Consider the following 141560-nt stretch of genomic DNA (forward strand, 5'->3'; position numbering starts at 1 on the left):
TGTCTCAGTTCTCCTGTCAGGACTCGGGTAGTCGGTTCCTGCCATTGTGGGTGGGAGAGGTCGTCTGAGCTCACTCCCTTCCCTGGCGGCCTTTCTCCTCCGCAAACCTTCGTTGGGCCAGGTTGGGTGGGAAGTGGGGCCCTGGGGCTGGATCCCTCCTGGAGAGGACCAAGGGGAGGAGGCGCTGGAGGCCAGCCCAGGTCGGGACGGCAGACTGGGGCGGGCGGGTCCGGGCAGGCCTTCGCAGCAGGGGATGGCAGGGGCCAGACCCAGGGCACACTTAGCCTTTGAGATTCCCTGGGTCTGGGGATGGGGGCCACTCCTCCCTTTGTCTCCAGATCCCCCCCGGGCTGCGGGCCCAGGTCTTCCCATTGCAGGGATGGAATCGCTGAGAGCCAGGCTGCAGGGGACATCAGAGAGCCACCCCTTAGCCTCTTCCTCCCTGGGGACGCTGAGGTCGTGGGGTTCGTCAGAGGTCTTTGCAGGCCCTCAGTGCCCCCCAAATCTCCCTCTCAGCCACCCCACCCCCACCTCCAGCAAAGAGAAGCTTGACCCCTCCAGAACACCGGGCCCTCTCCTGTTCCCAAAGACGGTTTTGTACAGGTCCATGTTTAGATCTTTTAAAATTTTATTTTTAAAAACTTCTCATCGTAAATAACTTTTCATGAAAAAGGTTAAATTGCCCCACGGGGCGGGAGGGTGGATGTAGGACCCAGGGTGTCTGGGTGGAGCAAGGCACGCCCCCACCCCCCGGGAGTGCAGGCAGGGGTGCGGGGTACCCCCATTTCTTGGTCCCAGTAGTTCCAGCAAGCTCGTTGTCCCTCCCAGTGAAGCCTCAGCTACAGCTACACTCACTACATTAGTCTGTCTGTCCCGCCCCTACAGCTTGGCTGCCCGTGCCCCAACCCCAGACCCAGACTTCATGCTGCTCTCAGCCTCAAGTCTTAAAAATTAGGGATTTGCATCCCCGCCCCACCCCCTAGGGATGGGGCCAAGTGAAGACCCCAGAGGCCTCAGAGGATCTCCTCGCCGCACCCTGTGCCCCCACCTCATTTTGGTCTCCTCTCTCTGCCCCCCCCCCAGCCCATCTTCTACCCTGCTCTGCCTCATCCACCACCGGCCCGGCCCCACGGAGGCGCTGCCAGGAGAAGCCTCCAGGGGATTAATTGGCTGTCATCTAATTAGCATTTGTTGTACCTGGGGACTCTCTGGATAGAGAACTGGGGAAACTGGGATGGGGGGCGGGAAGGTGCTCTGGGAGGGCCCGGTTTTTTTCCTCCCCACCCTGACCCGGGCCCGTCCAGGCCTTGGCTCTACTGGTGCAGGACCCTTTAGCCGGTTTCTGGGGCTGGGAAGACGGGGAGCAAGGAAACACTGTGTGTACAAGGCGGGCTGGGGAGGAGGCAGCGGTTCTGGTCCTGGGCCCTCGTTCTCCAGCCTCCTGGGCTTGAATCTGATGGCAGCGGGGCTGGTGGCCATGTGACCTTGTGGGACCAGCCTTGGAGCCCTGGCCCAGCCCCTGCCTGGATGGTGGGGTGTCCGCAGACCTGTGTTGGGGGCAGTTCTGGGCCCTGACTTGGGCACTGTCCGGAGGTGGGGCGGGGCCTGGCCTCTTACAAGAAGGCGCCCACGCTGGCCCAGTCCTGCAGGTCAGAGGCCAGGGTGGTGTCCCCGGCCTCAAAGAGGGGCTCCGGGGGCAGGCAGCCGCTGCCACTCTCGTCCCAGGGGTGCTGCAGGAAGGATGTGGCCAGGAAGGTCTCGTCGAAGTCTAGGCTGTCGGCAGCCTGCTCCACCGAAGGCCCCCAGGTGGCGGGGCAGTCGATGTGGCGGCCGTGGACAGTGAGGTCCACATCCACGTGTGAGGCGGGGCTCAGCGGTGGGCTCAGCTCCAGGGCCCCCAGAGCACCCAGCTCCCCGCCCAGAGTGCTGGCGTCGAAGATGGCCTCCCAGTCAAAGTTGCCTTTGAGGGGTTCCAGCTCACCCTGCTCCTCTGGGGTGGGCAGCAGGGTGCTGAGGGGCCGCGGGACCTTGGCCACCCGCTTGGGCAGGGGCTGTTTGCGCTTATGCCCCAGCCTGCCCTCGCCCGCACCCCAGCCCGCCTCCCCAGTGGCCTCCTCAAACTCCCGCAGCAGCTGCTGGGCCTCGGTGTTCACCGTCAGCGGCCTGGCCTGGGGGACAGCGCTGGGCTCCTGCGCGGCCTGGCGGGCAAAGGCCGGGTGGATGTGGACCGGGGGCAGTCGCCGCTTCTTGAAGGCCCCGCTCAGCAGCCGCTCCGCGTACTGGGGGTCGATGCGCCAGAAGCCCCCCTTGCCTGGCTCGTCCTTCTCCCGAGGCACCTTGATGAAGCACTTGTTCAGAGACAGGTTGTGGCGGATTGAATTCTGGGCACAGGGAGAGAGCGAGACGTAAAGAGGAACCACTGGGTCAGTGGGGAAGGGGCAGTGAAGTGGCACCTAGCCCTCCTGCACACCCCCCACCTTCTCTCTGGCAGGGGAGGGGAGGGGGGGACAGATACACTTCTCTGCCCAGGCGGCTGCGGCTCTGGGACACCAGCCACAGGGCACTGGGAGCCCGGAGTGCTGTCGGGGGCTTTTGTTCCCTGTTGCCGGGATATCTGCCTGCTCAGTCATCCGAGCTCTGAGCCGCAGGGTGGCTCTCCGTGCCACCCCCGTCGCCTGCCCTCCCTCCTTCACCCTGCTGCTCATAGCCTCTGGCCAAAGCCCGCTCCCCCAGGGCCTGGACGGCCATCTCCCTCTGCCTGGGCCTGGCTGGCCCTCTCTGTGAGTGTGTGGGTCCAGGGAGGGGGCTGGGCAGCTGAGGATGGAGAGGAGGAGAGAGAGAGAGAGAGAGAGAGAGAGAGAGAGAGAGAGAGAGAGCGTGCGCGCGCGAGAGCAGGGATGAGGGGTGTGGGATCTGATGACTTTCCCTGTTTGTTGAGCCGGCTGCTGGCCTGGGCCTTCACCCCCCCAAGGCCCCCTCCCCCTACTCCAGGCTCAGTTGATTATTACCCAGCCAAGAGCCAGGAGCATAGCACTCATTCCTGGGGCTGGTTTCCTGAAGCCAAAGCGGAACAGGCTTAGGGTAGGGTGGGGCTGAGGGTCCCTGCTTTTTGCTGTGGCTAAAATGACACTGCTCTAGGGTCAGGGGGCATTTGAAATGGCTTGGGACTGTGGTCCTGTGGCCTGCCTACTTTGGGTGCTTCAGGGAAGAGTCTGGGCATCCTTGGGGGGCCTCTGTTGCCAACTAGCCCTTGACAGTGATGGCCGAAGACAGGGCAATGGCCGCCCAGCCTCAAATCCGCCATCCTCCTGCCTTGTCCATTCTTCTGTGTTTCATCTTGTCCAAATGCTGCTGGGGCCCGGGGTCCTGGGCTGGTACAGCAGGGCAGGTGGGTGGATAGTGCCCCCAGCAAGGCTGGGATGTTTACATGGTGGCCTGGGCCCTTTGGCTGCTCTGTGCCAGGTTCCAGAGACTTGGAACATGCAGCTGTGTGGCAGGCAGAGCCCCTGTGGAAGGCACCTGGCTCAGGTAATTGTCCCCCCAGGGAGGTTGGCTGGGGGGGGGGGTTGGAGGGAGGAAACTAAGCAGAGGTTGAGGTAGGGAGCTGGGACAGCAGCTTTAGGAAGGTCCCCTACCCCCTCCACCCTCCAGCGGGACAAAGCTGGCCCTGACATGCCACAGCACTCCTTCCATCCCACCCTCCCCAAGCCAACTGCAAAAGGGCAGGACACAGAGCCTGGCAGGGAGGCCACGTTCCAGTTTCCGTTTCTGACTCCCGGCCCGACAAACCATACCGGGCAGGGCAGTGTCTAGGAATTCTAGGACTTGGGACAAGAATGTGCCTTCAGTTCACTGCTCTCCCCAAGGAGACTCTGTCCACGCAGAGTCTAGCCCTGGTCTTTGGCCTGGGCCTGCTGGATGAATGGCAGGTTCCTTCCCCTTGAATCTCAGCCTCTGCACCCGTAAAGCCCTCCACCTCTGGACATTCTCCCTTCTCCCTCTCTGGAAGTCAAAGGAGGGGCAGTTGCAAGAACTGGGCTCCTTTGCAGTCCTCCCTTCTGGGGCCCTGGCCGCACGGAGCCTACTGGGCCTGCAGATCTGGGATGTGAATCCAGTGCAGAGTGGGGAGCCAGAAGGGAATGGGGAGGGAGCAGCCAACGCCCGCGCCTCCTCTACCTGCCAGGTGGGATCTGCATGGCGGAAGTAGCAGAAGTTGTCCGTGATCCACTTGTAGATGGCCGACAGGGTGATCTTGGTGGCCTTGCTGGCCTGCATGGCCATGCAGATGAGCGTGGCGTACGAGTAGGGAGGCTTCACGTGCGGGTTGGTGGCATAGTCCACGTCGTCGGGGGGCGGGGCCTGCAGCCCAGGGGGCGCGCTCCGCGATGTGCACGACGATGTGGGCTTGCCCGGCGTGTGCGGCTGCCCCAGGCAGGCGGGGTCGGCCGCCAGGGGGGACCCGGGCGCTGCTGAGCCTGGCACCTGGTGGTAGCCGTGGGGGTCGGTGCCCCCTGGGGGCAGGGCGGGGGCCTTGGCGTTGAGAATGGAGAATTCCTGCAGCCACTGAAGGCTGGTCAGGCTGTCATCCAGGGCGTCGGGCTCCTCCAGGCCGCCCTCCGGCCCGGCCTCCTCCGCCGGCCCGGCTCCCGAGAGGCGCAGCCAGCTCTCCGCCATGTCTGCGGGGACTCTCCGAGGGGGCGGTCAGCATCCACGGGCTGAGCCGGGGTGGCCCGCCGCGCTCTCCGGCCCGCTGACTCCCGCAGCTCCCGTTACACGGCCTCCCGGACGCGCGCTTCCATCTCGCGACCCCGGGGGCGCCTCCTCCGAATATGTGTGTGGTGCCTGCGAGGACCACGGCGGGAGCTGAGCATCACCCTCGCCCCATACAGGGGGAGCCTCCCCTAACATCATCCCCGCAGCTGGGGAGGATCTTTTAGTGCCGAGGTCTGGGAAACAGAAGCAAGGCCCTGGGGTCCCACCCCCCACCTCCACCAGAACCGCCTCGCTCCTCTCCTCTTCGAGGTTTTATTAGGCAAATTAAGTAAGAGGGTAGGGGCATCCGAGGCTATCCTTTTCTCCCGAAGCGCAGGAAATCAGGACCCCCTTCCTCCCCGCAAAAAATGGAAAAGGGGCGATTAGTCTGGGAGGGCAGTACGACCGGGTAGGGGCGGAGGAGGTCCTCTGATCCTTGAAAAGGAATATTATGATAGGGAGTCGTCGGGAAGGAAGCGGACGGAACAGTTATGGGGGCAGGAGGCGAGTTTCTCACAAACTCCTCCGAGGTCAGTCCCGGGGCCCACCACTTCCGTCAAGGACGAACGAGAGAGCGGGCTGGTACCGTCGCCCACCCTTCCCCAGCGCCTGTAACCCTCCTCGTCCCTTACCTGGCTCAGAGCGCAGCCCGGGCCAGAGGAAGGTTCTGGAAGAAGTTCCTCCCACCCCCAGCGGCTCTCTGCCCCCAGCTCGAGGGCCCTGCCAGCGCCTCTCGCTGCCCCCCCGCCCGACGGCGCTTCTCTGAGCGACCGCGGCCCTGGGACCGGCAATAAGTAGCCGCTCCAAAGGCTTCTCCTGCTGCCATGGCGACGCTCCGCCCCCATAAACAGCTTCCGCCGCTGCCATTGGCCAGCACGTCTCCAAGGAGACCGCGGGCACTTGCCTCTCTCTCTGGCGGCAACTCTCTTCGAACTCCCTCCTTCTGCCGCCCTCTCCCGCGCCACCCAACCCCCTACCCGCCGCCGCGTCCCGGCTCGGCTCTTTCCCGCCCGAGGGCCCCGCGCTGGGGTCGGAGAAGCGCGCGGCCCGCGACCCCCGGAACCGCTATGGATCCGTTAGTCCTGGGGAACCACGACTCCCGCCCCCACCCCCTTCCAGTCCAGGTCGCTCTGAGGCACCGACTGCTCCTGGGACAGAGCCTCGGGTTGGGGGGCTAAGGCTGGGAGCGGGCTTAGGTTCGGGAACCGTATCCTTGGTTTTCTTTCCTCTCCGCTGCGAGTGGCACTTTCTCAAATTTCTGCCGCCTTTCCCCCTCCCCCCGACCCTTAGTATCTCTCTCTGGTGCCCCAGGCAGGTCTGACTCTCCGATGCCACCTGCCGCTTACATCCACAGAGGCAGCAGACACACCAGGCGGTAGGGTAATCTAGTGTGTCCCGGTAAGCAGTCCCTTCCCCACCCCTATCCTCAAGGTTCCAGGAAGCTGACATTCTAGAGCCGGCATGCGGCCCCCTGAGGCCATTTATCCGGCCCCCCGCCGCACTTCAGGAAGGGGCACCTCTTTCATTGGTGGTCAGTGAGAGGAGCACAGTATGTGGCGGCCCTCCAACGGTCTGAGGGACAGTGAACTGGCCCCCTGTGTAAAAAGTTTGGGGACGCCTGTTCTAGAGGCTTCTGCAGAAGTGCACTCACTCTTTTGGAGACAGCTGATGAGGCAGATCCCGTGGGTAAAACTCTGAAGTCAAGGACTTGTCAAATTCTTCTAGCGGGGCCTTTTGGCCAATTAATTTCACCAACCTTTAAGTGACAGGGATTAAGGGTAGAGGGACTGTGGCCCTTCTTCCTCCCTTCCCCTGGCCTCCCTCCTGTCACCAGCTTTCCTGCTCTTTAATTATTGAGGAGCTGCAGGGTTGGAAGTTCTCAGGTTTAAGGCGGCTGCAGAGGCACTGGTGGGGGCTGGGTTGCTTACCCAGCCTCTGCCCAGGAGCTGGAGAGCTGGAGCCAGGAAGGCTGGTGCCCAGGCCACGAAGGCCCGGCAATGGTGCATCTCTCCCCCCACAACATGCCTTTCCCTCGCCCTTGCCTCTCTCACTCCTCCAACTCCAGATCCTCTTGAGTAAAAATATTAGAGTACTGGAGAAAGAGAAACTTTCCCAGATAAGCTCACTTTGCAGTTAGTCAGCTCTCCTTCCCTTGTAAAGTTTTATTCATTTTTAAGAATCATGCAGCAATCCATAAATATTGCATTCTTGCTGTCCCCACTGTAGCGTGCCCACAAGTGTACCCCAGGGAGGGGTACACAGATGGCACAAGCAGTATACACATGCGCACACCAGGTGTGCAGACCAAAGCAAAGTGAGCAACCAGTGTGCCAGCCCCGGGTGGGCAGGATCCTAACTCCCCAGGTGAGACGCATTAGAGTGTGGGGGTCTGTGTCCAAGAGATGCCTCAGTAGGGGTGGAAACTCTTGTGGGATGGAACTAGACAGAGCAGGGCTCTGTGAGGAAGCCGGGGTCACACCACCTGAAGGCCATAGGGAGGGCACAGGCCGAGCGCAGCAGGAAGGAGCCCTGGGTCTCCAGAGTTATGCTGTGCCCTGTGGGAGAAGCCAGGCCCCTACCTCTTCTCTGTGGGCAAACTGTGGACGTGACTATGTGACTGTCTCCAGATGAAGGATGGGGGCAAAAGGGTTGACCACTGACCTGTCCTAATCAGGCTGACTGAGGACTAAACTCCTTGGATGGTGTATTTCTGCCGGCCAGACAGCTAAATGACAGCCAAGAGAAGGTGGGGGAGGGAGGAAGAGAAGAAATTGGAACTGAGAAACAAGTAAAGGACATTTCTAACCTAGGTATGCTGTGGACGTGGAACTGAGGCCTTGAGGAATCTTTCTGCACCTCTCCCTAGGAGAGGACTGAGCACTCGCTGTGAGGAAGGACACCTCCAGGAAGGGGGTCCTGGCCACTGCAGCTACTGTTTAACTGAATCTCCTTCATCTCAGCTCCTTCCTCCCTCCTCCCAGGTAACACCACACTGTGAATACTACCTGCAGGGGACAGGACGGGAGGTGGTCTGTGTGCCACCACTATCCCTGCTGCTTCTGGGCTCATGTTTCAGGGAAATCAGGAAGTGGGGTTATTGCTCAGCTTATGCATCTTAACTATGAAAGGGGCTGGAAGAATGTCGGGGGAAGGAAAGGACATTAAGGTGGGGACTGAAATGGCAGTCTACTGTAGTATTTCAGAGAGGGTGGACAACCGGCTCCCCTCATCAGGGCAGGATGTGAGCCACAACCACTAGGCAGTGTGACAGTCACCACACTCCTGGCCTCTGCAGCCACACAGGAGCAAAGGACCCCCTGGGCACCAGGCTCTTTTTGAGGCTATTGGGCCTGGAAACAGCCTTGAAAAGCTTTTTTAGGGTAACAATTCCAAACCCTAAGACAAGTCCACCACAATGGACCCCAGCTCCATCTGAATATCTCAACCTCACAAATAATAGTTGTTTCTAGCTTTGCTTTCCAAATACTCTCATGCCCTACTAAAGAAACATCTTTCCAAAGGCCAATAGACAACACATGTAAGAGCCACATGGAATTCACCAAGACGCAAGTGCTGAGGAAGCGGGGCAGCCACCACCTCACAGTCCAGACGTGCTGTTTTGGCTCTTGTATTTGTGCCCTTGCACTGGGCTGGGGCGGGGAGGGCACATGAACAGAACACGATCTCTGAACTGCCAATCAGCATGTGACTGGCCCCATCTCCCCCCTTACTAACTAGGCTCAGCAGCTCTGGAAGGCAAGGGAGGAACACGTGGAGGATGGACGGGGCCCCTGAGGTGAAGGCCCTGAGCCCTGACTCCAGCCTCTGCTCCCTGAGCCCTGACTCCAGCCTCTGCTCCCTGAGCCCTGACTCCAGCCTCTGCTCCCGGCTCACTGCTGGCTGCATGCTGCTGCCTGAACTTCGCTCAAACCTCTCCACCACCTCCTGTGGGGACCTGGGTACCAAACTGAGAATCACTGGTCCACATGTCCACCATTAACAAAAGGGGACAGAGATGGGGGCAACAGGGACAAGAATGCCACCTCCTGGGTGAGTGGGGCTGAATTATGATGTAACATGTGACTGCTCCTCACCCAGTACTTGGTACGTAGAGAGGTCAACACGTGTTTCTTGAAATGTCATCTTGGGATAGAGTCCTCGGCCTCCCTGAATGCACCTGATCAGGAGAAATGCTCTTTATGGGGAATCATCTTAACTGGGGGATTCTCAGATTCAAGGGCTCCTTCGTAAGCAGGCCCAGGAGACTGGCTCTGCTCCCAGAGGGAAGGATTGTTTCTTTCAATCAACTTTTGGCTGCTACCATTTCTTGTCCTTGAGAAAGGCACTCCTGGTGCCTGTGGAAGGAAAGGCCACATGCGTGCAGTATGGCTCTCCTTTCCACAGGAGCCGTCCTCCAGCCCCACCCCAAACTTCAGGATTTCAATTGCTTATGGTGTGCCAGAGACCAGGAAATGCCAGAGGGATGTTTATAACAAAGCTGCCAAAACTCTAAGCCTTCTTGTCCTACCCCCTAAGGAGAAAAAAGATGCATAAGAAACAACTAGCCCATGGACCCCAGCTCCATCTGAATGCCGATACCATGGGGACATTCCAGAGTCCCTGCAAAGGGTCTCATGAGCTGCAGTTCTTTGAGTGGCTTTAGGCCACAGGGAGAAAGGAGGGCTCCAGTCTCCTCTTAGAGGTGAAGGATTGAGGTTACAGGTTGTATGAGCTGTCTTGTCACAGGAGGGTGAAAAGTCCAGCCTCTTGCTGAGGATGCCCAGGAGGCAGCAGCCGAGTGATGATGGATGGAATGCAGGGGCAGGAGGGGAGCCCAAGTGCAGGGGCTGGGGCTCAGACAGCCAAAGGGCCCCACACACAAGGCCTCGTCTCAGAGTCCTCCAGGCTGCTGGATGACAAGCGCCGGCGCTGGGTGTTACATCGACTGATGGCATTGTCATCAGCCTGCCAGGTACCTGGGGAAGAGAAAATGAACATTACAGGGGCCAAAGCTTTGACCAGGTCCAGGTGGTGTCTCCAGCAGGGCAGCCCAGGAGTCAGCATGGAAGGAGCAGGACAAGTGTCACCTGAGACCCCTGTGAGGGCGCGAGCCACAGCACACGTGCGCGAGAACAGAGAGAAGCAGGTGCAGACAGGTGCAGGGGCTGCTCCTGCCCCCTGGGCTAGGTACAGTCACTGCCACTGTGGCCCCCGGACAGGGAGGATGCTCCTTGTTTTGTGAACTTACCCTAGGACCCACTTTAGTATTTTAAGTTCTTGGTTTGAAAGTTGGCCTATATGTTACAATAGACAGGAAAAGGAAATTGGGCCTCACTGAGCTATTTTCATCAGGGCAGGAAGAGTTGGGGGGAAGTGAGAAGATTATGTTCGTTCTGGCCCAAAGTGTTAATGTTTTCTGCAGGGGCCAAGGTGGAGCAGGAAAGGACTGGCCACCCAGCAGGGTTCCCGGGACGGAAGGCCACATGGAGGGAGGACAGTGTGGGGCCCCAGCCCCCCTCACCTGCCACTTTCCTCTCCTCCTGCCCTGCGCAGCTGTTGAGCTTTGCTACTAGCTGGTGCCGTCAGCCCAGCAGACACCAGCCTGAGAGCCTCGGGGTCCCACAGGTACCACTGAATGCATCCTCTCCCCTAAATCTGCGGCGGCCCCCATGTGAGGAGTGCCAGCGCCTGTCTGGAAACCCATTCTTGGTGCTTCTCTTTCCTCTGTGCTCTGCATCCAATCCTCCACAAGCTCCTATGGGCTCACTGCTAGCCGTGTTGTGACGCCATCTGTAGTCACACTAACTGGGCTTCACTTCCAGTTTACAACGGTGTGATCTTGGGTACATCAATTTACTGAGGGCCTTGGTTTTCTCATCCATCAGATGGGAGATGAGTACTGACCTCACAGGCTTGCTGTGAAGACTAGAGAACACAAGTGCTGGTGAGAGAATCTGACTCCTAAAACAGCCTGTGCTCACGCCCCTGCAGGCCACCCCGCCTGTCCCCTGGGTGTCCTCTTCATCTCCTGCCCACAGGTGAGCTGGCTCCCTCCAGTGCCCTCCCTCCAGGAAGGCTAGGACGCTCCTGCCTTGGGCCTTGGCCGCCTCTGCTCTCAGGGCCTCCTGGCATCCTGGAAAGGCATGTCGTCCTCTGGACCCTGTGGGCTTCCCAAGCCATGTCTCCCAGTTCCCTCCCGTCATGAGGCACCTCTGGCCAGGTGAGGCCAGTGTGCTTCTAAGTGCTCCCTGCAGCCTGAACTACAGCGCCATGCACGCCTCACATGGCGGAAACCGCTGAGTCCCGGAGCTCCTCCGTGGGCAGGGGCCATGACTTTTCCACTGCTGTGGTCCAGAGCCCAGCAGGACACCCGACCCACAGGAGGACCTGTTTAGTGGACAAGGCTGACCAACTGTAGAGTGTGGCCATAAGGTTGAGAGAGGACACTCCCAAGTGTCCTGAGTCAGCCTCAGGCCAGACCAGGACATGAAGCGCTTTAACCCACGTGGAGTCAGCAGGTATAAATGGCTCAATTCCCGTCAATGCCTTAGCATGCTAATCACCCTCAGGCTCTAACAACAGTCTCTGGTGCTGGACCCCAGGGGAAGAGTGAGAACTGGAGAGTCTTGGATCTTCTCACATCCAAACTGAGTTTGGGATCTTGACTCCCTGGGGGTGTGTACTGGAGCCTGGGACGAGTCAAGGTGTTTTTTCACCCCTAGTGGTGGCACTGTGTGTCTAAATGTGGCAGGATGAATATAAGGCTGTTGATATTGCCTTTAAAGTGAGAAACCCAAAATAAAATGAGCTGCTTGTTCATTGATATAATTTGGTAGATCTCATACCTATTCCTCAATGTTTATGGGGCAGGACTCCGGAGCTGCGGCTGTTCAGTAGGAAAGACCAAAAGCAAATGGTAAACAAGAGAGAAGACACACATGCATGCACAAATAAAAACAGCAGCACCGCCACCGCCGCCACCACCGCCACCGCCACCACCAGCAAGCTATAAAACGCTGGGCCTGAGGAGCTGCCCAGAGAGCCGCCCTGACACTGAATTCACAGGAGTCCTTGCAACAAACGCCACCCTTCTAATCTGGAAGCATAAGCCAGGGCAGAGCATCAGTTACTTGCGGAAGACTCAAGAATCAGATCTGAAGTGTCTCCCGGCCTCTTGGTATGCTCTATGGTGAGGGAGATTCAGCAGCAAGAGGAGGGTGCCTTCCCACTGGCCAGGACCCTGAGGGGCCCACGGCAAAGCCCCGCTGCTGCTCTCTCCTCAGCCTCATTCCCATGACGAGCCCGGCTGTGGAAAGCCAGTCTGGGCGCTGAGGGACCTTCCCGAGCCGGTGCCGCCGTTTTGTCTGGCTGAATCCAGGCCCCTCCAGCCAGAAAATGGAGTGTGGAGATTTAAAGTCCTTCGAGGGAAATGGGTAAGGGTGCTTTCCATTCTCTTCTCATTTTGGAGAGTCAGAAATGGGAGTATGAAGAGACCTCTAGAGGTAGATTTTGGGAGCACATTCAGGAAAATTTCACAAGCCCCTTTCAAGAGCTCAATGGTCTTTGCTGAGTTTCTCTCCAGGGGAAGGAAAAACTGGTTTGAATTTTTCCTTAGTGCTCACAAAGTGCAAACTTTGCTAGTAGCATTTTAGTCTTGGGTTCTGAGGCTTCTCAAAAAGCAGAGAGAATTGAATTTGGTCTCCATGAGCCTTTTTTTTTTTTTTTTTTTGAGATGGAGTTTCGCTCTTGTTACCCAGGCTGGGGTGCAGTGGCGCGATCTTGGCTCACCGCAACCTCTGCCTCCCGGGTTCAGGCAATTCTCCTGCCTCAGCCTCCTGAGTAGCTGGGATTACAGGCACGCGCCACCATGCCCAGCTGATTTTTTGTATTTTTAGTAGAGGCGGGGTTTCACCATGTTGACCAGGATGGTCTCGATCTCTTGACCTCGTGATCCACCCACCTCGGCCTCCCAAAGTGCTGGGATTACAGGCTTGAGCCACCGCGCCCGGCCCTCCATGAGCCTTTTTAGATTTCACTGGATATGCTCATTTCCCGCAATGCAATAATTTAAAAAGTATATTTGTATCTCTACTAAAAAGACCAAAATTATCTTTGCCTTTTTTTTTTTTTTGAAGACAGTCTCACTCTGTCTCCCAGGCTGGAGTGCAGTGGTGTGATCTTGACTCACCACAAACTCCGTGTCCCAGGCTCAATCGATCCTCCCACCTCAGCCTCTTGAGTAGCTGGGACTACAGGTGTACGCCACCAAGCCTGGTTAATTGTTGTGTTTTCTATAGAGACAGGGTTTCACTCTGTTGCCCAGGCTGGTCTCCAGCTCCTGAGCTCAAGTGATCACCCACCTCGGCCTCCCAAAGTGCTGGGATTACAGGTGTGAGCCACTGCGCCTGGCCTATCTTTGCCTTTTTTCCATCACTGACTACCCCAGAGCCTTCACAGAGCTATCACCTGCCGCTACGACTATCCTGCCACCTGTGTAACAGTCCACTAAACTCCTTGGAGCCACATATACTTAGCGTGGTCTTGCAGTTCTAGTCTTAGTACCACCCGTCACACCCGTCAACTGAGATCTTCCCCTTTATTTCTTTCAGAAGCAATCTCAGAACACACCACTCCCCAGTGAAAAACCAAAAATCCACCCTTGGTCCTGGGGCCCAGGAAGACCCAAAAGCTTCTTAGGGGGAGAGGGGCTGGAAGGACAAAAGTTGCCTCTAAGCCCCTCACCAGTGTGACCAGAGTGGTGAGGATGGGAACCAGCAAGGTTCTCAGTCCTTGCCACCGGCTGGGTCTCCTGGCAGAGGCTGTGAGCATGGTGCAGGGCACGGGGAGAGCATGGGAGCCACCCTGGGCTCCATTTCCCACTGGCTCTCTACGAAGGGAGTGGTACCCGCTTGAAGAGGGAAACACACTCAAGCAGAGTCCAGGCACACGTGCAGCTGTCCTGACAGGGAGAGAGCTGGCTGCAGGAGCAGTGAGGTGCTACGACAGCCAGTGGTGTCTCGGTCCTGGGATAGAAAGTTGAACTTACAGCTGAGTGTGAAGAGGTCTGTTTATTCCGTGGGACCTATCAACCAAAGTAGTTATTCCTGTGTGTAACCTACCAGATACTTCCAGAGACTTCTCCAGCACTTTTGCTCCCAGTGATGCTACCAGCAGAACCAGAGACACACTTTGCCTAGAGAGATGTGCTTTTCCCTCTCAAGTAAAAGGGGAACCAGAGGTTTTGAGATATCACTGTCACCCAACTACTGACTGAGGATGCCAATTAAAAACAAATCCTGGCTGGGCATGATGGCTCATGCCTGTAATCCCAGCACTTTAGGAGGCCAAGGCAGGCAAATCATGAGGTCAGGAGTTTGAAGCTACCTTGACCAACATGGTGAAACCCCGTCTCTATTAAAAATACAAAAATTAGGCTGGGCGCGGTGGCTCAAGCCTGTAATCCCAGCACTTTGGGAGGCCGAGGCGGGTGGATCATGAGGTCGAGAGATCGAGGCCATCCTGGTCAACATGGTGAAACCCCGTCTCTACTAAAAGTGCAAAAAATTAGCTGGGCATGGTGGCACGTGCCTGTAATTCCAGCTACTCAGGAGGCTGAGGCAGGAGAATTGCCTGAACCCAGGAGGCAGAGGTTGCGGTGAGCTGAGATCGCGCCATTGCACTCCAGCCTGGGTAACAAGGGCGAAACTCCGTCTCAAAAAAAAAAAAACAAAAAAAACCAACAACAAAAATTAGACGTGCATGGTGGCACACACCTGTAATCCCAGCTACTCAGGAGACAGAGGCAGGATAATCGCTTGAACCCAGGAGGCGGAGGTGGCAGTGAGCCAAAACTATGCCACTGTACTCCACCTGGGCTACAGAGTGAGACTCCATCTCAAAAAAAAAAAAAAACAAAACAAACAAAACCAAATCCTTTTCATAGTCTTTGCCACAGAAGCATTCCCATTTTTGTTGAACAGAAATTAATAGTCTCACACATTTTTTTTCTTTCTTAGAAAATCTTAGTATATTGAATACAGGCCCTCATCCTGAGGCCTCTGGTGAGGCTATAATGGGACACTTACAGTGCTGTACCCAAGGCCCTCTTCTGAGAGCCATCATAGGCATTTGATTTCATGTTTGGCCCCAACTGTGAACCCACCATAATCTCTAAACAGCTGCCTCCACGAGTCACCCTAAGGAACCTCAGAGCTGCTCTCTTCCTCCCAGTCCTTGCTCTCCTCCCGCAATCCTATAAGTGGAGTAACTATCACCAAGCAGGTCAGTCGAGGGGAGTCAGGAAGACGAGGAAGCAGAGGAATACACTGAGTTTCCACCAGCACTGTTGGCTAAAACAACTCCAGCAGCTCCCTCTGCCAAAAAATTAGGGGTGGGTAAGGGAGCCCCTTGAGGGAGGTGGGAAGCTAAATTTCCCTCCTAAAGCCCAGTAAGGGGGTGGCCAGGGTAGAGCTGCCTCAGACACAGGGCAGAGCTAAGGCAGAGACGCCATCTTCACCCAGCTATGGACGGGGATGCCAATCAACCAAATCCTTTCCATAGCCCTGGCCACAGAAGCATTCCCATTTTCATAGAACAGAAATTAATACAGTCTCACAAATACTTTCTTGGAAGATCTTAGTACACTGAATACAGGCCCTCACCAATCAGGAATGGGAGCCTTGCTTACAGCCCCAAGCGACCACCTCCCAGGTGTGTGTGTGGCCAGCAAGCTTGGATGGGGTGAAGCACTGGCAGGGAGGACAGTGCTGGCACGGAGTGAACATGAACTTTCATACCAAGTCTAGAGAACGTACAGGAGTTTAGAAAATAAACAAACCAGACAGACAAATATACATTTGGCAACATGATGTGAAACACAAATGGACAGATGGAAGCCAGGCCAGGAGTGGGACGGCAGGGAGTGATGCAGCCCCTGGGCCCCAGCAGCTCCAGTCCAGGCCAAACTGGCAGGAGGCCGGCCCCACGGTCAACACTCCCTCCTCCATGCTCAGGCAGGAAGGGGGTCTTCCCTGGGCCTGTGCAGGAGAAGCAGGGGAACCAATACTGCCTCTTTCGGTCTCACTGAATATGAAGAGGCCTGGGCAGAGTCTTTAGGACAAACTAAATAGAAAATGACTCAAGAAAGTCCTTTGTAAGGCTGGAGAAAGTGTCTCTAGAGAATTCCAGCTTCCCCTACCACAAGCTTGTGTGGGGCCAGAGCATGCTGGGGCTGTGCCTTGCACAGGCTGATGGAGAGTGGCAACCACAGAGGTCGTGTGGCTCCAACGCCTCCAGCCACGTCGCTGAGCGAGTAAAGCACTGGACCCGTGATGTGGCTGTTCTGAAGCTGACATGAGTCTTCATTCAGGGAATGTTTAAGAGGATTCAAACAACACAATGTGAAGGACAATCTGTGGCGTGAAACCCGGAGGGGACATTTGACTGAGTTCACTTGGGCAAGATGTGGATTTTAGAAAAGCAGTTTTTAGAGCCCTTGAATGGGCACATTAAAAAGGCAGTCGGTGTGCAAAGTGTGATGAACACGATTCTGTGTAAGACACTACCTAGATTCGGTTTAGTGTCACGAAGAGGAATAAGGGCACACTGACAACCTGATCACCTGTGAAGCTGCAGCTCCAGGGAGCATAGTGAAGCCCTAACTTGACCTCTCTTTTGGATCTGAATCCAGTATACAATGCAACTGGTAACCCAAAGCTCACTGGATCAATTAGAATCATTCCTTCGCCTTTAAAATGCTTGCTTTTAGATGCCTCTCTGATCCTAGCTGAAACACATTTCTTCTGAGGAGCTACGGCTTCACTTTAAAAGGGCTGAGGCAGTCCTTCCAAGACCTTCATAGAGAGGTGGTATCTCTCTGCTCAAACTTCCTGTCAATGAAGACAAGACCAGGCCACCTGACATGATAGCTGCCAGGCCATGAGATGGAGTGGGGCGTGTTCAGGCCAAATTGTACGTTCTGCTTCTTTCTTCCTGTCCTAACATTCTCACTCAGAGCAAGGATGGCTCATTGCAAAAAGCTCAGGGACTCTCCCAGGCCTTCTTACTTCCTTTCAGCAACTGTTCTCCAGCCCTAGCACACCCCAGGCCTTCTTGCCAGGAACTGCAGGGCAGGAGATGGGTGTACCAGGGTGAGAGCAGGGGTAAGAGCACAGGGATCGTCTCCCACCAAGTTCATGTTCAGCAGACTGCCACTCACCAGGTAAGCAGACCTCAGAGCACAGCTTATTGTCCAGTGCTTTCACGCTTGAGATGTCAAAGTCATTGTTATTGTCACACTCCATACCTAGAAATGCGCATGTCCTCTGGCCTGTAACGGAGTTAATGCAGTTAGAGAGGGGCTGGCTGTGTTTTTCTCTGCTTTGCTGTCCTTCAAATAAAAATCTTAAGGATGGAGACAAAAACCAAATCAAATCATATGTTTAAAAAAGACAGTAATTAAGTGGGTAAAGAGTGGACAAGAAAGGAGTCACGCTGCATGGGCATGTCTGTGTTCTCACGCTATCCTGCTGCTTCCCTAGAGCCCGTTCCACCTGCTGTTCCCTAACGAGTCAGATTGCTGAGGAGGGCTGTGGGACACAGGCTCGACAGAGAACACTGGAGCGAGCAGAGCTGGGCAGAGGCCAGGCCGGTGAGGCTGCGACCGCCCGGCAGAAGCTAGGGAGAGCCAGTGGGGAGGTCAACCTGCTCATGCCTGTGTCTGCCTCGGATGCGAGCTGGGTGCGTTTATGGCCACAGGGCTCTGCAAAATAAGTACATGAAACAACAACTAAAGGTCTTCGTGTCCATAATTTTGCAGATCAAATCAGAATGACTACATTCACAAAATTATGATTTCCTTTTGTATGAGACCTGAGTTGTTATTTTCAGTGTTTTAAGTGACCAGAAATCTACAGACATGTAAGAAGGGAAGGGAAAAGTTTTAAAAGGTGTTCTGTTTTTTTTTTAATCAAGTTCCCCTCTTTTTTTCCTCGTGAAACAGAGAGAAGAAAACAAATCCATTCCATGGGCTAGGGAATGTCAGGTGAAACAACCTGGCCACACCGCACTTCTTAGAAGCAGATATTCCATAACAGAAACCATCACAAGGGGTAACTCTGAGCACTGAAGTCATCAGCTGAGTTAGTGACACTCCAAATCCCCTTGGGCTGGGGTGCAAGAGCTGACAGAGGCAGCCTTGGCGGCCACCTTCTCTTTCAGGCTCCTTGGCCAGGCAGGAGCTGTCAGGTCCACATGCACACCTTCAACACTCCCCAAGCGATGGCCAGCGCTGAAGCAGAAGCAATAGGATGACATCTGCTGGTGCGTCTGCATCCAGGCCGGGGCACTGTGTGCTCTGGAGGTGCCCCCGCGGGAGGTGCTTCAGAGCAGCAGGGGGAAGCGTCTGGCTCCTGGAACACATGGTGTTCCCCCAGGGGAAACTTTCCCACCTCCCTTCTTCCTCCTAGGTGCTTGCTCTGTGGGCCATTCCTTCTCTTTTAGCCTTATTAGAAATAATATTTTTCCAACTGAAGATGTAACTGAAGCCTGAATTATGGTACAGGAAAATCATTACAACAGCCTTTAAAATGCTTTCCTAAGCTGAGCTGCTGAAGAAACTTGGACCTGTTTCCTTGACCACGCCTTTAATGTGTCTGCTGGCTCCTGGGAGTCCTCTTTTACAATAACGTCCGCCATTTTCCTAACTAAAGCAATACCTGACCAGCTGCCAAATAGTCCTCCCCTTTCCCCAAGTGGAAGAAATGGCTACTGCTGTTCAACACTGAGACTGCCAGAGCAGCTCTGTGGGGCTGCACTGAAAACCTGCAGCAGAGAGGCCGGCGATGGGAGCTACTCAGAGCGCTTCCGAATCTACTTGAGGTAAATATGTACCTGCGTGTATCTCCTGCAGCACCCGCACCTGACATCCTTGGCTCTGGGGCCCAGAAAGAGCTGAGGAGGTCACAGAGGTCATCAGTGCCCTGCTTGCTTTGATACACTATTAAGAAGACAGCTGTTCCTCTAACAGCCATACAACTGAACAGTGCCACCAAGTCTTACTGGTACCCTTTTCTTTATCCCTTAAAGAATACCCAGGAAGGAAAGATAATAAAAGGAAATAAAGGACCAGATCTTTTACCATCTTCCTGTGTGGGTGATCCATCCTCTTCCTCTGTAACATCATTTCCCTAGGATAGAAGGAAGGCCTTGTGAGTCTATAAAGCAGGAAAATGAGTCGACTGATTGGCTGACGACAGAACTAATCATCTTAATGGTATCTAACTCCAGGGCCTACGTTACTAGCATATATTTTCATCCGTGTTTGATATGCCTGAGAGGCTGACTAGAGGCAGATCTTGCTTGGTGAGGCACCATCTGCCTACAGGGATTAGATCTGAGCCACATTACCCATACATATAGGCTCAGAATGGTCTGTCAGGAACAGCCTTGTTAATAGCTTAGCTGATACTGTTTTTCTAAGGTGGAGGTAAAAGTTACTAAATGAAAGAGCAAATTGTGAGATCATAAAACTTTAAGAAATCTCTTAAGATCCCACACCCTATCCAGATACTCCACTGAGAGTAGTTGGCTCAAGAAGAGTTGTAGATCTCTCACTGTGAGCCGGCGTTCCACAGCACACCACGGTCAGGGCACATCTCACACTGAACTGTGGTCCTGTCTGCCTGCTGGACAGGGCTCCTAGATAGGTCCAGTGGGCTGGGGGTAGGCAGAAACATCACCACACAGTTCTGTATAGGTCTGTATGCACCCCAGTGCCAGTGAGCACGTGGGACACAGTCTCCCATGTAGATACTAGTGGAATGAAGAACAATACATTCTCAAGGCCAGGGGCTGGCAAGAAAAGTTCTTTCTTGAACTCACTCCACACCAGTGACCCTGAGAACCAGCGGCCCCACTCACTGGACAGCCCACAGACCCCGGTGCGGCTGCTCTCATCTCTATCCACATTCCACTTGTGACTGATATAGGCATGTCCCCAGAAAGGCTTTGTCAGCACAGCCTCCCGGCCCTGGTCCTTATTGACATCCCCAGCCAAGGCCAGCACTCCTCTGGCTGTGGGAAGGGGCACACTTCGTGCTGCTGGGGTTACCTCTGCATCCTGCTCTCCAGCTGGGAGGCCAGCAAAGCTGCTGTCTGGAGACTCCGCTGGCAGCCCCTGCAGAAGAACACAGTTTTTACAGGTCTCCCATCAAGCTCCTGACAGCAAACCCAAACCTTGTTCAGTACAAAATTGGTGTCAAAGCCGGGCGCAGTGGCCTCGTTTTCTGCAGCACTCCCAGCACTTTCGGGGGCTTCGCTGCCATGCCTGGCAGCTCTTTGGTTATGCTACTTTGGACATGTGTGCAAAGTACAGAGAAGCCAGGGCAGTTCCCATCCTTTCCCTTACCTCTCCTTCTTCTGAGGGGGCCCTGCTGGCAGCCCGGGGGGAAGGGACAGCCTCTCCCTCCTCTTCAGTGCCAGGGGCAATGTAGGAGCCAGACATGGAGGAGACGGTGTCGGTGCTGATCTGGGAGGATGCCATGGACATGACAGACTGGGCCAGGCTGCTGCTGGTGCTGGCAGGGCCTTTGGAGACAGGGGATGGAGGAGGAGCCTAGAGGTCAGGCAGGGCTTCTGCAAGCTTTCCGGGGAGCAGAGCCCTCTCCCTACACTCAGGCAGTAAGGAGTGAAACGGCCTCCCCTAAAAGTGGTTTTAGGTTTAAGGTTTTCCAAAATTCTGCTCCTTTATATTTTAGAGCTCAGAACTCAGCCTCGGGGACGAGACAGTTGCTTTTCCCTGTCATAATGCTAAAGGAAACCTCATGGCAGCAGGACTGAGGCTGAGAGGACCGACACCTGCTAGCTACAGGCAAGCGCGCTAACCCACGGTAGGCAAGCAAGTCCTCTTCCCTCTCAAGCCAGGGCCTACCTGTCATGCCGCCCGGGTATTAGCTTGCCACTCCCATGTCCCTTCCCGGAGGAAACACCAGGATGCTGTAGCTGGGTAAGGGGCAAGGACATGCAGCCGCTCCCCGCTCCTCATGTACCTTCTGGGGAGGAAATAGTGGACGACAGAGGCGTCCCTGTGCAAGACGACTGGTCAATAGCTCCAGATGATGACAAGGTGAGGTTCTCACTTTCTGGAGACACACCACATTCCTGGGGGGTGTGGGGGACACAACAGGACATGGAGCAAGCGCCAGTCACCTGTGCTGGAGGAAGGGGTCGGGGCGGAGGTCTGGGTGGAGATGAGGAGGAAAGGGGACACTGGGAGGGGCTGAGTGGCATGCAGAGGCCGCAGCGTCTCTCTTCCGTCCTCACTTCTCAGCCCAAGCCTGGAATGACTGCCTCCCAGGGGAGGCGCGCACTTCAGTCAGCACCTCCTGCCCAAGGCACAGCATCTGCTGGGGCCATACAAAGACTGCGGCTCGGGTGACACAGGTCACCCAGCAGCTGTGACATGGGGACACCCCAGGTTTCCCCAGGATTATGATCAGCTTTCCTTCTGAGGCAAAAGCATACAAAGCCAGCAGACGCCTCCCTGCCTGCAGGGTATCTTCACACGGAGCACAGTTAACCCCTGCTCAGCTGATTTCTGATACAAACACCACCTTGCTCCCAGCCTGCTGCTCCTCCCACGCCCCCGCCTCCAATCCCAGCCCCCACCTGCCAGGCATCTGGACGCACAGCCTGACCCATCTGAGGCAGATGCAAAGTTCTTCGGACTGTGTCTCCAAAATCCCTTCCCTTCCCTCCAGGCACTTCTCTTTTGTCTTAGTTCAGGCGGTCCCTCTTGCCTTGGCTACTGGTGCCCTTTCCTGGCTGAGTCTGTCTCCTGTCTAGTCCAGAGTACACACTGCAGTCGGGTGGGCCTTTGGGAAGCGAAGCGCTCACCATGTCCCTGGCCTGCTCTGAGCCTCGACTTCCTGCTCTGTGCCTTTGCATGCACCATCCTATCCACATGGATGTTTCTCTCACCTTTTTCTCCTTGTCTAAAAAACTTCAAGGTTCAGCTAAAATGCTACTCCTCCATAAAACACGTTCTGATCTCTTCCGCTGATCTCATCCATCTCTGACACAGACATTTATTGACTCTGTTTTGGGCACAATTCATTTCTATAAAATTTACTTAGTCATTTAACAAATACTTACTGAGCAACAACAACGTGCCAGGCACGTGCTATTCCCATGCATCTGTCCTATCCCGGCCAGACCTGAGCACTCATGGCCAGGGGACCACTTTACCTTCCTACGCCCTGCTCTATCTAGCTCAGTGCCCTACACAGAGCAGGTGTATAAACTTTTGTTAAACGAGGTCTATGTGGGACACACAAAGTAGACAATTCCAGCCTTCTTCTTCCATTCCTCAACAAAGGCCTCCCAGCAGCCCCCAATTAACCCCAGGGCTTTCCACTTGCTGTTCCCAACCTTACGGCCCTCTATCCTTCTATATCTGCATAGCTACTTCTTCCACTTCCCTTGGTCTTGGCTCCTGGACCACTTTTTTTTTTTTTTTTTTTTTTTTTTGAGACGGAGTTTCGCTCTTGTTACCCAGGCTGGAGTACAATGGCGTGATCTCGGCTCACCGCAACCTCCGCCTCCTGGGTTCAGGCAATTCTCCTGCCTCAGCCTCCTGAGTAGCTGGGATTACAGGCACGCGCCACCACGCCCAGCTAATTTTTTGTATTTTTAGTAGAGACGGGGTTTCACCATGTTGACCAGGATGGTCTCGATCTCTTGACCTCGTGATCCACCCGCCTCGGCCTCCCAAAGTGCTGGGATTACAGGCTTGAGCCACCGCGCCCGGCCGGACCACTTTTTAAGAATGGTAACTCCCACTTCCCGGCATGACACTCCCTTCTCTGTTGTGTGACATGCTGATCCACAGTACCACCTGGCACACGTGTATTTTTTTACTTATTGTCTTTTGTGTCCACCACCTCCATCCCAGCCAGCAAGAATATAAATGCTACGAGGGCAGGGACTTTTGCAGTTCCCCAGCTACTATCCTCAGCATACAGCACAGTACCTGGCAAATAATACAGGCGGCATACCCTGATGAATGCATGAATCTTCTGAAAGCTTTGCCACTGCCTCAGAGGGTGTTGAAAAGGTGTTTGATGAGTGAATGAGAGCAGAGGGACCTGATGACGCATGCAGGTAGGAGGAGAGTCCCTGGAGTACAACACCCAAGAAAAGGAGAGGAATGTCAATTACCTCTCCGAGATGCTGAGCTGACAGTCTCTGAGAGAGCTGTGTCTCCGACTCACTGCAGGAACGCTCATCTTCCTCTTCAGGCAGCACGGAAGAATTTTGGGAAATGGATCTGTAGGAGTCCAGAAGAAAAGCAGCTGTATCCAATGTCCATTTAAGAACAGTACTTACTGCGAGGAGAAGCTGAGGGGAAAACCCAAATCTTTTTTGTTTGCTTATTTTTTGAGACAGGGTCTCATTACGTTTCCCAGGCTGGACTTGGACTCCTGGACTTCAGCAATCCTTTTGGTGACGTTTTTTCATTTTTTTTTTTTTTTTCTGAGACAGAGTCTCACTCTGTCACCCAGGCTGGAGTGCAATGGCGCGATCTCGGCTCACTGCAACCTCCGCCTCCCAGGTTCAAGCGATTCTCCTGCCTCAGCCTTCTTTTTTTTTTTTTTTTTTTTTGAGACGGAGTTTCGCTCTTGTTACCCAGGCTGGAGTGCAATGGCGCGATCTCGGCTCACCGCAACCTCCGCCTCCTGGGTTCAGGCAATTCTCCTGCCTCAGCCTCCTGAGTAGCTGGGATTACAGGCACGCACCACCATGCCCAGCTATTTTTTTTTGTATTTTTAGTAGAGACGGGGTTTCACCATGTTGACCAAGATGGTCTCGATCTCTTGACCTTGTGATCCACCCACCTCAGCCTCCCAAAGTGCTGGGATTACAGGCTTGAGCCACCGCGCCCGGCCTTAATTTTTGTATTTTTAGTAGAGATGGGGTTTCAACATTTTGGCCAGGCTGGTCTCGAACCCCTGACCTTGTGATCCACCCGCCTTGGCCTCCCAAAGTGTTGGGATTACAGGCGTGAGCCACTGTACCCGGCTTGTTGACGTTTTTAACAGAGGAGGAGTACAGCCTCCTGAGTAGTTGGGATTACAAGTGTGGGCCAACCTGCCTGGCTCAAAACCCAAATCTTAGGTAGAACTAGGGAGGTAGAAAAGAGAACCAGGGAGGGATGGAGACCTCTTTGGGGCATCAGAAGTACTAAGTTTTACCTTTAGCTCCTTTGATGACTTGCTATCTAAACTTGGGAAAAACCACTGCCATTTACAGGATCTCAACATTTTCGTCTGTAAAATGCCCTCCCCTTTACTCTGCCACAGAAAGCTTGTCATGATTTGTGCCTAGCTGGATTTAGATGTTTAAGATATATGGATCACAAGGTTCCTTCAGTCTTCGGACTAAGCAATGCTCCCAGGGGCCTGGATGGCCCCATCCACAGTGTTCAACGTCCTCTTTCCTATATCCCATCCCCTACCTTTGAAAAAAAAATACCTAAGAGATTTGTCTAATCAGAATTTTCCTAAGTACCTACATAGCATCTTATTTTCATCTCTAAAGGGATGGGATAACCTTCCCACAAGCAGCTCTTGGAACAGCCCAGAGGGTGACTCTGCCCTAAGGCCCCAGGATGTGAGCCAGCACCAAGGAGGGTTAAAGTGTCTCATCAAGGATTCCTGGGGCAATACTATGGAGCACTGGCTACTCACTTGGAGAGACTCTTCTTGAGTTTGAGTCCTTGGCTGCCACAGTCGGACAGGCGGTCAAGAGGGGAGATCGTCCTGACGGGGGGCAGGTGGCCATCACTACCATATGAAGGGAGCATTCCTGAGAGGTGGCCATCTCCAAGCACGTGAAGTGGAGGAACTGCTGGGGATGGGGTGAGGGGCCCATTGAGGGCCTCCAGAAGAGATACTACTTCATAGCCTGGTGGAATATTCTCTGAGGACTAGGGAAATCAAAGACAGGTTGAAAAATTAATTAGGTCCTTTTTGTTTTATGGCATGATCATGCTACTTACTCTACACCAAAAAAAATGTTTTTTTTTTTTATATCTGTTCTGGGACGGTCTGGTAAGAACAACTGTACTAGAGCAGAGATAAAATATCAAAGAACCACACATTGTAGATCCTGCTTATTGGTAAACCTTTTCTTAATAATCTCTATTTTTTTCTGATTATAATGGAAACATGTTAATTATAGGAAATTTGGAAAATACATACAAGTAGAAGTAAGGGGGAAAAAAATCACCGGTAATCAAATCACCCAAAGTTACTTTTGTTAGCATTCTGGTGTCTTTTCTTCCCATTTTTTTCTGTGTACTATTTACACAGTTTTGATCAATCTATAAATAATAATTTTATATTCTGCTTATTTTATTATACTTTCCTCTTTTTAAAAAAATAGAAGTGGGATCTCACTATGTTGCCCAGGCTGGTCTTGAACTCCTGGTCTCAAGCAATCCTCCTGCCTTGGCCTCCCAAAGTGCTAAGATAACGGATATGAGCCAACATGCTTGGCCAGAACTTAAGTATGTTCCTTTGTTTCTGAAGCCTCTTCATGTATGTCCGCTTCTCATGGATCCCCTAAGTTTTCTAACTATTCCAGTGGTGGTTATCTAATGTCTAACGCGTCCTATTGTAAACAAGTTTTGAGGAACATCCTTGAATGCCTTTTTTTCAAATTATCTTCTTGTTATTAAATTCTTAGCTCTTAGATGATGAAGCATAAATGTTTTTAAGACTCTTGATATATACTGCTGTTTTCTGCTGTTTTGTTTATTTCAGTGCCTTCTCTAGTTACACTCTTATAAGTAATATGGAAGACCTATTTTGACTACTTCCCTGATAGCAGGGAGAATCATTAAAAATAAAAGTTTTTAAACTTTGAAAGTTGGTAATGGTATTCTCATATTTGCATATCACTGATTTTTAATGTGGTTGAACTTAAAAAAAAAAACTCTATGTTGAGTATTTTTTGTTTATGCCCTTTGCCCATTTATCTACTGTTTCATTCAATATGAACTATGGCAAAGGCATCAGCTTTTCCTCTGATACATTGTAAATACTTTTTTTAAAAACACTATTTGTTGTTTACCTTTTAATTTTGGTCACCTTTTAGATCTCTGAAGTGATAAACTTTTTGGGTGACAAAATGTATGATTCTTGCTTTCAAGCTTAGACAATCCTTTCCAATCCAAAGTCAACTGAATAATCATCTATAATTTATTCTAGGTTTTGGATGTTTTGTTTGGTCTTCTGTAATGTTTGTTTGGTTTGATGCTTTTAATATAGTTAACTAGTTACTCCAGCTGGAATTTATTTGGTGAGGAGTAAAGTGCTAAACTGATTTTTCCTTCTGAAATAGCTAACTAATTATCCCAGTATCATTCACTGAATAATGATCTCTCCCACCAGTGGGTTAATCTAAAGAAAGCAGTATCTGCCATTCTTTAACTGCAAAGCTTTGAGGTTTCACCCTAGTATCAGCACTTACACTGGGACACTGAGGTCAGTTTATCTCAGTCACTGAGGCCGCAAAACAGGCTAAAGAAAAACAGTTACTTTCTTCAAGAGTTCAAATAAAGATAATAAATTGTATTCAAATCCAAAACAATCGTCCCATTATTTCTGCCTGGGGGAGTTTGAGATGAACCTCACTGGAGTGAAACTGCAAATAGATGGCTCTAGGAATGGTAAACATTAACTGGATACCAAGTTCCCAAGGAGGAAAAGGGAGGTTTTCATGACCAGTACTCAAATTTTCCACAGTAATAACAGTTGGTTTTAATGCAAGCTCTCAGCCGCCCTGCTAAATACTGCAGCATGCCCAGGTCTGATTCCTTGCTGAAGTGCCATGTAGAGAAGCATGAACGGTTTAAAAAAGCCAATGAGGCTTCTGCTTCAGAGGGGCTGTGGTTCTGAGCCCAACTTACTGAATGCTCTTCCGAGTCAGATGTCTGGGATGAGATGATGGGGTTAAAGCTGGTTGGGGACAATGGGCCCAATTTTTTCCTCATGGCTCGGATCTGAAGCAGTGCCCGGAAGGCTGTGAAGAAGAAAACAGGCAATCAGGACATCCTGATGCAGGATTAAGGATGAACAAGAGCCCAGACAGAAACCATGATCCCTCCTAGCGCGCATCTGTTTGCCCGATCCAGCAGCAGCACGTGCTTCGGTGTTTTGTAAATGTCCTCGTCCTCTCTCCCACCCACCAGTCCCCCTGCCCCTCTTGGGCTTACGCAGTCGGCAGATGGGGCAGTTGTTGGCCTGGTAGCGCAGGGTGTCTGCACAGGTGTTACAGAGGCAGAGGTGGCGACAGGGCAGAATCAAGGTGTCCCGGACATCCGAGAGACACACCACACACTCGGCACTGTTATCACTCACTTCGTCTTCAGCCACCTGGCCGAGGAGAAAGAAATTTAGCCGATGGCACAAAGCCCTTCCTGTCCCATACTTTATTGACAAGGCAGCTTGTCTGAAGAGCTAAGATAAGTAATAAGAACAAAATCTGAATTGACACTGGACTTTGTTGTTTGCCCAGCGCGTCCACGCACTTAGCTTCACTGCTTCTGGGAAGTGTTTATCTAAAGTCAAGAGGATGAGACTAACCACTCGAGCTCCTCCGATGAGGCTCAGAGCTGGGCCTCTTGAGTCTCAGCTGAAGGGACCTAAGGGAGCAGACAGATAAAGGAAAAGGAGCAGCAAAAGGACCCTGGTAGGAGACCAAGTTGGACAGAGCTCTGTGGCAGAACAAAGCCAAACCAGCCTGCTTTTCTCATTTCCAAAGGGGTACAAGCATAATGATCTGAAATGAAGAACAAGAAAATATCCTTCTAAGACCTTACTGATTTCAGAGTTTGGCACGCTAAATTCCTAGACGGTGGCTTTATAAGATAATTTCTCTGTTGGTCTCCTGGAAAGAGTACATTCAGAATTTTGGATAAAACTTACTTTAGAATCTTGTGTGTTGTACTTGTTTTCAATTCCATAGATCTCCTGAAGGAGGTAGCTGACCCCGTCTACCTGAACAGCAAACAGAAAGGTTCAAGGATAGGCTGACTCTACTGAGAGACAAGAGTGGGAACTCCCTCCCACTTTACCTCTTTTGGTAACCGAGGACTACCAATTCATTAAAAAAAAAAAAAAAAAAAAAAAGGCCGGGCGCGGTGGCTCAAGCCTGTAATCCCAGCACTTTGGGAGGCTGAGGCGGGTGGATCATGAGGTCGAGAGATCGAGACCATCCTGGTCAACATGGTGAAACCCCGTCTCTACTAAAAATACAAAAAATTAGCTGGGCATGGTGGCGCGTGCCTGTAATCCCAGCTACTCAGGAGGCTGAGGCAGGAGAATTGCCTGAGCCCAGGAGGCGGAGGTTGCGGTGAGCCGAGATCGCGCCATTGCACTCCAGCCTGGGTAACAAGAGCGAAACTCCGTCTCAAAAAAAAAACAAACAAACAAACAAAAAAAAAACTCAAAGGCCTAGACAAGTAAAGGATGCTTTTATTTACTTATGTTTTCTCTTTGAGAGAAGAAAGAAAATCAAATATTTAATTTACTCATCATTATATACAACAGGGAACATAAAATTTCATAAATACAATAACAATACTTGCACTAGAGCTTACTATTATGGACAATTAAGAAGGCATAGACTGCCGGGCACGGTGGCTCAAGCCTGTAATCCCAGCACTTTGGGAGGCCGAGGCGGGTGGATCACAAGGTCAAGAGATCGAGACCATCCTGGTCAACATGGTGAAACCCCGTCTCTACTAAAAATACAAAAAATTAGCTGGGCATGGTGGTGCGTGCCTGTAATCCCAGCTACTCAGGAGGCTGAGGCAGGAGAATTGCCTGAACCCAGGAGGCGGAGGTTGCGGTGAGCCGAGATCGAGCCATTGCACTCCAGCCTGGGTAACAAGAGCGAAACTCCATCTCAAAAAAAAAAAAAAAAAAAAAAAAAAAAAAAAAGAAGGCATAGACTAGAAAAGGAATGGGCAGGATAAATTAAGCCAATGACTCTAATTACCCTAAATTGGACCCTAATGCTTTATCCTTTTGCTTGAAATGTTTCTCACTCTGGCATTTTAAATAAAACCTGAACCCAATGTTGGGAAATAAATCTTGTTCCTTCATTTCTCAAGTCCTTTGCTCAGATAAAGACTTCCTCAACACCAACGATTCTGGCACAATTAAGACATCAAAAATCAGCATTCCTTTCAGGCCACCCAAGTCGTTTGTAATAGCTTGTAACATTCAAAAGCCCTCCTTTTTTTTTTTTCCTTTTCTTCTTTGAATGGAAAAAAAAAAAAAAAAAAAGGAAAAAGAGAGACTTAGCAAAAAGTGAAAAAAAAAAAAAAAAAAGGGAGAGAGAAGACAAAAAGAAAGAAAAAATAACAAAAGGAAGGAAGGAGCCGCCGCACCACCAGCCTGTGGTCTTCAAATACTTACTACTTGTTTCTGTTTGAGGGGCTTGACACAGAAAGTTCCATCTGTGTGCTGGAATGAAAATACGAAAGTTATAACAAGGAAGGGAGGGTAACAAGGCACCAGGTTTTCTTCTGTTGTCTCCCAGTTACAGTTGCCCCCCTCTCATCTGCAGTTTCGTTTTCCATGGTTTCAATTCCCCACCGTCAACCACTGTTTGAAAATATTACATACAATAAAATATTTCGAGCGAGAAAAAGGCACATTCAGACTTTTTATTACCTTGTAGTTGTAATTGTTTTAGTTTACTATTAGTTATTCTTAATCTCTTTCTGTTCCTAATGTATGAATTAAACTTTATCATAGGTGTGGATGTAGTATAGGAAAAACCACAGTCTATACGAGGGTTCTGTACTATCTGCAGTTTCAGGCATCCACTGAGGGTCTTGGAACGTATCTCCTGAGGATAACCAGGGGCACTATTGTACACACGTTCCTGGACACTTGCACAATGGAATTACACAATCCTAATACTTTAAAGGTCTTAAAATTTATCCAGTCTAACCCTATTCTTCCCTCCCTCCCTCCCTTCCCTTCCTTCCTTTTTCTTTTTCTTTTTTCTTTTTTTCCTGAGACAGAGTCTTGCTCTATCACCCAGGCTGAAGTGCAGTGGTGCCATCTTGGCTGACAGCAACCCCTGCCTCCTGGGTTCAAACAATTCTCCTGCTTCAGCCTCCTGAGTAGCTGGGATTACAAGTGCCCAGCTAATTTTTGCATTTTTGTTTTTGATATGGAGTCTCGCTCTGTTGTCCAGCTGGAGTGCAGTGGCGAAATCTCAGCTCACTGCAACCTCTGCTTCTCAGGTTCAAGTGATTCTCCTGCCTCTCAGGTTCAAGTGATTCTCCTGCCTCAGCCTCCCTAGTAGCTGGGACTACAGGTGCATGCCACCATGTCCAGCTAATTTTTATATTTTTAGTAGAGATGGGTTTGCACCATGTTTGCCAGATGGTCTCGATCTCTTGATCTCGTGATCCACCCCACTCAGCCTTCCAAAGTGCTGGGATTACAGGCGTCTGTGCCCGGCCTTATCATTTTTGTATTTTTAACAGAGGCAGGGTTTTGCCATGTTTCCCAGGCTAGTCTCGAAATCCTGGCCTCAAGTGATCCACCCACCTTGGCCTCCCAAAGTGTTGGGATTATAGGTGTGAGCCACCATGTCTGGCCCAGTCTAACCCTTTCATTTTAAGGAGACTGAGGCCTAAGGAGTTGAAGGTCCTGTAGCAAGCTGGTGGCAGGGATGGCCCTAGATCGAAGCATAGCCCCCACCGTGATGTTCTTTCACACTACAGTCTCTAGAGCCAGACCCATTCTGCTGAGTGCAGGCAGCCAGCAAATGAGTTACATGCGTCTCACATGAAAGAAAGGGCTAAAGGCATTAAATCAAGATCCTCTAAAGTCACTCACCTTCTCAAAAGTACCCAGCAGTACATGGCAATGGCCAAAATACTCTGAAAGAAACAAAGGCACATGAGTAAAGAAGCCCAAACAGCACACCCTGAAGCCCATGACCTTTTCCAATTCCCTGCAAGCTGGCAAACCAAATATGCCAGTTTGTCCCTAGAAGGGACACGTTATATAACCACACTTTTTTTTTTTTTTGAGACAGGGTCTTGCTCTGTTGCCCAGGCTGGAGCGTGGTGGCATGATCTTGGCTCACTGCAGCCTCTGCCTCCCAGGTTCCAGCGATTCTCCTGCCTCAGCCTTCCACGTAGCTGGGATTAAAGGCATGAGCTACCATGCCTGGCTAATTTTTTGTTTTTTTAGTAGAGTCAGGGTTTTACCATGTTGGCCAGGCTGGTCAACATGACCTCGGGCGATCTGCCCACCTCAGCCTCCAAAAGTACTAGGATTACAGGTATGAGCCACCACACTCGGCTAACCCACACTTTTTTAAGACAGAGTCTCACTCTTTTGCCCAGGGTGAAGTGCAGTGGCACAATCTTGACTCACTGCAACCTCCACCTTCTGGGTTCAAGCGATTCTCCTGCCTCAGCCTCCCAAGTAGTTGAGATTACAGGCATGAACTGCCATGCCCGGCTGATTTTTGTATTTTTAGTAGAGATAGGGTTTCACCATGTTGCCCGGGCTGGTCTTGAACTCCTGATCTCAGGTGATCTATCCACCTCCACCTCCCAAAGTGCTGGGATTACAGCTACTGCACCCAGCCAAACCAACACTTTTCACATCGGCCCAGGAGCTTGAAGTCACAGATGTGAGAGGATGTAGAGACTGCCTGACCCACAGTCATAAACACCCACAAAGAAGGCATGTTATTCTGGGCCACAGCTGCTGCCAGGAATATGCCACAAAAGAGCAGTGTTGCCCAGCCATAGAGGACAGAAATCGCCCCTACCGTCTCCTTCATCTACCACGGCATGTACCACTAGAGGGTAAACCTCTCGGTCCAGATCAAAGCCAAGCTGAAGGGAAAGAAAAGGAAAGAAAAAAAAAAAAAAAAAAAGAAAGAGGACTTAACATATATAGATGGCACAGTTAATCTCAGAAAGGGCGATAGAGTCAAGAAGCATTAATCTCATCTCTGCTCCTCATTCATCAGCTTTATTAATTACTCAAGTATGTTAATTGAGGGCAATCAGTTTCTTTTTAAAAATTTCATAGATGTAAATAAAGCCCTCTAACCTATAGGTTTTTTTTTTTTTTTTTTTTTTTTCCTGGAGCATGACTTTCTCAAAGTATCCCAGGCTAATGTGCTATTTGGAATGGAAAAATTAATGAAGTCACGTATATCCTTGATGCAAAATAAGCAGAGCTTTAAAAGGACATGATGAAGTCACAAGGCTGAGGGGTAAGCATGGCCTTCAAGCTTCTGAGCAGCCCCTTTGCTGTCGGCTGGAGTCCTAAGTAGCCCCTTGGCCCTTCTGAGTTGATGTGGGAAGCACTCCCCAGAGGCAGCTCACCTCCTCTTCCGCCCACTCGGAGGGGTCCACGGTGTGGGAGGGCAGGCAGAACTGCTGACACACTCCTCGCTTGTAGTGCACAGTCTCCGACTGGAGGCTGTTGTCTTTGGGAATGTAGCTATTGATACAAGTGGGAGGCAAAGGAAAAGTCAGTATCCGGCACAGATGTGTCTGACAACTTCCTCTGCTCATGCCTGCTCTCAATTATCAACAGGCTCTAGCAAAGAGAAGAAAGGGTCCTTTATAATCCATTTCCTTTGCTCTTGCTTGGCAATGTTAAACTTTTCTATTCAACCTACACATCCAAAGAAAAGTAGCTTACTAGATTTTTAACAGCATGTTAAGGACCCAAAGGACTATCCACCATTTGCTACTATACCAAGATGGCACAATTTGAAGGGAAAAGGTAGAGGAAGGCTTTGTAGAAAATCTAAATTCAGGAACCAGATCTCATCTGGGTGCAGAAAAGGAATGTTTTCTGCTCTTGCTGAGTGGATAAGACATGGACTCTGCCTATCTGGGAAGGAAGTGGCTCACCTGGTCTCCTGATCTTACCTGGCAATACCATTCTGGAACTCTTCCATGGCCTGGTAATAGATGGTGATGGCTACCCGAGCATCCGTGTCAAAGGTGAACTCAACATTGTAGTGGACTTTAGCTTTGCTGGCCTCTTCTCCAGGGCTCTTCACTTCCTCAGCACATCTAGAAAACCAGAGACTTAGCATTTGCAGGGTAGCATATCGATGTTTTAAAATTTACCTTTTTTTTTTTTTAAATTTAGCAATATATTGTGGACTTCTATAGATGATCGTAAGCATAGGTCTACCTCTTCATTCTGAATGATCACAGAGTACTTTGTGATCAATATTGCTGGGCATTTAGGTTGCTTCTGATATTTCACAGTGCTACCATTACACCATTGTGCATTTGTCACTTTTGTTTTTATTTCAATAAAAAGTTATTAATTATATAGTTTAAATAGTTTCCTCAAGACAAAAAACAGCAGGCCTTACCTATTCCCTTTCCTCCTCTTCAGAGGACACCCCTTTTGGCGATCATTTTGTCATTTACCCACGTTTCTAAAAAATACACTTGGGTTACGACGTCTTGACTTTTCAGTTTCAGGCACTATCTATTGATTTCCTACTATGGAAACAAGGATTTCTCTTTCCTCACTCTGCTCCACATAGGAACTCCCCCATGCCCACAGTATAGCTGCATCATGATTTTATTATAATAGTCCAGTACAAGGCCGGGCGCGGTGGCTCAAGCCTGTAATCCCAGGACTTTGGGAGGCCTAGGCGGGTGGACCACAAGGTCAAGAGATCGAGACCATCCTGGTCAACATGGTGAAACCTCGTCTCTACTAAAAATACAAAAATTAGCTGGGCATGGTGGCACGTGCCTGTAATCCCAGCTACTCAGGAGGCTGAGGCAGGAGAATTGCCTGAACCCAGGAGGCGGAGGTTGCGGTGAGCCAAGATCGCGCCATTGCGCTCCAGCCTGGGTAACAAGAGCGAAAACTCCGTCTCAAAAAAAAAAAAAAAAAAAAAAAATAGTCCAGTACATTAGTGTCTGCATTACAGTGATTATATCAACATATAATCTATGATTATTTTTTTCCTGCATAACTTTTTCTTTTTTATTTTATTTTTATTTTTTGCTTTTTGTGTAACTTTTTCTTAATGCTCATCCTGTTTTCTTTTTTCAGTTGCAGTTTTCTATGTACTTAACACAAATTCCAACCCAGGCTCTCTGGGACTAAGTCTCTCAAGACGTTCAGATGCACCAGGCGGTCTATTCGTCTTCTCAAGGAGGTCCCTTCTAGAGTCCTCAGGCTTGCTCCCATCTGTACTTGGCCCGCTGCACCTGGCTTCTAGCTGCCACCCTGGAATCTCTCCCCCTCCATCATCCCGGTGGGTCCCCTTTGCCTCTGTCCTCCTGGAGAAGCTCGTGTTTCCTGCACCTCACGTCTTCCTCTGTCTCGGGTTATTGGTAGAGCATGTTTTCTACCAGCTTCCTGAAAGAGGGTGTGTTGGGAAATAAACTTCTTGAAAGCTTTTATTCAACACTCACACTTCACTGAAAGTTTGGCTGAGCAAAGAATTCTAGATTACAAATAATTTCTAAAAGATACTGAGAGCCTTTTCACCTTCCAAGCGTTGTTCCCAAGAAGTCTGAAGCTGTTCCAACTGCTGGTCCTTCTTCTAAAAGCTTATGGACGTTCTTCTTTCTCATCCATTGTGTGGGCACTTGGTGGTCCTTTCCCTTTAGAAATTTGTACCCTCTGGTGCTGAGAAATTTTCTTAAATTCTATGTCATTGATGATTTCCTTTATTATTATTATTATTATTATTATTTTTTTTTTGAGACGGAGTTTCGCTCTTGTTACCCAGGCTGGAGTGCAATGGCACGATCTCGGCTCACCGCAACCTCCGCCTCCCGGGTTCAGGCAATTCTCCTGCCTCAGCCTCCTGAGTACCTGGGATTACAGGCACGCGCCACCATGCCCAGCTAATTTTTTTTTGTATTTTTAGTAGAGACGGGGTTTCGCCATGTTGACCAGGATGGTCTCGATTTCTTAACCTTGCGATCTGCCCGCCTTGGCCTCCCAAAGGCTGGGATTATGGGCGTGTGCCACTGCGCCCAGCCTCCTTGTTTTTACTTTCTAAAAGCTATTGTTTTTGGTTCATAAACACTTTGTGTCATTGAGATTTCTTCTCTCATGTCTCTGAAACTATTAATGAAGTTTTGTTCTTCCTGCATAGTTTTTGTTTCCAATTAGATTTTTTTTTTTTTACTTTATTATTATTTTATATAGAGATGGGGGTCTCACTATGTTGCCCAGGCTGGTCTCAAACGCCTGGGCTCAGGTGATCCTCCTGCCTTGGCCTCCCAAAGTGCTGGGATTACAGGTGTGAGCCACCATCCCTGGCCTAGTTGGGTCATTTTAAAACATCTGTTTGTTTTGCCACTGTCTTTCCTATTGTAGCCATTCCTCACACATCTAAGACTCTGTGGCTGTCTGCTTATATTTAAGGTAAACTGCTGATTAGAGTTCTGAGTGCACAGCAGGACTTGGGGACCCTGGGCTTCACTGTGGGCTGTCCTGGATATGCTGAGGAACCTCCAACTCTAGTCTCAGGTTTCCTATCCAGGTAGGTCCAATTTCCAGAAAACAGTTTTCCTCTCTCTTGATGAAGACCTGGCTGCCAGCATTCGAGGGGCAGAGTGGAGAGGCAGCGAGGGGGCTGAACACCCAGTATGCCAGGAGCCACTGACCCCATTTTGTTTTCTTGAGATAGGTTCTCAGTCTTACCCAGGCTGGAGTACAGTGGTGTGACAGTGACTCATTGCAGCCTCAACCTCCCTGGGCTCAGGTGACCCTTCCACTTCAGCCTCCCAATTAGCTTGGACTACAGGTGTGAACCACTATGCTTAGGCTAATTTTTGTATTTCTTGTAGAGACAGGGCTTTACCATGTTGCCTAGGCTGGTCAGCCTGTTTTTAGCACTGAGTCTGGCCCTTAGCCATGCCTGGGTCTCTCCTTTCCAGAGATTCTCTGTTTTGACCTTTTCAAGGAGAGTCATCTGCCTGCCTTTTGCCAGGGTGGAGGAAGGTAGTTCTGGCTGTGTGGTACAAGGGAGGGGATCTGCCTACCTCATGGGCAGACTGTCCACCAATCCTCTTCATTTTAGCTTTCCACCTCAACTTCTAGAGGGACCTGGTACTGTTAATTTCTGAACCCTTCGGGGGATAATATCACAAAATAAATTGGGTAATTTCTCAGCTTTTCTTTCTGCTAGCTCAGGATTCTGATTTCCTGGGTCTACTAAGTCATTTAACATTCATTCTGTGTTTCCAGCTTCTACAAGTGTGTTGCTGTTGCCCTTTTCTCATTCTCCAAACAAATACTTAGAGACTTACGCTTTTTTTTTTTTTTTTAGATGGAGTCTTACTCTCTGTTACCCAGGGTGGAATGCAGTGGTACAATCTCAGCTCACTGCAACCTCTGCCTCCCGGTTCAAGTGATTCTCCTGCTTCAGCCTCTGGAGCAACTGGGATTACAGGCATGTGCCACCATGTCTGGCTAATTTTTGTATTTTTAGTAGAGATGGGGTTCACCATGTTAGCTAGGCTGGTCTTGAACTCCTGACTTCAGGTGATCTGCCCACCCTTGTCCTCCCAAAGTGCTGGGATTACAGGTGTGAGCCATTGCGCCCGGCCAGATTTATGCCATTTAAATTTACGTTTATTATTACTTAATGGGGTTTTGAGAGGAAGCAAAAGTAGGTGTTCAATCCTCCATCTTTACCTGGAAATCTGAGAATCAGAATTTATTTCCATAATCACAGAAAAACAAAACAAAGAACACCCTTCAATTTAAAATTTATTGAACATCAGGTGTTTTCCCTTTTGTTATCTTAATTTTGACAACCACCATGAAAGGTAAAGTTGATTATCACCATTTTACAGATTAAAAAATCTGGGCCGGGCGCGGTGGCTCAAGCCTGTAATCCAGCACTTTGGGAGGCTGAGGCAGGTGGATCACGAGGTCAAGAGATCGAGACCATCCTGGTCAACATGGTGAAACCAAGTCTCTACTATAAATACAAAAAATTAGCTGGGCATGGTGGCACGTGCCTGTAATCCCAGCTACTCAGGAGGCTGAGGCAGGAGAATTGCCTGAACCCAGGAGGTGGAAGTTGCTGTGAGCTGAGATCGCGCCATTGCACTCCAGCCTGGGTAATAAGAGCGAAACTCCATCTCAAAAAAAAAAAAAAATCTGAAGCTCAGACACTCATTCAAGCAAGCATCTGTGGATCTGGGAAGCAAATGGCTCTGCTGCTTCCAAGTCTGGTTCTTCTAGCACATGACAGCTCCTTCACCCTACTCTAGAGCTGTGGCCAGGCTGCCACAGCAGAGGCTAGGATCTCACAGCAGCTCAGACCCTTGAACAGTCTCCATCAAATGTGTAAGCGTGCCGTATGTGATGAGAGAAGCCAAGTGGATGGAGTAGCTGGCAGCTGGCAGGCCCCAGAGGCCTCGTTAGTCTGCTCGGCTGCTGGATGAACTCCCGTGGGTGGGGTGGGGGGACTGTTCTGCAGCAGACAGGTACCTCCTTGGTCTCTCCTCCCTAGAGGTGACCCTGGGGTGGAAGTATAGCTGGGGAACCAGTAAAAACTTCAGGGACAAATAAAATATAAAAAATTAATAGAAACAGAAAATAGATTAGTGGGTACTCAGAGTTGGGAGGAGCGCTTGAGCCTGGGAAGTCAAGGCTGCAGTGAGCCGATTCTGCCACTGTACTGCAGCCTGGGTGACAAAGCAAGACTCTGTCTCCAAAAAAAAAAAAAAAAAAATCAGACAGCAACATCGTAATGCTAATAAGGCTGATCTATATAAGCATGAGATGGTCTCTGAGTCATCTTCCTTGTCTATTCAGAAAAATCTGGGACCTCTGATTTGCCCTAACCAAATTTTTCCCCAGGGAATCAGAGAGCCTTAGTAGATGAACTGTCTAGGGGTGGCGGGCGATAGGAATGTATCAGATTAAAAATTACACTATCTCGAGGAGGGCACCAAGAAGGCAAATGATGATAATTAACACTGATGATGAGGATTAAACGACCAACCCAGGGCACTATGAGTTCCTCAGAGAACAGACACATGAGATGGAAAATAAAAAAGAAAAAGAAAACATAAGGAATTAAATAAAGGATTTGATATTCTAAGTTCAAATTTCCCATTTTTACATTGGCTTGCTGGAGTAGCTGCAAAAATTCCCATTTTCCCTTAATAACTCCTCTTTCCTTTAAAAAAAATCCATAAAATAAGGATAATGAGCATTTCTAGGCAAGTGAAAGTTCTTCACAAACACAGAGCATTGCATCCAGTGCTAACAACATGGGTGTAGACAGCCTGATCTCAGCAAAAGTAGCACCCACACTCCTGCCTGATGCCTGGAGAGGCAGGCTCTGGGGCTGCCGGAAACCGCTGTGTGAGTTCCTTGGGGAGTCTGTCCCTTAGCCCCCAACCTCCAACAAAGGAAGGTGCCTGGGACCTGGCCCCAGCCTCCGAGAACTTACCTGACGAGCCTCAGTGTGTCCTTTCGGATATTGACGAGGCTTCTCAGCGTCTTCACGGGTTCTTGGGGAGGTGGGGTGGCGTAAGGAAACTGTGTCAGAAACAAAGTAGGAGAAGGTGGTGTGTTATAAAGACCCACAACTGTCCCTCGCTGTTACAGGGCTTTAGAGTTCACCAAGAATAGCCCTAAGAGGTGAGGCAGGAAGGCACAACTTTCCAAATTAAGTGAGGAAACTGAAACTCTGACATACTGAGTCAACTTGCTCAAGGTCACAGCTAGTCGGAAAACTGGGATTCAATCTGGGGCCCAAAGAGCTAGACTTCTCTTCTTTTTCCATTATATGAAGCTTATTTGGGTCAGTGTTCAAAAGTTGGAGAATTAATAAAAAATCACTGAAGTTCCAAATACCAAAGGACACACTGTGGCCGAGTTAATCACAAAAGGCTTTTCCATCTGACCTCAGACGACAGGGAGCCAGACTTGCAAGCCCTTTCCTTCAGTGAAGCCATATGGTATCCCAGGAATTTAGGGACTGCAAATAAAAGAGAACCCTATCATGTGTACAGAGCTGAAGTTTGCAAACAGTGAAGAACAAATTTCCCCTGCAGCTGATCATATAAAGCAGAGCTCTTTAACGTGTGAGCCAAGTGCTATTTTGGGGTCACCAAAGGTTTATGTTGTCTTCATCATTTGCCATCCACTTTCTCCCCTTTACCTGTTTAGATCTTTGGATTTGAAGTTCTGAGTTGATGACAATGAAGAGATAAAGAAAGGGGAAACAGCCAAAATGTCTCTGGAAATTGCCTTCTGAAGATCGAGAATGATTTCAAATGTTCACAGTATTTTTATACTGTTATTTGGGCAATCAAAATGTTTTAACATGTAATTCCCAAAAAACCTACTGGTCTCTGCAGCTTTGCAAAACTGTGGTTCTCTTGGCTCAAAAAGAGTCTGCCCCTAGAGTGGGGTTTCAGAAAACAGGACATGCAAGTTATAATCTGACTGTGCCTTCACAGATTTTTATTGAATGTGGTTATTTTACTTGCGAAACAATAAAGTTAAATCACAATTAAGGTGCATCCAACTTTACATATGCAGTATGATTGGTTATAACTCACATGTATGGATGTGACTCTTACATTTAATAGAAATTATTTGCATTCAATTACCCACTTTGTGGGTATTAGGTAGTAATTTACTTTTTCATTGATCAATTAACCATACATTCTTTTAAAAATGATAGTTTTTTTAAAATTACAAAGTAATACATGCTTAAAGCAGAAAATGTGAAAAACACAAAAAAGCACAAAACTATCCCTAATTTTACTACTCAGCAATACCAAAATTAACACTACAGAATATGTATCTCCGTCCGTCCATCCATCTATCCATCCATCCATCCACCTCTATATCTAGGTGTTGTTTCAAACTGAACATACTATTTTGTAGTTTCTTTTTCACTTAAAAAGATGTGGCAAAGGCCGGGCGCGGTGGCTCAAGCCTGTAATCCCAGCACTTTGGGAGGCCGAGGCGGGCAGATCACGAGGTCAAGAGATCGAGACCATCCTGGTCAACATGGCGAAACCCCGTCTCTACTAAAAATACAAAACATTAGCTGGGCATGGTGGCGTGTGCCTGTAATCCCAGCTACTCAGGAGGCTGAGGCAGGAGAATTGCCTGAACCCAGGAGGCGGAGGTTGCGGTGAGCCGAGATCGCGCCATTGCACTCCAGCCTGGGTAACAAGAGTGAAACTCCGTCTCAAAAAAAAAAAAAAAAAAAAAAAAAAGATGTGGCAAACATTTTTAAAGTCTATAATTTTGAAAAGATGTGCAGATTAACAGCATACTTTAATCAGTTCCATATTATTCAATATTGTATGGTGGTTTTACTTTTTTTTTTTGCTGCTATAAATGTTGTGGTGAATATCCTTGTCTCTATATTTCTGCATGCTTGTTTGATTATTTCCTTAGGACAAATTCCTAGAAGTGGAATTACTGGATCAAAGGGTACACATATTTTTAAGACTTTTAAAATTATTCTGCCAAATTGTTTTCCACAAAGCTGACTCCAGCTTTGCCCTCCTGCCAGCAGTACGTCAGCAGGCCTTGACATGGGAGAACTGAAACTCTAGTTCAGATCCCATCTGTGGCCCGTGTCTCCTCCCCCAACTTTTCTAGGCTGTCATACTAAAGGAATTTAAAACAATTTTTAAATAAGCTTAAGCAAAAAGTAATTAGGCAGGAAAATCCGACACAAATGCTAGTCTATTCTAAAGCCAAAATAAATGACTCTGGGATTAAAATTTTTCTCGGGAGTAGCAAAGTTAATCATTTTCAATTTGTACAGGTACTTGGGAGTTATCCATAACTCCTATCTGCATTTCAAAAAAAAAGATGCGTTCTTTCCCTCATTCTTTAGTCTTTCTCCTCCAATAGCTACCCGCTGCTGCAAAAGAGGGAAACATAAAAAGAAAGAAAAAAATCCTAGCACTCTTCATCCTCCATTTTTAATATTATCTTTGATGATAACTGTGGCAATGAAACAAACTATTTGGCACTTAAGGAAAGGTATCCATGAGCTCAATTGTGAATAAATCCAACCCTACACTTTAGGCTCTCCCTACACACACACACACACACACACACACACACACACACACACGCGCGAAAACAATGGCAAATCTGTTCAGGAGAACCTTGCTCGTGGGCTGCTACCTACCAAAGTTTGTGGCTTGGTGGTGTTTCATTCATGCAATCAGAGTCTACATGCAACATTCCATGCTACGTGTAAGAAGAGATTTAAAACAAAGAAGATAAGGCCCTGCTCTTTCAGGAAGCAACTGTAATACCAAAGAGATTAAAAATATTAACATTTTGCCACCAAAGTAAAAAATAAAGGAAGTGATCACTTCTGGCTGAGGTAATCTGAAGGCTTCACGGAGGAGGTGGTACTTGATCTGGGATCTTAAAGGGTAAATGAAGGGGAACAATAGGATCAGTGGCAAATTGAAAAAAATACTTTTCTGCTCTTAGTTATCTCCCATTCTTCTGTAAATCGATTTTACCTACCATTACTCTCTAAATTTCTTAGTTATCTTCCTTTTACAAATGACCATTTATTGAGTGCTTACTATTGATGACAGTGGTTGGCCACTGCAGGGAGGGTGCAGGGAGCAGGCAGACAGCCCCTCCATAGCCTGCTGCCCTGGGGGCCGCCCCACGGGACTGGCTGGGTTACCCACCATCAGAGGAGCAGAGCGGCAGGAGGGCAGCTCTGTAGGGCGGAAAGGAGCCCCCAAGGCAGAACTGGGCCTGGGGCAGTGCGACACTTGCACAGGAAGCCCAGGGCCGGGCCTGGGCACAGAGCTGGGGCCACGTTTCAGGGGCCCAGGGCAGGAAGTGGGAGCAGTCCTCACTTCAGGGACCTGGCCAGCAGTGCAGCCACTGCGCCCACCGTGCCGAGGGTGCCAGGTTCCTGAACCTCAGGAGGAGGCTTTGCGCAGGCCATCTGGGGTTGCGCTCCTGGGTCTGCTCCACATCGTCGTGACCGTTGAGCCTAACACTCCGATGGCCCAGCTCAGGCCCATGATCCACTCTGCCCCAGGACACCACTGAAGTGCCAGGGCAACAGGGGGAGCTCATGGTGATGTCACCCTGCTCGGACACTGACCCAGTGAGGACCTGAAGCCCCTGCCCCAGGCTGGGAGGGGGTGAGGCAAGGGCTGCATGCTCCACAGAGCAGGTGGGAGCCAGGAGCAGGCAGCAGCCCTGCCTGGGGCTGTAGCCGTCCAATTCAGGGTTGTGGACCTGGGCCTCCATAAGCTCTTGGAGACATGGGAAGTCCTGCCCCCACTCCTCAACTGGCTCAGAAGTGACTGTTCCAGCTGCCTGGCTCCTGTCTGCTGTTGGTGCTGGTTTTGATCTCTGAGCAATGTGGGGCCAAGCCCAGGTGCTGTCACACCCAGGCTGGGAGTGTACACGGTACACAGCTCCCTGCTGCCTCAGCTCCCTCCAGACTTAGGGCCCTGATGAGCATGGGGGAAGATGGAGGAGCCGAGGGGGTACTTAGGGCACCTTGGTGCTGGTCTTCAGGGAGGGCCTAAAGCCTGGAGACCTGACTACCAGTCCCACCCACTGGAGTGGGAACTTGTGGTGCCATTTCTGGGCCTGTCCATGGCTGGCCATGGAGCAGTCTACCTGCACTTCCTCCCCTCTGAGGCCCATAGAAGCCTGGGCTCAGCCAGAACAGAGCAGAGGTTGGGACCACCATCTACAGAGAGGAGCTACCTATGCCAGGGCCTCCTGTCTACTGAGAGCTGGGGAGACGATGGGACAACCTGCCTGCAGAGAGATGCAACCCATTCCAGGGCCTCCTCTCTCCTGAGAGTTGCAGAGACATCCAGAAGACCAGCTGCAGTGAGGAGCTACGCATTCCAGGGCCTCCTCTCTGCTGAGAGCTGGGGAGACGATGGGACAACCTGCCTGCAGAGAGGAGCAGCCCATTCCAGGGCCTCCGTTCTGCTGAGAGCTGCAGAGAAGACAGGATGGCCTTCCTGCGGAGGAGAGCTTCCCACTCCAGGGTCTCTCTGCTAGGACACTTGTCGGGACACCTTGGCTGCAGAAAGGAGCTGCCCACTGCGGGTTTTCTCTGACTGTTCTATCGCTCAATAAGCCTCCTCTTTGTCTTGCTCACCCTCCATTTGTCTGCATATCTCATTCTTCCTGGTTGCAGGACAAGAACTAGGGACCCATCGAATGGTGGGACTAAAGGAATTATAACGCAAACAGGGCTGTAACATGTTCCTTGCTCATCATGTTGCGGGCAAAGAGGAGAGGAGAACAGTGGCCCTTCAGGGAGCCCAGACCTGGGAGCTCCCCGAGCCAGGGTTGTGACTTCTTTGTGGCCCTGTGATTCCTGGTGTCTCCAAGCTTCCAGGTGCCACTGCATTCCCTGGTGTCAGCTGGGAGAGTGGCTTGCAGTGCAACTGGTCCAGCCACAGCCTCGCAGACAGCTGGCACCCACCTGGCACCTGAGGCTGCCAGCCCCATGGCAGTAGCCGGCATGTCTGACTGCACAGTGGCCAGACCCCACTCTTGCTCACATACCCCTTGCTGCTCCATGCCTGACTTGCAGTCTCCCTTAGAGGCGTGGGATATAGGCTGGTAGTGTGAGCTGAGAGTAGCCTGTCAGGCCAAGTGGGTAGAACGAGCCCAGTGGGCCTGAGCAAGGCACTGCTGGCCATGGTTTCCGGCCAGAAAAGCGACACCCCAAAGATCCCATAACACTATGTGCCAGGCACTATGCTGAGCCCTTTATTTATATTATCTTATTTAATCTTTGGAAGAATCCTGTGTAATAGGCATGGTTCTTCCCATTTTTGCAGATTAAAAAATAGAAGTTGGCCGGACATGGTGGCTCACGCCTGTAATCCAAGCACTTTGGGAGGCCGAGGTGGGTGGATCATGAGGTCAAGAGATCGAGACTATCCTGGTCAACATGGTGAAACCCTGTCTTTACTAAAAATACAAAAAATCAGCTGGGCATGGTGGCGCGTGCCTGTAATCCCAGCTATTCAGGAGGCTGAGGCAGGAGAATTGCCTGAACCCAGGAGGCGGAGGTTGCGGTGAGCCGAGACTGTGCCATTGCACTCCAGCCTGGGTAACAAGAGCGAAACTCCGTCTCAAAAAAAAAAAAAAAAAATAGAAGTTGTAAAAAGGTTGAATAACTTCTCAAAAGTCCCCCAAGTTTTAGGGAGCAGAGGTCTTTTTTCTTTTTTTCCAGTAACTAACATGTCTTAAAAGGAGCAAAATCGAGGTTTGAACATGTTCTACCTTTACCTTTCCCCAAGATGCTCTGGATGCAGCTTCTTAATCTGGAGACAAGGTTTCAAGGATTAAAGTGCTGGTTATTAAAAGATCTGAAAACACAAATTTATTTATTTTTTCAATTCTTTTTAAAGTCAAGACACCAAATAATTTTTTTTGCTTGTCCACACTAGCTCTTCAATACATGCACCATTACTAAGTTATAGTTAAGACAAAAGATGTATCCTGGCCGGGCCCAGTGGCTCACACTTGTAATCCCAGCACTTTGGGAGCCTGAGACAGAAGGATCACTTGAGCTCAGGAGTTTGAGACCAGCCTGGGAAACATGGCGAAACTCTATCTCTACAAAATATTAAAAACTTAGCATGGTGGCACACACCTGTAGTCCCAGCTACTCAGGAAGCTGACGCAAGAGGATCACTTGAGCCCAGGAGATTGAGGCCACAGTGGGCTATAATAGCACCACTGTACTCCAGCTTGGGGGACAGAGTGAGACCCTGACTTAAAAAGAAAAAAAGGAGGCCAGGCATGCCTGTAATCCCAACACTTTGAAAGGCCGAGGTGGGCCAATCACTTGAGGTCAGGAGTGTTGAGACCAGCCTGGCCAACACAGCAAAACCTAGTCTCTATTAAAGATACAAAAATTAGCTGGGCATGGTGGCACACACCTGTAATCCTAGCTACTCAAGAGGCTGAGGGAGAAGGATCACTCGAACCCAGGAGGCAGAGGTTGCAGTGGGCCAAGCTCATGCCACTGCACTCTAGCCTGAGTGATATAGCGAGATTCTGTCTCAAAAAAATAAAAAACAAAAACAAAAAATAAATATCTTATTTCAACCTAAAACCAGAGATCTCACTCATATGCTAACAGGTTAGTATGAAAGTAAAGCAAACTAACGTCTTCTTGGGACCAAGAAAGATGAAGCTCAGAACAGATTCAGGACCAAACATTTTTCTGAAGTATTCACTGTACCAGTTCACCATACTCAGCATTAGCAATCATTTTCTCAGTTCATATCCACAAAGTTTCTGTTTTCTTTTTTAGAGTCTGCAAAGTGTAATTTTCTCAGCCCTGGGTCTACTGAGTAAGGCAGTACATGGTGAAAAGGAAGACCAGATAAAGTCTTTCTGATGTAAGCATCCTGGCATATCTGGAAACAGGAAGATGCTTCCTTTTCTGTCTTGCACACAACAGGCCCCAGGTTGTGTCTCCACAGACAGAGGAAGACTGAGAAGCATTCTGACCTCTTACTTACTTTTTATATACAGAATAGAATCCTCTTTCACTTTTTATAATGAAAACAGCCTTAGATCAGGACTCATGAACAAAGAATGAAATATGGTCTGCTCAGGGATTTGTGGACCAAACATTATATGTGAGTATCTTTATGACAGAATAGCAAGGCACAGGTCCCCCTAGTCTATTCATCTAACCAGAAAACTGCCAAAAGCAAGCCCCCTTTCATGGGATAAAATTTGGGTAACCTGAAATTACAGCCTAGCAAATCATGAAAAAAAATGTAAGGAAATATTTAACTGAGTATGTACTATGTACCAGGCATTATGCTAGATAGATGCTATGTGCCCTGCAGTAGCTGAAGCAATGCAATAGAGAGAGTATGGCTTTATATTAGACAGATTCTTTTTGTCCCCCATTTTATTTTATACAGTTTTTATTTTTATTTTTAAATTTTTATAGACATGAGGTTTTATTATGTTGCCCAGGCTGGTCTCAAACTCTTGAGTTCAACTGATCCTCCTGGCTCAGCTTCCCAAAGTGTGGGGATTAGAGGTATAAGCCACCATGCCTGGTCTTTTTTTATTTTGGTAAAATACACATAACATGAAATGTACTATCTCAACCATAATCAAGTATACAGTTCAGTGGCATTAAGTAATGTTTGCAGTCACAATATCGTGCAGGCATCCCCACCATCCAGCTCCAGTGTAGGTACGCTCTTACTTCATATTCTCAGCATGAACAACGCGCCTGCCTCTCACCAGCCTGTAAGTTCTGTGTGTATGCTGGAGGACAGTCTGACAGGCAGGAGAAATATGGCAGCTGACTAACAAAGAATGTCAATGAAAGCAAATGAGACTCAAAAGATTCATATAATCATCCAGGGTCCCAGGGCTAATGAGTAGCAGAGCCACAATTTGAACCCAGGTACATCTGACTCTGAAAGCCATACTTTCTCTATTGCATTGCTTCAGCTACTGCAGGGCAAGTTGACAGGCTCTTCTAAGCCTAGGAGTGTTCTAGGGACCTGAGCAGGGTTCGGGGAGTCTGAAAGTTATACCATATGGCAAACAGTAATGAATTCTGTGAAGGTTCTGGAAGCTAGCCAAAAATTTCCGGATGACACCCTATGCTTAAGTGGCGGTACACACAAAAGGGCAACACACACCCTCCTTTCCATCTTTAACAGGAGCATCTAAGGTCTTCTTAGAGAAGAGCCTTCTTGGAGCATAGCATGACAAAATCTTTTTGTCTGTAAGATCCAACGGTACCTTCAGAAGACAAAAATGTACACAGATGTCAGCGGGATGTCAGAGAATACTGCCAGTGGCCACAGCCGCAATGGACATGTCAGTCAGTGTTCACCTTCCACCCAAGATACTCAAAGATGTGTTACCGCCAGATATTTCTAAAATACGGCGACTTCTCCACTAAATTATTTTCAAAAAACAGGGCTAGGCATGGTGGCTCATATCTGTAATCCCAGCACTTTGGGAGGCTGAGGTCAGGAGTTCAAGACCAACCTGGCAAACATGGTGAAATCCCATCTCTACTAAAAATTCAAAAATTAGCTGGGTGTGGTAGTGCATACCTATTATCCTAGTTACTCCAGAGGCTGAGGCAAGAGAATCGCTTGAACCCGGGAGGCAGAGGCTGCAGTGAGCTGAGATTGCAGTGAGCTGAAATTGCATCACTGCACTCTAGTCTGGGCAACAGAATAAGACTCTGTCTAAAAAAAAAAAAAAGAAGAAGAAGAAGAAATAAATAAATAAATAATATTTGGCCGGGTGCGGTGGCTCACGCCTGTAATCCTAGCACTTTGGGAGGCAGAGGCGGGTGAATCACAAGGTCAGGCATTTGAGACCAGTCTGGCCAACATAATGAAACCCTGTCTCTACTAAAAATACAAAAAATTAGCTGGTTCTGATCTGAGTCACGGCACTAAAAAATAAAAAATAAATTAGCTGGGTGTGGGTGTGGTGGTGGGCACCTGTAGTCCCAGCTACTAAGGAGGCTAAGGCAGGAGAATCGCTTGAACCTGGGAGGCAGAGGTTACAGTGAGCCAAGATTGCACCACTGTACTCCAGCCCAGGCAACAATGTGAGACTGTCTTTAAAAAAAAAAAAAACAACAAAAAAACAAAAACGGCCAGGCACAGTGGCTCACACCTGCAATCCCGGCACTTTGGAGTTTGGGAGGCCAAGGTGGGTGGATCACAGGGTCAGGAGTTTAAGACCAGACTGGCCAACATGGTGAAACCTGGTCTCTACTAAAAAATACAAAAATTAGCTGGGCATGGTGGCTCGTGCCTGTAATCCCAGCTACTTTAGGAGACTGAGGTAGGGGAAGTGCTTGAACAGGGACCCCGGGAAGCGGAGGCCGCAGTGAGCCGAGATTGCATCACTGCACTCTAGCCTAGGCTACAGAGCGAGACTCCATTTCCAAAAAAAAAAAAAAAAATTCAAAACACAAAGACATTTATATACCCATTCGTTCAGCACTCTCACTATGTCCTGAGCACTGAACTAGGCCTGGGAGACACGGTGAAGAAAATAGCAAACCTCTCTTAGTTCCACTGGTAAAGGGAACTAAGCCAAGCTTGCACCTGGTGGCCTGCATGCTTGGATATAACATTGGGACTGGCCTGCTTGTGTCTGTACTGAAGTAGGCCCAAATCTGAGAACAACTTAAATCCCAAACATCTCAAACCCAGAATGGAAGTAGAGTTTGGCTCAGTCAGAAGATCTCTTTTGGTGAACCTCAGGGCTTTGCTGACGAAAGCTCTGTGTGTATGCGAGCAAGCTCCTTTTTGGCTTTTTACCCTAGTGTTCATCAGCTTCCTTTTATGTGCACCTCAACATCGGCAAAGTGCCACCTGGTGACAAAAGATGAAACTGCCAGACCAGGCCCAGATGCGGGCAGAATGGTGCACCAGCATTCACATACACATGGGCACACACACATTTAGTCTGTGTGTGTGTATCAACCACGTGTCCGAGATTTATTTTTACCATTCTGATTTCAAATATTAAACTACCCCCATGGTGGTACTCATATTTTTGTTGAAAAAAATATGGTCACAGTGCATATGAAAGGACATCTTACTCCATCTGTAAATTATTAGGCAATTCCGAGTAGTCTACAAAAAACACAATAATCCATGCATCCCATCCATAAAATAGTAAGCTTCAATACAAATCTTTTTTTAAAGCATATACTTTGTTTTCATTTGCTATTCGATTCAGGCCTCATCATATGGTATATATTCATTTGCTATTCGATTCAGGCCTCATACATATGGTATATAGCATCAATAAGTGAAAATTGTGATATTATCCCCATCAATTCTCAGTTAAAGAAAGTATTGCTAGGGCCGGGCGCGGTGGCTCAAGCCTGTAATCCCAGCACTTTGGGAGGCCGAGGCGGGTGGATCACAAGGTCAAGACATCGAGACCATCCTGGTCAACATGGTGAAACCCCATCTCTACTAAAAATACAAAAAATTAGCTGGGCATGGTGGTGCATGCCTGTAATCCCAGCTACTCAGGAGGCTGAGGCAGGAGAATTGCCTGAACCCAGGAGGCGGAGGTTGCGGTGAGCCGAGATTGCGGCATTGCACTCCAGCCTGGGTAACAAGTGAAACTCCGTCTCAAAAAAAAAAAAAAAAAAAAATACAAAAGAAAGTATTGCTGGCCGGGTGCGGTGACTCACGTCTGTAATCCCAGCACTTTGGGAGGCCGAGGCGGGTGGATCACCTGAGGTCAGAAGTTCGAGATCAGCCTGACCAATACGGTGAAACCCCGTCTCTATAAAATAAATAAATAAATAAAATAAATATTTTAATTGTAAAAGAAATTAATTTTAAAAATATAAAAAAAAGAAAGTATTGCTATTGTATACTTCAGTTACTTTTATTTTTATTTATTTTTTATTTTTTGAGACGGAGTTCTACTCTTGTTGCCTAGGCTGGAGTGCAGTGGTGTAATCCCAGCTCATTACAACCTCTGTCCCCTGCCCCCCAGCAATTCTCCTGCCTCAGCTGGGATTACAGGCAGTGTCACCATGCCCAGCTAATTTTTGTATTTTTAGTAGAGATGGGGTTTTATCATGTTGGCCAGGCTGGTCTCAAACCCCTGACCTCAGGTAAGTCATCTGCCTAGGCCTCCCAAAGTGCTGGGATTACAAGTGTGAGCTGCCGCGCCCGGCCTATTTTTATTTTTTGAGACACAGTCTTGTTCTGTCACCCAGGTTGGAGTGCAGTGGCCCGATCACGGCCTAGACTAAAGCAATCCTCCCAAGTTAGCCTCCTGAGTAGCTGGGGTCACAGGTGTGTACCACCATGCCTGGCTAATTTTTTTTTTATTTTTAGTAGAGACGAAGTCTCAGTATGTTGCCCAGGCTGGTCTCAAGTCTCCCAAAGTGCTGAGATTACAGGCATGAGCCACGGCACCTGGCCCCCTTCTGTTGGCTACTGTGTGTGTGCATATTCTTTGTCTACTTTATTTTAATCATAATGTTCTGGCTTTTCTTCAATTAACATAAATTATTCAAATAATAATTTTTAGTCCACTTAACTACTACTTCCTTGGGAAATAGGTCAGCATTATTAAAATAATTAACAGTTTGGTCAACTCTAGAAATAATGAAAGATTTCAAGATGAGGTACTAGAAAGTAGGTAGTTTATGATCACGTAGGGAGGCAGCAACAGAGTTCGCATCTGATTCTCCGTCCACTACTTAGCCAGTTAACATGTAAGTCAGTGATTCTTAAACTTGAGAGGGGCCAAGAATCACATGGGAGTATTTTTTAAAACTGCAGATCCCAGGGCCCTGTCACTAGAATTCTGATTCAGTTGGGGTGGGAACTAGGAATCTGTATTTTAATAAACATCCCAACCAATTCTAATGCAGTTAGGTCAGAGACCACACTGAAAGGAAAAATGCTGGTCTTCTGCAGCTAATATTTATTTAGATACCAAAATAAATTCACATAAAGGTCTTTTTTGTTTTGTGTTTTGGAGGTAGGGTCTTACTATGTTTGCAGGCTGGAGTGCAGTGGCTATTTACAGGCGTGACCATAGTGCACTACAGCCTTGAATTATTGGGCTCAAGTGATCCTCCTGTCCCAGCTTCCCAAGTAGCTGGGACTATACGCAAGTCACCACACCTGGCTAATTTCCATCATTTCGTCTACGTTAAAGAAATTTCTGGATATAGAATAATTATAGATTTCAACATTTATCAACTGGGATTCTACTGTAAGGAAGAGTTGTCCTTTATCATTCATTTAAATATTTATTTAATTATAAATTATGTCTTTATTTATGCAATTTATATTATATTAATTTTTTACTTAAAAACCCCAAACACCAAAAATATGCTTCCAAAGAGAGGAAATCATTTTAGACAATTTATATTTAAGATAGCAAAGAATAGGCCAGGTGCGGTGGCTCATGCCTGTAGTCCCAGCACTTTGGGAGGCCAAGGTGGGCGGATTACTTGAGGCCAGGAGTTCGAGACCAGCCTGGCCAACATAGTAAAACCCTGTCTCTACTAAAATTATAAAAATTAGTTGGGCATGGTGGTGTGCACCTGTAGTCCCAGCTACTCAGGAGGCTGAGGCAGAAGAATCACGTGAACCTGGGAGGCAGAGGTGGCAGCGAGCAGAGATAGCACCATTGCATTCCAGCCTGGGCAACAGAGCAAGACTCTGTCTCAAAAAAAAAAAGCAAAGTACACATTTTAGATATTGGGCAGACATTTAATATTTATGCCAAAGAATCAAATAATAATTACCATAGAAACGAATCAAAAACTCATTTACGGTACTATATAATCTCTTTCTTTTATAGTTTTTAGGGTTTATGTTTAAAATTCTATTTCATTTTTATTTCATGGTTATCTTCCCAGCTTTCTCTGCTTCCCGTCTCCTGAGATACATAATGTGTCCAAGGCTTACTAGTGGCTATTTTTAGACTGGCGATCCTCTAGAACATTTTCTTAGATCAGTGTTAGGGAGAACTGCTTAGTATTTGCTTGAATGCTGTGAAGTGAATACAAATTACAAATTTGCCTATTTAGCCAGATGTATCCCTGAGACAGACTGATGTGCCTGCTGTAGGTCAGAACAACAATGATCTATATTAACTGCAGCAAACCCCTTTTCACTAATTTTCCATCCAATCCTCATGGGGAGCCAATCATTAGCTTAGAAAGAATGGTAATCACAAAGCTGACAACATACAAGACATTCTTTGTACTCAAATCAAAGATATGAGGGAGATAGCAAGAGAGTGTCACAAGATGACCTCCAACACAAAAATGCTTTGTATTCCGATTTCGCTATCAAAGAAATCAATCTAAGAAAGCACTCCATTTATAGTCTGAGAACTCCTCTGCTAGGTCTCTGGTGGGAAGTACACAAGACCAATGTCATAGCTATACGACATCCCACCTAATGGGATGGTGACCTTTTTCAAAATATTTAGTTAAGCAATTAAATTAAGCAATTGCAGCCGGGCACGGTGGCTCAAGCCTGTAATCCCAGCACTTTGGGAGGCCGAGGCGGGTGGATCACGAGGTCAAGAGATCGAGACCATCCTGGTCAACATGGTGAAACCCTGTCTCTACTAAAAATATAAAACATTAGCTGGGCATGGTGGTGCGTGCCTGTAATCCCAGCTACTCAGGAGGCTGAGGCAGGAGAATTGCCTGAACCCAGGAGGCAGAGGTTGCAGTGAGCCGAGATCGTGCCATTGCACTCCAGCCTGGGTAACAAGAGCGAAACTCCGTCTCAAAAAAATAAATAAATAAAAATAAAAAATAAATTAATTAAGCAATTGCCCAATTAAGCAATTCTTTCTGTTCACCCTAACAGGTGATAAGAAGAGTATGGAAAACCTACCTCAGAGTAAAGAACACATCATAAAATTGCATAGATATGGCCAGGTATGGTGGCTCACACCTGTAATCCCAGCATTTTGGGAGGCCAAGGCAGGTGGATCATGAGGTCAGGAGATCAAGACCATCCTGGCCAACATGGTGAAACCCTGTCTCTACTAAAAATACCAAAAAATTAGCTGAGTGTGGTGGCACACATCTGTAGTCTCAGCTACTCGGGAGGCTGAAGCAGGAGAATCGCCTGAACTGAGGATGTGGAGATTGCAGTGAGCGGAGATCATGCCACTGCACTATAGCCTGAAAAACAGTGCGAGACTCTGTCTCAAAAAAAAAAAATTGAGTAGATCTTGGTAATGACCGGCCGGGAGTGGTGGCTCACGCCTGTAATCCCAACATTTTGGGAGGCCGAGGCAGGTAGATCATGAGGTCAGGCATTCGAGATCTTGGCAATGACCATCACAGATCCATTCTGTATCTCTCCTTATGGTTTAGGTCTTGACTCATTGTTTGAGGATACAGAGACCAGACAATGTGCTCCGTACCACTCTGTCATTAAATCCACCTACATGGTTATGTGAACTGCTTAGATGACAAATGAACCTACTTGACTTGCAGGACCCCAGAGATAAGAAGCGTCCCTTCCCTGCAGGCTGAAACCGTCTACCCAATCATGTGCTTCTAAACTAAAACTACCTTCCAGAAGATGAGATGTTTTTAGTTGCAAAAGATTTTGCCTAATACCAGCTAATTTTAAGTTGAGTTAAAAGGAGAAAGGAGTGCTTTTAATAAAGCAGACACAGTTATCTCTTCCCCTCTAGCAAGTTGGTAAATAATGACCAGTGGTTAGAGATTACTCCTTTCAGAGGAGCAACCCATCCTCACTGCCTCACTTCCTGACTTCATTTGGTCAGGAGACTCATAACCCAGCTTGCAAATAAGAATATATTTTTAAGCAGCAGGTTTTGAGATGCTTTGACACTGTATGTATGTGAAGAAAATGCTTAGAGAAGCAAGCAACAGTATCAGTCTAAATAGGTATTTTAAAATATACGACATATATATATATATATATATTTTTTTTCCCCGAACAATATTTGACTGTTCTAATGCCAAGTATTAAGTTTTCCAGATATTTTAAAACAGAGGCACTTTTTTTTTTTTTTTGAGACGGAGTTCCCTCTTGTTACCCAGGCTGGAGTGCAATGGCGTGATCTCAGCTCACCGCAACCTCCGCCTCCTGGGTTCAGGCAATTCTCCTGCCTCAGCCTCCTGAGTAGCTGGGATTACAGGCACGCACCACCATGCCCAGCTAATTTTTTGTATTTTTAATAGAGCTGGGGTTTCATCATGTTGACCAGGATGGTCTCGATCTCTTGACCTCATGATCCACCCGCCTCGGCCTCCCAAAGTGCTGGGGTTACAGGCGTGAGCCACCGCGCCCAGCTTAAAACAGAGGCATTTTTGATAGGCCAATTACTAAGAAGGGCAAAAGAATCAAAATTTTCCCCACTCTCCATTTCAAAAACAAAAAATGGCCAGATGCAGTGGCTCACACCTGTAATTCCAGTACTCTGGGAGGCCCAGGCAGGTGAATCATAAGGTCAGGAATTTGAGACGAGCCTGGCCAACATGGCGAAACTCCATCTCTACTAAAAATAAAAAAATTAGCCGGGCATGGTGGTGTGCACCTGTAGTCCTAGCCACTCGGGAGGCTGAGGCAGAAGAATCGCTTGAACCCAGGAGGCAGAAGTTGCAGTGAGCCAAGATTGCGCCACTGCACTCCAGCCTGGGAAAGAGAATAAGACTCCAACTCAAAGTAAAAATAAAAAATAAAAAAAATTTTAAAAGCTCTGGTTTGAGAAAAAGAACAATAGTATAAAATATATTAATAGAGGCCGGGCGCGGTGGCTCAAGCCTGTAATCCCAGCACTTTGGGAGGCCGAGGCGGGTGGATCACAAGGTCAAGAGATCGAGACCATCCTGGTCAACATGATGAAACCCCGTCTCTACTAAAAATACAAAAAATTAGCTGGGCATGGTGGCACGTGCCTGTAATCCCAGCTACTCAGGAGGCTGAGGCAGGAGAATTGCCTGAACCCAGGAGGCGGAGGTTGCAGTGAGCCGAGATTACGCCATTGCACTCCAGCCTGGGTAACAAGAGCGAAACTCCGTCTCAAAAAAAAAAAAAAATATATATATATATATATTAATAGAAATAGTTAAGTTTATAAGCCAACAAATATGGAATTCAAAGCCCTGGCGAGGTCTGGTTACTTTGGCTAGGCTATGTATTTGTAGATACAGCCCTGGGAAGAAAGCCACTACTCAATCAATAACTCTAATAGGATTTTATTTTCTTTAGCTAATCCTGTGATATAGAAGCCCTAGATAATTAGAACAAAATAGCATAAAATAAAAATCCACAGCACATACCTGATAGTTTTATTTTTATGTTATTTGTCACCCATGTCACTCTGTCACCCATGCTGGAGTGCAGTGATGTGATCTCAGCTGACTGCAACCTCCACATCCTGGGTTCAAGCAATTCTCCTGCCTGAGCTTCCCAAGCAGCTGGGGTTATAGGTATGTACCACCACATCCACCTAATTTTTTGTAATTTTTAGTAGAGATCAGGTTTCACCATGTTGGTCAGGCTAGTCTTGAACTCCTGACCTCAAATGATTTGCCTACCTCATTCTCCCAAAATGCTGAGATTACTGACGTGAGTCACCGCACCTGGCCCTGATAGTTTTATTTTCTAAGTTATTAATATAAAGATGTATGAAGACCCTAATGGAAAAACCTATTCTGCTGCTAGTTTAACAAGGTGGCAGTTGCTCCATTTTGCATTGCTAAGCTTCTAAAAGTCTTGAGAGCTCTGATTATTCTTTAGTTACCTCTCAATAGCAGTGGCAGCCAAAGTTCTGTAAACCAAGTGAACTACTTTCTTTGGCTTTTATGAAAGTCTAAACTCATTTAAAGACTGTATATAGTAAGATGCAGTAGCTAGAAATTTAAGTTCCAGATGATGAACACTGATACTGTATCATGCTCCAAGTTCAACTCCAAGGGTGACTTATGTTCTCTTGTACGGCATCCCACAGCCTTCTACCTGGGATCACTCCACCATCCCATGTGATCACCCATCACTTTTCAGCCCATGCTTGTAAATTCTACTCCTTGAGCCACATCCTTCATCACCTCCAATTTTCCTTGTTCTCAGCAACCTCTTTTCTGTGGTTCTTCCTCTTTTTACTGATTTCCTGCATTCCTGCATTAGACTCGGGGCTTCTGATCATCTTTCAGGGCTTGTCAGAGGTGATTACAGCCCCTGAAGAATAAATAGTTGTCTTAGCATTAACCACAAGCTTTCTGAGACAAAAAATAGCCAAGTTCCAGGTTTAAACAAGGTGTAAGCAAAGATGGTACAACAGATAATTTCCCCCTAAAGCAATGCATGCTAGTATCTCCCAACAGTGTTAATCTGGCTTCTAAGTTTATAATTCTCATTCTGGTCATTAATACAAAGATTCTTTTAGGCTAGTTGCTAGTCTACAAAGAAAGCATGACTCCATAATTAAGTGGGAAGTCAAGTTCAGCAAGAGGATTTAGTGACTGGCTTCTAACAAATAAGTCATGGAAAGGGGAAGATTTACAGTAGATAAACCTGTACCAACTGGACCAAGTAAACAGGGCTGCTATCAACAGTAATAAGTCATACGATATTATGTACCTCTGAACTGATGCAACCACATTTTGTGGATTTCTTTCCCAAAGTCTATAACCCTGGTCTTTTGATGTCGCAGAAGAAAACATTAGAAAAACCCCAATCCAGGGAGGTTCTACAAAATACCTAACCAGTACATCTAAAAATTGTCAAGGTCATGAAGAACAAGGACAAATTGAGAAACTGTCACAGATTGGAGGAGGTGAAGGAAACAGGAGAACCGTAAGTATCCTGGACTAGATCCTAGAACTAAAAAAGGACAACAGCAGAAAAACTGGTAAAATCCTAATACAGTCTAGTTTTAAAAATAGTAATGTACCTGTGTTAATTTTGAGTTTGGATAAATGTGTCACAGTTATGTAAGATGCTAACCTTCAATGGAGCTGGGTAAAGGCTATATGGCACGCAACTCCACTATCTTTTTGATTCTTCTGTAAGAATAAAATTATTTAAAAAATCAATTCAGCAAGAGAAATGCCGAGATGAAATGGAAAGAGCCCAGGATCTACGAGCAGACAATGTGGGTCTCAGCTCCTGTGCTGCTGGTTACAGTGACTTTAGACAAGCTGCTTTGCCCTACTAAGCCTCTATTTCCTTATCAGTGAAATGAGCTCAGTAACAGCAACCTCAAAATTTGTGAGAGTAAAGGTTGTGTTATTAATCGAGGTTTAGTAAGAAAAACAGGTACCTCAAGCCTGTAATCCCAGCACTTTGGGAGGCCAAGGCGGGTGGATCACGAGGTCAAGAGATCGAGACCATCCTGGTCAACATGGTGAAACCCCGTCTCTACTAAAAATACAAAAAATTAGCTGGGCATGGTGGCGTGTGCCTGTAATCCCAGCTACTCAGGAGGCTGAGGCAGGAGAATTGCCTGAACCCAGGAGGCGGAGGTTGTGGTGAGCCGAGATCGTGCCATTGCACTCCAGCCTGGGTTAACAAGAGCGAAACTCCGTCTCAAAAAAAAAAAAAAAGAAAAAAGAAAAACAGGTACTACATGAGCTATTTTAATGGGTAGAATTAAATACAAGGAACAGGTTAAATGGGTATCAGGGAAGTACAACACAAAAAGAAGGCACGGAGCTGACAGAGAGGAACAGCAGTAGGCAGTTTCCATCCCCATGGCTGAGGGAACAAAGGGGAGAGGTTGGGATCCGAGATCCTGGAAGCCAGGAGGAGGGGCCTCAGAAGCTGGGACTCAGACTTCTGAGGTGAGGGTACTGCCCAGCTGGTTCTGGGTTTGTTGGGGGCGGCGGTGGAGGGAACACTAACAAACAGATACAACGGGGGGTGTGGGGGGAGGCTGTAACAAACTGCAGCTGGTGGGATGAAGAGGCATTGCTGGGATGGTGGTCATTGAACAGCCAGGCACAAGAAGCAGTAGGCCCTTCTCCTCCAGCCCTGTAGACCCTCTAGCACCTCCCACTGGCAGCATGTGGCCGAATGTAGCAAGCAATGGAGAGAGCTGCAGAGTCCCAGCCCCAGTGTTCACATGGCAGTGTGGGGCTGGGAGACAACAGTGGAATTGTGGAGACAAATAACTTTGTAAAGGGTAGATGTGTCCCACTGATACTTATTAGCGTTACTTCTGTTACGTACTCAGGCTAACTGCTTGCTCTCTCTCTCTTGATTTTTTTAAAAACAGATTCTCATTGTCAACCAGGCTGGAGTGCAGTGGTGTCATCTCGGCTCGCTGCAACTGCCACTTCCTGAGTTCAAGCGATTCTCTTGCCTCAGCCACTTGAATAGCTGGGTCCATAGGCATGTGTCACCACGCTACTAATTTTTGTATTTTTAGTAGAGATCGAGTTTCACCATGTTGGCCAGGCTGGTCTTGAACTCCTGGCCCCGAGTGATCCACCTGCCTCAGCCTCCCAAAGTGCTAGGATTATAGACATGAGCCACCGTGCCCCGCCACTTTGTCTTTCAAAAATAGGTTACACCAGGCGCAGTGTCCAGGGAAGTCTCTTGAATCCAGGGAATTCAAAGCTGCAGTGAACCATGATCATGCCACTGCACTCCAGCCTGGGTGACAGAGTGAGACCCCATCTCAAAAAAAAAAAAATTTTTTTTTAAAAATAGTTTATATGGCTAAATGCAGTGGCTCACACCCATACTCCCGGCACTTTGGGAAGCCAGAAGTTCAAGACCAGCCTGGCCAACATAGTGCAACTGTTTCTACAAAAAGAAAAAAATGTTAGAATATGGATTAACAGAGGACATAAACCTCCAGTGTTATCAGCTTTTAAGATTTTAATAAGTAGAAAATATGGCTAAGGACTATATTCTATTCTATAATTATAACAACCTTTACATAAAGTTCAGTGCTGCCTTCTATAGATAAGGTAGGCTGGGTGTGGGGGCTTATGCCTGTAATCGCAGCACTTTGGGAAGCTGAAGCAGGAGGATCGGGATCGCTGGAGCCCAGGAGTATGAGATCAGTTTGGACAACGTAGTGAGACCCCATCTCTACAAAAAAATAAAAAATTATTCAGGTGTGGTGGCATGTGCCTGTGGTCCCAGCTACTAGGAAGGCTGAGGTGGGAGGATAGCTTGAGCATAGGAGGTTGAAGCTACAGTAAGCTATAATTGCACCACTGCACTCCAGCCTGGGTGACAGACAAGAGATCCTGTCTCAAAAAAAATTACAATTTAAAGATAAAGTGTATGTCTGATTAATTTCTGTAATAATCAGGGCTATTGTTTTATTTGATTGGCCTGGAAAGACCATTTTAGCAATGAAGTGTGCTGCTTAGGGACACAATTTACGCGTAATCAACTATTAAGCTATTTGGCTCATAAGTCTTTGACAATACAAGACAGACTTTTCTATAACAGTTCATTAACAGTTAAGGCCACTATGCATCTCTTTAAGAGCTGAAAAAGTTAACCAGATTTTTCTTTGAAATGCAAAACCAGTAAGTATAGTTTCCCGTCAGATGGGGTGCACAATGACAACAGGAAACAGAGGTGAGAGTGTGCACACTTGGTTTCAATATGTTTCAAAGAAATTTCGAGGAAATTCCTACAACACAGATGTTTTAGTTCCACTACTGAATACCGCAGCAGTTCTTTGTACTCTGGTTTGCTAAGAAACATGGCATCAAACAACAAACCAAGAGTTCAAGCGTTTAGTGGCACTTTTCAAGTCAGCAAAATTATAAAGTTCCTTTCTCCAAGCTTTCATATGACTATTTCTCTCTCTCTCTCTCTCTCTCTCTCTCTCTCTCTTTCTTTAGGGATCTGGGGTCCTATACATGACTATTTCTATACTTCATTTTTCACTCCCTGCCCTGTATTATAGCTATGTGTGTCATGTCTGATATTCTCCATGAAATTGTAAACTTGAGGGCAAAATCCATGTAGGAATCATCTTTGTGTTACCCCTAGTGATTAGACCAGCACACGCAGAAGGCAGAAACAGATGTCTGTAGAATTAATACACGAACAACAGGATCTTCAGAAGGGTAAGCATGTGCCCATGGTGACTCTTTAGATTCCGAATATTTGCCCCTCAGACTAAATGACAGACTGGTACAATTAGTGCTCACAAAATAACTGAAAATACAGACTACCATGTATTTTTTAATTAAGGGTTTGTGGAGTAATATCTAGTAAGCCTGACTAGGAGCTGAAAGCCTCTGGTTCTGCCAGTGAGTTGTATGAAAGACTGGAAAATGAAGATGAAATGATTTAATAAAACAAGTCTGACATCAAGAGTTAGAAGATACAGGCTCATGCTACAGCTCTCCCACTTTTTTTTTTTTTTTTAAGACAGGGTCTGTTCTGTTGCCCAGGGTGACTGCAATGGCCATCACTGCATGCAGTCTCAACCTCTCAGGCTGCAGTCTCAACCTCTCAGGCTCGAGTGATTCTCCCCCTTCATCCACATGAGTAGCAGGCATGTGCCACCACACCTGGTAAATGTTTGACTTTTTGTAGAGAAAGGATCTTGCTCTGTTTCCCAGGCTGGTCTCAAACTCCAGAGCTCAAGTGATCCTCCCGCCTTGGCTTCCCAACGTGATGGGATGACAGGCACGAGCCACAGCCCTCAGACTTCTCTCACTTGATACACAAGACTTTGGGCGAATAACTTAACATCTCTGATCATCAATGTCCTTATCTGTAAAATGAGATTTACAGCCTCTGTCTATCTCATAGGGTCATTAAGATCAAATAAAAATGTTTTGAAAACAATACAATGCTATGAAAATACACATTCTCGTTAGTGATCCTTGGTAACTAGCATTAGTGATAGCATCTTCTTCTTCTTCTTCTTCTTTTTTTTTTTTTTAATCCTTCCCAAGTAGGATGCTACATAGCATCTTCTTTAAAGGACTTGTAATGCTATTTTCAAGGCTTGGAAAAAAAATGCACAAATGAATTATAAGCAATTAGATAAGTATCTCTTATTTATAAATCTCAAAGCACTTGAAGTAAATACAATTAGGATATATCTCACTTTGTTGTGTCCCAAAATAATTATTTTAGATCTGCCCCATATTCTACTGGAATTTAACCTCTTGGAAACAGCTACCCCCGCCACCTCCCACCCATGGACACATACAAGTTTCTACCACAGTGACTGAAAGGCTCTCTAAGATTCTCGGTTCATGATCACAAGGGAAATGGAAGACAGTTTAAGGTAATGTGAGAGTTAAGCAAGTTCTTTTTGTCTGTTGTGACCCTGGTTGTCTAACTAACAAACATGACTTCTGAAGCATGATCTGAAACAATCAGGAGCTGAGAGATAAAACAAAGCCGGGTCTGAGCCACAGCTCCTGGGCAAGCTGTCCCGCATCCTGCAATGAGGCTGCCGCACCCACATTTCAGATGTGAGATTAGGGACTGGCTGAGGGCTGCTGATGCAGGAGCAATGCTGCCCTGCCACCCTTCCCACCGCCACATCCACAGACAGCCTCAGGAAATACAGCGACCACCTCTCTCCATGGTGCACGTCCACAAAACAGGGACTCCCTGGACTACATGGGAACCAGGCCACAGAGAAGGCAATTGGATTTCTATTCATCACTTCTTTCCAAGGCACATTCTCTTTTTTTGTTTATCAAGGTATAATTTATATGCAGTAAAATTCAGCCTTTTAGTACATGGTTCTGTGAATTTGACAAATGCACACAACTGCGTAACCATCACAAACAAAATACTAAAGAACATTTCCATTACTTCTACATCCCCTTGTGCCCCTTTCTAGTCAACTCCTCCATGCACCCCAGTTCCTGGCAACCATAGATCTGTTTCCCACCCCTATCGATTTGCTCTTTCCAGAATGACACAACACTCTTTACAATGCTTAAGTAAAATAGCCAAAGGCCTCATTTGCTTAGCATAGAACACCATGCACTCAGCCACCATGGGAGACTTTCAAGTTCGTTAGAAATGGTGAAGCCGGGGTCTGATGGTGGGAGGGGTGGCCAATTCACTACAGCCTGAGATCACTCGGCAGGCTCTACTGAAAGACTCCCAAAAGCAGGACACTTCTTAGTGGGCTGTGAAGTGGACAGTTTAAATCCAAAGACAAATAACTCATTTAAAAGTATTCCTATAGAAATGGCCTATGTCCTCTTCCATGATTGTATGATATAGTACTAGACATCATTAGGTTTACTACCAGTTTGGATACCTCTGCTTTCTTCTGAATTGTTACTGAAATGACAGTAAAGAGATTTAAAAAGAAAGAGAAAAAAGTATAAAATCACAAGAGCAGAGGGAATGGGAGAGGATATTAAGAATAAAAACTTGGAAGCTGAAACACACACTGAGAAGTGGAAACTGATTTAAGAGAACAGAAAAGGCTGAAATCCCAAATGGCAGAAACATATTGATGCCATAGAACTCCATAAAGGCTTAGGAAATGGAGGTATGGGTCCTCCTAAAAGTGGGGTATAGCAACCCTGGAAAAAGGAGACTAGAAAAGTTGGCATGAAAAGCATTTAAACTCCTAGATCTTTTTCCAGACTCTATGTAACCAGGAGAACACCTGCCTCTCCAACCGCATCAGTTCTCAGGAAAATGAAAATTAATTCTACAAACCTACCATACTGGCTAAGATTAAAAAGATGGAAAATACTAGGTGCTGGGAATTCTAAACACTGCTAGTGGGGAAAAAAATGGATACAATCACTTTGAAAAAGTGGTTAGCAGTATCTACTACAGCATATTCTGTGACTCAGCAATCCTCCTAGCTATAGCCATAACAGGTATGCACACACGTGCTCAACAAAATGCATGTAATAATAGAACATTCATAGTAGCACTATGTGCAATACCCAAAATGCGCAAAAAGCTCAATGCTTGCAAACAATAGAGTGGATCAATTGTGGTGTATTTACACAATAAAACACCATACAGCAATGGAAATGAGCCATATGCAGGAGTAGTTTGTTCCTTCTCATTGCTGTTCACCATTGAGGTAGGATGCAGGACTTGACTCAGGAAGTGAGATTCAACTCTGGAAGTGTGGGGCTCGGACATCTGACTAAACTGAGGACAAGCTAAAACAGGGACTGGGCAGAAGTAGCTTTCCCTAAGATAGCCTATCAGTGTGCCATGTCAATTTACTGTTGCCATGGCAACACCTGGAAGTTACCACCCCTTTCCATGGCAACAATCCAATGACCCGGAGGGTACCATCCTTCTTCTAGCAATTTCTAGGTAATTTGCCCCCTAATTTGCATGTAATTAAAAGTGAGTATAAATATGATTGCAAACTTGCTCTGAGCTGCTACTCACAACACACTGCCTTTGGGTGGCCCTGCTCTGCAGGAGCAGTAAAGGAGCTGTAACACTGCCACCTCAATAAGCCAGTTCTCTTCCACCACTGGCTCTTAAATTCTTTCCTGAGCAAAGCCAAGGACCCTCCTGGACTAAGCTACCATGAGATAAATAAATGTCACAAAGATGCTGAGTGAAAGGAGCCAGACATGAAAGAGCACACTGTACACAGTTCCACTTATATAAAGTTCAAACCAGGATAGAAGTCAGGGTTACAGTTACCTTAGGCTAGAGGTAATGATGGGAAAGAGGCAGAAGGGGAGCTTCTGTGCTATTTCTTGATCTGAATGCTGATCACAGCGGAGGGCTAACTTTGTGAAAATCAGCTGTGCATGGATGACTTGTCATCTTTCTATGTGTATAACATACGTCAATAAGTTTTTTTTTTTTCGAGATGGAGTTTCCCTCTGTCACCCAAGCTGGAGTGCAGTGGCACGGTCTTGGCTCACTGCAACCTCCGCCTCCCAGATTCAAGTGAATCTCCTGCCTCAGCCTCCTGAGTAGCTGGGATTGCAAGCATGCACCACCACATCCAGCTAATTTTTGTATCTGTAGTAGAGAGGGGGTTTCATCATGTTGGTCAGGCTGGTCCCAAACTCCTGACCTCGTGATCCGCCCGCCTCAGACTGCCAAAGTGCTGGGATTACAGGCATGAGCCACCATGCCCAGTCTGTCAGTATTTTTAAAGAGGACAAGTCACCCCTAGGTAAATGGATCTAGAATGATCTCCAATATGATACACCATTAAATTAAAAAGTAAAGACTGAAGTATGTACAGGAGTATAGTCGTGCTGGCGTCCCAACCTTCCGCGATGCCCTCCTCAGGTCTCTGTACCCCTGCTGTGGAGACTGTGGGCTACAAATAGCCATAGCTACTCCTTCTCCAAGAACTGGGAACCAGAGCCACCTGATCCAAGAGTCTTTCTGAATCCCTATCTCACTCCGGGGCAGCCACTAACAGCCAGTGACTGATTGACAGGGCTGTACAAAAAGCCGGCCTCTTTACCTTGAGAGGAGGCAGCTCTGTGGCACAAGCTGTCCTCCAAAGCCTTCCCGTGGGACAAGGCCAAACTGGGTCTCAGCCAAGACCGCACTCATGTTTGGCTTTGCTCTACTGCCCCATCTGTCTTCCTCGTCTCGAGAGCATTCCCTCAATAAATAGCTTTCAGAAAGATCTCCATCTCAGGCTTTGTTCCCAGAGAACCCAGCCTAAACTGGTTGTTATCAGAAGTTGTCTATGGATGGAATTTTGGGGGTGGATCATCCACCAGCCAGATGGCAATGAGGACCCATCACTGAGGTGGGTGGAACATGGAATGTCCCCAGCATGCTGTCAACATTCTCCTGCAGTGAAGGGGAATAGGAGACACGGGGCTGTATAACATCCAGGCTGGTTTGATGTCTTTGGTACAGGAGGTATGGGAGAAACAGGTACAGTAAGGACTGTGAAATTAGGTGAGTGTTATTAAGAGGACTCGTTCATTGAAAAGGGAAAATGAGTTTCAGGTGTAGCAATCAAAAATGTAAAGCCAACTATGAGGCTGGATGTGGTGGCTCATGTCTGTAATCCCAGAAATTTGGAAGGCTGAGGAGGGAAGATCACTTCAGGCCAGGAGTTCAAGACTACCCTGGGCAACACAGTGAGATCCCATCTTTATAAGAAAAACTAAAAATAAACAAATAAAGCCAGCCATAACAGTAAGCTTCCTTTGGCAATTTTTATTTATTAATTTATTTGAAACAGGGTCTCGATAGGACACCCAGGCTTGGAGTGCAGTGGTGTGAACATAGTTCACTGCAGCCTCAAACTCCTGTCTGAAGCCATCCTCCCACCCCAGCCTTCCGAGTGCTGGGATTACAGATGTGCCACCATGCCAGGATACTTTGGCAGCATTTAAAGACAATCATCTCCTGCAGGCACAAGACCTCATTTTAAGAGCAGCAGAACCAAAAAGAAGGATGAACTCAGCCTATACTAGTCGACTGTGCCAGATTCAGGTCCCGGTAGGGAAGGAGTGAACTCTAAGACTTGAGATGGGTATACTACTCAACTCTAAGACTTGAGTCTGTATATATTTACTTGAGGAACATGAACCTCAGATTCTCTAGGCTTGCAAATAGCCCACTCCCTCTCCCTGCAAGATGGGAGAAACCTGCTCCTCCACCTCCCATGATTACACAGAGTTCTCAAATGAAGGGAGTACCTTACACGACAATGCTTGCTCTACAGATAACCTGCCCTCGCCTTCCCTCCTGGCCACCCAACTATAATTAGGGCCATTATCTGAGTATCACTCAACTGGGGACTGTTGGACCTGCAAAGAGAGGAGGAGGTTTATCATGATAGAGGTGCTTGAGACCCGGCCACAAAGGCACTAGCAGGACCTGGAGGATGCATGGGAGGGGTTCCTGAGGGTGTTGGAATAGAAAGTTAGATGAGGGAGAGCCTGTTGATATGGGGACATTCTCTTACGACACAGAATAAACACCTTGGCAAGAGGCCTGGATCAATATGTGCTGGGGGTTGTTGGGAGCTCGGAAGTGATGGACCACACTAAATGATTCCAGAACTGCCACAGAAGTCTTAAAAGGAAAAGTTCAAAAGGCTTACTGCCTACTCCACGAGGATGGGTCTGCCACATAAAGTGGGAAAATCCACTAGCTGGCTGTGTCCTTCGGGAGGGGCCTGAATATACTCTAATTACCACACCCTAGATTCTTCCCCACACTGGTTACTGGTATAGGTTCTGCCATATGTATCAGTGTCCTCTTCATTCTTACTGCAGCCTGAGGTCAGACCTCCATCAAATTTCATTTGGACAACTGTTTGCCCTGCATCCATCTCATGACTCTAATCTACCTTCTACACTTCATCTGAGTGATCTTTCAAAATGTATCTTCTGTGAGCCTCAGTTTAAAGCCCATTAGTTGTTCCCCACACTAACAGGACAAAAGTCCGAAGAGCACAGGAAGGCATAGAGACCCCTTTCCAGGCCTGCTGGCTTCTCAAGCTGTATCTCTTGTGGAGTTTCCTCCCACCCTCTGGATGCTATGCCTGCTTTGCTGAACCATCTGCGGTGCATGGACCCCTTGCTGGTTAGAGGCCTCTGCCCATGGACCCTCCTCCAACATATGCCTGTTTCCTAGCAATACAACTCCTTCAGGCGGGAATTGCATTTTATCAGTACCTCTAGTATCTAACATCAGCCTAGAGGACAATGGGTATTCAACAGAATGTAAATGATTGAGGGAATGAAGGAGTGAGCCAGTCAGTCAATGATCTGTATAACAGAAAGGGGAAAGAAGATCAAAGCTGGCAACCTGTAATGATTATTAAAGAAAACTATCTTCTCAACTAGTACAGAGACCAGATTAAAACATGAACAAAGAGGAAACTATTCCTTTCTCTACTTTCTCTTCCTCCTTCTCCCAGTGCACTTATATTCTAAATTGGTTTTGAAATTCTTATCTAGAAAAGGTAATCTGCTAGGTTTACACCTACTAAAAACTCACATCCTGTTCTTCATTTATTTTCAGCAAAGTTTCTTCTCCAGAGAATTTTTTTCCTCCTCTCGTAAGTTCAGGTTACATTGCAATCCAATTTGAGACAGGATCTTGCTATGTTGTCCAGAATGGAGTGCAATGGCTTATTCACAGGTGCAATCATAGCTCACTGCAGCCTCCCACTCCTAGGCTCAAGTGGTCCTCTTGCCTCAGCAACCTGAGTAGCTGGGACTAAAGGTCAACACCACCAGGCCTGGCTGTAACCCCTTTCTATAGCTTTAATCCACAAAACTTTACCCTGAAATCTACATGCCAGACAGACAAAACCATGATCACCAACTTACATCTCAAAGTACTGCAGTAGATATAACATGCTACTTCACTAACCTCAGCCAAGGCAGTATCTTTAGCTAAAGAAAGAATCAAACCTACACGGAGAATTATATCTCAAGGAAGCCATTTTTAAAGAAAAAGCAGTACAAGGCCGGGCGCGGTGGCTCAAGCCTGTAATCCCAGCACTTTGGGAGGCCAAGGCGGGTGGATCACGAGGTCAAGAGATCGAGACCATCCTGGTCAACATGGTGAAACCCCGTCTCTACTAAAATACAAAAAATTAGCTGGGCATGGTGGTGTGTGCCTGTAATCCCAGCTACTCAGGAGGCTGAGGCAGGAGAATTGCTTGAACCCAGGAGGCGGAGGTTGCAGTGAGCCAAGATCGTGCCATTGCACTCCAGCCTGGGTAACAAGAGTGAAACTCCATCTCAAAAAAAAAAAAAAAAAAAAAGCAGTACAGAAGAGATTAGGGTCAGATGCACAGAGGACAGCTAAGTGAAGGTGTTGGCCATGTTCTATTACTTCATCTGGGTGGTAGTTATGAGGGCATTTGCTTCATAATTCTTTAAACTATAGATATATGGTCTATATGCATATATTAACAATAAAAAAGCAAAAAAAAATAACACTGGAAAGTAAATCAAAAGCAGCTGTTTTTAAAATATATATATATAGGCCAGGCATGGTGGCTCACTCCGGTAATCCCAGCACTTTGGGAGGCAGAGGCAGGAGGATCCCTTGACATCAATAGCTCAAGACCAGCCTGGCCAACATGGTGAAACCCTGTCTCTACTAAAAATACAAAATATTAGCCAGGCGTGGTGGCGCATGCTTGTAGTTCCAGCTACTCAGGAGGCTGAGGCAGGAGAATCACTTGAACCCAGAAGGCAAAGGTTACAGTGGGCCACAACTACACCATTGCATTATAGTCTGGGTGACAGAGTGAGATTTCATCTAAAAAAATAATAATAAATAAACATATACACACATATATATATGTAGCTGGGACTGACTATAGCATGTTCCATCATACGCAGCTAATTTCCTGTATATTTTGTAGAGAGGGTCTCACTATGTTGTCTAGGCTGGTCTTGAACTCCTGGGTTCAAGTGATCCTCCTAACTTGGCCTCACAAAGTGCTGGGATTACAGATGCGAGCCACTGTGCCCAGCCAAAAGCAGCTGTTTTTGTATTCAAAAAAGAAAGTTAAAAAACAAAAACAAAAAACAGCTGTCAGGAACAGCCATATCAATACTAATAAGTACAAACACTAATTCGACTTCTCTGGAAGTACCCCTTCTTATCACTGGTGATAGTGTCAAGTGTGACTGCACTTGGTGACACAGCTTACTGGCCTCCATCCCACTGCCACCTGTTCATGCTACTACTGGGATCCCTGTCGCTCTGATGATCCATTTACCATAGAAATCCACCTTCCTAAAACAAAGGTCTCAGGGCAGAAAACTGGAACAGAAGCACCATAAAAATCCCCTTTATAGGGCCATGGAGCAAATGCTTGGACCTATTAATAGCTTTCCAAAGCTCTCTTTCTTATGCGACTTATTTTCCAAAGATAGAGTGAACTTTATACATACTGGTAGGCCTCACATTTTATGCTCTAATATACCTAAAAAAAACCCCAAAGCTATACTCTTCTCTGTAAAAATAACCAGTTTTTTCATGCTGTCTCTGGAATCATAAGAGAGTTTAAACTAACTCTTGAATAAAATCTACAATCTGGTTATACTTTCTTGGCATTTGGAAATATGACTGTGATGTTACGTACACACAGCAAAATAGTCTTTGTTTTTGTATTCAGTATCCATTCATTAAGTGACTTGGTGCTACTTTCCCTAGAAGGAGGCATTTGAAATAATTTCCTCATCTTTATTAAGGATAAAAAGTAATATAAATGGAATAAAGTGGTTTTTTTTGTAAGAACATAAAAACAAGTTAAATTTCAAAACTGAACCAACAACAAGCCTACATAATCTCCTAAAATCAGGCATTTGTTCCCTAGCCCAATACTGGTATGCATGTATGCCTTAAACACTGCACATCACACCCCTGTTCACAGCAGCTTTATTCGCAATAGCCAGAAGGCAGGAGCATCCCAAGTGCCTGTCTACTGGTGGATGAATAGATACATGGCGTATCTATATAATGAAGTATTATTCAGCCTTAAAAAGGAAATTCTGACACATGTTACAACATAGATGAGTCAAGGACATGCTAAGTGAAGTAAGCCAGTCAAAAAAGAACAAATATTCTATGATTCAACTCATAGGAGGTACCTAGAGTAGACAAACTCATAGAGACAGGAAACAGAATGGTGGCCGCCAGGGGCTGGTGGGAGAGGGAAATGGGGAGGTGGCAATGCCCAGTGGGGACAGAGTTCCAGTTTTGAGAGATGAAAGGCGTTCTGGAGACTGTACAACAATGTGCGATGAGCAGAGTGGTCACCCCTGGGAAGAGCCTGGAAGTTGGGAGAGTGTAAGAATGCCTTAAGTGAAACTCTTTAAAGCCATAAGCCATTTTAAAAGTATGAATATTCATCCCCTAGTTCATTTATTGTCAGGTTGCTGAAAAGCAGGCCACATTCATACTGAATCTCATACCATTTTGAATCAAATGTCTCTAAAGGCGAATCACTGCACATTGGCACCAGGAGAGCCGAGCTCCCTGGTTCTGCTCTTCTCCATGCTTACTCTGGTTTTCCATCTTTCTCCGCAAGTCCCCAGACACTTCCTGGCACATATCCCAACCCCACCAAGCAGACTCTACCTTTCCTGTAGTTAACTAAAAAATTAAAACCATTATTTCCTGAACTTCCTTAATTTTCTTACTTCTATATATTCTTCTAAGCCTATTTCCTTCCTCCACTCAGAAGTATGTACTTCTCTATTTTTTTTTTTGAGACGGAGTTTCGCTCTTGTTGCCCAGGCTGGAGTGCAATGGCACAATCTCGGTTCACTGCAACCTCCGCCTCCTGGGTTCAGGCAATTCTCCTGCCTCAGCCTCCTGAGTAGCTGGGATTACAGGCACGTGCCACCATGCCCAGCTAATTTTTTGTATTTTTAGTAGAGACGGGGTTTCACCATGTTGACCAGGATGGTCTCGATCTCTTGACCTCGTGATCCACCCGCCTCGGCCTCCCAAAGTGCTGGGATTACAGGCTTGAGCCACCACACCCGGCCAACTTCTCTATTTTTAAAGAAAATTAAAATATTTTACTTTCTTTTTTTTTTAAATTTTTTATTTTTTTTTTTTACCACTGCAGTTAAGACTTTCATACAGAATAAAATACTTTTTTTTTTTTTTTTTTTTTTTTTTTTTGAGACGGAGTTTCGCTCTTGTTACTCAGGCTGGAGTGCAATGGCGCAATCTCGGCTCACCGCAACCTCCGCCTCCTGGGTTCAAGCAATTCTCCTGCCTCAGCCTCCTGAGTAGCTGGGACTACAGGCGTGCGCCACCATGCCCAGCTGATTTTTGTATTTTTAGTAGAGACGTGGTTTCACCATGTTGACCAGGATGGTCTCGATCTCTTGACCTTGTGATTCACCCGCCTCGGCCTCCCAAAGTGCTGGGATTACAGGCGTGAGCCACCGCGCCCGGCCTAAAATACTTTTAATTTAAAAATGAAAACATGTTCACTGAAGAAAATTCAAACAATATAGAAGAATATGAAGGGTCAGGCACAGTGGCTCATACCTGTAATCCCAGCACTTTGGGAGGTTGAGGCAAGAAGACTGTTTGAGCCCAGGAATTCAAGACCAGCCCTAGCAACACAGTGAGACCCTGGTCTCTACAAATTAAAAAAAAAAAAAAGAAAGAAAGAAAGAAAAATTTTTAAATTAGCTTTGCGTGTTGTCACATATCTATAGTCCCAGCTACTAGGAAGGCAGAGGCGGGAGGACTGCTTCAGCCCAAACGTTTCAGTTTACAGTGAGCTATGATTGCACAACTGCACTCTAGCCTGAGTGACAGAACAAGCCTCTTTCTTAAAAAAAAAAAAAAAAAAGAAAGAAATTTTTTAAAAAAGAATATGAAGAAGTAAACACCTTCCTTTCTTGATATATCCCAAGAGTTCAAAATGTATTGCAATTGTATATTTTTATGTAGCTATAAATATATGTACATAAATGCACACATGTACCTACATGGTTATTTTTACCTGAAATGAAATCAGACTCTACATTATATACTGCAACTTGCTTTATTCCGTGAGTGATGTGCTTGTGGACATACTGTCAGTCATCTCAGTGGACACAGATCAACCTCATTTTTGGCTGAATAACAGTTCATGGCATAGGCACACTATAATTTATTTAACCATTCCACTATAATGGACATTAGGTATTTTCTAATTTTGTACTACTCCAAGCAATGCTACAATATACACTGTAAATAAGAATCATTTCATATGCTTCAAAATATTTCTGTAGGAGAGATTCAGAGAAGTGAAACAGGTGGGCCAAAGGGTATGCACAGCTAAAAAATTAATCAATATTGCCAAGCTAAAGGCCAAAAACAATTGTAGTACAATTGGAAGGAAGGAAGATGGAAAGAAGATAGCATGCAAAAGGGAAATAACCCAATCTCAGTTTCTCTCTCAATCTCTCTCTCTCTCTCACACACACACACACACACGCACACACGTGCAGGAGAAAGACACCCATTCCCACCCTGTGGAACAGTAAGTGCCAGGGTTCTTGTTCTGTGACCTACTAGTTACTCCAAGTCCAGGGCACAAACAAATCTCCAAACAGAACATGTGCACAGCATCTGGGGTAAGTGGTGGCCTCTCACAGAGGCTGCCCTTTAGAGTATCCTTTGCCTCAACTCACACTGCCTGCAGTTCTCTAATCTGCACTGTATTTATTTTATTTTATTGTTTTTTAGATACATCTTATTTTAGTCTGATCACACATGGTCCAAGAACATACAAGTCATAAATAAAATGTAATCAGATGTTAAGGATTGGTCTTCAAAGATTACAGCAATGATGATACACTTGCCTATGAGCTCTTTGACTTAAAATCACATCCACACCTCAGTGGCCACCACACCATTTAGCAAAGCTTCCATAACTGTGAGATGTTAAGAGAATTACTATTTTTTTCAGGCTCTGAATAGTTCTAGGGATCTCAGCAGGGGTTGGAGGAAGCGGCTCAGCCTTGGCATAGTACCAAAATGTGGTCAATCGAATCTTCAAATAAGTCACAGCAATGCTCATCGGACCTGAGGACTTCTCTGCAAGGTTACAAATTGGTCCATGGTTCTAGGGTAGAAAGTCTGCACCGTGTTTATTTGCAATGCTGTTAATCCTGTTCAGGTATTCCATATCTTTTTTCGTAAAATAAATTACCTCCTAATTGCTCTTCTTGTTTCTTGGTTCGGATTCATTACCTACACTGTGAATTAATTTATAGAATTAACTTTCTAAAATGAATTAGATTGTAATAGTATCTTTTTTTGAGAGAGAGAGAGAGAGAGAGAGAGAGAGAGAGAGAGAGAGAGAGATGGTCTCTTCCTGTTCCCCAGGATGGAGTGCAGTGGCATGACCTCGGCTTGCTGCAAACTCCACCTCCTGGGTTCAAGCAATTCTCGTGCCTCAGCCTCCCAAGTAGCTGGGATTACAGGCATGCACCACCATGCCCAGCTAATTTTTGTATTTGTAGTAAAGACAGGGTTTCACCATGTTGGCCAGGCTGGTCTCAAACTCCTGGCCTCAAACAATCTACCTGCCTCAGCCTCTCAAAGTGCTGGGACTACAAGCGTGAGCCACCATCATTTTTTGAGTCCTTAAAATGTTCCTGAAAGGTAGATATTTTTACAGATGGGCAAACTCAGGTTCATTCATGGGTTAGTACCTTAACCAACATGACAAAGTTAGTCAGTGGCAAAGTCATTCATGACTATCACCTTCTCTACTGCATAGAAAGAAGAGGTAAAACTTATTATTTTTCTTTTTTTGAGATAGAGTCTCGCTCTGTCAACCAGGCTGGAGTGCAATAGTGTGATCTCGGCTCACTGCAACCTCTACCTCCTGGGTTCAAGCAATTCTCCTGCCTCAGCCTCCCAAGTAGTTGGGAATACAGGCACAGGCACCTGCCATCACTCCAGGCTAGTTTTTGTAGAGATGGGGTTTCACCATGTTGGCCAGGCTGGTCTTGAACTCCTGACCTCAGGTGACCTGCCTGCCTTGGCCTCCCAAAGTGCTGGGATTATAGGTGTAAGCCACCATGCCCAGCATATGAAAACTTCTTAATACTCATGGCTCTTCAGATATGAACCCAATTTGCCTTTGCAGTCTCAGTTGCAACCGGCATCCCTCACCGTCCAATCCTTATCGACTACTCACCTCTCTGTGCACCCAAAGCACACTTTAGTATCTCCATGCTTCCTTGTATTGCTTATTAATTAATCCTGCCTCAGACACCTCTCCTCTTCTCTCCTACCTAGGAAATTCTGCTTATCCCTTCAGGCTAAAGGAGTCACCTCCGAGAAGCCCCTGCCCTGGATAGTAGGGCATCCTCACTGCTCTGTGCTCCAGAGCACTCAGGTCCTCTCTCATAGAACCTATCATAGTCCCTCGCAGGGTGGGCACATCAGCTGCCGCACTCTGCAGCAAGCCTCTTCAAGTCAGAGGTCATGTCTTTTCATATCTGCATTCCTAGTTCTCAGCACAGTTTCTGACTCATAAATATTTGTTGAATGAATGAATGGCACTAGGACTAACAGAATAATGTTCTCTTTTTTTGCCACAAAGCTCTGTATGTGCAAAAATCTCTATATCATAAATGGATATACAGTTAAGTTCCTTTGAATAACTTGTTCTTCCTGACACATGTAATCAAAGGGTTCAATCTACAGAAACTAAATTTGAGTACAACTTTCGGTATATCTGTACTAGAAAAAAGACGAAAAGTACACTCTGTATGCACCTTATTTCTTTTCTTTCTTTTCTTTTTCTTTGAGACGAGTCTCACTCTATCACCCAGGCTGGAGTACAGTCATGATCTTGGCTCACTGCAACCTCCACATCCTGGGTTCAAGTAATTTTCCTGCCCCAGCCTCCTGAGTAGCTGGGATTACAGGTGCCCGTCATCGTGTAATAGACTAATTTTTGTATTTTTAGTAGAGACAGGGTTTCATTATGTTGGCCAGGCTGTTCTTGAACTCCTGACCTCAAGTAATATGCCCGCCTCAGCCTTCCAAAGTGCTGGAATTACAGGTATGAGCCACCACGCCTGGCCTCTTTCTTTCTTTTTTTTTTTTTTTTTGTTTGTTTTTTTTGTTTTTTTGAGATAGGGTCTTGCTCTGTCACTTAGGCTAGAGTGCAGTGGCACAATCATGGCTCTCACTGCAGCTTTGACCTCTTGGGTGCAAGCAGTCCTCTAGCCTCAGCCACCAAAGCAGCTAGGAATACAGGTGTGTACCACTACCCCAAGCTAATTTTTCTTTTTTTTTTTTTTTTTTTTTTGTAGAGTCAGTGTTTTGCTATGTTGCCCAGTCTCGTCTCAAACTCCTGGCCTCAAGTGATCCTTCTGCCTCAGCCTCCCAAAGTGCTGGGAATAGGTAAAAGCCACCATGCCTGGCACATTTTAGTTTTTAAAATAATGCCAGCAGCCAGGCATGGTGGTTCATGCCTGTAATCCCAACACTTTGGAAGGCCAAGGCACACGGATCATGAGGTCAACAGATCGAGACCATCCTGGTCAACATGATGAAACCCTGTCTCTACTAAAAATACAAAAATTAGCTGGATGTGGTGGTGCAGGGCTATAGTCCCAGCTGCTCGGGAGGCTGAGGTAGGAGAATCGCTTGAACCCAAGAGGCAGAGGTTGCAGTGAGCTTAGATCGCGCCACTGCACTCCAACCTGGTGACAGAGTGGACTTCATTTCAAAAAAAAAAAAGAGAAAACAATAATGCCAGCTGTGCAGCCCTGGTTTCAGGCAGCATGAGGAAGAAGTTATCAATGGGGCCCGGTTACAGAACACACAAGAGGAAATGGACTATTAGTGGCAAGGCTAAAACTCAACTACTTTCTTTATAAAATGAGAGGAACGGTTTGAACTTCTGTCTACAAAAGGCAGGTAGAGGCAGGGCACAGTGGCTCATACGTATAATCCCAGTACTCTGGGAGGCCAAGACAGACAGATTACTTGAACAAAGGAGTTTGAGACCAGCCTGGGCTATACAGTAAGACACTGTCTCTATAAAAAATAAAAAAATAGCCAGGCATAGTGGGGCATGCTTGTAGTCCCAGCTACTGGAGAATCTGAGGTGGAAGAATCACGTGAGCCTAGGAATTCCAGGCTGCAGTGAGCTGTAGCTATGCCACTGTACCCTAGCTTGGGTAACAGGGCAAGACCCTGTCTCAAAAAGAAAAAAAGGGCAGGTAGGAAGGAGTCAAGGCAGTACTTGATACTCTGACAATCCTAATTTCACTAAGCCTCTAAATAACTTAGAGTTTGGGCAGTAATTATCTCAACAAAATAAGATCCAACTCAATAAAGGAGCATAAAAGTAACACTAGCTCTTCCACCACATAGGAAGGGAAGAGACGGCCTTTATTTAACATTTTATAACTGATTCACAGACACCTTAGTTCCTCTAGATAGGGAACCAGAGCAGAAAGACCTTCAGAAGCCTAGTTTACTATTTAAGATAGTACTTAAAAACCAGTGAAGAGGCTGGGTGCGGTGGCCCTTGCCTGTAATCCCAGAACTTTGGGAGGCTGAGGTGGGTGGATGGCCTGATGTCAGGAGTTCGAGACAAGCCTGGCCAACATGGTGAAATCTCATCTCTGCTAAAAATACAAAAAAATAGCTGGGTGTTATGGCAGGCACCTATAATCCCAGCTACTAGGGAGGCTGAGGAAGAAGAATCACTTAAACCCGGGAGGCTGAGGTTGCAGTAAGCCAAGATCTCGCCATTGCACTCCAGCCTCGGCAACAACTCCATTTTAAATACAAACAAACAAACCAGTGAAGATCCCTCTACACCTAGAATGATAAACAGCTGTAGAAATAACCCACTGGAAAGGTAGCAAGTATAGCTAACATTGCTGCATGCTGCTTTTTGTCCAGCAATTCCAAGACATCTTCCAAGCATTACATTCTTCTAAAGTCAGAACTGTCTCCATGTTACAAGTAGGTAATTTGAGTGCCTGAGTGATACATTTGCCAAGAGTTTAATGTTAAGATATAAATAAAACTTGAAATCTAGATTCCAACTCTCTTCCACCATCTTTCTGTACACACACACACACACACACACACACACACACACACGTTTCTTTAAATCTGACCCTTAAGACTTGATAATAAATTTGGCTTTGGGCTGGGCTTGGTGGCTCACGCCTGTAATCCCAACACTTTGGAATGCCGAGGCAGGGAGACTGCTTGACACCAGGAAATTGAGATCAGTCTGGGCAACAAACCAAGACCCTGTCTCTGCAAAAAAAAATTTTAATTGGCCCAGTATAGTAGTATGCACCTGCAGTCCCAGCTACTCAGGAGACTGAGGCAAGCAGATCATTTGAACCCAAGAGTTTGAGACTTCAGTGGGCTATGATCACGCCACTGCCCTCTAGCCTGGGTGACAGAATGAGACCCTAGCTCTAGGGGGAAAAAAATTGGCTTTGATGGATTATCCTAAGAGGTAGATCTGTGGTGTGAAGCTCAAATAATACACTTTTTAGTCTGCTCTTTCAGAAATGACAGGAAATTCCAGAAGCCAGGAAGTCTATGGCATTTATACCTTAATATAACAATTAATTTTAGTGTATTTCACTGCCCACATTCATTCTCTCTGCAAAGAGGAGCCGCTCTTGCTGCTGGATGGCTTTAAGAGGTTGTTCTCTTTCTCACTCCTCTGTAACCTAAGACTCAGGTGCTGACACCCAAGATCTTTTGCTAGAGAGTGGAAGTCAGCTGTTTAGAACTCAAGCTACATGTCAATCTTCAATCTCTGGGCCTTCCCCCAAACAAGCCTGATGTGCAGTAACGGCAAAACCCAGAGGTCAGCTCAGCAGATGGAATTACACATGGAATACAAACTCTGACGAGGCACTCCAGGAGATCATATCACTGCCACTCGTTCTACTTTTATTTATTTATTGAGACAGGTTCTTGCTCTGTTGCTGAGGCTGCAGTGAACATAGCTTATTGAAGCCTTGGCCTCCTGGGTTCAAACGATCCTCCCACCTCAGCCTCCTGAGTAACTGGAACTAGAGGCATGCACCACCATGCCTGGCTATTTTTTTAAAATCTATATTTTGTAGAGATGAGGGTCTTGCTATGTTGCCCAGGCTGGTCTTCAACTTCTAGGCTCAAGAGATCCACTGGCCTTGGCCTCCTGAGCAGCCGGGACTATAGGCATGAGCCACTGCACTGGCCTGATTCCACTTTTAGATATCTATCAATATTTCAGAAATTGCACTTGAAGATCGACACAGTGGACTCACAAACAGGATGTGGACAGAGTTCCTCAGTACACCTGACCTGATTAGCAAAAATGGCAGAGTGGCTCAGGCTCTGGAGCCAGACTGCCAGGTTCCAATCCTGATCCCTTACAGGCTGTGCAGTCTTTATTTAAACTCTCTGTGCCTCAAGTTCTTCACCTGTTGGAAGAAGACCTTCCTCATTATGATGTGAGAACAAAAAGAGATAACACAGATGAAAAGCTTAGATCAGCCCTGGCAAAAATTAGATGTTCAAATGTTAGCCATTATTATTATCAAATGACCTGTGGGGAAAAGAAAAGAGAAACATGCTGCACTTATCCTCTATACTACATTTCTATGTAGCTATATAAAGTTCTCTGATTTGCTTTCCTAATTTAAAACTGTGTCTTTTATTTTTTTATTTTTTTTTTAGATTTTAAAAAATTTTACTCCTGCCAGGCGTGGTGGCTCAAGCCTGTAATCCCAGCACTTTGGGAGGCCGAGGTGGGTAGATCACGAGGTCGAGAGATCGAGACCATCCTGGTCAACATGGTGAAACCCCGTCTCTACTAAAAATACAAAAAAAAATTAGCTGGGCATAGTGGCTCGTGCCTGTAATCCCAGCTACTGAGGAGGCTGAGGCAGGAGAATTGCCTGAACCCAGGAGGCGGAGGTTGCGGTAAGCCGAGATCGCGCCATTGCACTCCAGCCTGGGTAACAAGAGCGAAACTCCGTCTCAAAAAAAAAAAAATTTTTTTTACTCCTTATAAAACCATAAAATTGTGTCTTTTTAAGACATTCGCCAGGCATGGTGGCTCACACCTGTAATCCCAACACTTTGGGAGGCCAAGGTGGGTGGATCACCTGAGATCAGGAGTTCAAGACCAGTCTGGCCAACATGGTGAAACACCATCTCACTTGCTCTTAGCCAAAAAGCCGAGAAGTAACGTGAAACTCCATCTCTACTAAAAAAATACTAAAATAGCTGGGCATGGTGGCAGGCACCTGTAATCCCAGCTACTCAGGAGGCTGAGGCAGGAGAATCATGTGAGCCTGGCAGACTGAGGTTGCAGTGAGCTGAGATCACATCACTGTACTCCAGCCTGGGTGACACAGTGAGACTCTGTCTCCAAAAAAAAAAAAAAAAAGAAAATTCATTTACTCTGTGCAACATCAAGTATACTTGATTACTACATAAAAGCAACAACAAAAACTCCAATGTTGATGTTCCTTTTTTAAAAAATGGCATTTATTTGTTGATTGATTAAGATGGAGGAGTCTTGCTATGTTGCTCAAACTGGACTCGAACTCTCCTGGGCTCAGGTGATCCTCCCATTTCAGCTTCAGCCTCTACTGTGCCCAGCTTGATCTTCTTTGGAATAAACCCTCAACTTTGGCCAGGCACAGTGGCTCACACCTGTAATCCCAGCACTCTGGAAAGCTGAGGTGGGTGGATCATGAGGTCAGGAGATGGAGACCATCCTGGCCAACATGGTGAAACCCCGTCTCTACTAAAAATACAAAAATTAGGCCGGGTGCGATGGCTCATGCCTGTAATCCCAGCACTTTGGGAGGCCGAGGCGGGTGGATCATGAGGTCAAGCAATCGAGACCATCCTGGTCAACACGGTGAAACCCCGTCTCTACTAAAAATATATTAAAAAAAAAAATTCACTGGGCATGGTGGCGCGTGCCAGTAATCCCAGCTACTCAGGAGGTTGAGGCAGGAGAATTGCCTGAACCCAGGAGGCGGAGGTTGCGGTGAGCCAAGATCGCGCCATTGCACTCCAGCCTGGATAACAAGAGCAAAACTCCGTCTAAAAAAAAAAAAAAAAAAAAAAATTAGCCAGCTGTGGTGGTGCGTGCCTGTAATCCCAGCTGCTCAGGAAGCTGAGGCAGAAGAATCGCTTTAACCCGGGAGGCAAAGGTTGCAGTGAGCTGAGATTGCACCATTGCACTCCAGCCTGGGCAACAGAGCGAGACTCCGTCAAAAAACAAAACAAAACAAAACAAAAAAGCCTCAACTTTAAGGTCAAGGCTGCTACCTAGCATTTCACAAAGTGTTCAGTTATTCATAGGTTGCTACAGGCAAACTTGGAAAAAGTTTGCCAGCCAGCATAACCTTCAAGTTGAACCTAAAGTAACATTTACTACAAGCTTGTCCAACCTGCAGCCTGAAGGTAGATGGCTTTTAATGTGCCCCAATACAATTCATAAACTTTCTTAAAACATTATAAGATTTTTTTTGAGTTTTTGTTTTGTTTTGGTTTTTGTTTTTAGTTCATCAGCTATCGTTACTGCCAGTGTATTTTGTGTGTGGCCCGATGTGACAATTCTCCTTCCAATGTGGCCTAGGAAACCCAAAAGATTGGACATCCCTGATTTACTTATTTTTATATCATCTTTTTGGATTGAAAAGGCTGAAAAAATTTTAAAAATATACAAACTATTTTTACATCAGATGAAAGGAAAAAAGACAGAAACAGATGCAAACATCAAGTCCATGCTATTAATAGAAGAAATGGCTACTTTCGAAGCACAAGCTGACTCCCTGGTGAGTGAGCAAATATTTTTATCAGCTCTACTGGAAAAAAAAGAAATATCTCTCTACTCTAATTATCAAGGCAGTAGTAACAAAATCAAAGCGTAGACATTTGATAGGTATTAGTTGGCATAGTTTAATTTGAAGCAGACAAGATTTGGTATTTTGAAAAGCGTGCTACTGGACTAAAAATTAGCAGAGGAATCACTCCAGACAGAAAGGAAAAGAACAATGAAAACCAGCAAAACAATTATTTTTATGTTAAAGCTCAAGATACAAGACCATCATCAGATCAATCTTCCTAGAAAAGCAGTTTCTCCAGGTCACTCACCTATCTAAAAATCTTAAATATTCCTCATAGTCTACAGGAGAGAGTAAAAAAACCTATCAAGGTAAGAGAGCTGCCAACTACTTTCCTATTTTTTTTTTTTTTGAAACAGAGTCTTACTCTGTCCCTTAGGCTGGAGTGCAGTAGGGAAACCTTGGCTCACTGCAACCTCCATCTCCTGGTTTTAAGCGATTTTCCCACCTCAGCCTCTGGAGTAGCTGGGATTACAGGCAGGTGCCACCACGACCAGCTAATTTTTGTTTTTAGCAGAGATGAGGTTAGGGCCAGGCTGGTGTCGAACTCCCAACCTTGGGCCTCCCAAAGTGCTGGGATTACAGGAGTGAACCACCACACCCGGCCTACCTTCCAATTGGGCCAGACTGGTTTCCTTACTTGTTGCAGGCAAGAACCAACCATGCTCATTTCAGCTCTGTATCCACAGTGCCTAACTCGGCACCTGACACACAGTAGTTGCTCAGTAAATGTTTGTTAGTTCAACAACTTGAATGATCTGAGGCCTGTGCTCTCGGTGCTGCACTCCTGGGAAGGCCTCATCCAACCCACCGTTCTTTGAAGGCCAGCTCAACTTCCTGCACTCTTCTCAGCCTAACACTGAAGCAACCTGCCCTTGCCATTGCCTTCTCCCACTCTGGATTCCCACCAAATCCAATCACTTCTGATCTTTATTGTTATTTAAACATTTCCTGTTTCTGTGTTTTGTCTGCTCCACCAAACTGGGAGTTTCTTGAGGACAGCAGAATTTTCAAGGCAGTGAGGAGCACTGGAAAGATTATTGATCTGTGACAGGCAAACCTAGTTACATGACTTGGAGAAAAATGTTTATAAAACTCTTCAAACAATGCTTAGAACGTAGAATGCACTTCATAAATGCTGGCTACTATCATTATTCATCTCTCGGAACACCTCAGTTCTCTCACTTATAAAATGGAGTGATAAGTTCTACGTCAAGTGGTCTTCATATGGAACAGGAGTCTCTAGGACCTTCCTAACACACAGGAGCCACTCAATAGCCACCTGGCAGTTATTATTACAAAGACTCCTGCTGGGTGCAAAGAAGGTGCTTAATAGAAGTTTATGGGATGAGCTGAAGGAACAAGTGAGAAAAATGTATTCTCATATCAATTCATACATCAACAGAAACACTTTCAGTCATTCAACAAACATTTATTAAGGCCTTATCAGGTTTTGTTCTAGGTTTGGGATAATACAGTAAAAACAGTCCTTGTCTTATGAAACCTACATTCTAAAGGGGAGGCAAACAATAAGTAGAGAAAGACAAATCAGTTAAAGTTTGGTGTTAAGTGCTATGAAGAAGAAGAAAAAAAGGTAAGCCCTTGGAAAAGGGCTGCCTTAAGATGTGGCATTTAGGCAGAGATCTGGATCCTCAAGAAAGCTTGATTTTGTGAGACTCATCCTCACCCTCACAAGACTCCAGGAGTTCCTCCACTCCTCTAGCACCGAGAGACCCTGTACAACCAAGGAGGCTGCAGTTTGACTTCTAGTGCCTCTCTCTCAACACAGATCAAACACATTCAGCTACAAACTGCTGAATGAGCAACTGCGAACTTATTTTTTGTTATACTTTTTGAACTGGCAACTTAAGCTCCAAGAGGGAGTAAACTGATTACAGCCATACCACAACTGGTCTGTTCCCCAGAAAGTTCAGATCACTGTTCTCTCCAAACAGGTAACCTTCAGGATGAGTTGAGTCAAACTTCTCTCCTCCCATAATAAAGTGGCTGGCAAAATAGCTTCCTAGAGAGAAACAAACAGAAAAAAAAAATCAAACAACCAGAAAACAAACTATATGTAATTTTTAAAAAGCTGATTTTTAAAAATGTTAAGCCTTTGGGCTGTGTGTGGTGGCTCACACCTGTGATGTGACTGGGTTTGGAGAGCTTCCAAACAGGGGAATACTTGAAGATTTCTCAATACTTTGGGAGGCTAGGGCAGGCAGATCACTTGAGGTCAGAAGTTTGAGACCAGACTGGCCAACACAGCAAAACCCTGTCTCTACTAAAAATGGAAAAATTAGCCGGGTGTGGTGGTATGTGCCTGTAGTCCCAGCTACTCAGGAGGCTGAGGTAGGAGGATCTCTTGAACCCGGGAGATCAAGGTGCAGTGAGCTGAGATCCTGCCACTGTACTCCGGTCTGCGCGACAGAGCAAGACACTGTTTCAAAAAAACAAAAAAGTTAACCCTTTGAATGAATAATTAGAGCAATTTCTAATCCCAAAAGTGTTTTCTTTTCCTGATTTGGGACAATGGCACAAAATAAGTAAAATCATAGCAGGGAAAACCCAAGATACCAAACATAGAATAGATCACCGTTTCCCTTTTAACATTCTTAATTGAATTCTTCTCATGATCTGTCTAAAATACCTCCAGTCAAAAGACCAAGAGGTCCTACAATGCACATTAATGATCATATATATCTTTTTGTTCCTGATTTTTGCCCTTAAATTTGAAGTAGTTATTCCATGTGTTGAAGAATCTCAGATACAGGCATCAGCATATATATACACTATGATATTATAAAATACTTGTTTAATCTTCAATCCATTTCCTGGAATACAACTCTTAAAATCTTTGGAACATCAAGGCCAGGCACGGTGGCTCACACCTATAATCCCAGCACTTTGGGAGGCCAAGGGGGAGGCCATCACTTGGGATCAGGAGTTAGGGACCAGCCTAGCCAACATGGCAAAACCCTGTTTCTACTAAAAATATAAAAATTAGCCAGGTGTGGTGACACACGCCTGTAGCCCCAGGTACTTGGGAGGTTGAGGCAGGAGAATTGCTTGAACCTGGGAGGCAGAGGTTGCAGTGAGCTGAGATCACGCCACTATACTCCAGCCTAGGCAACAGAGAGAGACTCCCATCTAAAAAAAAAAAAAAAAATCCTTGGAATATCCAAAGTGATGTCCTTTTTTTTTTTGAGACAGTCTCTGTTGCCCAGGCTGGAGTATAGTGGTGTGATCTCAGCTCACTGCAACCTCCACCTCCTGGGTCAAGCTATTCTCCTGCCTCAGCCTCCCGAATAGCTGGGATTATAGGCACCTGCTACCATGCCTGGTTAATTTTTGTATCTTTAGTAGAGATGGCGTTTCACCATGTTGGCCAAGCTGGTCTTGAACTCCTGACCTTGGGTGATCCACCCACCTTGGCCTTCCGAAGTGCTGGGATTACAGGTGTGAGCCACCTCCCCAGCCAAAGTGATGTCTTTACATATGCTAATGAATTAACCAGTGGCTGGCTGCCCCTAGGTAGCCTCAGGATGGTGGCTGGTCACTGGAAAGAACATGGCAGAATTAGAAGGTTGGGACTTTCAGCCTATCCCCCAACCACTGAGGAAGGGAAGAGGGGCTGAAAGTTATCACCAATGTCCAATGATGTAATCAACCATGCTATGTAATGAAGCTTCCATAAATATCCAAAGGACTGGGTTCGGAGAGCTTCCAAACAGGGGAATACTTGGAGGTTTCTGGAGGGTAGCATGCCCAGAGACGGCATGGAAGCTCTGTGCCTCTTCCCACATAACCTTGCCCTGTGTTCCTCTCTCTGTATCCTTTGCAATATCCTTGATAATAAACTGGTAAATCTGTTCCCCTAGTTCTGTGAGCCTCTCTAGCAAGTTAATCAAACCCAAGGAGGGGGTTATAGGAACCCTGCTTTCTGGTTGGTTAGCCGGAAGCACAGGTAAAACAACCTGGGGCTTGCGATGGTCATCAGAAGTTGGGGGCAGTCTTGCGGGACTATACCTTCAACCTGTGGGATCAGACGTTATTTTCAGGTAGTTATCAGAACTGAAATGAATTGGAGGACACACAGCTGATGTCCTCTGCAGAACTGAGTGGTTGCTGGTGGGAAGAATCCCCACACATTTTGCTGACCAGAGGATACAGAAGTTTTCTTTGCTGCTTGTGTTGTGAGAGTATAGGAGAAACTGACTTTTTCCCTATATCTGCAGATACATTTCTTTGCCTAGATTTTCATAACCCAGCTTAAAGCTACACACAGAAATCTTGGTACCCACCTATTACTACTTCTATACCTCTATAACCTTCTATGATGAAGGTTCTTCTTCATCATAACTTGCTTCAAAACATGACTGTCTCATAGGAAAATATGAATTTAAATAATACACCTATCCCTGGCTTTCCCTATCAATTACCACACCGACTATGGTATAAAATAAGAGGACAATTTAATGCTATGAAAGAAGGCTACACACATATCCTCTCCACCTCAAATTTATTAACAGTGCTAATGGCCAGAGTCGCTGGGATGCTGGGACATCAGTCATGGCAGGGCCTCTTTGTCCCTTCTTAATCAGCCAGGAGGCAGAAATATTTTCAATACAATATATAACCAAATGAAACCAGCAGTCAGGGCCAAAATTCCCATCAGCCTCATCCAGACAAACCAAGGAACGGTGCCAGGATATGACAGAACTGAGAAGTCACCAAAGGAGGCTTAGGTTATGCTGAAAATTCCATCTGGGAATACATTTTAAATTTGATGATTAAACAAATGCCTCTTACCCCTAATTTCTGTTGTCTAATTCTCCCATGAAGGTAAGCTCTTCAAAGTAAAGAACACATCCCGTAATATACCTTTATCAACACTCTCATATACCCCATTTCTGAAATTAATACAAAGAACTTACAAATGGTGAAAGGCTTGCTTGTGTATAATACAGTGAGAATACACAAACTCCCCAAATCAGTTACAATTTTTGTTGAAGATTTGTAGCAGGTAGGGTGTGATGGGTCTTGCCTGTAATCCCAACACTCTGGATGGCTAAGGCAGGAGGATTGCTTTAGGCCAGGAGTTCAAGACCAGCTTGGGCAACATGGCAAGACCTTGTCTCTACTAAAAATAAAAATAAAAAAATACAAAATACAAAAATACCCGGGCATGGTAGCCTGCACCTGTAGTTCTACCTACTCAGGAGGCTGAGACAGGAGGGTCACTTGAGTTTAGGAGTTAAAGGTTGCAGCGAGCTACGATCATGCCATTGCACTCCAGCCTGGGGAGCCCCTGTCTCAAAAAATAATAAAGAAATAAAGAAAAAAGAAAATAGTAAAAAAATATTTATAGCAAACTAAAAAAAAAAAATGAGATTTGGCTCTTTGAGCCTGTGGAGAAGCCATAGGAAGGAAGACAGAGAAGAAAATTCTAGCAAAAACTGAACCAAACATTTATTTATTTATTTATTTATTTATTTATTTATTTATTTATTTATTGAGACGGAGTTTCGCTCTTGTTACCCAGGCTGGAGTGCAATGGCGCGATCTCGGCTCACCGCAACCTCCGCCTCCTGGGCTCAGGCAATTCTCCTGCCTCAGCCTCCTAAGTAGCTGGGATTACAGGCACGCACCACCATGCCCAGCTAACTTTTTGTATTTTTAGTAGAGACGGGGTTTCACCTTGTTGACCAGGATGGTCTCGATCTCTCGACCTCGTGATCCACCCGCCTCGGCCTCCCAAAGTGCTGGGATTACAGGCTTGAGCCACCGCGCCCGGCCCCAAACATTTATTTTTAAAATTTTCTACACATGGAGCTTTAGACTAGAAACACCTATTAAACAAAACAATTTGGATAAAGTCACTCACCACAAAGTGAGACAACTGTTGAATTAAACAACCAGGAAAACATTATTTGAGGGTAATAATACAGACAAAATCAAAGCAATCACTGAGGAACTCTTGAAAGTCACCAATCAAAACTTAAAGAGACAAAGGGCAGCCATCTGCAGTGATACAACAGTGGAATTCATCATCTAGGAAAGCTTAATTATCAATTATTTATGTCTAGCACTTGCTAGCCCTATTTTCCAAGTGCATAATTTATGGAGAGGGGAGGTACCTAGTTGCCTTAAGTAGAAGCAGGTATCTCAAATAATTTAAGTCATTTACTGATGAACCTTAGTGAGACATATTTTTGTGTACATTAGGGATTTTATGTTTATCATACACTAGGTAAAATTGGAAGAGTTAAAGATGTTACATGGATGGATGGCTTGCCCAAATCACGAATAAAGAAAGGGGAGAAGAGAGAGAGTTTGACGTCTGGAGTTGTCTAGGTTGACCTCAGGGTGGGACCACTGAGCTTCCAGTACCTGTGAGAGCTTGGGAGAAGGATCTGAGGGAGTAAAATCCATGGATGATTGGCTTAGAGGTGGCCATGATTGAACCTAGAGAGAGAGGAGCATTAATGATTTGGGGGCTAAAGAGTTAAAGCAGGCAACAGGGTTCTATTAGAAATGCCTTTTTATGCCATAATATTAAAAGAAAATAAATGACCACAAAAGATGTGTAGGGCTAATTGTAGTTTTGCCTTGCATTAAAATCAAAAATAGTCTGGGCATGGTGGCTCACACCTGTAATCCTAGCACTTTGGGAGGCCAAGATGGAAGGATCACTTGAGCCCAGGAGCTCAAGACCAGCCTAGGCAACATGGTGAGGCTCTGTCTCTGTATATTAAAAAAAAAAAGAAAAGAAACGATGGTATATTCAGTCAGTAGAGTATTATGAAGTCATTCAAAGTGGTGTTGTAAATCTGTATCTACTGACATTAAAAATGTTCACAATATATTACAATTAGGCCCTCATCTCTACAAAAAAATTTAAAAAATTGCTAGGTACTGTAGCACAAGCCTGTGGTCCCAGCTACTCAGGAGGATCAGGTGGGAGGATCACTTGAGCCCAAGAGGTCAGGTCTGCCATGAGCCATGACTGCACCACTACATTCCAGCCTGGGTAAAAGAGCAAGACCCTGTCTCAAAAAACAAAAACAAAAATAAAAAATCCCACAAAAGCTGTATAAGCTGTATACTTACAACTGCGAATGATTTTCTCAGAATTACATAGTTGGTGGCCAGGCACGGTGGCTCACCCCTGCAATCCCAGCACTTTGGGAGGCTGAGGCAGGCGGATCACCTGAGGTCAGGAGTTCAAGACCAGCCTGACCAACATAAAGAGACCTCATCTCTACTAAAAATGCAAAATTAGCCAGGTGTGGTGACACATGCCTGTAATTCCAGCTACTTGGGAGGCTGATGTAGGAGAATCACTTGAACCCTGGAGGCGGAGGTCGTGATGAGCCAAGATTGTGCTATTGCACTCCAGCCTGGTTAACAAGAGCAAAACTCTGTCTCAAAAAAAAAAAAAAATTAAAAAGTTAGCCAGGCGGCTGGGCGCGGTGGCTCAAGCCTGTAATCCCAGCACTTTGGGAGGCCGAGGCGTGTGGATCATGAGGTCAAGAGATCGAGACCATCCTGGTCAACATAGTGAAACTCTGTCTCTACTAAAAACACAAAAAATTAGCTGGGCATGGTGGCACATGCCTGTAATCCCAGCTACTCAGGAGGCTGAGGCATGAGAATTGCCTGAACCCGGGAGGCAGAGGTTGCGGTGAGCCGAGATCGCGCCATTGCACTCCAGCCTGGGTAACAAGAGTGAAACTCCATCTCAAAAAAAAAAAAAAAAAAAAAAAGTTAGCCAGGCATGGTGGCATGTGCTTGTGATCCTAGATACTTGGGAAGCTAAGGTGGGAGGATTGCTGGAGGTCAAGGCCACAGTGAGCTATGATCACACCACTGGACACCAGCCTGGGTAAAAAGTGAGACTCTGTCTCAAAAAAGGGAAAACAGGCCAGGCATGGTGGCTCATGCCTGTAATCCCAGCACTTTGGGAAGCCAAGGTGGGTGTATCAACTGAGGTCAGGAGTTTGAGACTAGCCTGGCCACCATGGTGAAACCCCGTCTCTACTAAAAATACAAAAATTAGCTGGGAGTGGTGCTTATAGTCCCAGCTACTCGAGAGGCTAAGGCAGAATCTCCTAAACTCCGGGAAGTGGAGGTTGCACTGAGCCAAGACTGCACCATGGCACTCCAGCCTGGGTGACAAAGCAAGACTCCATTTCAAAAACAGAAAAACAAACAAATAAAACCAGAAAGAAAGTAAATACAGTACAGCGCTCAAAAAATAAAGGAGAAAGGGGATAGCAGAAAAAAAGCAGAATAAGTTTGCTGACAAACTTTAGGTGTAAGTGAAAGAGTCAAAGGAGATAATTGAAATCAAATGCTGGGGTAGAGGAGGGTGAGTGAAGAAGTTACTAGTTATGTGCATATTATTCACAGTAGGAAGCTAATAATAATAACAGTAATAACCTAACAGTAGTATACAAAGATTTAATAAGGGTTTTATGGTGAAACATATTTCACCATATTGAAACCTCATCTCCACTAACCATTAAATAGCCATTAGAGAAAAATACAAACCTTCCTAAATCCAAAAAATACATCTTAAAAAAAGAGCAAACCAAACAGACTACATAGTGAACTATATAAATTTATATATATATTTATATACATATAAATGTAACATAAAATGGCCAACCTTAAGCCAAACATATCAATTATATCAATAAGTATAAATAGGCTTAATTTCTATTAAGCTACCATGCATGTAAGGAAAAGTGGCTATGAAGATATATACATATCAATTAATATTTTTAAAACAAGCAATGTAAGGATAAATCATAAAACTTTTAAAGCAGTTATCTATAGGAAGAGGGAGGGAACTAAGTGGAAGGGAGGAACAGACAAAAGCTAGATTTCTTTGAATACGCATCATTTTGTGCATCTACCACTGCAACCCTGTAACATTTTGCATAATTATAAAATTAAAATTTCTGTAAAGCAATTCCTAAAAATCAAAAGTAAAATGAAACAAACGAACCTAAGTGCGTGTGTAGTTAGTGGAATAACCACAGAAAGAGAAACTATTCCCAAGAACTTTAAAAGACTAACTTAACTGTACACCTCAATAGGAAAGAAAACTGTAAAATATATTATCTCAGTTTACAGTAATCATATTATTGGTGGCAGTATTTTCTTCTGAGAATGTGGCATTAAGCAGATGAGTAATTATGTGATATTTCAACTTTATCATACCTGGTGTATTGAGAATCAGAGAGAAAGTTAAAGAAAGCCAAGTTTAAACAAAAATCATGTAGTCCTGAATTTGTATTAGAAATATCAATAAAAATGCATGATGTGTATTTTATCTTTCCAAACAATATTTCCTAGTTCTGGCCACTGAAAAGGCCTAGAAACAAAGACCTGCAAAGTAGGAGGGGGTGCCTCTAGCATCCAGTCTGCAGTCTCCAAAAGTCATTTCCCACTAACAGGAACAAGGGCTCTTTGGAGGCCGCATTCCAAGTCTGTGGCAGAAAATACACAAGATGGGACTAGAACATCTTGTCTTTTTCTTTTTTTTCTTTTCTTTTTTTTTAACCCCACTGCCCTAGAACATCTTGTCATACCAGATAACAAGGACGCTCTCAAAACCTACTAGGGTCATGTCCAAAGGACTCAAGAGCTGACTTAAGGAGGTTCCCGCAGAGCAAAGATGGAATATATTAAGCTTCATCAGGATAATAAGGGCAAGGAATAAAATAAGCCTATAATTTATAATCATATCTTAAAAAAAAAAAACAATCACCACTGAAGGATACTAGTAAACCAATTCATTATTATGGAAACCAGTAAGTAAAGGGAAAGCCTCAAGCATTTATCTTGCCTTTCTTTTTTTTTTTTTTTTGAGACGGAGTTTCGCTCTCGTTACCCAGGCTGGAGTGCAATGGCGCGATCTCGGCTCACCGCAACCTCCGCCTCCTGGGTTCAGGCAATTCTCCTGCCTCAGCCTCCTGAGTAGCTGGGATTACAGGCACGCGCCACCATGCCCAGCTAATTTTTTGTATTTGTAGTAGAGACGGGGTTTCACTATGTTGACTGGGATGGTCTCGATCTCTTGACCTCGTGATCCACCCGTCTCGGCCTCCCAAAGTGCTGGGATTACAGGCTTGAGCCACCGCGCCCGGCCCTATCTTGCCTTTCTTATATGAACTGTACCTCTGGGTGAGTGAACAATTAATAGATGAGGAGAGGCCAGGTACCATGGCTCACATTTGTGATCCCAGCACTTGGGAAGGCCTTGAGCCCAGAAGTTTGAGACCAGCCTAGGAAACATGGCAAGACACTGCTGGTTGCAATGGCTCAAGCCTGTAATCCCAGCACTTTGGGAGGCCAAGATGGATCATGAGGTCAGGAGTTCAAGACCAGCCTGGTCAATATGGTGAAACCCCATCTCTACTAAAAAGGCGAAAATTAGCCAGGCATGGTGGCAGGCACCTGTAATCCCAGATACTCAGGAGGCTGAGGCAGAATTGCTTGAACCCAGGAGACGGAGGCTGCAGTGAGCTGAGATCGTACCACTGCACTCCAGCCTGGGCCAAAGAGCAACACTACATCAAAAGAGATACTCTTCTTAGATCAAAAGATTTAATGCTTTTTTTTTTTTCTTTTTTAGAGTTAGGGTCTCACCCTGTCACCCAGGCTGACATGCAGTAACCAGATCAGAGCTCACTGCAACCTTGACCTCCTGAAATGAGGCCATCCTCTTGTTTCTGCCTCCCAAATAGCTGGAACTATCACCATGGTGCCTATCACCATGCCTGCCTAATTTTAAAAATTTTTTGTAGAGATGAGATCTCACCACGTTGACTGAGCTCAAACTCCTAACCTCAGGTGATCTTCCTGCCTTGGCCTCCCAAAGGGGAAGGATTGCTTGAACACAGGAGTTCAGTATCAGCCAGAGTAACATAGCGAGACCCTATCTCCATTTATTTAAAAAAGAAAAAAAAAGGCCGGGCATGGTGGCTCATGCCTGTAATCCAAGCACTTTGGAGACCAAGGTGGGCAGATCACCTGAGGTCGGGAGTTCAAGACCAGCCTGACCAACATGGTGAAACCCTGTCTTTAAAAAAAAAAAAAAAAAAAAAATTCTACCTTCAATGCCTTTTGCTACCAAGACCCCACCCTTTCAGTTACCAAGCTCTTGCCTTTATTTTATCCAAAGCCATTCCCTTTATGCTGTTATTTTAAAGAGCTTTACTGAAGTATAATAAACATGGCATAAAATTCACCCTTTGAACAATTCAGTGATTTTGGTAACCATCATCACAATCCAGTTGAAAACATTTCCATCACCCCAAAATGTTCCATCATGCCCATTTACAATTAATTCCTACTCCTATTATCAGCCTTAGGCAAATACTATTCTGCTTTCTATCTCTACAAACATGCTTCTTCTAGCCATTTCACATACACAAACTCATGATATATAGTCTTGCAACTGGTTTCTTTCCCTTAGCATAATGTTTTTGAAGTTAAATCATGTTGTGTATCATGCATCAGTAGTTCATCCCATTAAATTGCTGAATATGGCCAGGTGTAGTGTATCATGCCTGTAATTCCTGACCTTTGGGAAGCTGAGGCTGAAGGATGGCTCAAGACTAGGAGTTCAAGATCAGCCCAGGCAACAGAGTGGGACTCCATCTTTACAAAACATAAATTTAAAAAATCAGCTGGGAGTGGAGGCATGTGCCTATAGTACCAGCTACTTGGGAGGCTGAGGCTGAAAGAGTTCGTCAGCCTAAGAGGTTGATGCTGCAGGGAGCTATGATCACACCCCTGCACTCCAGCCTGGGAACTAGAGCAAGAGCCTGTCTCTAAAACAAAAACAAACAAACAAAAAACTAAATTGCTGAGCAGTGTTTCATTGTATGAATATAACATGGAATAAACAATGCAATTTGTTTATCCATTCATCAGCTGATGTACACTTGGATTATTTCCAGTTTCTTGGCTATTATGAGCAATGTTGCTATGAGCATCTGCATCCATGTCTTTGAGTGCACATGTTTTCATTTTTTTGGACAGATTCATAGGAGTGGAACCGCTGAATCATAAGACAAATTTATGTTCCCCTTTTTAAGACATTGCCCAATTTTCCAAAGTGGCTGTACTATTTTACTTTTTCCATAGTACTTCATAAGATTCCAATTTCTTTGCATTCTCAACATTTGACATTGTCTGTCATTTCTATTTCAGTTACCCTAATCCTAATAGGTGTGAAGTGGTATCTCACTGCAGTTTTTTTGTTTTGTTTTTCTGTTTTTGTTTTGAGATGGAGTCTCGCTCTGTCGCCCAGGCTGGAGTACAATGGTGTGATCTCGGCTCACTGCAACCTTCACCTCCATTTCGAGTGATTCTCCTGTCTCAGCCTCCCGAATAGCTGGGACTACAGGCACCTGCTACCATGCCCATTTAATTTTGTATTTTTTTTTTTTTTTTTAGTAGAGACGGGGTTTCACCATGTTGGCCAGGCTGGTCTTAGACTTCTGATCTCAGGTGAACAGCCTGCCTCAGCCTCCCAAAGTGCTAGGATTACAGTCATGAGCCAATGCACCCAGCCTCATTGCAGTTTTAATTATATTTCCCTAACAACTGCTGATGTTGAGCATCTTTCCATGCATTCATCAGCCATTCCTATGTCTCCTTCAGTGAAATATCTATTCAACTCTTGTGCTTTTTTTTTTTTTTTTTTTTTTTTGAGATGGAGTCTCGCTCTGTCACCCAGGCTGGAGTGCAGTGGCGAGATCTTGGCTCACTGCAACCTCTGCCTCCTGCATTCAAGTGACTCTCCTCCCTCAGCCTCTCGAGTAGCTGGGACTATAGGAGTGTACCATCACGTCTGGCTAATTTTTTGTATTTTTAGTAGAGACAGGATTTCACCGTGTTAGCCAGGCTGGTCTCCGTCTCCTGCCCTCATGATCTGCCCACCTCAGCCTCCCAAAGTGCTGGGATTACAGGTGTGAGCTACTGCACCCGGCCTCCTGTGCATTTTTTAATTGGGTTGTCTGTCTTCATAATACTGAGTTGTAAGAGTTCTTGATATAATATTGATACACAACCTTTATGTGATTTGCAAATATTTTCTTTCAGAAGGTAGCTTGGCTTTTCATCTTTTTACTGTCTTTTCAGGTGGAATTTTTTTTTTTTAAGAAATCCAATTTATTATTATATTTTACTTGGGTGGATTTCGCTTTTGGTGTCATATCTAAGAACTTTTTGCCCAATCCAAATCAAATAAAAAATTTCTCCTATGTCTTCTTCTAGGAGTTTCATAGTTTTCACTTTGCATTTAGGTCAATGATCCATTTTTATTTTTATTTTTCAACTAATGACAAGGTCTTAATCTGTCACCCAGGCTGGAGCACAGTGGCACAATCATAGCTCACTGCAGCCTTGAATTCCTAGGCACAAGCAAACCTTCTGCCTCAGCCTCCTGAGTAGCTGATGTCATGCCACCATGCCTAGCTAATTAAAGAAAAAAAAAGGGCCGGGCGCGGTGGCTCACGCCTATAACCCCAGCGCTTTGGGAGGCCGAGGCGGGTGGATCACGAGGTCAAGAGATCAAGACCATCCTGGTCAACATGATGAAACCCCGTCTCTACTAAAAATACAAAAAAAAAATCAGCTGGGCATGGTGGCGCGTGCCTGTAATCCCAGCTACTCAGGAGGCTGAGGCAGGAGAATTGCCTGAACCCAGGAGGTGGAGGTTGCAGTGAGCCGAGATTGTGCCATTGCACTCCAGCCCAGGTAACAAGAGCGAAACTCCATCTCCAAAAAAAGAAAAAAAAAAAAAAAATTTTTGTAGAGATGGGTCTCACTCTGTTGCCCAGGCTGGTCTTGAACTCCTGGGCTCAAGCCATCCTTCAGCCTTCGCCTTCCAAAGTGCTGCAATTACAGGCATGAGTCACCATACCCGGCCCCATTTTGAAAATAGCTTTATGGAAATACAATTTATATACCACAGAATTCACCTATTTAGTGTGTACAATGGTTTCTAGTATATTAACAGTATTATACAACTATTTGCCACTATCTAATTTTAGAACACTGCCATTACCTCAAAAAGAAATCCAGTAGCAGTCATAGCTCATTTCTCCCCCCACCCAGCCTCTGGCAGCCGCAGCCACAGCCACTAATCTACTTTCTGTCTCTGTGGATTTGCCTCTTCTGGGCATTTCTTATAAACAAGATTATTCAATGTATGGCCTTTTGCACCTGGCTTCTTTCACTTAGTATAAAATTTTCAGGTTTCAGCTAGGTTGTCGCACATATCAAATCTTCATTCCTTTTTATTGCTAAATAGTATTCTATTGTACAGACTTACCATATTTTACTCATCAGCTGTTCTATTCATTGGCTGATGGACACTTGGGTTATTTCCACCTTTTAGCTATTATGAGCAATTCATGTACAAGTTTTTATATGAATGTATTTTCTTCTTCTTTCTTGGGTGTATATCTAGGAGTAGAACTGCTGAGTCATACAGTAACTAACCACTTGAGAAACTGTCAAACTGCTTTCCAAAGTGGCTGCACCATTTTACCTTCACACCAGCAGGGTATGAGGGTTTCGATCTCGCCATATCCTTACCAAAACTTGTTATTATCACTTTTTAATATTATAGCCATCCTAGTGGGTGTGAACTGGTATCTAATTGTAGTTTTGATTTGTATTTCCTCGATAGTTAAAAACGTTGATCATCTCTTCATGTGCTTACTGTCCACTGTGTATCTTTTTTGGAGAAATGTCTATTCAAGTGCTGTGACCATTTTTAATTTATTATTGAATGTAAGAGTTCCTTATATATTCTAGATACAAATTCTTGTCACATTTATGATTTATAAATATTTTCTCCCATTCTCTGGGTTCTCTTTTCACTCTGTAATCCATTTTGAGCTAATTTTGGTGATGTAAAGAATAGGTCTGAGTTCATTTTCTTTTTTGCTCGTCCCAGCATCATTTGTAAAAATGACTATCCTTTCCCCATTGAATTGTCTCAGTACTTCTGTCAAACTCAGCTGACAATAAATGTAAGGATTTCTGGTTCATAACTCTGTTCCATTGATCTATATGCTTTTCGTTGTGCCATTATCACACTATCTTGATTACTGTAGCACTGTTGTAATTATGCGTATAGGAATTTTAAAAACAGCGTAGTGGTAGTCCTCCAACTTTGTTCTTTTTCAAAATTATTTTGGACGTTTTAGTTAAAGTGTCAAATTGTGCCAACCAAATAATTCCTTATTCTGTAGTAAGTTACATATTTTTTAAGTGTATGGTTTCAAATCTACTATTAAATTGACACTCCTAAAGCTAAGAAAAACTTATATAGAAACTTTTTTAGTTATCTGACAAAGACTTATTACTCATGCCTTTAAAAACTGCTCTTGCAATAGGAAAGACCCATTTGACAAGCATACATGTACTGTAAAATAACAAACATTTAGAGAATGATGATGTAGAGAGATGTGACACATCTATGGCCAGATGCGGCAGCTCACTCCTGTAATCCCAGTGCTTTGTGACACTGAGGTAGGAAGACTGCTTGAGACCAGGAGTTCAAGACCAACCTGGGCAACATAGTGAGATACTGTCTCTACAAAAGCTTTCAATCATTAGCCAGGCAAGGTGGTATGTGCCTGTAATCCCAGCTACTCAGGAGGCTGAGGCAGGAAGATCACTTAAGCCCAGGACTCTGAGGTTACAGTGAGCTATGCTAACACCACTGCACTCCAGCCAGGGTGCCAGAGTGAGACGCTGTTCCTAAAAATAAATTATTTAATTTCTAAAAATCTACAATCAGTTGACACTAAGTAAAGGAGATTAGCCTTGATTATATGGGTGAGCCTTGTCTAGTCAGTTGAAGTCCTTAAAAGCAGAAACCCAGGTTTAACCAAGCTAGCTGGTCAGGACGCTGATTACCATCCTGAATTTTTATAGTAGGTTTAGTTCTTAAAGACTTCAGCAAAACTAATTATTCCTATTTTCCAACTTATTTCCTATTTTTCAAAAATACTCAAATATGTGGGGGGAAACAAACTAGATTTATGAGGTACTGGTTTATATAAATTAAACTGTCTTTATAGTATGCCTATTTCTTCCTGTATAGAGAAAACAGGCTCTTATCAACATGGACTTTTAAAAATAACCATCTCTGCAAAGTCATACCTTTCTTTGCAAAACAAATTATCTTGGGCTTTTAAAGATGCAAAGATCTTAGAGAAGGATGTATGACCTGTAACTCAAAAATTACAAAGGTACAACCAAATATAGCAAAATCATGCTCTAAACTGCTTTCTGTGCTAATGTAGAAATGCTATATAGAAACTCACACCACACTTTCTATTACTTAAATAATATTCACACATTAATAAATCTAAAAATCACTTAATACATAACATTATTCATTGTTGCATTGTTTGCAACAGTAAGATACTGAAAAAACAATCCACAGATGTTCATCATGGGGCAGGGGTGGGGGTTAGGGGGTGGGGAGTTGAGGAGGGATAACATAGGGAGAAATGCCAGATATAGGTGATGGGCAGGGAGGCAGCAAACCACATTGCCATGTATGTACCTATCCAACAATCTTGCATGTTCTTCACATGTACCCCAAAACCGAAAACGCAATTAAAAAATATATATATATACATATATATGTGTATATATATATTTGTTGACAGGTTTTAAATGTTTTATTTCAATGTGCATACAAAACTAAGAAGTTCCATTAAAAATACTCAGAAAAAAGCAATTTCTGCTGGGCACGGTAAACATCATTACAAGGGCAGATGATGGTGTTTCTTTCTGAAGTAACCAATCCACAGGTAGTGCAGCTCTAGCCACTTTCCAGCAAGCCAGGTAGTGGTCTCAACTTAACACCCAGGCCACAAGGCATGTCATCTGGAGAAAACTGACTCTGTTGCTTGCTTTGTTCCACTATCAGTACTCAGGATAAGGAGACTTCTCAAAATCGGATTTGGCCGGGCGCGGGTGGCTCACGCCTGTAATCCAAGCACTTTGGAGGCCAAGACGGGCGGATCACTTGAGGTCGGGAGTTCAAGACCAGCCTGACCAACGTGGTGAAACCCCATCTTTAAAAAAAAAAAAAGGATTTCAATTGTGACACAAAATGGCTTTACTCCATTAATCTTGGAATGATTGTTTTAAGTCATGTGTTTCAAGTACAAGTTCAAAACCCAATTCCTTGAAAGGCAGAGGCAGATGGTATAGTATAAAGAACACTAACTGGCTGAGAGACCATAGCTATGCCAATTCATTTCTATGGGTCTCCATTTTCTTATTAGTGAAATCAATGGGAGGCCAAGGTGGGAGGATTGCTTGAGACCACAGGTTCAAGACCACCCTGGGCAAATAGTGAGATACTGTCTCTACAAAAAACTTAGCCAGGTGTGGTGGCTCACGCTTCTAATCCCTGCACTTTGGGAGGCCAAGGCAGGTGGATCACCTGAGGTCAGGAGTTCGAGACCAGCCTGGCCAATATGGTGAAACCCCGTATCTACTAAAAATACAAAAAATTAGCCGGGCATGGTGGCGAGTGCCTGTAATCCCAGCTACTTGGGAGACTGAGGCGGGAGAATTGCTGGAACCCGGGACGTGGAGGTTGCAGTGGTCAGTATCTTGCCACTTCATTCCAGCCTGGGCATGACAGAGTAAGACTCTGACTCAAAATAATAATAATAATAATAATAATTAAACATTAGCTAGGCATGGTGGTAATGGCCAAACTCTCTTGAAGATTCCTTTGAGGACTAATACTGTAATCCCATAAAGAGCCAGGTCAATTCAATTATCAAAAGAAAGGCAATGCCTCTATCTAGAGCGTATATGCAAGCTCACATAGGCTTCAAATACACAAAGGTTTGCTGACAGAGACACAGATGTTCTGATTCTATTTTCTGTGCTTTAGCTTCAACAGAAATAATTGGTCCACTGGCTGTAAAGACTTCTCTCATGTGTAACTTCTGATTTAACATGAATTACAGTTTTACAGTTAAGTAAAACTTTTAAAAGATTGGTAGAGTAGAGAGAATTATTTAAGGCAAAGTATTGAGTGTGTTAATTAACAAAAAAGTTTGGTTTGGTCTATTATCCTTCTATTACCATCACCCAAGATTCATACTTGTATAAAAATGCTTTGGGGAACAGCCTTCCAGAGGTTTATCTCCGTTAAGTTTCACATGTGAAGGGAGGGGTGAATACTTTCCTGAGGCAGCAAACACTTTTTGAAAATTCCAAGCTCAGCAAAGTATGCTCCATATTCTGATCAATAAAAGCCATGTGGTTTAAGAAAAACCGAGTCCACAAATACTGCTGCATATTTTTGTCTATTAAAAAACAAAATCAGCCGGGCGCGGTGGCTCAAGCCTGTAATCCCAGCACTTTGGGAGGCTGAGGCGGGTGGATCACGAGGTCGAGAGATCGAGACCATCCTGGTCAACATGGTGAAACCCCATCTCTACTAAAGATACAAAAAATTAGCTGGGCATGGTGGCACGTGCCTGTAATCCCAGTTACTCAGGAGGCTGAGGCAGGAGAATTGCCTGAGCCCAGGAGGCGGAGGTTGCGGTGAGCCGAGATCGCGCCATTGCACTCCAGCCTGGGTAACAAGAGCGAAACTCTGTCTCAAAAAAAAAAAAAAAAAAAAAAAAAAAAAAAAAAAAAATCCATGCCTTCTTTAGCATTGATTTTATGTAGTCATAATCAGTCAGAGCTTTATTAAAATACTCATGACCCACAGCTTTATAAAACAATTCATCATATTCATCTTTGCAAGGATTCATTCTTCGGCACAAAAGCAGTGGGAAACACAGCTCTGGCAGACACTCGGCAGGGATACGGGCAGGTTCATCGTCTGGCCCATGCTTTTACCTGGCAGACACTGGACACACTGCTGAGAAATCAGCTCATCTCATTAGCAATGTCTCTACTCTACCAAAAAGAGACGAGGCTCCGCTCCAATTCTGACACCTCATTCCAAGATCACTAAAATCTCCATCAGGTCCTAAGCCAGAGAGAAGAAGGTGAAGTCTTCCATCCCGAGAAGTCCATCCCGAGAAGTTTTGAGAATAAGATCAAAAGTAATTTAAAAATAACTGCAATTAAAGGAAAATTACTCGCAATTAAACGTAAACACCAGCTAGGTCATGCAGCAGCAATTCACATTAGCTGGTGCTCACATAACTCAACTACCTTCCTGTGATTCTCTGCTTTGCTGTCAAAATCCTCCTCCATCTCCGATGCTGATACCGCAACCTAGAGACTGGAGACATCCATCTCTTTAAAAAGTGAAGGTTTGACTCTGATAACAGACATAATACGTTTCCACTATCTCTGCCTTGATCCAGAGCTAGTCTCACTCCAAAACCCAGGCTTGCCGCAACGCTGGCAAAGGGGCAATCCGAGTGACGCTGATACTCAGATTCCCAAACATTTCTGTTACTTCCCCCCACCTCCACCCGCTTCTGACAGCCTCTGGAAAGGCACCAGCACTGCAAATGCATGTTTGGCTTCCATCCTCCGCAGGCACTAGCAGCTTTTCCAGAAGAAACCTAATTCTAACCTTTCCAGAGGCTGGGAGGCTGCAGCGCAGGGACAGCACCTGGCGAAGGTGCCTGTTAGGGATGCCGAGGCCGCCTTTCCCCGGCCCTAGGTTCCCGCGAGGCAAACGGGCTGTGGGCCGGACCCACCGGGTCCGTGCCGGGCGCCGACCTCGCCTGCGACGCCGCAGCCCCGCTCCCCGGGAGCCGCAGTCCCCGCGGGCACGCGTCCCCGTCACGGGGCCGATTACAATGGAGGCCGCTCCCGTCCTCCGGTGGAGGGGCTCGGTGCCCTCGGTGACCCCCGCCAGGCCCCGCAGGACGCCTCCTGCGCTAATTCGCCCGCGGCGGGGGAGACCTCGGCCTTCTCGAGGACCTCCCGCGCTCGAAGATCGTTTCCGAGCGGCCGCGACGACTGGGTCCCCGAGGACCCGTATGCCCCCCTCGGGCCGTCCCGACCCGGACCCCCGCCCCTGTCCCTCTCCCTCCTCGCGGCCGCGGCGCTCGCCCGTCCTCACCGGACTTGGGCGGGTAGCGGTACACGGAATTGGACGGGATGTCCACCTCCTCCACTCCCGCGTGCTGCCGGCTCGTCAGGGCCCCCATGGCTGCTGCGGCTGCAGCCCCAGCCCGGCTCCGGCTCCCGCGCCGCCCTCCGCGCCTCACCGCGGCCGCCCGCCCCGCGCCCGGTGCGGGGGTCGACTGCCCGCCGCGGCCGGCTCCGTTGCGGCGCTGCGGCTCTGCCAGCAGGGAGCCCCCGGCGCGCCGCGCACCATCCTCCGCCGGGCACCACGGCGGCGCCTCTGCCTAGGGGACTGCGGGGCTGGGCCGGGGGCGCCGCCGCCGCCTCAGGCCCCGTGATGTCAGCGGCAGCTCCGCGCGGGGACCGCGGCGGCTCCAGCCAATGGCGAGGCGGGGCGGGAGCGCCCACGCCGGAGCAGCCAATGAGCGCCTGGCTGCAGCAGGAGCCGGCGGCGCGTGCCTAGCGCGGGGAGTAGCGGCGGGACTCGGCGCTGGGACACGGCCTCGGGACTCGCGGCGGGGGCGGGGAGAGGGCGCGGCCGGGGTCTCGTGGCGGGGGCGGGGCCGGCCGGAGCTGGGACCCCGGGAAGCGAGCGCTGAGCGGGGCCCGGACGTGTCACCCCTCCACGGCTGTTTATCCCGGCTCGGATGACCGCGCAGGGAGCCGACCCCTCCCGCGGTCCACAAGGCCTGCCTGGCCGGGAGCTCACTCGCCATTGTCCGGGGCATCCCACAGCAGGCGGTCCCCGCGCCGCAGTTCCAGCGCCTTGAGGAAGCCGTCCCAGCCCCGCCCCTCAGCATTGGCCGCCGGCGATGGTCGGAAACCTCACGCCGGGGGGCGAGGAGGGGGTCCCATGTTGCGTTCGCCTCTCTCCTGCCCCATCTTCCGGGGCTCATTGCCACCACCAAGTTACTGCCAGTGACCAGCTAGGAAGATGCCGCCTCCCTCTCACGTGCGTCTTTTCGAAGCACTCCCAACTCTGTACCTGCTGTTTATGGCTCCTTGTAGCCTAAAGGTGGGAGAACATCGACTCAGGATAAGATCAAGACATGGAGCCTCTGTCTGTATCTTGGAAACGGGATCCTGGAAACTTTCGAAGGCCTGGGTGCTGAGAGAGTCAACGCAGGCGAAAGCGAACCGGGCCAGGCAGAACCGCGGCTCCTCTTGATAAAAACACAACAGTGGGAAGCTCGCGCCGGCGCAAGACGTCATTCCGTTGCTTAATTACAGACATTTGTGTTTTAAACCTCCTATTTTCTTTGTGGGTCTGTTTTTTTTGTTTTTTTTTGTTTGTTTGTTTGTTTGTTTTTTGTTTTTTGTTTCTTTTTTTCCTGAGAGTGGACTGATCAGCAAAAATTTCAACTGCTAGAACATGACTTTCACAACTTTCAACAGTGTTCAAAGTACAGTTTGGGGTGTCTTGTTCCCTTGATTAGGTTTGTAAAGCTCTTTTACAGAGTCTAGTTCTTCCCTGGTTATATTGTGTTTTTGCTTTTTGTGTGTGTGTTTTGTTTTTGAGACTGAGTCTCACTCTGTCGCCCAGGCTGGAGTGCAGTGGCTCCATCTCAGCTCACTGCAACCTCCACCTCCTGGATTCAAGCGATTCTCCTGCCTCAGCTGTCCCAAGTAGCTGGGATCACAGGCGTGCGCCTCCACGCCCGGCTAATTTTTGTACTTTTAGTAGAGATGAGGTTTCATCATCCTGGCCAGGCTGATCTCAAACTCCTGACCTCGTGATCCGCCCACCTCGGCCTACCAAAATGCTGAGATTACGTGAGCCACCGTGCCTGGCAGATTTTGTATTTTTCATTGCTGTCTTTTCAGCAGCAGCCAACAGACCTGATGCTAATTGCGTTGGTTTCTTCCAGGGTCCCCAGGACGGTGGGAACCTATCCCTGTCATTTATATTGGCTACTACTAAGGAAGGCTTGAGCTACAGGGCAAGTTCCTGCAGGGCAGCCTCTCCCAAGCACCAGGGCTCTCTGGCAGAGTTCAGAGCTCTCTCTCCAGTCCCCGGTCCTAACTACTCCAAGGCTTTCAGTCATCCCTGTGGGAGGGAACTAGTGTCCTCCTCCATACTTTCAGCACACATGGGCCCTAACTTGTAACTGCTGGGTAAAGGTGAAATACAAATCATGAAGAATCTAGAACCACCTCAAAACAGAAGGCCTTCAACACATCACAGAGAAAAATGTTGCCTTATACTCGTTGGCTGTGTTCAGAAGCCTTCCTTCTTCCTTCCCTCAGCATTTTGTAAACAGGACATCCCTTCCCTTTTTGGGTTTACCCATGTCTGAGAGTTTCTTCTGCTTACAGGGCCAGGCAGGGATGTGGCTTAGTCAGGCAGCCCAGTCCTGTTGCTTATGAGTATCGGTTCTGGTCCCACCTGGGCCTGAGCCTGGGAAGCCAGCTTCTTCATCTTAAATAATACTTTCCAAGCATAGAAGTTGGTTTCACCTCCCACAGAAGAGTCATGAGTCCAATGCATAGAATGGTAAAAAAAGAAAAAAAGAAAAAAAAAAAAAAAACATGGCAAAGCACAATAAAATCAGTGAATATTTATGGAATACTCTGTCAGGCGTCCCCAAACTTTTTACACAGGGGGCCAGTTCACTGTCCCTCAGACCGTTGGAGGGCCGCCACATACTGTGCTCCTCTCACTGACCACCAATGAAAGAGGTGCCCCTTCCTGAAGTGTGGCGGGGGGCCGGATAAATGGCCTCAGGGGGCCGCATGCGGCCCACAGGCCGTAGTTTGGGGACGCCTGCTCTATGTGCAAGGCTGTTTTAAACACTTAACAAAGATGAAAGCCTTCAACCCTCCCAACCCTATCAAATACATGCTATTTACACCCCGATTTTACAGTTGAAGAGACTGAGGCACAGAAAGAACGCTGGACTTTGAGTTGGACAAATCAAGACCCTAAGCATCTATGTAACTTCACCGTCTCCGTTTCCTCCTCTGAAAATAGCCCAATCTTCAATGGCTATTGCAAAGATTCAATAAGTCAATCAAAACTCCTTTTGTTTGTTTTGTGTTTGAGATGGAGTCTTACTCTGTCATCTAGGCTGGAGTGCAATGGTGCGATCTCGGCTCGCTGCATCCTCCTGAGTTCAAGCAGTTCTCCTGCCTTAGTGTCCCGAGTTGCTGGGATTACAGGTGCCCGCCACCACGCCCGGCTAATATTTGTATTCTTAGTAGAGACAGGGTTTCACCATGTTGGCCAGGCTGACCTCAAACTCCTGACCTCAGGTGATCCGCCCGCCTCAGCCTCCCACAGTGCTGAGATTACAGGCGTGAACCACCACACCTGGCCAAGACTCATTTTTAAAAGAATTATTACCAGAGGCAGAAAAGAAAGGGATAGAAGGTAGTTCAGAAACTTCTAGATCAAAGAGACTTTTTGTGAATTCATTGAGCTAGAGTTCCACAGTCTACAGTGTAATCACCTAAACCATTTTGGAAATAGAATCTCAGCCAGTGTCCAGGGCAAAGGTTGGGCTGAGTCCTGTATTCCTCTGTGTTTCTTCCCTGGCTTCCTCTCCAAAGATATGGGCCAGGGAGAGTGCCCGAGGGAGAAGACAGCTTGGAGGGGAGGAAAAATCCAGAAGTGACTACCATCAAGAGAGCCATAAAAATGCTTTTAACTTGAAAATGGTCTGGGGAGGGGTTGCACAGTGTCCATAGGGAAATTACATGCAAATACCACACGAGCTTTGTGGAAATAGCTTTGCAGCATCCTATCCATTTCCATACTGTGGATGCAGCCCTTGGGAGAATCCCAGCAGAGAACACAACATCCAAGGGTCTCAGGAGTTTCCTCTAAACATCCCTGGAAGGCAAGGGGCCAAAAGCCAAGTATTTTATCACGTTCAAGCTCTTCTATAACTTGTGTCTAAGGGAGAAAGGAGAAAGGTGGGGGAAACATGGGGACAAGTAATTTTTAGGTGAGCTTGTCCCTTTGAACTTTTCATTTTGTTCATGTTGCTGTCCTGGTTTCAGCCCAGACGTGCCATTTTCACCCTTGTAACACATGCCATGATTAGCTTAGTGCAGGAAGGATTGAGGGAGCCCACAGGTGGAAACTGACAGACAGCTGAAAGAGTTAAGAAACTGAAAGAGTTAATAAAAGTTCCTGCCTCTAGACAGGAAGATGAGGGTCTTGGCTGTTCCTTTATTTATTTATTTATTTTTTTTGAGATGGAGTCTCACTCTGTCACCAGGCTGGAGCACAGTGGCACAATCTCAGCTCACTGCAACCCCCGCCTCCAGGTTCAAGTGATTCCGCCTGCCTCAGCCTCCCAAGTGTGGGGAACTACAGACATGCGCCACCACGCCCGGCTAACTTTTGTATTTTTAGTAGAGACAGGGTTTCACCATGTTGGCCAGGGTGGTCTCGATCTCTTGACCTCATGATCTGCCTGCCTCAGCCTCCCAAAGTGCTGGGATCACAGGCATGAGCCAAGGCACCCGGCCAGCTATTCTTTTTTTTTTTTTTTTTTTTTTTTTTCCTTTTTCTTTTTTTGAGATGAAGTTTCCCTCTTGTTACCTAGGCTGGAGTGCAGTGGCGGGATCTCGGCTCACCGCAACCTCCGCCTCCTGGGTTCAAGCAATTCTCCTGCCTTAGCCTCCCGAGTAGCTGGGACTACAGGCATGCACCACCATCCGGCCAGCTATTCTTAATGACTACAAGGTCTCTCCAGAAGATATGGCCCAATCAGCCACACATGGACCCAGATCCCTCTTTCAGTACTCAAAATGTGGCTTTGGTGGATTGAAGCCAAACCACCAGCAGAGAATCTCACATCCTGCTCCAGATCAGTGGGCTAGGCTAATGCCCACAGAGGGTTCTCATTCTAAGTGCTTTGGGGCACTGCAGATGGCTCCTCTAGCAACCTAAGGCTCTCTGTTGAGGAAAATAATCCTGTCCATTAGGAAGCCCGCAATCAGGCTTTAATATTTTGCTTTTTGCAGTGTGAATTACTCATTGTTAATTTCATCCTCCGCTCTGGGCTGCCAACAAAGAAGAATTGTTCAGATGGATGTAGATGCCAGTCCAGTTTGTAGCTTCTTAATCTATTTTTGAAGTTAAGACTAAAATGAAAGATGCTGTTTACCCTGCTCAGTGTGGTGGGGATGAGGGGAGGCGGGTGAGACACCTGGAGTGTCAACTTTAAGAGTTTCTCACTCTCAGTGTCATGCAAGTGGCTCACCTGCCTCACTCTGGTCTGCCACTGCTGCCCGGGCATCTGGCATTTGGAGAAATGAGGGGCCCAAGACACTATTTGTTTATGGACTAGTTTGAAGAAATTGGGCGAATCTGTTCTATTTTTTGTTGTTGTTGTTTGTTTTTTCTATCAAACACCAGACCTTGTTAGCACGGTTCTACATGTTCACTTCTGCCTTCATTCTCTTCCTCATTAGTTCTGCCCTTCTTTTGGCTTTCAGCTCACTCCACTTGGGACTGCACATTCTGCATCCTAAAGTTGGTGTAAAAAGAATGTGCGGGCCAGGTGCAGTGGCCCACGCCTGTAATCTCAGCATTTTGGGAGGCTGAGGCAGGTGGATCACTTGAGGTAAGGAGTTCGAGATCAGCCTGGCCAACATGGTGAAATCCCATCTCTACTCAAAATACAAAAATTAGCCAAGAGTGGTGGCGAGTGCCTGTAATTCCAGCTACTTGGGAGGCTGAGGCAGGATAATTGCTTGAACCAACGAGGCAGAGATTGCAGTGAGCCAAGATCGTGCCACTACACTCCAGCCTGGGACGACAGAGGGAGATTCTGTCTCAAGAAAAATAAAAGAAGAATGTGAGGCTAACATTTCAGCTCAGCAGGGCAGGCCTGGTGGCTCATACCAGTAATCCCAGCGCTTTGGGAGGCTGAGGTGGGAGGATTGCCTGAGCCCAGGAGTTTGAGACCAGCCTGGGCAACAAATTGAGATCCCATCTCTATGAAAAAATATTTTAAAATTAGCTGTGCGGGCCGGGCGCAGTGGCTCATGCCTGTAATCCCAGCACTTTGGGAGGCTGAGGTGGATGGATCATGAGGTCAACAGTTCGAGACCAGCCTGGCCAATGTGGTGAAACCCCATCTCTACCACAGATACAAAAAGTAGCTGGGTGTGGTGACGTGTGCCTGCAATTCCAGCTATTCAGGAGGCTGAGGCAAAAGAATTGCTTGAACCCAGGATGTTGAGGTTGCAATAAGCCGAAATCACATTATTGCACTCCAGCCTGGGTGACAGAGCAAGACTCTGTCTTGGGGAAAAAAAAAAAAAAAAAATTGGCTGTGGAAAATTAGTAGTCCAAGCTACTCAGGAGGCTGAGGCAGGAGGATTCCAAGAGCTAGACTGCACCACTTCACTCCAATCTGGGTGACAGAACAAGACCCTGTCTCAAAAAAACAAACAAACAACAACAACAACAACAAAAAACAACATTTTAGCCCAGTGTTGACTCCAGCTGCCCTCAGAGGAACAAACCAGACTAGGCAGACACAAAGCGCAGCATCTGCCTCTTGCTGCCTAGAGAAGGTAGAATGTGGAAGAGGCAGCATAGTTTTCACCTCAAATCTTTCTTTAACTAAACAAATACTCAACTGTGGTTACTTAGATAAAAAGAAGAAAATGATAACAAATTCTCATTTTTATCCTATGGTTTCTTGAAAATGCCTGTCCTGGCTAGACGATCAGATTTGGAAGGAATCTTAAAGGTATAGCCCCTCCCCTGACAGATGAGGCAGCTGCAGCCTGTACAGGCGAAGGGGCTTGCTCAAGACCATACAAGTGGCAGCCACGGCTCAGAACCCAGGGATTCCTGGCTCCCTGTGCACTGGGTCTTGATATTTGGAAGCTGGTGCTGTGCTGGTTCTCTCTCTCTCTCTCTCTCTCTCTCTCCCTGGTGAGCCATCACCTACAACTGACGTAAGAGGATAAGCCGACTTCAGGTTGAGCTCTGCAGCTCAACACAAGTGCACATACGTGTTCAGCTGTTGCACTGTCAGTGCGAGCATGCAATTAACGGCATTTGCAGAAACGTTGTCTATAACCGTGCTCAAGTCAGAATCAGAAAACCACCGAGCTCCTCTCAGCTGGACACTCCCTGCATCCTCCCTCTACTCCTCTGAAACTGGAGCTGAGGTCAAGGCTGCAGAACTGAACTATCAGCCAGTCACCTAACTCCACCCGGGCACAGGAACCAGAGGGCTGCTGAGAACATAGACATGAGAAGCCACCAAGGGTTAGATCAGATTCTTAGCAAGTGGGTTGGAAGTGGCATGTGCACACTAATAGTGTGTCCAGCTAAAGTTTGAGTGCCAGCCAAAGTCCACCACAGACAAGCAGTTTGTTTACAATGACACATTTATTTCTGAGCTAATTGCGTGTTTATTTACGTGATAACTGGTATCCTATTAGTGTATTTCAAAGACTGTGTTGAGCCTGACAAAGTAATAAACAGAGATACCACTCACTGTTGTGGTTCTCACAGTAAGCTATTAAAAGTCTTAGGTCTTTTTTACACACCATGAGTTATATATTTATTACATTGTTAGCCGTATCCTGTTTTTTTGTTTGTTTGTTTTTTTTTTTTCTTTGAGATGGAGTCTCGCTGTGTCACCCAGGCTAGAGTGAAGTGGCCTGATCTTGGCTCACTACAACCTCCACCTCCCAGGTTCAAGGGATTCTCCTGCCTCAGCCTCCCCAGTTGCTGGATTACTGATGAGTGCCACTACATTGGCTAATTTTTGTATTTTTAGTAAAGATGAGGTTTCACCATGTTGGTGAGGCTGGTCTCAAACTCCTGCCTTCAAGTGATCCACCCACCTTGGCCTCCCAAAGTGCTTGGATTACAGGCGTGAGCCACCAGGCCCAGCCCTGTTATCTTTGGTTTTATTATTTTTTTTTTTTTATTGTTGAAACAGAGTCATATTCTGTCATCCACACTGGAGTAAAGTGGCACAATCTTAGCTCACTGCAAACTCCGCCTCCCTGATTCAAGTGATTTTCGTGCCTCAGCCTCTTGAGTAGCTGGCTAGGATTACAGGCACATGCCACCACGCCCAGCTAACTTTTTGTATTTTTAGTAGAGATGAGGTTTCTACTAACTCCTAGCCTAAAGTGATCCACCTGCCTCAGCATCCCAAAGTGCTGGGATTATGTGAGTGAGCCACTGTGCTTGGCCCCTATTATCTTTTATAGTCCAAGATGAAATCTGTATATGAAAAAAGGTCTGGCCATTTCATTAGCTTCGTCTCTGGTTTTCCTACCTCTTGGTCTTCCTTCACCTCATCTATTCTCTAAATTATTCTCAGGTTACTTTACCAGTGTGCAGCTGCCATCATAGTACTCCCTTGCCTATATACCTTCAGTGGCTCCCTGTTACCTTTCAGAAGGGCTTCCTCCCTGAGCCCTTTCCTCCCTCTGCTTCCCAGTAAACCCCTGCTCGTACCCCAAATGCAGCTTATCATTCCTGCTCATGTTTGGGTTTTTTGTTTTTGTTTTGTTTTGTTTTGTTTTGTTTTGTTTTGTTTTGTTTTTGAGACAAGGTCTTACTCGGTCACCCAGGCTGGAGTGCAGTGATAACAATCATGACTTACTGCAGCCTCCAACTCCTGGGTTCCAGCGATCCTCCCACCTCAGCCTCCTGAGCAGTTGAAACTACCAGCATGCAGAACCATTCCCAGCTAATTTTTGTATTTTTTTTGTATATAGTTAAAAAAAAAAAAAAAAAAACACCTCCCTTTTGTAGAAGGGGAGTTTTGCCATGTTGCCCAGGCTGGTCTTAAACTTCTGGGCTCAAGTGATCCACCTACCTTCGCTTCCCAAAGTGCTGGGATTACAGGCGTGAACCACCACATGTGGCTCCTGCTCATGTTTTTGCTTACAAAAAAACCCTTCCATGTGTGTCCTTCCCATTCCTGTCTGCCAAGGTGAATTCCACTCAGCTGAAATTCTACCTCTTGCATGAAGCCAATAGGTGGCTCTTCTTTCTCAGCAGTTCTATTGCATGAATTGTTTTCTGTATAACTTGATATTTATGTGCAAGATGCCCCCAGCCTCCAAATGGAAAAGGCATATACAGTTGTCCCTCTGTATCTATGGGGCATTGGTTCTAGTTACCAAAATCCTTGGATGCTCAAGTCCCTGATATGAAATTTGCATACAACCTACTATGCACATCGTCGGGCATGCTTTAAATCATCTCTAAATTACTTACCATACCAAATACAATTTAAATAGTTGTATTATCTTTTATTGTTGTATTGTTAGTTTTCATTGTTTCTTTTCTAATTCTTTTTTTTTTTTTTTTTTTCCAGACAGGGTCTCTGTTGCCCAGTCTGGAGTGCAGGAGTGCAGGAGTGCAGTGGTACACTCTCGGCTCATTGCAACTTCTGCCTGCTGGGTTCAAGTGATTCTCCTGCCTCCATCTCCTGAGTAGCTGGGATTACAGGCACCTGCCACTACACGTGGCTGATTTTTGTATTTTTGGTAGAGATGGGGTTTCAGATTGGCCAGGCTGGTCTTGAATTCTTGACCTCAGGTGATCGCCTGCCTTGGCCTCCCAAAGTGCTGGGATTACAGCTGTGAGCCACCACGCCTAGGCTCTTTCCTAATATTTTTGATCCATGGTTGGTTGGATCCATGGATGTGGAACTCATGGATTTGAAGGGTCAACTTCATAAAGCTCTAGAGTCAAACACAGCAAGGTTCAAAACCCAGGTCTTCCACTATTGGCTGTGTGTCTGGGAAAGTTCTTTGACTTCTCTGAGCCTTAGTTGCTTCACCCATAAATGAACATGAGAGCATCTAAGAGCTGTTTGAACATTGTTAGCTAAAGCATGTGCAGCCCTCACACAGTTCCTGACATACAGCAGGTGCTCAATGAATGTTAACTTTTTTTCTTTTTTTTTTGAGACGGAGTTTCGCTCTTGTTACCCAGGCTGGAGTGCAATGGCGCAATCTCGGCTCACCGCAACCTCTGCCTCCTGGGTTCAGGCAATTCTCCTGCCTCAGCCTCCTGAGTAGCTGGGATTACAGGCACGTGCCACCATGCCCAGCTAATTTTTTGTATTTTTAGTAGAGACGGGGTTTCACCATGTTGACCAGGATGGTCTCGATCTCTTGACCTCGTGATCCACCCGCCTCGGCCTCCCAAAGTGCTGGGATTACAGGCTTGAGCCACCGCGCCCGGCCTGAATGTTAACTTTTTAAATTAAAAACAAAAAACAAAAAACCTGACCAGACGTGATGGCTCATGCCTGTAATCCCAGCACTTTGGGAGGCCGAGGCAGGCAGATCCCTTGAGGCCAGGAGTTCAAGGCAAGCCTGGCCTACATGGTGAAACCCCTTCTCTACCAAAATTACAAAAATTAGTGGGATGTGGTGGTGGGTGCCTATAATCCCAGCTACTCAGGAGGCTGAGGCAGGAGAATCACATGAACCCAAGAGGCAGAGGTTTCAGTGAGCCAAGATCACCCCACTGCATTCCAGCCTGGGAGACAGAGCAAGACTCCATCTCAAAAACAAAAACAAACAAACAAAAATAACCCTTTTTTAAACAAAGAGATTACCTTCCAAAAAATAATTTTTAAGTCAGAGTTTCAGGATTTCCGAGTCAGGATATGTATTTGAGAGCCTGCACAGGACCAAACGAAGGTCCACACACTACCAATTGGAGGCAGAATCCAGGGGTTCGATTTCCTGAGACATCACCTTTCTATGTTTGTGGAAACTCAAAATGCCAGGAACACATCTCCCCTGTCACAGGTTTGGTGGCTGCTAAAGGGCCAGAGGAAAAGATAGTCTGGCCTTTCTCCTTCTCGACAGAGTGCTTTGACCAAATCACTGCACTAGAAGAAAGCAGGGCCCCTAGCTGGCACTCTTCCCCTGCTGTCTGGATTAGCCATCTGCGGACTACTGGTGTGTGTATTTGTGGGTCAGAGTTTGTCTGACATTGTTTTGAGCAGGGTGTTTTTTGTTTGTTTGCTTTTTGAGATGGAGTCTTGCACTGTCACCCAGGCTGGAGAGCGGTGGCGCGATCTCGGGTCACTGCAACCTCTGCCTCCTGGGTTCACGTGATTCTCCTGCCTTAGCCTCCTGAGTAGCTGGGACTACAGGCAGGAACCACCACACCCAGCTAATTTTGGTACTTTTAGTAGAGACAAGGTTTTACCATGTTGCCCAGGCTGGTCTCAGACTCCTGACTTCAGATGATCTGCCTTCCTCAGCCTCCCAAAGTGCTGGAATTATAGGCGTGAGCCATCACGCCCAGCCTTTTTTTTTTTTTTTTTTTTTTTTTTAAGAGATAAGGCCTTACTATGTTGCCCAGGTTGCTCTCGAATTCCTGGGCTTAAGTGATCCTCCCACCTCAGCCTCCCAAAGTGTTGGAATTATAGGCATGAGCCCCTGGGCCCAGCCTTCTGCCATTATTAACTTTGCACTTAAGCGCCGTTTGCTAACTAGAGAGAAGGTTCAAGTTCACTGAGTTGGGGCCAGCTTTCCAGGGCTCATAGTTCAGAAATTTTTCCAGCCAGTTGTTAAATTGTTGGTAGCATAATGGGAGTATTTACAACACAGAAACTATCAGATGCTGCAAATCATGACTTCCTCCCATTCTCCAGAGCCAGTTTACCAGCAGACCCCTGGTCTTAGGTTTCTTCTAATCCCCCGGAAGGGCTGCACATATTGCTTCCCATATAGAGAGTGCTCACTAAATGAATGACTATTTAGATACGTATTATTGTTATTATTACTGTTTTTTTTTTTTCTTTTTTTTTTTTTTGAGACGGAGTTTCACTCTTGTTACCCAGGCTGGAGTACAATGGCGCGATCTCGGCTCACCGGAACCTCCGCCTCCTGGGTTCAAGCAATTCTTCTGCCTCAGCCTCCTGAGTAGCTGGGACTACAGGCACGTGCCACCATGCCCAGCTAATTTTTTGTATTTTTAGTAGAGACAGGGTTTCACCATGTTGACCAGGATGGTCTCGATCTCTTGACCTCGTGATCCACCCGCCTAGGCCTCCCAAAGTGCTGGGATTACAGGCTTGAGGCACCGCGCCCGGCTGCAATTACTGTTTTCTGAGACAGAGTCTTGCTCTTTGGCTCAGGCTGGTGTGCAGTGGCACAATCTCGGTTCACTGCAACCTCTGCCTCCCAGGTTCAAGCGATTCTCCTACCTTAGCCTCCCTAGTAGCTGGAATTACAGGTGCACGCCACCATACCCAGCTAATTTTTGTATTTTAAATAAAGACAGGGTTTCTCCATGTTGGCCAGCCTGGTCTTAAACTCCTGACCTCAGGTAATCCACCCGCCTTAGCCTCCCAGAGTGCTGGGATTACAGGCGTGAGCCACTGAGCCCAGCCAAGGATCATTTTTGAGCAACGATTCCATCTAAGCACTTTGGAATGCCTTGTCACCCGGGCTGGAGTGCAGTGGTGTGATCACAGCTCACTGCAGTCTTGGCCTCCTGGGCTCAAGAGATCCTCCCACCTAAGCCTCATTTAATCTTCAAAACAACCTGAAGAGATATGTATTATTGTTCCCATTTCCCAGATGAGAAAACCGAAACTCAGGTAGGCACAGGGAGCAGGAACTTGCCCGAGGTTCTTCCAGGTTCAAAGTCCCACGTTTTACCCATGGATCACCCATCCCACCAGCCTCCGTGGGGAAAGCCTCCCTTGGGTGCAAGCCCTACTGGCTACCAAGCCAGTCGAGTGATTCTCCTGGTGTGGTGCCGGTGACAAAGGGCAATGCATGGGGACATCTCCATTGTTGTCACGCCACCACCTCTACCTTCACCGTGCCTCTCTCCACGTTTAATCTTCCTTTCTTTCCCTCCTCACTTCCCTCCGTATTATCAATCTCCTTGCCTGTATTGGGACTATTTTCTCAACAGGCCCTGGGAAACTCTTGTCTATGGAAGTCCTTTGTGGCCTTGAACTTCCCTCTAAGAGCTCTAGCGGATGAGTAACCGGCCCTCCTACAAACACTGCAGTGAAGCCTGTGTGTAGGCAGCTGCCTGCCTCAGGGCTGGATGGACACCCTGTTTCCTTTCTCAGTCCCTTCTGATGACTGAACTCTGTACACAGTGTGGTCAGCTCTGATCTGGAAGCTCCCTGAAGGCAGGACACAGGATTTTCTCTGACTGTTCCCAGGCCCCAGGGCATGTTGGGCACAGGAGAGTGTGGCACGTATGTTGTTGGTGATGAGGTATATTCTGGTGGTTTCCCAATTCTGTTGTGTACAGCCCAGTGCTCTAGTGCTCAGTAAATACTTCTTCTTTATGCAGAGCACTGGCTCTGTGTTTATTAACGGCACCTCATGCCTGGCTCAAAGAATGATTTGCGTGGCTTGGGCTGTTGGGGCCAGGAAATAGCACTCGTTTGTCGTTCACTTTGGAGGTGCTGTGTTTCTGAAGGAGAAGGGGACCTGTCACAGCAAAAAGATCAGGGGCTTTATTGTAAACACTTCTCTTCCCAGGACTCGTTTCTTGCTCTCTCTTTTGTATTTTCTCTCTCTCTTTCACTTTTTTCCCCGCTATACTCAGCCTTCCTGTGTTCCTGACAATTTCTAAAGCCTCAACCATGATCTCATCAGAAACTCTGGCTTCTTTTAACATTTCTCTCCCTTCTGCTGAGTCCTAGTCCATTTAGATTTCCTCTGTGACTCTGGGATTTTTTTTTTTTTTTTTTTTGCGTCTGAGTTTTGATCTTGTTGCCCAGGCTGAGTGCAATGGCCCGATCTCGGCTCACTGCAACCTCCGCCTCTTAGGTTCAAGCAATTCTCCTGCCTTGACCTCCAAAGTAGCTGGGATTACAGGCATGTGCCACCATGCCTGGCTAAGTTTTCTCTTTTTTTTGAGGCAGAGTCTTGCTCTGTGTCCCAGGTTGGAGTGCAGTGGCACTATCTTGGCTCACTGCAATCTCTGCCTTCTGGGATCAAGCAATTCTCCTGCCTCAGCCTCCGAACTAGCTGGGTTTACATGTGTGTGCCACCACGCCCGGCTAAATTTTGTATTTTTAGTAGAGGCGTGGTTTCACCATGTTGGCCAGGCTGGTCTCGAACTCCTGACCTCAAATGATCCGCCCACCTCAGCCTCCCAAAATGCTGAGATTACAGGCATGAGCCATCATGCCCGACCAGGCTCTAGGATTTAAAGATAATCAAGTGAAAATAGATGCATCCTTTTTGACTCACAGCCTGGCTGCCTGTGGAGGCGTTAACATTCACCGAACCCTGTCCTCCTCTACTTCTGGGTATGCAGAGGCTCCTTTTGCTACTCGCTTCAGGTTAGAAGAGGCCACGTGATTCTTCTGGACAGTGAACCATGAACAAAGGTGTATTGCAGCCATGAGTTGCTTAAAGACCCATATATGCTCCAAGAAACGCGTCATTAGGTGATTGTGTCATTGTGTGAACATCCTAGAGTGTACTTACACACACCTAAATGGTCTAGCCTACTACACACCTAGGCCCTGTGGCATAGCCTGTTGATCCCAGTCTACAAACCTATACAGCATGTTACTATACTGAATACTGTAGGGAACTGTAACACAATGATTAAGCATTTGAGCATCTAAACACAGAAAAGCACTTTGGGAGGCCAATGCAGGCAGATCACTTGAGGTCAGGAGTTCGAGGCCAGCCTGGCTAACATGGTAAAACTCAGTCCCTGCTAAAAAAACAAAATTAGCTGGGCGCAGTGGCTCATGCCTGTAATCCCAGCACTTTGGGAGGCCGAGTCAGGGGGATCACGAGGTCAGGAGATTGAGACCATCCTGGCTAACATGGTGAAACCCTGCCTCTACTAAAAATGCAAAAAAAAATTAGCCAGGTGTGGTGGCACGCACCTGTAGTCCCAGTTACTTGGGAGGCTGAGGCAGGAGAATCACTTGAACCCAGGAAGCGGAGGTTGTGGTGAGCCCAGATTGTGCTACTGCACTCCATCCTGGGCAGCAGAGCCAGACCCTGTCTCAAAAATTAAAAATAAGAATAAAAGCGCCGGGCGCGGTGGCTCAAGCCTGTAATCCCAGCACTTTGGGAGGCCGAGGCGGGTGGATCACGAAGTCGAGAGATCGAGACCATCCTGGTCAACATGGTGAAACCCCGTCTCTACTAAAAGTGCAAAAAATTAGCTGGGCATGGTGGCGCGTGCCTGTAATCCCAGCTACTCAGGAGGCTGAGGCAGGAGAATTGCCTGAATCCAGGAGGCGGAGGTTGCGGTGAGCCGAGATCGCGCCATTGCACTCCAGCCTGGGTAACAAGGGCGAAACTCCGTCTCAAAAAAAAAAAAAAAAAAAGAATAAAAATACAAAATTAGCTGGGTGTGGTTGCACATGCCTGTAATCCCAGCTACTCGGGAGGCTGAGGCAAGGGAATTGCTTGAACCTGAGAGGTGGAGGTTGGGGTGAGCCGAGCTCATGCCATTACACTCCAGCCTGGGCAACAAGAGTGAAACTCCATCTCAAAAAAAAAAAAAAAAAGAATAATAAGCAATCACCCGTGTACCCGACACAGAATTTAAGAAGTCCAAGACCTCTGAAGCCCCTTAAATGACCCTTCCCAGATGCATTTCCTTTCTTCTTCATCAGAGACTCAGTATCCTCCAATGTGCATTAATTGGTCCCTTGCTTTTCATTGTCATTTAATCCTCTATGTGTGTATTCCCGAGCAATGCATTGTGGGTTAGCGCACTGATTCCACTGCACGTGTGACCCAGTCCCTCTCCCCATCTTCTGGTGGGTGAGCTCAGTGGAGTTCTCTTAACAAGGCAGATTCCTCCAAGCAAGGGCTGGCTCTTTTTCTCTTTTCTGTGACCTCAGACAGTGACTCTGACCCAAACGAGCCACCATAGTTCATAAGGAGATAATCCAGGAAGACTCCTTAGAGCAGGGAAAATGGAAGCTGGGAAGGATTTGGATAAACAGGAAGAAGAAAGGGAAGTTTTGGAAGAGGGAACAGTGCAAACCAAAGCAAGTTCATAGCCACGACCATTCAGGGTGTCTGTTGGGAGCCAGTGGGGTCTGGGGAGGTGCTAAGCTTGGGCAGGCAATGTGGCTGGAATGGACATGCTCTAGGCAGTGAGGGAGGGGAAGGGCACATCCTTCTTCCATGAAAAGCAGCACATGCTGTCAAGTCGGCCTAGAGACACCACAGATTCCTCAGGTTAGGCTCAGCTATACTGAGATAACCGAGAGTTTTCCTTCTTACCCATACAAAGGCGGCTGCAGTGACTCAAGAAAAATTGCCCTCAGGGCAGTGATATGACCCAAATGGGGACTCACCCATCCTCTTGCAGCAAACTGTAGCCCTTAGGCTGCTGCCTGTTTTTGTAAATAAAGTTTTATTGAAAATTAGCCAGACATGCTGGTGCTCCCCTGAGGTCCCGGGTACTCAGGAAGCTGCGGCAGGAGGATGGCTTGAGCCTCGGAGGTTGAGGCTGCAGTGAGGTGAGATGGGGTCACTGTATTCCAGCCTGGGTGACAGAGAGCGACCCTGTCTCAAACAAAAATTTTTTTTGGCTGGGCATGGTGGCTCACGCCTGTAATCCTAGCACTTTGGGAGGCTGAGGTGGATGGATCACCTGAGGTCAGGAGTTCAAGACCAGCCTGGCCATCATGGTGAAACCCCATCTTAAAATAAATAAATAAATAAATATTGGAACACAGCTATCCTTTTTTGTTTTGTTTTCTTTCTTTCTTTTTTTTTTTCTGAGACCAAGTCATGCTCTGCTGCCCAGGCAGAAGTGCAATGGTGCAATCTCAGCTCACTGCAATCTCTGTCTCTTGGGTTCAAGTGATTGTCTTGCCTCAGCCTCCCAAGTAGCTGGGATTACAGGCACCCGCCATCACGCCTGGCTAGTTTTTAGTATTTGTAATAGAGACAGATTTTCACCATGTTGGCTAGGCTGGTCTCAAACTCCTGACTGCAGGTGATCTGCCCACCTCAGCCTCCCAAAGTGCTGGGATTACAGGCGTGAGCCACCATGCCCGGCCCCATATTGAAACTTTTTATTCTGTGGTAAAGACAGGGTCCCACTATATTGCCCAAGCTGGTCTTGAACTACTGGACTCAAGTGATCTGTCCGCCTCAGCCTGAATAAAATGATTATACTGCTATTTCTTGATGTATCAATTTTAGAAATTATTTACTTTCAATTATAGTAGATCAATATTTACATACTTAAAACTGCTGTCTCCATCTCTGCTTCCCACCCACCATCCTGCAGGCCGCACCCACAGTGATGGGGCTGAGACCTGGCCTGGGCAGCTGAGGGTCTCCTGGGGCACTGGTATATGTCCGTAGTCCCAGCTGCCCAGGAATCTATGGCAGGAGGATCACTTGACCCGGGAGGTTGAGGCTGCAGTGAGCTGCACTGTGCCACTGCACTCCAGCTGGAAACAACATTGAGACACTGTCTCAAAAAAAAAAAAAAAAAAAAAAAAAAAACCGGCAGGCCAGGTGGGAAAGTTGTCTCATACCTGAAGTCAGTGGCTGCCACAGCAACAGGCCTGTTGTATGTTGGACACAAGGGTGAAGCTACAGTGGCCTAGCTCCCAGCCCATCCATTTCTGTCCCCCCACCCAGAGAAAGTGGCTGAGAGCCCTGAGTCCAGGCAGATAACTAAGGACCCCTGAGAAGGAGGACCCTCCTTAGAAAGCTTTTACTTTGTTTCTCTCTTAGAAGAGAGTCAGCCTCCTATGTCCAGCCAAGTGTCTCTTTGAAAAGACTGCCAGCAGCCGGGCATGGTGGCTCATACCTGTAATCCTAGCATGCCTGTAATGCCTCCCCTGTTGGGAGGCCGAGGCAGGCAGATCACCTGAGGTCAGGAGTTCGAGACCAGCCTGACCAACATGGTAAACTAAAAATGCAAAATTTTTTTGTCTCTACTAAAAATGCAAAATTAGCCAGACATGGTTGTAGGCACCTGTAATCCCAGCTACTCGGAAGGCTGAGGCAGGAGAATTGCTTGAACCCAGAAGGCAGAGGTTGCAATAAGCCAAGGTCGCCCCACTGTATTCCAGCCTGGGTGACAGAGTGAAACTCTGTCAAAAAAAACAAACAAGATTGCCAGGGTCTCACCTACCATTAGACACACCCAGCAACCAGAGGCAGGGCCATCTTATCACTGGGCTGGCAGGTACAGGACAGAAAGTACTCACCAGTCAGAGTGCTGTTTTTGGGAAATGCCATTAACTGTGCTGGGAGTGGTGCGGCCTTTGTCCCTTGTGGGACATGTGACATTTGGTGAAAAATGTAATCTGGTATAAACCAGCAATGAATTCATCACTGAGGGATTAACTTTCACCTTCCTGTTACTTTCAACAGCACAGATAAACTTTTGTATCTTTTCAGTATCATTGAGGGCGAGCTAAGGGGGATTTCAGGGTGGGCAGGAATTGAAAGTTGAAAGTGAGCATTAAGAGAGACAGCTCTGGAAGCAGACACCAAGTATCTGGACTCAAATCTCAACTCCCTGAGCTAGTGGAGTGACCTTGGGCACATCACTTACCGCCCTCATCTCCTTCATTTGCCCATTTGTCAGCTGGGGATATGCACAGTCCCACCTCATTGGGTGGTTGTGAGTGTTAAATGATATAACCCAGGCCCGGTGCGGTGGCTCACGCCTGTAATCCTACCACTTTAGGAGGCCAAGGCAGGTGGATTGCTTGATCCTGATCCCAGGAGTTCAAGACCAGCTGGGCTACATAGCAAGACCTTGTCTCAAAAAAGAAAAAAAATTACGAAATGATGTAATCCAAAGAAAGAATTTAGCACGGAGTTGGGCTCTTAGTGTGTTCCCAATAGACAGAGCTGTTCTCATCACCCAGGAAGGCTGGGCTTTGCCTGGAGTAGAAGAAGCCCTTCTGCACAGTCTCCTTCCTCTTTGAGGCAAAAGACTAGAAAAGAAAAAAAACAAAACCAAAAACAAACAAACAAAAAAAACAAACAAACGGCCAGGTGCAGTGGCTCGTGCCTGTAATCCTAGCACTTTGTGAGGTGGAGGTGGAAGGATTGCTTAAGGCCAGGAATTCAAGACCAACCTGGGCAAAAATAAAAATAAAAATCAGCCAGGTGTAGTGTTGTGTGCTTTTAGTCCTAGTTACTTATGGGGCTAGGCTGGAAGATTGCTTGAGCCAGGCATTCATGGTTGCTGCTGTGAGCTATGATCATGCCACTGCACTCTAGACTGGATAACAGAGCAAGGCCCTGTCTCAAAAAAACAAACAAACAAAAAAAAAAAAACAAAAAAACAAAGCAAAACTGGCCAGGCGTGGTGGCTCACATCTGTAATCCCAGCACTTTGGGAAGGGATTACAAGGCAGTCAGATCGCTGGGGCCGGTAGTTTGAGACCAATCTGGAAAACATGGCAAAACCTTGTCTCTACTAAAAATACAAAAATTAGCCAGGTGTGGCAGCGCATGCCTGTAGTCCCAGCTACTAGGGAGGCTGAGGCATGAGAATCGCTTGAACCCCAGGGGCGGAGGTTGCAGTGAGCCAAGATCGCACCACTGCACTCCAGCCTGGGTGATAGAATGAGACATTGTCGCCAAAAAAAGAAGAAAAAAAAAGCATAGATTTGCAATGAAAAATAGTAGCAAAAAATAGGTTATGTTAAACAAATAAAGGCCAGCAATAGCATTGGAAATCCACAAAAGGAGAAGAAAACCATCGTACCACCAGTACCTCCTGGACCTGAGCCTCCGGGGAGAGTGAGTCCAGCCCTGCTCGGCTGCCTTGCTGCTGCTTGTTCCCACTGTCTTCTTCCTGGCCCGCTCCCATTCTCCTTCTCCTCTCAGCACCTTTCCGCTTTGCCTGGCCACCTTGTCCTTTTGTACTGGCATCTTAAAGAAACAGTAGGGAAGCAAGAAATTAAAGGATGGAAAAAAGAAAGGAAGGAAGGAAAGGAAAGGAAGGAAGGGAGGAAGTAAATGAGCTTTGGCATCAACCAAACCTGAATCTAATCCCAGTGCCGCCATCAGTCAGCGGGGGGGGTAGAGCAGGTGCCCATGACCGGAAGTGGGTTTCGTGCCCTCTCTGAGCCTCGGGCCTATTGGGAGTTCTTCGAGCCCCTCAGGTTCCATCTTTCAGCTTTGTTGGAGCTGTTTGGATTTCGGGAAGGAAGAGGTAAAAATGAGGAAGAAAGGAACAAAAATTATTTTTATTTTTATTACCATTATTTTTGAGACAGTCTGTCTGTGTCGGCCCAGGCTGGAGCACAGCGGTGCAACCTTGGCTCTCTGCAACCTCCGCCTACAGGGTTCAAGCAATTCTCGTGCCTTAGCCTTCCGAGTAGCTGGGACTACAGATTACAGGCACACATCACCACGCCCGGCTAATTTTTGTTGTTGTTGTTGTTGTTTAATAGAAACGGGTTTCACCATGTTGGCCAGTCTGGTCTTGAACTCCTGACCTCAAGTGATCCCACGCCCTCGGCTTCCCAAGGTGCTGGGATTGCAGGTGTGAACCACGGCACCCGGCCAGAACAAGAATTTAATGAGCTGCAGAGATGGAGGTTGAGAATGCCAGTTTTCCGCCCTTCCCCCAACCCATTACCCAAGACAGCTGGTGTCCTTTTCACCCCATCCCTATGGAGGCAGGAGGGTTCACTCGAGCATCTCCAGTGGAACTCTCAGTGCCCTCCATAGATCTTTTTGGGAAGGGGCCCTTTGAGAGTCCCACTGAAGTGTCAGCTGGAGCAGGAACCGCGGTAGCATGGGTGAGCTAACCACTGCCTCACGCCACCTGTGGACACTCTGCCCCTCTGCCGTCCTTCAGTAGCCCCACCTGTGAACTGGGATTCTGGATCTGGGGGAGGATTGAAAGGAGTTAACAAACCTTCAAGTCTTAGAGAGCTGCCTGGCTCACAGGAAGTGCTTGGTAACTGGCAGCTGTTTGTTATGGTCCGGCTATTGTGTGCCTGTTTCAGGAATGATTCAATGACTTGCATTCACCACAACCTTGTTTATCCGGGAACGGAGGAAATGCTGCTAAGATTGTTTTTCTTCTTGATTACTGCCTCACCGCTTGTTCTGGAGCCCAGACTATTGATGTACCAAGGATTTTCTTTCCGAGGCTACCACGTTCAAGCCATTTTATTATGATGTGATTCAAGCCATTTTATTATGATGATGATTTTTTGAGATGGAGTCTTGCTCTGTCACCCAGGCTGGAGTGCAGTGGCAGGATCTCGGCTCACTACAACCTCTGCCTCCCAGGTTCAAGCTATTCTCCTGCCTCAGCTTGAGTAGCTGGGACTACAGGCAAGCACCACCACGGCCAGCTAATTTGTGTATTTTTAGTAGAGATGGGGTTTCACCATTTTGGCCAGGCTGGTCTCAAACCGCTGACCGCAAGTGATCCGCCTGCCTCAACTTCCCAAAGTGCTGGGATTACAGGCGCGAGCCACTGTGCCCAGCCCATGGCATGTTTTTATTTGCTCCATTTGACCTACCATACATTGTCCTCTCAGATGAAAATAATAGTACCTTCAGTTAACAATAACCTTGCATTTAGGAAGTTGTTTTCATTGCATCAGCTCAAAGTCCTCTACGAACATGACCTCATTCATTCTCCCAGGAGTGAGGCGGTCCTAGGTTTCCCAGCTATTCATCTCCAGTCAGATTCTCAAAAGCCAAAATATGGGCCGGGCGCGGTGGCTCAAGCCTGTAATCCCAGCACTTTGGAAGGCCGAGGCGGGTGGATCACGAGGTCAAGAGATCGAGACCATCCTGGTCAACATAGTGAAACCCTGTCTCTACTTAAAATACAAAAAATTAGCTGGGCACGGTGGTGCGTGCCTGTAATCCCAGCTACTCAGGAAGCTGAGGCAGGAGAATTGCCTGAGCCCAGGAGGCGGAGGTTGCAGTGAGCCGAGATCGTGCCATTACACTCCAGCCTGGGTAACAAGGGCGAAACTCCGTCTCAAAAAAAAAAAAAAAAAAAAAAAAAAGTCAAAATATGGATTAAGCACTTTCATCTCTCAGGACCACCAATCACGGGCTCTCTGGCTCTCCTTTTCCGTTCCCGAGTGACCTTAGGCCCACAGAAGATAACCAGAACCTGAGTCCCTCTGGCTTAGGGGCCTTGCCCTCCAGGCCTCGCCCAGGTGTCCACAGCTGGGCCCTGCAATTGTTAAACATTACATAAACGATCTGGATAAACTGCCTCGATATCCAGGAAATAACAGATTTGGCAATTTTGGAATCTTGCTTTCCTTGGGAACTGAACTTCTGAATTAAGACCTGCGGGCTCATAAAAGATATCCTACTACAGCCAGAAGTGTGTCTGCCCAGGGTAGACCCTCCTACTGACGGCCCTGACATGCTTGACACCTGCAAGTACTTGTGAGAACCTGGAGCTGCACAGTGACAGTACTTCCTTGTTCTGTTCTGCGGCCTCAGCTCCCTGGCAATGTGTGCTGCCGGCTGCTCACTTTTGTTTTCACCTTGCAATTACTGAACAGGAAGGCTGCAAGCTGTATTGGACTCTCCAGCCACTCGCCAGGTCCCAGCCCATGTGTACTTCAGGGCATCCAAGTGCAACCACAGCAATTCCCAGGAAAAAGCTGACTCCTACTCCCTCAAAACAAACAAACAAAAAACTAACTAAATGGAATGAGCTCATTATAGTACTTGAATTTGTTTTTCATCAGTACAGAAACATTAACGTTAGTTGTAATCTTCTTGTTTGTAAACTTTAAAAATACGTATTGTCAAGTTTTCTTAGATGGAGAGTTAAATCCAATTTAGGCAAAGTCAAGATAGAACCACAGCGTGCTTTCTTATTATAAGCCTCCTTCTGTTCTGCAGACCTTTAACTAGTTAAAATATACTCTGCAATTAGTAGTTTGGATCAAAATCTAAGTTCTCCTGAAACAGAAACTCTAACAGTGAATCCCTAGCAATGTTTATCTCCTTAATCTCTTCTGCCCCTTCCCCAATCTGCTTAAACTCCTAGTTCTTTTCCTACCCCTACAATTCCCAAACACAGCCCTGAAGATCAAACCTTAATCCAGAAGATGGAAGCTCAGCACATATAAACAAATTTGGGGCGGGGCATGGTGGCTTACACGTGTAATCCCTGTGCTTTGGGAAGCTGAGGCAGGAGAATCACTTTAGTCCAGGAATTCAAGACCAGCCTGGAAAACATAGTGAGACCTTGTCTCTACTAAAAATTCAAAAATTAGTCAGGCATGGTGGTGTGTGCCTGTAGTCCCAGCTACTCAGGAGGCTGAGGCAAAGAGGATCACTTGAGGCTTCAGTGAGCCATGAGCATGGCACTCTAATCCTGTCTCAAAAACAACAACAGCAACCAAATTTTGGGCTTTAAAGGGCTACGACTGAGAAAAAGTATCTGTGTAAAAACACTCACTGTTTTTTATTGTTTATTTTTATTTTGTGGCAATGGAGTCTATGCTATGTTGCCCAAGCTGGTGTTGAACTACTGGCTTCAAGTTATCCTCCTGTCTCGGCCTCCCAAAGTGCTGGGATTATAGGTGTAAGCCACCCCAAACCTAGACTCCACCCCCACCTCCACCCATTGTTTTTAAAAAATATGGTAAAAATTAAAGCTTCATCTTAGCTTTTGTGACAAGAGAAAAAAAAAAAAAGAAATGAAAGCTTCAGTTAGGTCAACTGATTTAACAAGAAAAAATTCTTGGCTTGGGATATTGGTCATTGAGAAAGTCTCACTTTGTCCCTTGCATATTTCCTTGAATATCAAATTTATTGTACATAAATCTTGACTTCCATCTTCAGAGAGCAAAGTCTTTGGTCTAAAAACGTAGGGAAAGACTGCTCGATCCTTGTGGTGGGTAGTGATTAAAAGAGGGGAGGCCGGGGATTCTTAGGGTGCAGGTAACGTTCTGTTAATTAATCTGGGTGTTCACTTGATGAAAAGTCTGGAAGCTGTACCTGCGACATCGCACTTTCCTAATATACGTTATATTTCAATAAAATATTTTTTAGAACAAATTGGACTGCTTTAAAGTTATTTTAAAAATGACATGCTTTTGATGCTTTTGAGACTTGAGCAGCTGCAAAGGTTCTGTTTTCTATTTTGATCATTCTGTTTCTCGAGATGACCACATCTTTCAGAGGAAATGAGTCAAAGCCACTCTGTCTTGCTTTTCCAGCTGAGCATGTTCTGTTTCAATGAAGTAATGAATGAACTTGGCCGCACCACCCCCTAGCCTACAACAGCAAACAGAGGGCCCTCGGCCAATCAGCAGGCACTCTGGGTTTTCAAGTTGAGTTCAAACAGGACTATGGGAGGCCAATCAGTACCTTCGGCCCCGCCCCGAACGCCCGGCTGTGGCCAATCACGAGGCCGGATGAGCCAAAACACAGCGGCCGACCAATGCCGGGGAGCCCCACGGCGCCGAGCTCCGCCAATGGGCGCGGCCGGGCGAAAAGAGAAACAGTGCGGGCCCCGCAGGCCGCAGGATTCGAATCGAACGTCCTTACGGGAGCCAGGCGCTGGCGAAGCGGCGCGCCGGCCAATCAGCGGCGGCCCCCGAACGTTGGGTCGACCCGGCCCCGCCCCGCGCTGTTGTTTGTGGTTCGGCCGGGCCGCGGGAGCCGAACCACAACATTCGCCCGGCGGGCGGCGGCGACGGAGCGGCGGCGGCGGCGGCGAGCGCGAGCCCCGGAGCTCCGGGCAGCTGGCCTCCCGCGCCCGCGCAGCCCCGCGTCTGCGTCCGGCCCGAGCCGCCGGGCCCCGCGCCGCGCCATGTCGGTGAACATGGACGAGCTGCGGCACCAGGTCATGATCAACCAGTTCGTGCTGGCCGCGGGCTGCGCGGCCGACCAGGCGAAGCAGCTACTGCAGGCGGCTCACTGGCAGTTCGAGGTGCGAGCCCGGCCGCGGGGGTCGGGGACGCCGGGTGGCGGCGGCGGGGGCAGGGAGCGCTCCTGGCGGCGGCCAGGAAGCCGAGCGGCGACCGCGAGCCGGTCTCACGGGGGTCCGGGGCTGGGGCCGGGGCCGGCTTCCTCTGCACGTGGGGCAGCCGAGGGTCGGGAGCCGCGGGCCGGGCAAGGAGGCAGGGGGAGCCGGTGGGGGGCCGGGCCGCTGCGCTTCCTGCCTCCGCCAGGCCCGCGGTGCCACTGCCCTGTTTGTTCGCAGACCGCGCTGAGCACGTTCTTCCAAGAAACCAACATTCCCAACAGCCACCACCACCACCAGATGGTAAGCGGCGGCGGGCAGGGGCGCGGGCCGGGGCCGCTGTCAGCGCGGCAGTGACAGCCATGTTGCCGGGGAGCGCCGCGCTGCGAATGTAAACAAAGAGCCAAAATGTCTTCCAGGAAACAGCGGCTCCCGGGCTGGCGCTGGCGCTTCCAACTTTGGGGCCCGCCTCCCGGGCTGCTGCTGCTTGGCCTCGGGACTGGTGCCGGGCACTGGGCCCTGGGGGGAAGGGGCGCCAAAGTTGTTGGTAGGAGGGAGAGGGAGAGGGCCGGGGGCCTGGCGAGGGGCTCGGGAGCTGGGGGACCCCAGCGCCAGGGGATGGGGAGGGGGCTCGGATGATGCCCAGACTTCTAAGGAACTGGGAAGCCCGGGCAAAGGGCCCAGGGAGGGCGCTGGGGTTGTTTGTGTTTATGGGGAGCCCCTCGTGCTGTTGAGTGGCGGCCCCCCTCCCCCTCCACACACACACACACACACACACACACACACACACACCCAGCGCTACAGGGAACAGGAAAGGCACGAATCCACCCTGGCTCAGGAAGCCGGGCTCTACCCACAAAGATCTGTTCACCCTTCTGAAGCCCAAGGGGCCTGGGAAGTTGGAAGGACATACATCCCCCAAGCCAGGAGGACACACAAATTTTGACCCAGTAATGTGCTTTAATCTCAGTGTGTCGAGCTTCACCAGCCCAGCACGCAGAGACATGGCCCCGGTCTGAATTTGCTTTCTTTTTAACTCTGGCCCAGGCCCGAGCCTTTGCCCTCCTGGCCCTGGGGTACCCTGCTTTCTGGAGGCCAAGGACATCCCTCCTCTATTCTACCCCCCTAGTTACCTATTAGCCCTGCTGGAGGAGGAGGGGCTGGGCTCAGCGATAGGGATCTGAAAACATTGTTCCCCAGGAAGGCTGTTGTGGCTTCTAGGGTGAATTTTTGGCGTTTTTAACACTTGGTGTCCTTGCGCGTGGCTCTCTGTTTTCATCTAGTCACAGAGGACAAGTAGAGGGATCCGTCTTGACCTTTTAAGCTAGTTTTTCTCTTAGAATGGCTGATGCTGTATATGAATCAAGTAAAAATCGCATTTGAGTCTGATTTGGGCATGGCGCTGGCCACAGGGCTCTTAAAAACCCGAGAGCATTTCATCTCCAGGAGACACCCTCCCCTGCACTTGACCATGAGAAATCTCCAGCTCCCACATGTGCTTGAGCCTCGAAGCTCCCTGCCATCTCCTGTCAGAGGGCCCCTGAGGTTCCTCCCCACCAGCTGTGGCCATCCCAAAAAGCTCAGAACTTCCAGATACTGCAGCCATTCTGAGGGGCCAAGAATAGGGAGGCTCCCCAGGGGGAGCTGGTGTGGCGTCCTGTGTAGTTCCCCTTGACCCCTGCAAATCCCAAGGAGATGGCAAGTCCCTTTGGAAGCGTCCCTCAAGGAAGGCGGCAGGTTTTGTAACACATAGCCAGTGTGTCCATCAGTGCCGAAGTATGAGTGCCTCAGCCTCAGGGTTGAGGACACTGTCCCTGCTCTCAAAAAGTTTGCAGTTTCTTTTTTTTCCTTCCAATTTTATTTTTGACAAACGGGTGGGGCGGGGGGTGTCTCTCTGTGTCACCCAGGCTGGTCTCGAACTCCTGGCCTCAAGTGATCCACTGCTTCAGCCTCCCAAAGTGCTGGGATTATTATAGGTGTGAGCCACTACACCCAGTTAGCAATTTTTCTGTCTTTGTCTTTCTTCCCTTTCTTCCCTTTCCTTCCTTTCTTTTTCTTTCTTCTTTTCTTTTTTTTTTTGAGATGGAGTTTTGCTCTAGTTGCCCAGGCTGGAGTGCGGTGGTGTGATCTCGGCTCACCACAACCCCCGCCTCCCGGGTTCAAGCAATTCTCCTGCCTCAGCCTCCTGAGTAGCTGGGATTACAGGCAGGCACCACCATGCCCGGCTAATTTTGTATTTTTAGTAGAGACGAGGTTTCTCCATGTTGGTCAGACTGGTCTCAAACTCCTGACCTCAGGTGATCTGGCCCGCCTTGGCCTCCCAAAGTGCTGGGATTACAGGTGTGAGCCACCCGGCCTGGCAATTTCTTTTAGACAAAATAAATCAAAAGAAAAATTTTGAACAGAAAATAAAACACTAGAGACCAGTAACAGCAAAATGGCAAAACCAGAAATCATGAGTAATTGACAAATGATTGTCCCATAGATTAATGCAGATTCCCACAGGTGGAGGAAGCTTCCGAGTTGATCAGGAGTGTTTCCCAGTTGGAAGCGGAGAAAGGCGCAACAGACTTGAAGTGGGTGCAGGGGACACTGGGTTGCCTTGAGAACTAGCCGAGGGGGCTTTGAGCATCTGGTTCAAAATCCTGATTTTACAGAAACAGAGAGAAGCTTCAGAGAGGTTCAAGAACTTGCCAGAGCTCACACAGGCAGGCGAACACAGCCATCGTTGCGGTGTTCTGTGGTGGCTGTTTGAGGAGACGGGCCTTGCTGGCTTGGGGAACTGGGGAAGTCGGTCACGATGCCGTGATGCAATTGGCCTCCACCCCCACCCTTCATTCATTGTTTCCTGCTGCCGAGAAGTCAGTGGTGGGGGGGGGTGCGGCGGACAGGGAGTAGTGGAGGGAGGAGGGGAAAGGTCAGGGTGGGGCCAGGCCTCTGCTTTGAGTCCTTCGGCCTCCCGTGGGGGCCCCTAGAGAAGGCAAGGGTCACAGCTCCCTTGGTGCCCTAGGTGCCGACATGGTGTGGGGCTCAGTGCACAGGGTGGGCTGGTGTCCCCCTCCCTTGTATCTTATGCCCCCACCATGCCCTGGTTTCTGGGTGTGAAAGGTCCCTCTTTTTTTTTCTTGAGAGGGAGTCTTGCTCTGCCTCCCAGGCTGGAGTGTGTGATGATCTTGGCTCACTGCAACCTACATCTCCCAGGTTCAAGCAATTCTCCTGCCTCAGCCTCCCAAGTAGCTGGGATTACAGGTGCCCGTCGCTGCACCCAGCTAATGTGTGTATTTATAGTAGAGACAGGGTTTCAACAGGTTGGCCAGGATGGTCTCGAACTCCTGACCTCAGGTGATCCACCTGCCTCGGCCTCCCAAAATGCTGGGATTATAGGCGTGAGTCACTGCGCCTGGCCAAAGATCCCTCTTTTAAGGTAAAGAGCACTGAAGTCTTGTTCCCCCAACTCCTGTGCCTGGAGGAGGGGCCGGTGTTGCTAAAATTAGGAGAAATTCAAAGGACGACTCCCATGGCTTCCTGGGAAAGGGAGAAAGTGGCTTTGAGGTCCCCGCCAGCTTTGTGCGGTCTTGTTCTCTGTGCTACCTCTTGCCCATGCTGCTGGCGAGGTGCTCCTGGATGGCACTCCAACCCCTGCCCCCACGCTTCTGGCAGAAGACAGCAGAGGGGGGACTGTAGCTACCCAGGAAGAGGGCCCAGGGGCTGTACACACTTGAGAAGCTGCCAGTCTCCAGCCAAGGGCAGGCCAGTTGTGTGTGGCTGAGGCTACAGACACAGGAAACTGAAATCCCTGGTTTCTTTCCTCAGGGAGTCGAGGTATAACGGGGCTTCTGACCCTGTCCGGGCATCGTGGCTAGTGGATGCTGAGGGCTTGGGCCTGCAGACCCTGGAGCTGGGGAGTTATCTTCTCAACCTGCACTCCGCTGTGGGTGCATTTTCAGGCCTTGACCACTGAACCCCAAAACTTGACTTCTGGGCCTCAGTTTCCTCATTTGTCACAAAGAGGGGATAATTGAAGCCACTAAGTCTCATTGTTAAAAGATAAGGGGAAAGGCTCCAAGGCCTGGTGGCTGTCACCCTTAGTGTGGTGTGAACCCATCCGCACACCAAGGTGGTTTAACTTTTCCAGGGTTGGCACAGGAGGGAGAGCCTGCCCGCTGGCCCTTCTCCCTTGCCCAGCAGCCTGGGAATAGCCGAGGGTGGCTGGTGGGGCAGCCAGCTGGTCTCCTTGCCCAGGGAAGGCGCAGGGCAGTGGTGTCCTGGGCTGCTCCCTTGCCCTCTCACTTGAATCTGACACCTTAGCTCCTGGGCAAAATTAACCATTTACTCCTTGGGGTGTCCTTTCCAGGCCTTATGAAGCTGTGTTGGTTTTGATAAGGTTCTTGGGTTTTGTCTTTGGGTTTTGTTTGTATTGGCTCAGGGGGAAAAGGGCACTTTTGTCCTATGGAAGCTGCTTATGCGAAAATGAAGCCGAAAAATGGGAGTAAAGGAGGGGCTGACCTGGGTGAGCCCCATCCAGTGACTTGGGGACCCCGAGGCAGTCTCCCCACACCTGTGTTCTCTCCCACAGATGTGCACTCCCAGCAACACCCCGGCCACACCGCCCAACTTCCCCGACGCGCTGGCCATGTTCTCCAAGCTCCGCACCTCCGAGGGCCTGCAGAGCAACAGCCCCATGTCAGCGGTAGCCTGCTCCCCGCCTGCAAGCTTCAGTCCCTTCTGGGCCTCATCCCCGCCCAGCCACCAGGCGTCCTGGATCCCGCCCTCCTCCCCCACCACCTTCCACCACCTCCACTGCCCACAGCCCACGTGGCCCCCAGGAGCACAGCAGGGGGGCGCCCAGCAAAAAGCCATGGCAGCCATGGATGGCCAGAGATGAGACTGGATGCCGCCAGGCGCTGGGCTGGAGCTGAGGGCAGCCCAGGGTTGTGGGGACACAGGAGGGCCGGGGAGGGGGGAGCCGGGGAGGGCAGGGGGTTTCCCGAAGATCGCACTGGAAGATTTTATAAAAGAATTTTTGTGGGTGGGGGGGATAGTAAACTTCCTGGGCCATTTGGGTCCTTCAGGAGTTTTTCAGGCAAGTTTTTCTCTCTTTTTAATATATAACTATAATATATATGAATATATAAATATAACTAATGTCTGTGAGAATGGGCCTGGCATAGCTGGGGTGCTCAGGGCTGTGGCTGCCTCCTCCACCCGAGTCTTGAGGGTAGGAGCGCGCTGCAGAGCCAGTGAAAGATGTTGGGGCACAAGGCATCTGTCAGCTGCCTCCTCCCACAGCCGTGCCTTCCGGAACCTGGAAGAGACACCCAGCAGCCGCTGCAGGCGGGGTCCTGGGAGGGCCTGAGGCCAAAGGTGTGGAAGGCCCTCTTGGCACGGGGCTCCCCCTCCCCCCGCCTCTTCCCCACCTCGGATTGCTGGTCGTGGCCCCCTAGTCTCCTGCTGAATGTGCAGGGCTGATGTGGCCCTGAGGAGCTGACTGAGGTCAAAGGCCAGGCTCTGCCCAGTAGGGGCCTTGGCTGCCCCAGGCACGCTGCCCCTCCCACTGTGAGTCTCAGGTCCCAGTGGAGGGCCTGCCTTTGGATGTAGTTCCTGAATTGAAATCCCATCTCACCAGGGTGAAATTTTAATTTAAAAACTTAAAAAGAGACTTTTCTAACTTCCCTGGTTTGTGGTACGTTTATTTCCATTGGTGGGTGAATCGGTTTCCTTGGAAAAGGGGTGGTGGGGGAATCCCTTGCCATTGGGCTGGGCTGGGTGTTTCTTGCTGTGTGGTCACAGCAGGGGCTCTGGCAGTGCAGGCAGGGTCCAGCTTGGTGTGGGGAGGGGAGGAGGGACCAGAGTCCATCCTGAGTTCCTGTGACCTTCTTCCCTTCTGGCCCCATCGGTATAGCCACTGCCTGCAGAGCCCTGGTGAGGAACACTGGAAGCCATTTCTATCTGCTGTGGGGAGAGCTGCCCCTTCTAGCTGAGGGTGTCCTGATGCCCCGTGGGCGCTCCCAGCAGGCATCTTCTGGCTTGGGGTGTCCTGATGCCCCCCAGGCCCTCCCAGCAGGCATTTCCTAGCTGGGGGTGTCCTGATGTCCCCCCAGGCCCTCCCAGCGGGAATCTTCTAGCTGGGGGTGTCCTGATGCCCCTCCAGGCCCTCCCAGTGGGCATCTTCTAGCTGGGGGTGTCCTGATGCCCCCCCCAGGCCCTCCCAGTGGGCATCTTCTAGCTGGGGGTGTCCTGATACCCCCCCAGGCCCTCCCAGTGGGCATCTTCTAGCTGGGGGTGTCCTGATGCCCCCCAGGCCCTCCCAGTGGGCATCTTCTAGCTGGGGGTGTCTTGATGCCCCCCCCAGGCCTTCCCAGCAGGCATGTTCTAGCTGGGTTCATCTCTGATACTCCTACCCTCACTTCCCAGGGTGGTGTGTCCCTGTGGGCTGTGGAATGGCCATGACCCAAAGGTCAATTAAGGCTGTCAGGGAGCCATAGACAGGGCAGGTTCCCAGAGGGGCCTGCTTCCACCCGCCTCCCCATAGCCCTGCAGGGTCAGCATGTGTGAGGCTGCCAGTTCTGACCCAGCCGCCCAGCCTGGGGTAGTCCTGTGGTGCTGGAGGTCAGCTGCATGCTGGAGGTCAGTGCACATCTGCATGGGGAGCCTGCCCACCTGGTTGATGGGGGTGACAGCCACATGGCTGGGATGCCTCCTCCTGCCCTGCCCTTCACCGCCACACTCGGTCCTGCCAGCCCTTCTTTGTCCCGTCCTCCTGCTTCGCCCTCTGCTGCAGTCTTAAGGGGCCCAGGCCCTGCTGGAACACAGGCAGGACAGGGGTTCTCGAGGTTCAGGCCAGAAGTGAAGTGAAAATCGAGAGGGACTGAGCCCGGCACACTCCCTCCCCACCCCCGCATCCTGCCTCCAGGACTCCTGAGGCTCCTCCCACGGTGGGGCAGCCCCTCCTCCGGCGGAGTGGAACGGTGGGCCGCCCCAAGGCCCCTCCACCTCAGTGTGGGACACAGACATGCTGTGCTTGGAAGCTGGGTTCGTCCTTTCAGTTTTGTTTCCTGGTTGGAAACCCCTGAGACTCCTCCCCTTCCCCTGCCCACCTGTGCTTTCCCAGGCTGGAAGGGGCAGCCCCTGTAGGCAGGTGGGCGGTTACGCTGTGACATCCCCAGGCTGCCTGGGTCTGGGATGGGGTCCACCCAGGTGTGGGCCTTGCCCAGGTGCGGGAATGGTGGGGGTTGGCCTGGTCGGCTTAGGGAATGTTGCTCTGGGCCCTTCTGTGGGTGTGGGGAAGGCCTGGGTGGTGAGGAGGACTGGGCTGTGCCTCCCTGCCAAGCTGGTGAATTTGGCTTTAGACCCAGGAAACTGAGCCGACCTTCTGACATTTCACAGCCAGGGTGGGGCCAAGAGCAGCAGACGCCCAGCTGGTGTGGGGGAGGGGTGGCCCTGCTCTGCCTCCTGCCTGGGAGGAGAGGGGCTGGGGCAGGGGGGTGCCCACTCGGGACTCCGCTGTCTGAGCAGCTCCTTTCTTCTGTGCAGCCCTGAGCACGACCTCATGACATGAAGATTTGCTGGGTCTCCGCAGAGCAAGCCAGAGGGAGCACCCGCCCACCCAGCCAAGCCCGCCCCACTTTACTCACACCAGGGTCAGGGGCCAGAAACCTGTTTCTGGGCTGTTTCTCGCCACACTTTCCTTTCCTGTGTGATTCTGTCTCCTCACACCCCAAAGCGAGCCTCTTACCCCAGAAATCCCTTTCCCATGCTGGGGCGATGGGAACTGGGGGTGGGGGGAGCCCCATTCTCAACTCCAAGCACTTCCTTTTCTCTGAGCGGGGAGCCTCTGGGGCAGGCAGGCCTTGGGGATTTCAGGGCTTTATAAACCTCAGGGTGGGGGACCACTTTCATCTAATGGGGGACCCCTAGAAGCTGGCTGAAGCCCAAGCTCGGGAGGTCAAGAGACTCTGGGTCCCTGGAGCTTCAAGTGGGTTGCGGCCATGAAGGAGGCTCGTCCCTAGCAGTTGCTGCACTGGCCCGAGCTCAGTCCCACCTGCATGCCTCTGTCCCCTCACCGGCCAAGTGATGGGTCCCCTGCCTGCAGGTGTCGGGGGCTAGAGCGGAGGGAAGCAAATCGCGCCAAGCAGGGGGCTCACACCACTCTCCACCTGCCTGATGTTTTTTGCTCTGTATCTTCCTGGGGAGGAGGGGGATGGGGAAGCTGGGCCACAGCCATGGCAGCCTCTGGTCTGTGCCTTCAGGCCCTGGCTGTCTCTGTCGAAGCCCACTCAAGGGACAGCAGTGGAGGGCAGCAAACAAACTGTCCCAGCGTGCTGCAGAGGTTCGCCTCCGGCCATTGGCACTACTTCCCTGGAATCCCATGCCAGGTGTCAGGAACCACCTTGAGCCAGCAGCAAGAGCAAGCAGGCAGCTGCCACCCTCACCCGCAGAGTGCTGGACACTGCATAGCCCCAGCCCCCCAGGGGAGAAGGCAGGTCTGGAGCCAGAAGGCACAGCACCCTGGGTCTAGCCAAGGTCAGGAGAGAGCTGGTGGGGTGAGAGCAGGCCCAGCCAGTCCCAGGGCCCGGAGTCTCCCTGTCCCCAGCGCAATGTCCAGCCCTCCTGAAGCCCCAGCGCCCTCAGAGAACAGAGGCTGAGGACTCACTCTCAGGCTACAAACTATACCTGCTGTCCAAGAGAAGGTCTCCTAAGCAGGCGGGCCTGGGGGTGTCTGGCCATCAGTGGGCACTTCCCTCTCCCTCTGTCTTCCTGTCAGAGAAGATTCGCCATGCCAAAGTTTCCTCCTGAACGTTTATTTACACCTCTGCTCACTGAGCATTGGTGGACCTCGGCCCCCGGGTGGGCTCCTCGAGCCCGTCCCCAGGAAGCACGTCCACGCGCCTCTCCGGTCCCCCATTTGCCACCTCGGCGGGGCTGAGCGGGTGCGTTGTGTTCGGCAGGGGGAGACGCCCGTCAGAGGAAGGTCTATCTTTCTGTTGATGCAAAAAAACTGCAAGACAGAGGGGCTGAGGTTGCTCACCACATTCCCCACACCCACTGGGGGCCACCCTAGCCTGCCCAAAGCCCAGGGAAGTTAGGAGCATTCTGTTTGCCGGCTGGGCTGAAACAGGCTGGAGGGGGGCTGCCAGGGCTGGGGTGCATGGCACAGGCTCTTCTGAGCTCCTAAGCAGTCATGAAGCACCCTTCGTGATCTTTGTGAATGAAAAGTAAGTGTCTGGGCACGGCGGCCCAGGCATGTAATCCCAGCACTTTGGGAGGCTGAGGCAGGCAGATCATGAGGTTAGGAGATCAAGAGCAGCCTGGCCAATATGGTGAAAACCCCATCTCTACTAAAAATACAAAAATTAGCCTGGTGTGCTGGTGGCATGTGCCTGGAGTCCCAGTTACTCTGGAGGCTGAGGCAGAACAATCGCTTGAACCCAGGAGGTGGAGGCCGCAGCGAGTTGAGATCGCACCACTGCACTCCAGTCTGGGTGACAGAGCCAGACGACTTCTCAAAAAATAAGAAGAAAAAGAAAAAGCAAACGTATCTCAAAAAAAGCGAAAAAGCAGCAAACAGGTTTTCTGTGAACACAGACACTAGGTGATAATGCCAAAAGGTAGAGGAATTTTTCGTGACTACCAGTCCCTCTCTCCTGCTTCCAGAGCATTTCGGTGCCCTTAGAGTAGATAGTGCAACGCCTGGGAGAAGGGAGCTAAGTACCCCCAACAAAACAGTTCTGGGAGCCAGGGTGACAGTCCTGTGCTCACTCTCCTCCACTGAGACCTGTCGTTCCCAGCACAGCCTCTGGGCCAGAGGGCTTGGCTTTGAACTCCAGCTCTGCCGCTTCCTGGCTGTGTGACCTAGAGCAGGGAGCTTCATCTCTCTGTGCCTCAGTTTTCTCAGCCGTAAGTGGTGCTAACAATGGTCCCCACCTCCGTGCTGCTGCGTGGCTTAAAACCGGTTCATCCGTGTAAAGCTCCTAAATTAACTCCCTGGCCTGTGGGGGCCCTGGATGACGGCGAGGAGCCATCACCACCGCAGCCACCACTCTTGTGATTTCCTCCTTCCTCAGCCACAGGCTCTCAGTGAGGGCTGGAGTGATGTTGGAGCATCTAGCCTAGGGGGAGGGTGGAGGCTCTGGGGGTCTCTGGACCTCCCACGGGCACCCACAAGGTATGTGGGTACATTGCTGTTTTACAGCAGGAAGGTCTACAGCTTTTATTGGATTCTCTGGGGGGCCCTAACTCCAAGAAGCACTGACCCAGCACCCCCTTGATGACAGATGAGGACACAGGTCTGGAGAGGGCAGAGACTTGCTCAGGGTCACCTGGCAGTGATCCAGCCTCCTGGCTGCAGGGACTTTGTGGCTAAACCCTAGGGGTCCTTAGCTCCCTGACCTTCAGGCCCAACTTAGCTCGTGGGGAGGTCAGGGACCCAAGGGACCCTCCAGGCCAGAGGCCAGGCAGAGGTTCCTCTATATCAGGGTCTGGGGGCTCTCGGGCACCTGGGCCTGGCCTGTGCCCAGCAGCCGCCATGCAGAGCCCAGGTGCACGAGCTCCATGACAGCACACGTGAGCAGGGCAAGGGCGTGGGCCTGGCACCAGAGATTGCGTGGCAACCCTGTCCCTATTTCATCTTCTGCGGAATGGGACAGTAACGGCACCTACCCACCTCCCAGAAGGGGCACGAATCACTCAGTCTCTAGGGGTTTCTCTTTTCCCCACCCATCCCCTTCTTTGGCTCCCAGGCCTTCCCCTCTCCAGTGAGATAAAGGTGTGACCCTGCCTGGGCAGGAAAGGGGGTCGGCAGGGCCAGCAGGGAGGCCTGGCAGGACGCCTCACCCAGAGGGGCGCTACCTGGGGTATTGCCAGCCGACATCTGGGCGCTCTGAGGCCGAGAGGGCAGCTGGCCACCGGTGCTGAGGGAGGGCTGCCTGTGCACATTCGGCCGGGGCTGCCTGGACTTGCGCTTTGAGGTCTGTGAGCCTGATGGAGACAGGACGGAAGGGTCAGTGCTGAGGCAGCCATGAGAACCCCTGGGGGTGGGGAGGGGGCCGTGGGGCTGCTGGTCACGGCTGGCCTTGGCTGAGTGGGGTCCTCATCTGTCTGAATTTTGGATTTGCCCCAGAGAAGCAGTCTTCATTCATTTTCATGTCCACCCACCCAGCCACGTGCACAGAGTCCCTGAGGACCTGCACACGTCAGCCCTGTGGCAGGTATGGGGTGAGTTCTGACCTGGGGTTTCCAGGGCAGGAGGGCAGGCATCTAGAAAGGTGCATACACAGCTAAATGAATGACAGGAAGTGACAAACAGCAGACTTTCGGCTGCGTCACGTTACGGAAGGTGGGCATTCGGGGGCTGAGGCAGTGGGGGCTCAGCAGAGGGCACTGTGCTGAGTTTTTGGGGATTTTTTGTTTTGTTTTGTTTTGAGATGGAGTCTCGCTCTATCGCCCAGGCTGGAGTGCAGTGGCGCTATCTCTGCTCACTGCAACCTTCACCTCCTGGGTTCAACGATTCTCCTGTCTCAGCCTCCCGAGTAGCTTGGACTACAGGCAGGTGCCACCACACCCAGTTAATTTTTTGTATTTTTAGTAAAGACGAGGTTTCGAGGTTTCATCGTGTTAACCAAGATAGTCTCGATCTCCTGACCTTGTGATCCGCCCACCTCGGTCCCTCAAAGTGCTGGGATTTTTATAGGCGTGAGCCACCGCGCCTGGCTTTGTGTTGAGTTTTGAAGGAGAAGGAGGCCCTGATGATGCCAAAGAAAGAGGCCCAGCACTACAGCTGGGGTGGAGGCTGGCAGGAAAACACGGGCCACTCCATCCCCGCTGATGGCTGAGGCTGGACAGCTGTCCTCCACCTGTGAACATTCACCTGGTGGCTTCTCGAGAGACCTGAACATTTGGAGTCAGGGGAGGGGAGAAGGAAGAAACCAAGGGTCCAGTGACCCATAAAAGTGCCGGCCCCCTAAAGGATGCACGCCCTGTGGGACCCACACGAGGCACCTGGTAGCCTCTGGGCTCCACTCACTGTCTTTGCTGAGGATGCCTGGCAGCCTTGTGTCCATCCGTCCCTTGTAAATGTGGCCATCCAGGCCCAAGATGTCCACCTCATCATGCTGTAGAGGCAGACAGATGTCATCACTATCAGAGCACGCACCGCCTCTCGCCCCCCATCCCCTCCTCCACGCAGGCCTGAGGCACAGAGCACTGGGGTCCGGGAACCCTCCTGGGGGGCCTCTGGGAGGCACCAGGGTGGAGAGAGAAGGTGAAGGGAGGTAAATGGTATTTGGCAGAGGTGGGAGGCCTGGGAGCCTGGGAGGCCGAATGCTGCTGAGCGGGCAGGTGGCTGGGATGAATCCTTCTTCCCGGAAAATAAGAACCTGAGGCTTTAACTGGGTCTGATTAAGGAATTGCCTCAAGGCAGAGGGCTGGCTGAGATGGCTTCTTGTGGCTTTGGAGAATGACTCAGGAATCTGGAGCCATGTCAGGGCCTCCCTCCCTGGTGGCTTCAGGCAGGGTCCTGACCTTCATGGCAATCTGGATCTCTTCGGTGGGATACAGACCCCGGGGCAGGTGCTGCAGGCGGCTGCGGTGGTAGGGGTAGGTGAGGGTGTGGCTGCCCCCACAGCGCCGGGGCACAGTCGAGTAGGTGTGATTGGCCGTATCTGTCACCCTGTGAAGAAGACAGGACGGAGTCATTGGGAGCAGACTGCCAGGGACATGGCCTGGGACTTGCCCATGATGAGGCCGGCCAGAGGGAAGCTCTGCTTCAGGGATGGCCAGGAGGCAGAGCAGTGGGAGCCCAGGACAGGCAGGCAGGGCCCAGGACAGGTGGATTGGGGTAGAGCAGCCGTGAGGCTGGGTCACTCTAGTGACCGTGCACATGGGCGGGCGTGTACACACCCTTACACTCACACACATACACACGTACCTATACACACATGTACACACTTTTTTTGCAGGGGGGGGCCGGGGAGACGGAGTCTTGTTCTGTCACCAGGCTGGAGTGCAGTGTCTTGATCTCGGCTCACTGCAACCTCCGCCTCCCGGGTTCAAGAAATTCTCCTGTCTCAGCTTCCCGAGTAGCTGCAACTACAGGCGCGTGCTGCCACCAGTGGCTGATTTTTTGTATTTTAGTAGAGACGGGGTTTCACCGTGTTGCCCAGGCTGTTCTCGAACTCCTGAGCTCAGGCAATCTGCCCTCCTCAGCTTCCCAAAGTGCTAGGATTACAGGCATGGGCCACCGCGCTCTTACACGCACTCACACATGCACACTCACACTCATACACATGCAAACACACTCACACATATACTCAGACACGTACATGCACACACAATACACACAGGTATGCACACACGTACTCATACACTCACATGTACGCATACATGCACACACACACTCCTGCACCCATGCTCACGTACTCACACGTACTCATACACACCCCTACACATGCTCATACACTGATGCATACGCACCCACCCATAGACACATGGCTTACACACACACTGACACCACTCACCCACACCTTCACACACACACAGACACACACCTACACTCCTTTTTCTCTCTCAGGGCCTCCCTTAGCAGTGGGTCGAGGCGTTTGTCTGCATGGCCAGCTCCCCGTGGCCTTGCCCGCCCCTCCCGTACCGTTTGTAGCATGGGGAGCTGAGGCACTGGGCCTGCAGCAGCTCGCGGATGACCTGGCTGCTGGCCTTGGTGGAGCCTCCAAAGTGGATCTGCACCTTCTCGATGTTCATCAGCATCTTGGAGTGCATGGAGCGCAGGCGCCTCACGCTCTGCTCCATCTGCGCCAGGTCACCCCGAGGGAAGGCAGTGCCCAGCTTGAGGCTGCAGGGTGTGAGCAGAACAGAGGGAGTGCTGGCCCACGGGGGAGCCTTGACCTTGTGTCAGCCGCATCCTTTTGTTCTGGGTCCCTTTTGTACAAGACCCAGCTAGCCCCGTGGGCACTTGGTTGAGGGCTGGGGTCGCTGAGCAGCTTGACCCCTCGATCAGATCAGCCCTTTCCACAGCACCTGAGGGCCAGACTTGCTGGGAAGGCTTTCCCCAGATGGGAAAGTGCAGGCCAGCCAAATGGAAGACAGCCCGGCTCCCTCTGCAGCTTCGGGGCGGAAGAGCCGAGGGCAGCCCGGGGCCTTCCCATCACAGCGCACCTGGCCCTGCACACCAGCACCCTTAGGGCTTCCAAGAGCAGTCTGAAGTCCTCTGTACTGTGGACTCCCATCCTTAGGGGAAGGGGAGCAGCAAGAGGCAGGCAGGAGCCGGAGGGAGTGTGAGATGCCCCCCACCAGCCTCCCTCCTTGGCTGAGCCCATCCTCTGGCTGAGCGATGCCAGACACTCCCCCCACCTCTGTAATCCCAGGGTTGCTGAGTAAGCCAAAGGCTGGGGAAGAGGTCGAGAAATAGAGAAGTAGAGGAGCTCTCAGAAGCAGATAGTGCCCTTGACAAAGTTCCACTGTAGCTCCCACAGGCAGCTAGGACTGCCTCCTCCACTCATGCCCTGGGAACTTCCAGGGAGCTAGTTGAGAAATCAGCTTGTGGCCGCCACCGTCCCACCCCAAGGAGGAGGCTCTCCACACTATCCCATAGCACTGCCTTCTGTCAGGTTCTGCCAGGCCCTCGGGAGTCATCTCTGTCCCCTGCTTTCCCCGTCCAGAGCCCTGGCCCCGGACCCTGCTGTCCCGTACTTGCGGCTATGCTGCCGGACCTGCTCCAGTTCAAATACCGTGTAGGGGCAGATGGAACAGTGCCCGGGTAGGCCTGGACCTGCGGGGGTCACAGGGATGGCTCTGGGCAGGGACAGAGAAAAAAGGGGTGGGTCAGAGTAGGACAAGTCCCATCCCCCAAATCCACCTGCCTAAAGAACCTTCCCACCTGCCCCCCGCCTGGTGGACACAGGTGGAGAAGGGAGGAAACGCAGCCCCGCCGTGCGAGGCGACGTGCCGGTGATGTGGGCACTCACTGTCCGGTCACGGTTGTCTCCAAGGGCCGGTCACATGAGAGGCAGTGGAAATGTGCCAGAAGCTGCCTGTTAGGAATAAGACGCATACGCAGGATGAGTGCTCTGCTCGGAAGTCCCAGAAGGGCCTGGGCCTCTGCAGGCCACGCAGGCTGGAAGCTCAGCCCACAGGGGTGCAGACCATGTCCCTGCTCCCCAGGAATCCATCTGCTCCCACCTCGGGGCTCACATCCCACACCTCCTTGTCCTAACCCAAAGCCAGCAGGCTTTCCACGGGCCCCGGAGGGTGCCCCGTGCATGTCTCGGGGGCCCCCTGGCGGCCACAAATGGGAATCCTGGAATTCAAGCCCAGCAGGGGCCTGGTCCTCTGGGCTGGCTTCAGGAGCTGTGTCAGCTCTGGGTACTAAGGACCTCTCCCTGTTCCAAAGGCCCAGCTTAGCTCAGCCAAACCCAGAGAGCCTTAAGCCTCCCCCACTCCCTTTCTCTGCTGTAATGCGAAGGGGCCTGAGCTGGAAGAGCACGTCAAGCTCTAAAATGCTGTCCCTCCAACCATGGGACAGTCCCGGGCAGGATCCACAGTGTGCTGGCAGGTGTTTGTCGGGGGACCCCCAGCCCTCTCTGCCCTCACCCCCCGACAGAACATGCCAGCCTCCTCCCCTGCCTCCCAGGCCTCACCTCCTCATGGCGGCCGCCTCATCTGCCTGGTAGAGCGGGGGGCGCTCTCTGAGCTGCTGTCGCAGCGATTTCCACCGATCTTCCAGTAGCTGCTTCAGTGGGTCCAGCTCCAGGCGGTCCAGCTGCAGTGGGGGAGGGGGGCCCACGGGACCTCTAAGGAAGCAGGTGGGGGGGCTGGCCCAGGAGAAGGTGGGGCTGTCCCGATCTTGGGGGCAGGGCTGTGGGATGGAAGGCCCTGCTGTGCCCCGCCTCACCTTGGTGTCCATCTCTGTGAGCAGCTTGTCCAGAATCTTCTGCCAGTCCTGCTCCTGCCCACTCATCTTGGCCAGCAGCTCCTGCATCATGTGGTTCAGCTGCTCTGTGGTGGCATCAAACTGGATACGGCTCACTTTGGTGGCCAGAGCACTCTTGTCGGCTTTCTGCCCGGAGAGAGACAGAGGTCTCCGCATCTGGGAGAAGGCCATGGAGGGACTCCATTCCCTGGGGGTGTCGACCCCTGTCACCAGGCGTGTTTCTGGGAGGCCACCCTCCTCTTGCCAGCTCCCCTCCACTTGGCCTTTCAAAGAACGGCCAGCGAGACTGCCCTGAGACAGACACAGCATGGCTCCTGGGGCCTGGTACCCACCACATCGATCTCCATCTCCAGGTGCTCCCTGTTGGCCTTTTCCTTTTCCAGCTTCTCCAGACCCTGGTACAGCATCTGGGGAGGCCAAGTGAGCAGAGAAAAAGGAGCCATAGCTGCAGGGCTGGGGGCACCACGCTGAGCCCCAGGCCCGGCCCAGTCACCCCGCGGCTACTCACAGCAATGTCCTTCTGCTTCTGCCGATGGTCCTCGATGAGGTTGCTGGTGGTGATGTTGAGCTTCTCGCAGTCGCCCTGCACCTGCAGGATGGCACTCTGCACGCGGCCCAGCAGCTCCTCGTCCTGGGGCAGGAGGGTCGGGAAGCCTCTCTGAGGCTGCTGGCACAATCCCACCCCCTGCTGCCATGGTATTGCTGCCCCCAGATAAAGTGGCTCTTATCACATCTTCAGGGCTGGGAGCGGGGGCTGGTGCCTGTAATCCCAGTGCTTTGGGAGGCTGAGGCAAGAGGATCACTTGGGCCCAGGAGATCCAGAACAGCCTGGGCCACATAGGGAGACCCTGTCTCAAAACAACAACAATGGAAAACAATTTCCCACTAACGGTGGGGAAGACTCTCTGCCTGCCCTTTGTGGGTGTCACCCACATTCCCATG

At 48.2% G+C, this 141560-nt stretch overlaps 4 protein-coding genes across 8 annotated transcripts in view; 1 reads left to right on the forward strand and 3 right to left on the reverse strand.

The window, feature by feature from the left end:
- Positions 1-610: 610 nt before the first annotated feature.
- On the reverse strand, positions 611-5527 carry FOXJ1 (forkhead box J1). The gene is made up of 3 exons (XM_003931713.4): positions 5385-5527; positions 4177-4842; positions 611-2381 (listed from the first exon to the last, which is right to left on the reverse strand). The coding sequence occupies exons 2-3, from the start codon at positions 4672-4674 to the stop codon at positions 1614-1616; spliced, it is 1266 nt and encodes a 421-aa protein (XP_003931762.3). The 5' UTR covers positions 4675-4842; positions 5385-5527; the 3' UTR covers positions 611-1613.
- Positions 5528-6896: 1369 nt separating this feature from the next.
- On the reverse strand, positions 6897-100150 carry RNF157 (ring finger protein 157). 5 transcript variants are annotated; one of them, XM_010342397.3, is made up of 20 exons: positions 99788-100149; positions 81579-81697; positions 38281-38369; positions 32747-32893; positions 32192-32309; positions 31627-31693; positions 30678-30721; positions 29238-29285; positions 27741-27812; positions 27029-27188; positions 26723-26835; positions 24498-24736; positions 22969-23077; positions 20799-20958; positions 20159-20337; positions 19862-19927; positions 18890-18938; positions 16970-17080; positions 11598-11638; positions 9641-9728 (listed from the first exon to the last, which is right to left on the reverse strand). In XM_010342397.3, exons 1-19 carry the CDS (start codon positions 99873-99875, stop codon positions 11598-11600), a joined length of 2019 nt encoding a protein of 672 aa, XP_010340699.1. In that variant the 5' UTR covers positions 99876-100149; the 3' UTR covers positions 9641-9728. The 5 variants fall into 5 exon arrangements, with proteins under 5 accessions (XP_010340697.1, XP_010340698.1, XP_010340699.1 ...); XM_010342395.3 differs by lacking the exon at positions 11598-11638 and having other exon boundaries at positions 6897-9728; XM_010342396.3 differs by lacking the exon at positions 11598-11638 and having other exon boundaries at positions 6897-9728; positions 20799-20910; positions 99788-100148.
- A 24084-nt stretch (positions 100151-124234) lies between these two features.
- UBALD2 (UBA like domain containing 2) lies at positions 124235-130350 on the forward strand. The gene is made up of 3 exons (XM_039476891.2): positions 124235-124645; positions 124919-124981; positions 129255-130350. The coding sequence occupies exons 1-3, from the start codon at positions 124526-124528 to the stop codon at positions 129561-129563; spliced, it is 492 nt and encodes a 163-aa protein (XP_039332825.1). The 5' UTR covers positions 124235-124525; the 3' UTR covers positions 129564-130350.
- Positions 130351-133398: 3048 nt separating this feature from the next.
- The window catches only part of QRICH2 (glutamine rich 2), a 30661-nt gene continuing 22499 nt past the window's right edge, over positions 133399-141560 (reverse strand). The window contains exons 9-19 of the mRNA XM_074388994.1: positions 141127-141249; positions 140951-141025; positions 140580-140744; positions 140326-140447; positions 139654-139719; positions 139379-139480; positions 138321-138521; positions 137198-137345; positions 136701-136788; positions 135527-135655; positions 133399-133676 (exon numbers count right to left, since the gene is read on the reverse strand). Of these exons, the coding sequence (XP_074245095.1) occupies positions 133495-133676; positions 135527-135655; positions 136701-136788; positions 137198-137345; positions 138321-138521; positions 139379-139480; positions 139654-139719; positions 140326-140447; positions 140580-140744; positions 140951-141025; positions 141127-141249 (1401 nt within the window). The 3' untranslated portion in view covers positions 133399-133494. The remainder of the gene's footprint in view (positions 133677-135526; positions 135656-136700; positions 136789-137197; positions 137346-138320; positions 138522-139378; positions 139481-139653; positions 139720-140325; positions 140448-140579; positions 140745-140950; positions 141026-141126; positions 141250-141560) is intronic.

This window comes from Saimiri boliviensis, chromosome 17 (assembly GCF_048565385.1).
Source record: "Saimiri boliviensis isolate mSaiBol1 chromosome 17, mSaiBol1.pri, whole genome shotgun sequence".
Lineage (NCBI taxonomy): Eukaryota > Metazoa > Chordata > Mammalia > Primates > Cebidae > Saimiri > Saimiri boliviensis.

Coding starts and splice junctions, on each gene's coding strand:
- FOXJ1 (XM_003931713.4), bottom strand. CDS start 4,674: ATGGCGGAGAGCTGGCTGCGCCTCTCGGGAGCCGGGCCGGCGGAGGAG. Junction 2,382..4,176: donor ATGCAGATCCCACCTGGCAG/GTAGAGGAGGCG, acceptor CCCTGTGCCCAG/AATTCAATCCGCCACAACCT.
- RNF157 (XM_074388992.1), bottom strand. CDS start 99,875: ATGGGGGCCCTGACGAGCCGGCAGCACGCGGGAGTGGAGGAGGTGGAC. Junction 20,338..20,798: donor CACTATTTCCTCCCCAGAAG/GTACATGAGGAG, acceptor CTGTCTCCAAAG/GCCCTGCCAGCACCAGCAGC. Junction 17,081..18,889: donor ATCACCCACACAGGAAGATG/GTAAAAGATCTG, acceptor ACTCCGTTACAG/GCCAGAGGACATGCGCATTT.
- UBALD2 (XM_039476891.2), top strand. CDS start 124,526: ATGTCGGTGAACATGGACGAGCTGCGGCACCAGGTCATGATCAACCAG. Junction 124,646..124,918: donor CGGCTCACTGGCAGTTCGAG/GTGCGAGCCCGG, acceptor GTTTGTTCGCAG/ACCGCGCTGAGCACGTTCTT. Junction 124,982..129,254: donor GCCACCACCACCACCAGATG/GTAAGCGGCGGC, acceptor TCTCTCCCACAG/ATGTGCACTCCCAGCAACAC.